Source organism: Crinia signifera, chromosome 2 (assembly GCF_055691185.1).
Source record: "Crinia signifera chromosome 2, ASM5569118v1, whole genome shotgun sequence".
In the NCBI taxonomy this organism is placed as follows: Eukaryota; Metazoa; Chordata; class Amphibia; order Anura; family Myobatrachidae; genus Crinia; species Crinia signifera.
This window is the reverse complement of record NC_139218.1, coordinates 389544729-389688907: the sequence shown is the minus strand read 5'-3', so window position 1 is coordinate 389688907 and position 144179 is coordinate 389544729. Positions and strand designations below refer to the sequence as shown.

Here is a 144179-nt window from a genome sequence, read left to right as displayed (position 1 = left end):
TATGAAGATGAAATTTCTCCACTTCTGTTTTCAAAAGTTCCTTAAATTTGGTTGATTTCAGGAATCTGGAGGGGAATCGCCAGGAGCGTGGAGTATTAGATTGATTTGTAATTTGTATTTCCATGGATACTAGGGCGTGATCTGAAATGATTATGGGGGCGATTGAGGATGTAGTGATCTGTGGGAAGAGGGAGTGGGAGACTAGAAGGAAGTCTATTCGAGAGAGAGAGCCATGCGCAGCGGATAAGCACGTGTATTCTTTATCCGTGGGGTGTTGGGATCTCCATACATCTATCAGACCTAAGGTTTTTATTAAGTGGTTAACTCCAATTTTTGGAAGAGAAGGTGTAGAGGTTCTGACTGTCGATCTATCCAATGTCTGTGAGGAAATCATGTTGAAGTCGCCCCCAATTATAAGGTTAGAATCTATGTGTGGAGTGAGTATTGCTATCAATGTGCGGAAGAATTGTTTGGAGTAAGGTGGGGGTGCGTATATGTTGGCTAAAGTGTAGTGTTTACCTTCGTGTTCAACTTCAGCTATAGCATATCTTCCATCTGAGTCAGCGTCGGTGCGGGTAACCTCCAGCGCGAGAGATCTTCTGGCCATTATAACTACTCCGCGAGCTCTAGAAGAAAAACATGAATGAGCCAATACCACCCATCCCAACATTTGCAGTTTTGGAATTTCTGAGGCTACCAAGTGCGTTTCCTGGAGAAATACAATGTCTACTTTAGACTTGTTCAGGTATACTAACAGTTTCCTACGTTTCATGGGAGAATTTACTCCTCCCACATTCCAAGTACTAATTTTTACTTCAGAAATCATGGTGTGTACCAATGAAAGTGTTGGAATGGGGCATAATTTTTGTTATCAACGCGTTTGGAGTAAAATCTATCTGAAACTATCAGGCATAGAATTATGACATTTTTGGATTTGTTATATACACCTAGGTTCAGGTGGCGGGGGAAGGGTGAGGTGGGAGGAAGGAAAGTGTTAGGAGTGAAGGAAAGAGAAAAGAAAAGAGGAAAATACAGGAGTGTTAGTGTCCCACAGATTGATATAACCGTGGGGTGACCTCCTAGAGTATACATAAGAACTAACTCTAACAGAGAGTTTTATCAAAATAAGATAACCGGTAACTAACAAGGGCCACGTGTGCCCCAACATTTCTAACAATTAAACTTATTTAAGCCCTGCTTGTCTAGAGCCATCAGGGGGAAAAAAGGGGGGGGGGAGGGATGGGATGTGGGATAGACAGGACAGAATGCAGATGATTGGGTATAACACCCAGTATCTTCGAGTGTCCCATCTTGGTTGTTACCATATATGCTTGACAACAGACATTAGAGCAGTGGTTGGGATAGGAAACTGTGGTTATAATGTCAAAGTAGAGTGGAGCTTGACCATAGATTGTCGTCAGCATTTGGAGTTATGGTATTCAATTTGTTGCCGTGTCTATTCGGGTCATTCTCATGTAGATGAGGATCTTATTAGACTGCGAAAAGAGGCTGAATAGCATATAAGAGGGAGGGGGGGGGGGAAGCAATGTGACGTTGATAAAGTGGATTCAGCTGGAATTTGACGGAGTTTGATATACATTATCAGCGAGTAGTCGGTTTGGACGGTAAGGCTGGGGTGTCAGAGATGTCTTCTGCCATTTGGCGGGAGAGTTCTTTGAGATAATCGGAGGCATCTGCGGGGTCTGAAAAATCTTTGAATGTGTTGCCGTCATATATTCTTAGCTTGGCTGGGTATAAGAGCCCAAATTTTCGGCCTTCTGCGGCCAGAGCTGAGCAGAGCGAAGAGAAAGCTTTCCTGGTTTTTGATAATTCTGCGGAGAAGTCTTGGAAAATGTACAGTTTGTGGCCTTCCCACATGAGATTTTTAATTTTGCGTGAAGCAGACCAGATTTCAACTTTATGTAAATAGTTGAGGCATTTAAAGAGTGTCACTCGCGGTCGCGGTCTGTTTGGGGTTGGTGGTGGGCCGACTCGGTGCACCCTCTCTATAACTAGGTCTGAGCAAACTTCTGAGATGCCTAGAAGCGAGGGTAGGGTGTTGCGGACAAAATTAGCCAGAGCGGGGCCTTTTAGTGATTCGGGTAAACCCACCAGTCTAATGTTGGACCTGCGTGACCTGTTTTCTAGTTCCTCAACTCTGTTCCAGAGTTGGAAGTTTTCTTTTGTCAGCTTTATTATGTCCACTTGTGCTTTTGATATATCGTGTGAGACAGCTCCTATCTGGTTTTCTGTGACTGTGACTCTCTGCGATAGTTTCTGCAGCTGTGAGGTAATATCATCTACAGCTCTGGTGAGAAGAGGTGACATCGTGGCATTAATTGCTTCTACTACTTCCCGGTATGTAACGGGTGTCTCCAAACCGTGTGATAAGTGTCCCCCTAGGGTGTTACCTTCTGCTGCCTGTTTCTTGTGCGCAGGGTATGGGGAGTCTGCAGCGTTGTCCGGCGCCATGTTGGTAGCCCCTCGCCGCTTGTCTGAGCGCTGCTGCTGCGGCGGCGTCTGTGACGGCTGCGGTGGTTGTTGCCGCTCCATTTGCGGGGATCAGCGGGTGTCAGGGGAGGGGATGTGTAGTAGTACACGGGAATGAAGAAGCTCCAGGAGCCTTTTAACGATGCTTGTTGGGGCAGCGTGAGCGGAGCTCAGAGCGGGAGCTCCGTCCTCATCAGAGCCGGAAGCGGAAGTCCTACTGTGTGTGTGTTAATGCGCCAGATTCATTTCTGCAACTTGCCTATTACATTGGTCATAAATAATTTGAATTGGTCATGGACCACCCATCCAGGGCACCCCTGCAAGTCCTCCCAGGGTGCCACGGCACTGTGTTTAGAAACCACTGTATCTATTAAGGGCCCCTTAATCATTAAATACAGATGGAGAGTCCCTCTTCCTTGTAGGGGCTGGCGGTAGATTCGCCAGCTCACAGAAAGGGATGCGCGCCGGTTCGCCAGTGGAAGGCGTTATGGTGAGCCCCAGTGCTGAATGAAGGGCGCTCCATATGTACTTATGGCTTATTCAAAACACCAGGGAAATCCAGAGCTGGTCCCCGCAGCCAATGTCGTCTAAAAATATTGTTATTCAATTTTAGCCTCTGCGCTACACTTCTCACAATGTGCCAGCGGAGTACCCATAGAAACCTCCTCTGCAATGACTTCCGCAGTCTGTGGGAACGCACGCACATGGCAGGGAGAGACTCCTATCAGCGACCCTGTGCCGAGGATGCTCTATAATGCCACCTCTATAATGGCATAATGCATTGTGATTTCAGGGGGTAATATTGCGCCCAGATCGCAATGCCGGTGTGATTGCTGATAAATGGGAAGTAGTAATGCAGCGAATACCTGGGTACAAGTCTATCAGTAAGACAATATACTTATATACCAATCTCCTGGGAACTCCATGTATTACATGTGAGGAAACAGTAAGAGATTAGTTACCTGACATATAAATATTATCCTTTAACGTGCAGACGGCAGGCTCTGATTTGGTGTATCCCGGAACCGCAGATACCGCCGTCCACTGTCCTCCTTTGGGGTCAAAGCTGTCAATGTATGGTAACTTTAAGACCCCCTTTTCATCATAGCCCCCAATAATAACGATCACCTCTGACAGGTCCATGAATCTGGAAGGAGAGAGCAATGCATTAGTACACTAAAGTCGGCAAACACTGCAGTTATTAACTAACCAATGAGACGTTGGCTTTCATTGTCTAACATGGCCTAGACTCTCAGCAATTTGCTGATTGGAAAGCTCCCTGTGTGATATATAGCCGCGAAGTCTGCAAACAAAATGTCGGCATTCTCACTGTCAACATTCAAAAGGAGGCATCATGATTTTGACCATTATTAATGTTGACACCTGCAAAATGTCGTCATTGACAGAATGTCGACATAGGAAATGTTGTCACCGTCATTATGTGTACATTTCCATTATGTCAGTGCCGTCTTGATGAACATGTTGACATGTTCATTGTTGACACAACAACCATGTTGACATTCTTGGCTAAAAAAATAGATGATCCTGCTCGTTCTGGTGGTATAACTAAGCATTAGAGGTTCCAATGCTAGATCCTGGATGCCAAGGATAACAAAGGTTTCATGTGAATTATACTCTGGTGCCAAACAGTAACAGCCCTGCCCAACATAATATAAAACATTGCATGCCCACCTTCTTGGTCTCCCCCTTCGCGAATTGAGATGATTTCCAAGGATATGGCACATCCTAGCTTCGTGCAGCAGAGGGAAGCACTCAGGGCAGTCCTGGATGCTGTTGTCCATTTCCACCTTCTCCAAGAAATAAAGAGGGTCCAGCAAGGGCAACCTCACATGCTCCAGAATATCCCTCAGGTCTTTCCTTTCCATGCTTTTGTTCCCCTTCACCCACCTCATGACGGCTTCAAAGACAACCTCTTCCTTGTCCACCACCAGATCATCGTTCCTCAAGCACTCAATCAGTTCCTCTTTACTCAGCTCCAGGAACTCCTCATGGCAGGAGACCTCCGTGAAACCTTCCAGCATCAGCTTCTTGCTTTTCTCCGACAGTGACGGAATGGAGAACATGTCTGCAAACTTCATGATGCCAACGCAGTTGGAAGGGTCTAGCTGGCCGTCAATAAAATTCACACATGCATTTCGCAAACTGGAAATGTTCAGCAAATCAGAGGCCTGTAGGATGTCCTGCACATTGTCCTCTTGTAGCGGAAGTTTACCTTCATACATGAAGTCCAAAATGAGACTTATTGTTGAGGCAGATATCTCATGAAGGTCCACAACACTGAGATTGGTCTCCTTAAGGGTGTTACTGAACATGGCCCTGAAATAGGAGCTCTTGGAGGACAAGATGACTTTATGGCAGGAGAACCTCTTACCGTCTACTAGAAGAGCGACATCTGTAAATACACCACTTTGCCTGGAGGAGTTTAGGCTCTGAAGGACCTCATTAGCGTGACACGTCCCACCACAGGGCTGCGGGATTATCTCTTGTGCCATGTTTTTGCTGGAGGGGATTTGAAGGCACCTGGTTTCGTAAATTATCTCACTTTCATTCTAGTCAGTAAAACATAAAAATAACATAAATGACGCATTGCTCAGACGTTTGCATAGATAATGTACTACTATTTCATTTTTAAGACAATGAGATTTTGAATGGGATGAGAGCTGTTTAAGCGCAAGGATATGGTTCGTAGTTTATGATAATTGGTCGGAATTTTGTCACCGGCTTCTAAGGATATGTGGTCATTGGGTCGACACATATAGGTTGACAGTCAAAGGTCAACATTGGGTTTTTTGCCCTTTTTTTTTTTAGCCAACATGTGCCGACAGGCGGTATTTCATGCCCTACCATCCACTAGGGTGTGGAGTGAGAATAGAATAGTGTGCCGAGCTCAGCGAGGCACCGTGGTGCTCCGATATGGTGTGGTCATGTCTACCAAAAACATGGACACCAAAAGTGTAAAACCCATGTCGACCTTTTGACTGTTGATCTAGCCACTGTTGACCTAATGTTTGTGTCGGCCTTCCAACCATGTCGACCGTAGGCATGTTGACCTATTTCATGTGTCTAACTAAGCCATTTTGACCTTCAGTGATCGACCCAATGCATGTTGACCTAATTGTTCGACCCAATGACCCCACGCCACTTCCAGTTAGCCGAACATGCAATGTCGCCCAGCTTTATAGCAACAGGATCTTTCTCCATAACGAGAGCCCGTCTGGGCGAACTGTGGTGCGAATCTGCTGGGAAACGGGCGCTGCGCCATATAAGATCCTGCTAATAAATAAATAAGGTTCCTCCATTACTAACTTTATTCTACTCAGGTGTTTATTCCCATATATCTTCCCTTATATACTGTATCTGTACAATGCCTCCTTTCTCTATACCTCTGAATCTTCCCCATCACATAACTAGATTGCCAGCTCTGTGGGCCAGGTGCTTTATTCCTTTTAATGAATTTTCAGTTAACATTCAATTTATTTCACAGGCGCCTCAAGGTCAGGGAGGCTCTCAGATGACCGTCAGGGGGCGATATTCAAAGGGAGATCTACAGATGGAGCAGCCGCCGCTACCCACGATACATATGTATCAAACCTTAGCAGCCAATCAGATTGTAGAACTTGGCGTGACTACCACCATGCGCCAGGTCCGCCAAGAATATGTCGCGCGTGCACGAGACACACACACGCGCAACCCCATTCCAGGCAATGGGATGCACAAGCGTCCCCTTCTCCACCATCTGCCATCTATTTCGATATGGCGAGCTGGCGGACGGAACGAGAGCGGATCCTTCTGTATTTATACTTATATATTATGATGGAGCCCGCATCAGTCAACGATAAATTCTGCTCTCTAATAAACCTTTCTTTTTTTAACACCAATTAGCAATGAATGAATGGGGCCGATTCAGTACATTTAGTTTGGGTCTGACGTTGTCCCCGTCCTGATTGAGCGTGCGCAATGATTTCCCATTAATATAACACCTGGGTATTACAGAGTATGAACATACAATAACTCAGTGTACAGTATGTTATAGAACTGCCTGGAGCTGCTCCATCCCCCACTGTCCTCCCTGCAGCTGTATAGGGTTCACACCCCCAGCACACCCAGCGAGGACGTTGGGCCACCATGCTGCAGTGCAAGGGAAGAATATACAGTTATACTCTTTCTGTGCACGGTAAATACTGGCTGCTTTTGCATGAAGACCAGACAGCTTTATATTTACACTGCAATTTATATTTCAGATTAAACACACCCCACCCAAATCTATCTCTCTGCATGTGTTACATCTGCCCCCACCTGCAGCGCAGCATGGTTTTGAACATTTGTGTCCTTTTTTGCTTTGCTCACAAAGATACATCAGGCCTTTGCCCCATACCTGGAGACAGCAGGCTGCAGAGGTTCTGGATCTTGCATGCTCCGGTGTGTTGCTCCCTCAGTTGTGGATGAGCAGCGGCTGTGATGTGGTGCTGGGGATCTGGCAGAGGAGGGGCTGAGAGGGAATAATCTCTCCAGCTTCCTCCTGTGTGTGGGGAAGATGTAGTCTAGTCCCAGCTGTGAGGAGTCTGCCGGCTGCCACCAGATCTGTCAGCTCAGCACCACACAAAGGACAGGGGTCTCCCAGGGGAGAGATAATTGTGTTGTGGAGAGAAGAGACACCAGCTCCCCCATTACTCATCTGTGCAACCACTGCGGCGCTGGAAAACATACGTCTCTGTCTCTCTGCCTGGGAGAGAGATAAAGTGGGGAGAGATAAAGGGTCCAATTCAGACCTTCTCACTGGGCTACATGTGTTTGGAGCACAGCTAGCAGGTTAAAGCGCCCCTCATGTGCAGGGCTGCGAATGGATATAACGCAGTTAGGGGGGGGCGTCGCCGCCCCGCCGAGCACCCCTACCCCGCCGCCCATGTAAACCCCCCTCAATCTCCCACAGCCTTACCTATCGCGCTGGTCCCGGCGGCTTCGTTCTTCTGCTGAGGACCACCAGAAAATGGCCGCCCCCATACAGCAGACAGTTTCAGAGAACTGTGTGCTATATGGGGGCGGCCATTTTGTGGGGGTCCTCAGCAGAAGAACAGAGCCGCCGGGACCAGCGCGATAGGTAAGTTTGCGGGGGATTGAGGGGGGTTTAACTATAGCACCGCAGCCCCCGTCGCCCCCACATGCACAGCGCCCCCCCCCCGCGGTGGCGGGGGCTGCGGTGCTATAGTTACGCCCCTGCGGGTACCGATACCATCAAATGATCTTCCAGCTACAGCATGATCACGGAGTCACTCGGTGGCTGCAAGGATTTGAGTGATTTCAGGATGTGCCCGCACCGCGCCCGTCATGCGCCTGCACCGGCCAAGCAGAGGAACGCCTGCACCGGCCAAGCAGAGGAACACCTGCGTTCGGCCAGGCACTACCAGCATTTTTATGGTAGGCCCACCCATGAAATATCGGGGGTCCACACAGACACGCCCCCCGCCTGTCACTCAGGATGTGAGCGATTTGATTGGCAGGCGAAGGTGTTCGCAGCTGGGTCCTGCAAATGTGCATTAAAGGACATGGGCAGTGGCCAGACCATTGCCCAGTGTCTGAATTCGGACCTGGCCGAGAAGGTTTGAATTGGCCTAAAAATACCAATCAACCAGTGTAATGTCCTAGAAATGTGCATTGTCATTTAACTATGATTGTGGGGGACATGTTAGTCAAAACAGACACGGAGAAACTGGGGTATGCCTGATGCCATCCCATAGACAGGACACTGGATGGCACCGGGAATAGTCAGCCACAAATAACTTCCACCTTCTGCAGGGACTGGGAGCATTAGCTCGAGGACCGACTTGTACCCAGTGCACCAGACAAAACAATAAAGCTGGGCTGCGCGAGGATGGACAGGAAGGGATATAAGGACAGGGGGAAAAACGTTAAGGAGACGGTTCCTGGAGGGAGAGAGAGAGAGAAGGGAGGAGAGAGAGACGGTTCCCGGGGCGAAGACGGTGACGCAGGGAGAAATACCTGCTAGCGGGGCTCCTGGTCTATCTCCTGCACAGAAACTCCGGTGATCGGCGCCGGGGACGGTAGCGCTGGTCCATCAGGAGGTGTGGCGCCATTGCGGGCGGTCCCGGAGGTGCGGTCGAGATGGCGTAGGCGGAGTTAGAGGCTCGGCCTACTGAAAACCAGTGAGCAGCCCCGCCCGCTGGAAATAACGTGAGTGACACCCAGAAGCGGAGTGAAGGCGCGGCTAGGCCTTCCATGACGGAGGGGCAGCGGTGAGGACTGTCCATTAACAAACAGTGAGTGACACCCAAGAGGCGGAGCGGAGGCGCGGCCTAGGAAAACAAGGCGGTGACGCAGTTACAGTGGGCGGGCACCCCAAGACAGCTATTGGAACTGTCACCGCCGGCTATTAGCTCCAGCAAGCCACTTCTACACTGATACCACTACTCTCCAGCTCATTTAGACACAGGGACCAGCAGCTGTATGGACAGGCAGGATTGAGCAGCAATCATAGGGAATTGTTATAGTTACTATCACTGCTAAACCAACCAGCTTCCGATCATACATCACACTAACCCCCAGTAGAGACAGGATTCGCAATACTTGGACAACTAGATTAGCTGTGTGCATCTGACCTTAACCCCTTGAACTACAGCATAGGATAGCATACCTGGTTAGTGAGAGTAGCCTCAGTCCCTCCAGCACAGGAACGAATCCCCTGCAAGCAAAAGAGCAGGACAGCTCAGTATTTGTCAACAATACCAGATTAATAGTATCCGTGCAGTCATATTGAGAACTATAGCTTGTACAGGAACATTGTCTGAATCCTAAGACTTAGGCCCTTATTCTGATCGGTGCGGCCGGATCCGATTATGCGGCCAGGACTGTGCGTGCGAAACCCCGCCTTCCATACGGATCGCCAACTCCGTCCGTACGCGGTAAGAAGCCGGCCGAACGGACCGCACGTGTATTTTTCACGGAATACGCCTCCTCCATCTCAGGGAACCTCCCCCATCATTCGATGGTCGCAGACCATCGAATGCAGGACCGAGTGCTCCACCAGCTCCCGCAACCTCAGACCACACGGACATTTTTCCGTGCAAAATCAGGGATCTGGGCGGGCAGCTGACATCCGGTGATGTCATATGTCCGCCCCCTACACGTGCGTCACGGCCGCATTACCATACGAATGCCCAGCGTTTGCATGGGAACGCCCATGAAACGCGGGGCGTATGCATATGGTAATGAGCCCAAATAGCCCTTCACGCCCCTCTCCACCCCCTGTTCGGAGTGTTCACATTTCATGCGGGATTTGGCCGTACGCCCCGCTCGCACATGCGCAGAGACGCCTCTGCACATGCGCAGACACAAAACATCGGCGGTACGAACGCACGCGGATATTACCGCACCGACCAGAATAAGGGCCTTAGTCCCTTCAAGTGGTGACCCAGAGGGGTTCAGTAGGATTTACGCACCTGAGGGCTCCTTGTCTGTAAATATGTGTGATAAACCTGTTAACATTGTAGAGTATAGGGTCGCTGTGAAGTGTAAATGTATATTATATTGATGTTGCCAAGTCTGATTGTTCACATGTAAAAGTACAGTTTCAAGCACACTTATTTCAGTCTTAGTTAAATGGCTGTTTTTACCAAATAGATTATTATCATAAATAGTAATTGTTATATGTTGCCTAAGGCAAAGATAGATATAACTATATAAACGCATGCATGTAAACGTTAAAGCGTAATCGTTAAGAAAAGTATCTGAGTTATCTGAAATTGAAGACGACCAAATATCCTGCAAATAAAGAATACTTACCTATCTCGGAGACTATCCATTTCGTATATCCAGAGAAAGTGCTGTTAAATTCACAGAGTACTACAAAGTTGGCATCCACGAACAGGATAACGAAAAATGGCGGAGTCAGAACCCCAAACCCCCAAATCGACAAAAAGAAGAGTCCTCCCGTCCCCGAACGACATTTTATAAGAAGGAGGGGAGACATGGCAGAAAACTCGCCCATTACCATGCCTTATTACTTCGGGGCCCCATGGCTACCCGTATACTCGGGGAATAAACGCACGGCGGGGACAACGACATTCAGAGATTTTAAAGACAGGATGCGGTCCATGTTCGACCTGGGTCACGTAAGCAATGAACAGCAAGTACAAATGTTGCTAGGACAGTTGAAAGGACCGGCGAGGAGAGAGGTGAAGGCATGGATGGGAGAAAGGAAAGTCACGGTACAAGACATTTTCAAAAAATTGGCCAGCGTATTTGACGCGCGTACCCCTGCGGATTTAAAGGGACATCTATACTCGAGGAAACAAAAACCACAGGAATCCTTGAGGGACTTCGCCCTGGCGTTGCAAGAAGCCTCACATGCTATCTAGGCGATCGAGCCAGGAGATAAGGATCAGGAGAATGAAACCCTGATTAACCTTTTCGTAGAGGGAGCTCGGGAAAAAACAATACGAGCACAGCTCAGAATGTGGAGAAAGCAAAACCCGGGTGGCACCTTCTCAAAATTCAAAGAGGCAATCTTCCAAATATTAGGGCTGAACCAGTGTGACGACGAAGAAAGCCGGGCGACAACAGATACGGAAGACGAGGAGGATGAGGCGGATGAAGAACCTGCGCCTAAGACCTCCACCCGCGCAGGGAAAGGAGCCGTTACCCAGCAAGTACAGTCAGGACGAGAGATGTCCGGGCCTCTGGCAGAGAAACTGGATATGATTACCAAAAGCTTGGCAGAGATGGGGAGAGAATTGAAAGATCTCCGACAAGAGCAGTTATTACTCAAAAGTAAAGGAAACAATGCCGGAGCCTCGGGCAGAAACCGAGCACCCTGGACGACCACGGACCGATTCGACGCCCAAGGGAGCCCGATTTGCAGACGCTGTCACAAGAGTGGGCACATCGACCGATTCTGCATGGAAGAGGATTTAAATGGAGACGCCCCGAGGCCACGGACCCACCCTCGGGAGGATCCCCCCCAGTAGGTCCGACCCCGTCAACCTGGCATTCCCGCTATGTAGGAGCCTGCCCACACATGACCATCTCCATAAATGGTGTGGAGATTTCGGCACTCTTGGACACGGGATCCCAGGTCACCACCATCTGTCTCACCGAGTTTGACAAGTATTGGCCAAGGGAAGAGATTATGACACCACCAGATAACTGGCTGCAACTGTTAGCCAGCAATGGACAGACCATTGAATACTGCGGGTACTGGTTAGCGGAACTGACAATCGGGAAAGCACGGTTGACACACCAAGGGTGTCTGATCACCAGGGAATATAATGAACACCTCCCACCTATGATCTTGGGGATGAACGTTCTAAAGAATTGCCCAGGGGAATCAGTAGAATCCCTACAAAAGGAACTGAGTCGGGTGGATAGAGAAGAACGGAAAGCTCTGCTCCAGATGGTCAGATGGTTAAAAGGAATGGGGAACTTCACTAACGATTGTGGAGAAATTGGGAAAGCTCGGATCAGTGATCGGACCGCCCTCCTCATACAGCCGAACTCAGAGGTAATGCTACAATGCAAGGCCCGCTTCGGAGTAGGCGGAACAGACTATGAAGCTATGGTGGAACCCCACGACCCGAGTGGACAATATCCGTTTGCAGTAGCCAGGGCAGTAACCAGAGTCCACCAGGGCCAAGTGTTTGTGCGGATACTCAATCCTCATAGCTTTCCCATTAAATTGCATAAAAATTGCCCGGTCGCCAGATTAACCGAGGTCAACTTCGAGGACGTCTTTGACGGAGAGGCCTTCACGGCCCCACAACAACTAACGGATGCGTACCTGCCGACGTGGGATCCCATTCAGATTGGGGACCAGAGTACTTCAACCGAACAGAGAGATGGAGTGATACAGGTCGTGAAAGAATTCTCCCAAGCCTTCAGACAGCACCCCTCCGATTTCGGCAAAGCAGAAAATGTGGTTCATTATATACCAACAGGAGGTCATCCACCCATTAAGGAAAGACATCGTCCTTTGGCCCCTGCACTGTATCAGCCAGTACGGGAAATGCTGGCCGATATGAGGGAATCCGGGGTAATCACCGAAAGTCATTGTCCATGGGCGGCCCCCATTGTGTTGGTCAAGAAGAAGAACGGGAGTCTGCGATTCTGTGTGGATTATCGCAAGTTAAATAATGTAACCCACAAGGATGCATATCCATTACCCAGAATTGAGGAATCGCTAACCGCCCTTAAGACCGCCCAATATTTCTCCACATTAGACCTTACAAGCGGGTATTGGCAGATCCCGGTAGCGCCAGAACATCAGGAAAAGACCGCCTTCACCACTCCCATGGGACTGTTCGAGTTTACCCGTATGCCCTTCGGACTATGTAATGCCCCAGCGACGTTTCAACGATTGATGGAACACTGCTTGTGCCACAGAAACTTTGAGATGATCCTTCTGTACTTAGACGATATTATCATCTTCTCTGGCACCTATGAAAAACACTTGGAACATCTCGGGGAAGTGTTTGCGCAGTTGATCAAGAGCGGCCTGAAACTGAATCCCGCCAAGTGCCACCTGCTGAAACCTGAAGTGCAGTACTTAGGACACATCGTAAGCGCAAAGGGGATCCACCCCGACCCGGAAAAAATCAGGGCAGTCACCGCGTGGCCCACGCCAAAGACCGTAAGAGACGTCAGGAGCTTCTTAGGCTTCGTAGGCTACTACAGAAGGTTCATCCACCACTTCGCTAAAATTGCTGCCCCCTTACATGCGTTACTCCGAGGCCGGTCCGGATCGGAGAGAAGAGGGAACGCACCAGTTGAGTGGTCCGAAGCACACCGGCGGGCGTTTGAAGAGTTAAAAACAGCTCTAGTTAGCGCCCCTCTCCTTGCGTATCCCGACTATGAACAGCCCTTCCGCGTGTACACGGATGCTAGCAACGCCGGATTAGGTGCTGTGCTAGCGCAAGTGCAGAATGGACAGGAAAAGGTTATAGCCTATGCTAGCAGGGGCCTAAAAAAGACCGAAAGAAATCCAGAAAACTACAGCACGTTCAAACTGGAACTGTTGGCGTTGATCTGGGCTGTAACGGAGAAATTCCGAAGTTATTTGACGGCCGCCTCCTTTACCATTGTGACAGATAACAACCCCCTGGCCCATCTGGATACGGCACACCTGGGCGCTTTAGAACAACGCTGGATGGCTCGGTTGGCGAATTTCCGGTACACTATTACCTACCGCAGCGGAAAACTGAATACCAATGCGGATGCATTATCCCGTCTGCCAAACGCGACAATCCCGGAAGCCGAAGAGGAAAGAATTGAACTACCGGCATTTGCTCCTAGGCCGCCGAGCGGTCGCGAGAAGGTGGGACATTCCAATCCTCTCATGGTGGCCAGAAACGAAATGGTAGACTCAGGACCTGTATTCAATTGGCAGAGGGTGCAACGGGAAGACCCAGTCATACAGGAGTTGATCGAAGTTCTTAAGGCAGGACGAAAATTGTCCAAACCTCAACGTTTACAGGCGCCCCCTGAACTGCTCAGACTCCTGAGACAACGGGCTAGATTGCAACTGAAAGAAGGTTTACTGGTCCGAGTCCGCTGTGACCCCGGTACGCATGAGAAGATCACGCAAATTGTTATACCCCGACATCAAAGCGATCCAGTCTTGCAAGCGTACCACGACCAGTCAGGGCATTTCGGGACCGGTAAAACAGAGGCAACCTTACGCACCCGGTTCTTTTGCGTTGGCATGAAGAAAGACATTGACAAATGGTGCCAGAACTGTACAGCCTGCGCTTTGAAAAGGCGCCCAGACCCAGGACAAAGAGATCCGCTATGCCCGATCGAGACACATCGACCATTGGAATTGGTGGCCCTGGACCACGTTAAGTTGGAGACCAGTACTAACGGAATCGAGTATGCACTGACCATCACGGATTACTTCACAAAATTCTTAGTGGTGGAGCCAGTTCGAGACACTACTGCCAAGACAACGGCTCGAGCATTCCTCAAACACTTCCTCCAACCGTACGGGACTCCAGATCGAATACTTACGGACCGCGGGTCCGCCTTCGAAGCTGTTCTATTTCACGAATTGTGTACTTTATACGGCTGCAAAAAGATACGCACTACCGCTTATCACCCACAAGCGAACAGCTTATGTGAACGGGCCAACCAGACTGTCATTGGGATGCTCCGGGCCTTGCCGACGGAACAACGGAGTCGGTGGCCTAGCTTAGTGTCAAACCTCGCATATATATATAACAACACGAGCTATTGCTCCACCGGCTACACTCCCTTTTACCTCATGTTTGGCCGACATGGCCAATTACCAAAAGACTTGGAACTATACCCAGAATTCATAGAGAGCGAACGACCCTCCAGTGATTGGGTCGGTCAACATCAGCGGCAAATGGACGCGATCAGAGGAGTTGTAGCCAAACGGATGGACAGCGTCCAACAACGGCAAAAAAGGAGCTATAACCCCCACACTATAAAAAGGACATCATAGAATCCCAGAATTAGAATTAGAAAAAGTCCAAAGGCGAGCAACAAAGCTTATTAGGGGAATGGAGAATTTAAGCTACGGGGAGAGATTAAGCAATTTGGGACTATTTACATTAGAAAAGAGACGTTTAAGGGGGAACATGCTCAACATGTACAAGTATATCAAGGGCCAATATAAGGAACTGTCACACACCCTATTTTCTACTAGAAAGGAATCTAGGACACGAGGGCATGAGTATAGATTAGAAGAAAAAAGATTTCATTCAGCTAGTAGAAAGAATTTCTTTACGGTCAGAACAGTCAAACTCTGGAACTCTCTTCCCAGAGAGGTGGTAACGGCTGGCTCATTAAATGCGTTCAAGGCAAAGTTGGACAAACATTTACTGGAGAAAAACATCCATGGGTACAAATAAGAAATATAATTTGTCTGTAAAATACCAGAACCTACCAAATCAGCAATGGATATCTATACCAGGTTGAACTAGATGGACGCAAGTCTTTTTTCAGCCTTACCTACTATGTAACTAGCTATGACGCTGGTAGGAGTGAGATCCCGCTCAGCATTGGCGAACAAGTGTGGCGAAAGAAAAATCGAAGGAACAGCAAATTAGACTTTCGATTGGAGTGCCGACGGACGATTGCCACTTCTATCGGATTCAAAGGGGCCAAGCAGGCCCAAGTATCACTATATAGCACGGGAACATTTGAAGCCATACCTGGCTACAGTCTCACCAGAGTCGGCCGAAGATTTACGAGAGTCGGAAGGGGACGAAACCCCCACAAATACAGCTATGCCTGATCCTATGGAGATCCTCATGCTTATCTGTGGTCCAAGTATCAGAATAAAGAGGCAAAGTATATATACTCCCCCGGAACTGGAATCTACCCCGAGTTCGGGGGTGGGCCAACTGGAAGCACTAGAACAGGACGAGAGTGAGACCCCAATCCTTCCGATGGAAAGACCATTACGAAGCACTAGGTGTGTATTGCCCCTACGTTATCGTGTATAGATGAATGCAACTATGTACATTTCTTGGAAAATGTGTAGAGTATTAGAATACCTGAGGACAGGCATTGTTTTAGCCGGGAAAAGTTGTAATGTCCTAGAAATGTGCATTGTCATTTAACTATGATTGTGGGGGACATGTTAGTCAAAACAGACACAGAGAAACTGGGGTATGCCTGATGCCATCCCATAGACAGGACACTGGATGGCACCGGGAATAGTCAGCCACAAATAACTTCCACCTTCTGCAGGGACTGGGAGCATTAGCTCGAGGACCGACTTGTACCCAGTGCACCAGACAAAACAATAAAGCTGGGCTGCGCGAGGATGGACAGGAAGGGATATAAGGACAGGGGGAAAAACGTTAAGGAGACGGTTCCTGGAGGGAGAGAGAGAGAAGGGAGGAGAGAGAGATGGTTCCCGGGGCGAAGACGGTGACGCAGGGAGAAATACCTGCTAGCGGGGCTCCTGGTCTATCTCCTGCACAGAAACTCCGGTGATCGGCGCCGGTAGCGCTGGTCCATCAGGAGGTGTGGCGCCATTGCGGGCGGTCCCGGAGGTGCGGTCGAGATGGCGTAGGCGGAGTTAGAGGCTCGGCCTACTGAAAACCAGTGAGCAGCCCCGCCTGCTGGAAATAACGTGACACCCAGAAGCGGAGTGAAGGCGCGGCTAGGCCTTCCATGACGGAGGGGCAGCGGTGAGGACTGTCCATTAACAAACAGTGAGTGACACCCAAGAGGCGGAGCGGAGGCGCGGCCTAGGAAAACAAGGCGGTGACGCAGTTACAGTGGGCGGGCACCCCAAGACAGCTATTGGGCGGGCACCCCAAGACAGGAACTGTCACCGCCGGCTATTAGCTCCAGCAAGCCACTTCTACACTGACTAGGTGATTCATCGCGCCCTACGGGCGCTCTTCACACCGTCGTAAGGGGCTGCGCCCCCTTAATTTGTGAACGTTTGTATATGAGAAATATGGTTAGAATTGTATGAAAGATGCCCTGTATTGCAACTTAGGTGTCCGCGAATCGCGGGAGGGGGGGTCGCGGAGGGTGCCGCGAATTGCAGGAGGGGGGGTCGCGGGGGGTGCCGCGAATTGCAGGAGGGGGGGTTGTGGGGGGGTGGATGCTGCGAATCGCGGGAGGGGAGGGATTGCAGAGAATCGCGGGAGGGGGGTCGCGGGGTGGGTTGCCGCAAATCGCGGGAGGGGGGTTACGGGGGCGGGGGTTGCGGCGAATCATGGTAGGGGGTGTCGCGGGGGTGTGCCGTGAATCACGGGAGGGGGGGTCACGGGATGGGGTGCCGAGAATCGCGGGGGGGTGTGTGTGTGCCGTGAATCGTGGGAGTGGGGGTTGCGGGGGGGGGGTGGGGGGGTGTGACGCGAATCGCCACAAGAAAAAATCAACACAGAAAGGTCAACACATGTAAATGTTGACATAAGTGTGGCACTTCATTGGTGTCCATGTCGACACATGAGAATGAATATGAAAACATTCAAAAAATGAAAAAAAAAACTTCAAAAACTCATGTCAACCTTTTTCATTGTCGACCATAGCCATGTCAGTGTTTTCCATGTGCAATTTAATTCTGGAGCTGCCGCAAATCGCGGGGGGGTGCCGCGAATTGCGGGAGGGGGGGTCGCGGGGGTGGGTGCCGCGAATCGCGGGAGGGGGGGTTACGGGGCGGGGGTTGCGGCGAATCACGGGAGGGGGGGTCACGGGGTGGGGTGCCGAGAATCGCGGGGGAGGTGTGTGTGTGTGTGCCGTGAATCGCGGGAGTGGGGGTTGTGGGGGGGGGGTGGGGGGGTGTGACGCAAATCGCCACAAGAAAAAATCAACACAGAAAGGTCAACACATGTAAATGTTGACATAAGTGTGGCACTTCATTGGTGTCCATGTCGACACATGAGAATGAATATGAAAATATTCAAAAAATGAAAAAAAAAACTTCAAAAACTCATGTCAACCTTTTTCATTGTCGACCATAGCCATGTCAGTGTTTTCCATGTGCAATTTAATTCTGGAGCTGCCACGAATCACGGGGGGTGCCGCGAATTGCGGGAGGGGGGGGGTCGCGGGGTTGGGTGCCACGAATCGCGGGAGGGCGGGGTTCACAGGGGTTCCGGTGGGGGGTTGCCGCGAGTTGCGGGAGGTGGGGGGTCACGGGGGGTGCCGCGAATCGCGGGAGGGGGGGTTGCGGGGGGGTGTGACGCGAATCGCCACAAGAAAAAATCAACACAGAAAGGTCAACACATGTAAATGTTGACATAAGTGTGCCACTTCATTGGTGTCCATGTTGACACATGACAATGAATATGAAAACATTCAAAAAATGAAATAAATCTTCAAAAACTCATGTCAACCTTTTTCATTGTCGACCATAGCCGTGCCAGTGTTTTGCATGTGCCATTTAATCCTGGGGCTGCCGCGAATCGCGGGGGGTGCCGCGATTTGCGGGAGGAGGGGGGTCGCGGGGGTGGGTGCCGCGAATCGCAGGAGGGCGGGGTTCACAGGGGTTCCGGTGGGGGGTTGCCGCGAATTGCGGGAGGTGGGGGGTCACGGGGGGTGCCGCGAATCGCGGGAGGGGGGTTGCGGGGGGGTGTGACGCGAATCGCCACAAGAAAAAATCAACACAGAAAGGTCAACACATGTAAATGTTGACATAAGTGTGCCACTTCATTGGTGTCCATGTCGACACATGACAATGAATATGAAAAAATTAAAAATAAATCTTCAAAAACTCATGTCAACCTTTTTCATTGTCGACCATAGCCATGTCAGTGTGCCATTTAATCCTGGGGCTGCTGCGAATTGCGGGGGGGGGGGGGGGGGTGCCGCGAATCGCGGGAGGGGGGGTCGCAGGGGGGGTGCCGCCAATCGTGCAAGGGGGGGTCGCGGGGGGGTTCTTTTTGCCGCGAATCGCGGGAGGGAGGTCGCGGGGGGGTGTTTTTTCCGCGAATCGGGGGGGGGGGGGGGTCACGGGGGAGGGTTTGCCGCGAATCGCGGGAGGGAGGTCGCGGGGGGGGTGTTTTTTCCGCGAATCGGGGGGGGGGGGTCACGGGGGAGGGTTTGCCGTGATTCGCGGGAGGGGTCGTGGGGGGGTTCTTTTTGCAGCGAATCGCGGGAGGGGGGGTCGCGGGGGTGTTTTTGCTGCGAATCGCGGTAGGGGGGGTCGCGGGGGAGCGGGTGTTTTTGCCGCGAATCGCGGGAGGGGGGGCGCGCGGGGAGGGGAGGTTTTGCTGCAAATCGCGGGAGGGGGGCGCTCACCTGGTGGCTGTGGAGTAGCAGTGCTGGGCAACATGGGAAGGCAGTGGGTGTCTGGCACTGTCTGTGGGCTCACTGGTAAGGTTCTCTGTCACATACCTCCCAACATGACCCTCTCCAGGAAGGACACAATGCTCTGTTTCTAGACTTCCCCTTAATGTATGATTGCCATCACCTGTTTTAAACAGGTTAATTTCTCAGAAAGGTGTTCAGCACAGATGAAGGCAATCACACATTAAGAGGAAAGTCCAGGAACAGAGCGTTATAGACACAGACACCCACTTTGAGTGACAGATGTAGCCAAATATATAGGAGATACCACTACTCTCCAGCTCATTTAGACACAGGGACCAGCAGCTGTATGGACAGGCAGGATTGAGCAGCGTTCATAGGGAATTGTTATAGTTACTATCACTGCTAAACCAACCAGCTTCCGATCATACATCACACTAACCCCCAGTAGAGACAGGATTCGCAATACTTGGACAACTAGATTATCTGTGTGCATCTGACCTTAACCCCTTGAACTACAGCATAGGATAGCATACCTGGTTAGTGAGAGTAGCCTCAGTCCCTCCAGCACAGGAACGAATCCCCTGCAAGCAAAAGAGCAGGACAGCTCAGTATTTGTCAACTATACCAGATTAATAGTATCCGTGCAGTCATATTGAGAACTATAGCTTGTACAGGAACATTGTCTGAATCCTAAGACTTAGTCCCTTCAAGTGGTGACCCAGAGGGGTTCAGTAGGATTTACGCACCTGAGGGTGTCACAACATTCAGTTATTGTTTGTTTCTTACCTGGTTTGTGGCTTCTCCTGTCTGTTCAGCCTGCTCCATGCTGCAAGGAAGTTCTGTGTGGCCTGAGCTTTGCTAATTACAGCACCTGGAGTAGTCCTTGCTGCTGACAAGCTCTGTATAGTTGAACTGTGCTGTGAGATCTGAGCTCAGCTAATTAGTAACACCTGGTAACTCTCTCCTGCAGGAGAGTTCAGTGTAAACTGAACATGCTCAGCCCGTTGATTAGTTCACCTGTGAGTTCCCTGTGCTTCCTATAAAAGGCAGTCTCTGGGAGACAGAAGCTGCCAGAGTATAGGTTCACACCAGCTCCAGAGTTCCAGTGCCTTGTACTATTCCAGACTTCTGATTATTGCATCTGACCTCGGCTTGTTCCTGACCATTCTCTTGCCTGATCCTCCGGTACCGTGTCCAGTGATTCCTGTGTATGACCTTGGCTTGTTCTGTGACCATCCTCCTGCCTGCTCCCTGTGTACTGCATCCTGTGCCTTCCTGTGTATGACCCGGCCTGACTCTGACTAATCATTGCTGCATCTATTGGTATCTTTTCTGTCCACCTGTTACTGACCCGGCTCGACGACCACGCTCCATATTCCACAAGCTACCACCACTCATACGGGGAACCTGACCAGGGGGCCGCGACCGACGTATCGGGTGCCGCAGAAGCCCATATCCCGCTTGGAGGGGTCACTGGCAGAAAACCCCCGGCACGGTTAAACTCCGCGCCCTTGTGTCAGGTCTAGCCAATCCCCGAGTGGTAGTGCACCCCAAGTTTGTGACAGAGGGCTCCTTGTCTGTAAATATATGTGATAAACCTGTTAACATTGTAGAGTATAGGGTCGCTGTGAAGTGTAAATGTATATTATATTGATGTTGCCAAGTCTGATTGTTCACATGTAAACAGTACAGTTTCAAGCACACTTATTTCAGTCTTAGTTAAATGGCTGTTTTTACCGAATAGATTATTATCATAAATAGTAATTGTTATATGTTGCCTAAGGCAAAGATAGATATAACTATATAAACGCATGCATGTAAACGTTAAAGTGTAATCGTTAAGAAAAGTATCTGAGTTATCTGAAATTGAAGACGACCAAATATCCTGCAAATAAAGAATACTTACCTATCTCGGAGACTATCCATTTCGTATATCCAGAGAAAGTGCTGTTAAATTCACTGAGTACTACACCAGCTCCTGTCATTTCTCAAACACAGCCTGCAAAATGGCAGCTAGGGGCTGATTGGTTGGTGTTTTATCTCTCTACTACAGTTTTCTAAATTTGGGGCCGATTCAGAATCAATTGGTGTGATCCAATTTCGGCCCCAGCCCCATGGTGGGGGTTTTGCGCATACCCATCTGCAAACCCCGGCTATTCGTTGCGGGGAGGAAGGGCTGTGGGTGGAATTAGCGGTGGACTCCCAGCATTTTAAGGGCGTCCCCGCGAAAACCTTTACCGTTGTCTTATTTTGTGGTTTGTTCAGGTGTCTCAAGGGCCGTGGCGGTGAGGGGGGAGAGCGGTTACTTTTTACCCAGGACTGCTGAGGGGCTCAGGTCCGGCTCCCCCGCCGGGCAGTGGGTGCAGGGAGGATAGGCTACCGACGAAGCACATCCTCTCTCCCCAGCTTAGCACATGCTGCTCAGTGCTGAGCTTGGGAGAGAGGCAGCTGCAGCAGTAGCCTGTTCTCTCTCCCTTCAGTGTGCGGTAAAGTTTCCGGCCAGCACCCCATACAAATTACATGATTTTTGTTTCACAGGGGTGTGGCCACGCCCCCTCTGGAGACCACACCCTCCCAGAGGTCACACCCATCCATTTTACTGGGGCTCAGCTAACCTGTCTGTGCCCCTTCTCAAGGGTGTTGCGAAGGGTGCAGGCAGCACCCATTGCAGCCCTTCCAGGGTTGACACCAAAATGCTCTTCCACAGGAGCCGGATGCACCACAGTGACATCCTCATTCAACGACCTCCCCTGTCCTTACATCGCTGCAACGGAATCTGCTGACCGTAGCGTTTTCTCAGCTACAGTAAAACAAAGACATCAGTTACCAAACTCAGAATGGATGTGCCCGGGCAAGCCTCCGCTAACACAGACCGTCTGGACCGGCTGTAGGCCTGGTGTGAAGATGGCGGTCACATGTCTTCCTGGAGGTCAGGATTTTCAGTGAAGGTACAGTAGTGTCCTGACTGTTGGGCCTGACTCAAGCGAATGCCTGCAGCAATTTACACCAAACTTTGTACACATATGACTTCTATCTGACAGAAAATACTGTGGGGTAAGGCAGCCCTAGCAGTGGGGGTGGGAAGGGGGTGACATGGAAAAATAATCAAAAGCGACCAATATTAGTGTTGAATCCATAGTTCTTGGGGTCGCGGAGATGAAAAGTGACAGTCCCGATGCTGTTTAAGTCCAATTTCATCTCCCATCAGCATGTGGGGGGGGGTTTAAGGGGTGAAAAATATATATATCTGACATCTGTCGTCCATTTGTTAGTTTGTCCGGTATGCATTCAACCAGGGGCTGGCTGGCAACTTTTAGCCTGGGGGGCAAGTCCGGAGCACCGGCCCATAAGTAACAGCGTATCGTTAAATGGAGGTTTTTCGTATATGTATTAATAAAAAAAAAAACAATTATAGGACACCACAGGCTGCTCACCCTGGCTAGTTATGCCAGAACCAGTGGCATTGCTAGCCACTTTGGTACCCTGTGCCAGAAAGGAAATTGGTGCTTGCCCCACAACCACACCTAAAATAGGAGAGTGCGCGCCGAAGGCGCGCGGCAAAATGTAGGAGCGATACTTCATGGGGAAGAGGCGTGGCCCTATAAAAGTACTAATAACATCGTAATGCCCATAACACATTATACCACACACAGTAATGCCCATTATGTATTATGCCACACAGCGTAATGCCCCTTACACAATATGCCGCACACCATAATGCCCATATGATATTACGACACACATTATGCTCCACGCAATGCTCCGAGTACACCTGCATATGACTACATAATGGCCCAGGGTTACCGACAGTAGTAGCACTGTGTATATATATATATATATAGGCTTGTGTAAAGGATGCGGCACACCATTCACGAAAACAAGTACTATTTAATGGCACAAAGGGCAACGTTTCAATGCCTATGTCGGCATTTTCATCAGGCTTATTGATAAGCCTGATGAAAATGCCGACATAGGCATTGAAACGTTGCCCTTTGTGCCATTAAATAGTACTTGTTTTCGTGAATGGTGTGCCGCATCCTTTACACAAGCCTATCTACTTCCTTTTTGCGGGCACCCATGCAATTGAGCTGAAGGAGGCTGTGCCGGACACCCTGGATTTCTATATATATATATATATATCGCACACAGTTACCGACAGCAGCAGCGCAACTTATACTGTACATAATGTCCACATCAGTTGCTGACAGTAGTAGCACTGCTTAAACGTAACACCCACACCAGTTGCCGACAATAGTAGCGTTGCCTATACATAACAACCGCACCAGTTTCTGACAGTAGTAGTGCTACTTATACGTAACACCCACACCGACACCAGACACAACAACAGTAGTGCTGCCTATACATATGCCCCCACCAGTTGCCGACACTAGTAACGCTGCCTGTACATATGTCCACACCAGTTGCTGACACTAGTAGCACTGATTATACATATGCCCACACCAGTTGCCGACACTAGTAAAGCTGCCTGTACATATGCCCACACCAGTTGACAACACTAGTAGCGCTGATTATACATATGCCCACACCAGTTGCCGACGCTAGTAGCGCTGCTTGTACATATGTCCACACCAGTTGCCGACACTAGTAGCGCTGATTATACATATGTCCACACCAATTGCCACTACTAGCGCTGCCTGTACATATGCCCACACCAGTTGCCGACACTAGTAGCGCTGATTATACATATGCCCACAGCAGTTGCCGACACTAGTAGCGCTGCTTGTACATATGCCCACACCAGTTGCTGACACTAGTAGCGCTGCTTGTACATATGTCTGCACCAGTTGCCGACACTAGTAACGCTGCCTGTACATATGTCCACACCAGTTGCCGACACTAGTAAAGCTGCTTGTACAAATGCCCACACCAGTTGCCGACACTAGTAGCGCTGCTTGTACACATGCCCACACCAGTTGCCGACACTAGTAGTGCTGCTTGTACACATGCCCACACCAGTTGCCGACACTAGTAACGCTGCCTGTACATATGTCCACACCAGTTGCCGACACTAGTAGCGCTGCTTGTACACATGCCCACACCAGTTGCCGACACTAGTAACGCTGCCTGTACATATGTCCACACCAGTTGCCGACACTAGTAATGCTGCCTGTACATATGTCCACACCAATTGCCGACACTAGTAGCGCTGCTTGTACACATGCCCACACCACTTGCCGACACAAGTTGCGCTGCTTGTACACATGCCCACACCAGTTAAAGTACACTCACATTTTACATACCTGGTTCAGGGCACTTCAGGCTGGCAGCTCATCATCTCCTTCACAGTCGTGTAGCTCCGCCCCCTCCGGCCGTTAGCCCCGCCCCCTTTTCGATCCCTACAGGGACGCTGAGCAGGAGCAGGGAGGGATCCTCTGTGCTGTCCACGCTGCTGCCTGTAATGCAGTGTGATACAGGCGCAGCAGCTGCTGGCAGCCACAGAGGACTGATCTCCTCAGAGAGTCCACAGCCACTCTCTGTAGTGGCCTCCTGCACTAGACGTCCTCAGTGCAGGAGGCCGGCGGCCATGTTTCCGAAGACCATTCGGAAACTGGTTAGCCGTGGCTGCAGCAGCAGCCTCAGAAACAAACGGGCGGCCCACACACATTAGATTGAGCGGCCCGGGGGGCACATGGCACCCTGCCCCCCGGCCCAGCCCGCCCCTGCATTCAACACCATTGGACTGATTTGGATGAAACCATCACAAGGTGGCTTGATTGGTACCAGATTAGGTTCACGGCCACTAAAACCCCAATCCCGACACAAAAGGGGTACGGCCAATACACAAAGTGGGTCAGGTAAGCAAGATACAAACACGAGCAACACCGAGGAAAGCAATGGAGGCAGCAGGAAGCCACAGACTGAAAGTTATATAGTGGGAGGAACAGGGTCCCCAGCAGCACAGAGTATATCAGGAGAGGAGTGATGTGTCAGTGAGGACAAGGCTGCATGTGACAGGAGCAGTGACATGATGTGAGGAGGGGAATGGAGGCAGCAGGAAGCCACAGACTGAGAGTTATATAGTGGGAGGAGCAGGGTCCCCAGCAGCACAGAGTATATCAGGAGATGAGGGATGTCAGTGAGGACAGGGCTGCATGTGACAGGGGCAGTGACATGATGTGAGGAGGGGAATGGAGGCAGCAGGAAGCCACAGACTGAGAGTTATATAGTGGGAGGAGCAGGGTCCCCAGCAGCACAGAGTATATCAGTGTACAGTAAAAAAAAACATGTTGACCTGTAGACTGTTGACCTATTGTTTGTGTCGACGTAATGACCTGTCGATCTTGAACCATGTCGACCAAGTGGTGCTGACGTAATGATTGTTGACCTAGATGCTGTAGACCAGTGGTTCTCAACCTCGGTCCTCATGGACCCCCCAACAGTGCACGTTTTCCAGGTCTCCACACAGAATCTCAGGTGAAATAATTAGGTCCACTTGTGACTTTTAAAATTTTGAAAACGTGTAACGTTGGGGGTCCATGAGGACCCCGGTTGAGAACCACTGCTGTAGACCATATGATCCACACCCAACAGAAGTAGAAGGTCAATTTTCACATAATACTCATGTTCTCCGTGGACAGTGTATGCGAGCGAACTAAACTGCAATCATGTATGTCATATGGTACCATCAATATAAAAAAATATATTGAGGTTTAGCCTAGTCATCCAGCGTGTTTGTTTATTATATATTCTTTACTATACCCTGTTATTTTAGGGTTTTTTTTTGGCATATTTCTTTATTTGAATTTATTTAAAGCTTACATTTTTAACAGATGTTTTTGTTGTGAGAGCTAGGCAATTGTTTTTTCCATTTTTCGGCAAGAATGTTTGCGTATTTTTTTTAAATGTTATGAAATGCTTAAAAAATATATTTTTTTTATCAACAGCATGATGTCCAGAGAAATGAATAAAAACTTTACTATAAATTTTATTGACGAGTTTCGTCAGTTTCCATGCCTATGGAACTGCAAGTCTTCCGAATATGGGAATCGAAAAAAACGTATGCAAGCTTTACTTGAATTTACAAAAAAAAAATTCCCTCAAGCAAACATTGAATTTGTTACCAAAATTTTTTCGAACATAAGAACTGTGTACAAAAAAGAAATAAAGTTGAGGCATCTAAGAAATTTGGAATTGGGACTGATCAAATTTACACGCCAAAACTTTGGTATTATAACCTAATGGAGATCACACGTGACAATGAAATAGACAGACAATGAAAGAGTTCACATTTCTTGTCAATCTTCTGCATCTTAAACAAATCTCTATCTTGAAGTCTGTTCAGGAATGGTAAGTAAATATTTTTTTTTTTTCAGGTCATGACTAATAATAAAATAATACAGTTGTCTTTTTCTACTATTTTTAGGGTCTAATATCAGCAATGTAATGCCCATTTTTAGAAAGTTATGCAAGTTGGATGGCATAGGCCATATTACTTGATTACTTTATTTAAAAAAAAAGAAATTTATTTTCAACATCATAAAGTCATAGGGCGGGATTCTCTAATAACCCCCACCATACATCGCCGGCAGTTATTAACTCAAAGGCGATGGCCGGTGGTGTGCAGCGGGTCCCCCCCTCCTTCCCTGCACCCTTACCCGGCTGTGAGAGCTCCGTTTCCTCCTCCCTGCACCCGGAAGCTGTACAGGGAGGAGGAGGCCACTGATCCGGGCAGCACAGCAGGAGGCTGCCCGGACACAGGTGAGGGGGATGCGGCGCACGGGGTGGTGTGGGACGCGAAGGGAAGCCCATAGGCTTCCATGGGGTTAGGCCATCTACAACTGGCATAACAACCCCCTGCAGTGAAGCCCCGGTGGCGGGGCTTTGCTACAGTACATACAAAAATGCAGTAAAACCCCCGAAAACATGTTTTTTTACAGCATTTTTTGTTTTCCCGCCCACTATGTAAAAAGGGAATTTAATGTTGGGTCACAGCTGTTGCGCTGTGCCAACAGCCGTGACCCTGTCCTATTCTTGGTCTGCTTGGCCGACAATTTGCAAGCAGCATTCAATAGGGCCCCAACGCTATTTCCCCTGTCAGGAGACAGCTGTGGTAGATAGAATACCCCTCTAAGAACTAGGCTTATTACAAATTTTAATCTTGATAAATCTATTCTATGGTTTCTATGGAAAATCATAATTAAAGTCCTAAATTTAATTTTTCCATTATGTTTCTTTAAATCTTATTTAACCGGCAGTCATCTATTGTAGAAGATACATCCACTTTGACGGAAACAAACGGTCCCAGATCGCAAGATAATCAAATTCCACAAACGGACAAAAGTCAAGCCTTTCGTGAAAGATGATTGAAAAGAAAATCAAGGGAATCGGAACACAGTGCAGAGGCCATGACCAGAGAGGTGCTGTCATGTGTCAAGAATGTTTTTGATAGAAATTGGGACTTTTTCGATGGTGAAGCTCTAAAAATTTCAGGGAAGCTTAGAGAATTAGATCGGCCGAATTGATAAACATACCATTTTATGTTCTCAATTAAATCACAGAACTCCAGCAGAGCCTCACAGATTTTCATATTCTGGGCCACCAGCTACAGGTCCATACACGTCAAACACAAAATTTTTCACACAAAGTAATAATAGCAATAATTACATCAATCGATCCACCAATTCCATTACAGCCTCGCTTTTCACACAATTTGGGGATCAAGAAATTTTGGAATTTTCTAATCTTTAAAAACAAAAATTCCCATGAGATGCCTGCCTCCCTGACAATGAATCCCCTCGGTACAAAACAAGGGGATGTGTACAAGAACACAATCTCCTTTTCATGTTTCCGGTTGCAGGTGATGACCATTGAATTATTTCTCCTGCCTTTGCACTTGGAAAGGAGGGGGGGCGTGACCTAACTGGCGAACGAGGTGGACGTGCTGGATCGGAGCTCCTGCCTGATCCCCATAGTTTTGAACCCTCCGCCAGCCATCCGGCGCCGGTCACCTACCACCTACTAGCCCGGATCCCCCTGTGGTGTGAGGTATGCGCTGCGGAGCCGGGGGAGACTGGCGCTTCTCCCCGCGGGTTGCGGCCTACCTTCCCTGCCGGAGCATGGATTACCGCGGCTGGCCTCCGGAGACGCGCGGGCTCCTGTGACGCTGCTCGCTGGGAATCTGGACCTCCCTCCTGCCAACATCCCGACCTCTCCCCCCCCACTGCCGCCGGAGCCTGACCGTTCGGTGTATGCAGTGCACGGGCAGGACGCAGCTCCCTCCACAGGCTGTCGGCGGCCATCTTGGATCCCGGGGACCTCATCCTGCTGGAGACGCTGGCGGAGCAGCGCTGAACCTCCCTGGGTGAGTTTGAGGCACTGGCCACAATCACCTGTGGTACATCTCCCTGGATCCTGCTTCCACCAGGCGGCCATATTCCCCTGATCCCCTGCAGCTTTACAGCCCTCTGCTCTGCCCTAAGCTGTGTCTGCCACCTCCCTGACCCCTGCCACCTCCCTGACCCACAGGCTTCTGTTGAAGCAAACCGCTGCTTTCACTTTATAATAAACTGTACAGTTCCCTGACAACCAAGCTCCCTGCTTACATACTGTAAGTGCCATTTAAACTGTAAATGTATATGGCAGCAACCTGTTATATGTGAGGAACTGGCTCCATCTAGTGAACACTGGCTGCAGCTACACCCATAAAATACTGCAGGCCACCTGACTCTCCCTGATATAATACCTTTCTCTGTTGACCGCAGCGTGAGGGTGCAGAACCCTAGCTCACCACCCTAGCTGTGGCCCTCTTGGTGCTGATGACCGGGGAGGTGACATACAGCTGTCCTGTGCACAGCAGAGCTGTGCATACCCAATCACCATATCCCATACAACTCTACCCTGGTGGATCCAGCGGGTGACACAGGGCTACCCCCCCTTGGACTGCCTATGTAACCTACGCTACTGTGCTCTCAGTTTCCATATGTGATCACCTCATTACCCCAGCTGCCACTCATCTCTTCTAAACTACATGTAAGAACATGTTTTGTTGTGAGAGCTAGGCAATTGTTTTTTCCATTTTTCGGCAAGAATGTTTGCATATTTTTTTTAAATGTTATGAAATGCTTAAAAATATATATTTTTTTTATCAACAGCATGATGTCCAGAGAAATGAATAAAAACTTTACTATAAATTTTATTGACGAGTTTCGTCAGTTTCCATGCCTATGGAACTGCAAGTCTTCCGAATATGGGAATCGAAAAAAACGTATGCAAGCTTTACTTGAATTTACAAAAAAAAAATTCCCTCAAGCAAACATTGAATTTGTTACCAAAATGTTTTCGAACATAAGAACTGTGTACAAAAAAGAATGAAATAAAGTTGAGGAATCTAAGAAATTTGGAATTGGGACTGATCAAATTTACACCCCAAAACTTTGGTATTATAACCTAATGGAGATCACACGTGACAATGACATAGACAGACATTGAAAGAGTTCACAGATTGATGAAGACATTTCTTGTCAATCTTCTGCATCTGAGACAAATCTCGATCTTGAAGTCTGTTCAGGAATGGTAAGTAAATATTATTTTTTTTTTCAGGTCATGACTAATAATAAAATAATAGTTGTCTTTTTCTACTATTTTTAGGGTCTAATATCAGCAATGTAATGCCCATTTTTAGAAAGTTATGCAAGTTGGATGGCATAGGCCATATTTCTTGATTACTTTTATTTAAAAAAAAAGAAATTTCTTTTCAACATCATAAAGTCATAGGGCGGGATTCTCTAATAATCCCCGCCATACATCGCCGGCATTTGCATTGTTATTATTCGCATATACAGTAACATATGCGGTTATTAACTCAAAGGCGATGGCCGGTGGTGTGCAGCGGGTCCCCCCCTCCTTCCCTGCACCCTTACCCGGCTGTGAGGGCTCCATTTCCTCCTCCCTGCACCCGGAAGCTGTACAGGGAGGAGGTCACTGATCCGGGCAGCACAGCAGGAGGCTGCCCGGACACAGGTGAGGGGGATGCGGCGCACGGGGTGGTGTGGGACGCGAAGGGAAGCCCATAGGCTTCCATGGGGTTAGGCCATCTACAACTGGCATAACAACCCCCTGCAGCGAAGCCCCGGTGGTGGGGCTTTGCTACAGTACATACAAAAATGCGGTAAAACCCCCTAAAACATGTTTTTTTTACAGCATTTTTTGTTTGGAGCATCCCGCCCACTATGTAAAAGGGGAATTTAATGTTGGGTCACAGCTGTTGCGCTGTGCCAACAGCCGTGACCCTGTCCTATTCTTGGTCTGCTTGGCTGACAATTTGCAAGCAGCATCTAATGTCCTGTCTGCCGCTGGACGAGAAGGGGACATGGCTGTGAGAAGGGGCTAGGAATGGGTGCGCTATGGTCAGGAATAAACGAGCCAGACTGCAGAACGAGGCCGACTGTTTGTAAAGTCGGGGTTGTTCTGCAAGGTCCAATGTTGTCGAGGAAGACATCATTCAATAGGGCCCCAACGCTATTTCCCCTGTCAGGAGACAGCTGTGGTAGAGAGAATACCCCTCTAAGAACTAGGCTTATTACAAATTTTAATCTTGATAAATCTATTCTATGGTTTCTATGGAAAATCATAATTAAAGTCCTAAATTTAATTTTTCCATTATGTTTCTTTAAATCTTATTTAACCGACAGTCATCTATTGTAGAAGATACATCCACTTTGACGGAAACAAACGGTCCCATATCGCAAGATAATCAAATTCCACAGACGGACAAAAGTCAAGCCTTTCGTGAAAGAAGATTGAAAAGAGAATCAAGGGAATCGGAACACAGTGCAGAGGCCATGACCAGAGGTGCTGTCATGTGCCAAGAATGTTTTTGATAGAAATTGGGACTTTTTCGATGGTGAAGCTCTAAACATTTCAGGGAAGCTTAGAGAATTAGATCGAACCACAAGGATCGAAACTGAACGAATAATACATGAGGCCCTTTACAAAGCCCAGATTGGCCAAATTGATAAACATACCATTTTATGTTCTCAATTAAATCACAGAACTCCAGCAGAGCCTCACAGATTTTCATATTCTGGGCCACCAGCTACAGGTTCATACACGTCAAACACAAAATTTTCCCCACAAAGCAATAATAGCAATAATTAGAGAAAGCGAGGGCTGTATAGGCATGAGGGAATATAAGAGTCTGTGCATTTTGTGATGGTATGACAAAGCTAGAAACAGAGTTCACTTACCCATAGAGGTGCAGTGTATTTGGGTAGCCAATCAGGTGTAGAAGGGGTGGTAGCTTAGGTAGAGGTGTAAAGGTATATAAGGGGTAGTCAGGTGATCCATCTTCCTCTTGAGTCTGGATTCTTCAGGATCAGGGGACACATCGTGCTGCAAGGGCAATAATCAGAGCTAAGTACTGCCAAACGGTTACCTATTGCTTCCCCACTGCAGACCCTTCTGCCCCCAGCACTATGCGCCGCTCTCAAAGGCATGCCCCCCTCCCCGCTGGCTCTCCGACGCGGCGCCTCCCCAGTCTGCTGCAGCAGCGCGTGGGGTCACCGCTCGGGAGCCGCGGCCTACTGTCAGTGCACCAGCCAGCCCGCTGCTATACTCCGGGCGGGCTGCCTCATCTGCGTCCCCCTCCAGCGGCGAGCGTTGTATGCGGGTCCCCGCCGGCGTCGCCGCTGGATCTCTCAGGCGTGCGGCCTATGCACGCGCCGAGCGGGGCGTGCACACGGTTGCACCCTCCCCGCGCCGCCGCCTGGCTCACCACACCCCTCCAGCGCCAGCATAGCTTGTGCTTCATATCTCCCCAGCCCCCTCGTGGCGGGGAATGAGCCCCGAGCGGTGGCTGGGGGGTCACAGACACCGCGCAGGAGCTCCACTCCGGCGGTCTCACAGGGGGTGTGGTATGGGACTCCGACAGTCGGGATCCCGACTGCCCGGAGTCAGACAGCATGGCGAGCGCAAAAAAGCCCCTTAGGGGCTCGCTGCGCTCGCCACGCTGCGGGCACGGTGGCTCGCGTAGCGAGCCACCTATTCTATTCTCCCTCTATGGGGGTCGTGGACCCCCTCCAGGGGAAAATAGCGGGTGTCCGTTGGGCACCCGGCTGTCGGCTTTTTGACAGTCGGGATCCCGACGTCGGGTAAATGACTGTCGGGAACCCATCCGGCACCCCTCACAGGCCCCCTCCACTCCAGACACTAGTTTTGACTGGCCAATTATACAAGGGGGCGCCAGGACACCCGCACAAGGGACTGGGCATGATCCCATGCAAGATGTCCTTGCAGCAGGCCATGGTGCTCTAGCACCACCTGCTGGACATTTTGCAGCCATGCTCTCCCAAGGTCCCATTAGGGTACACATAGGGGGTTTCCTGCCTGGCCAGGACACCCCGTCCGCTCGGCTCCCCTAGTGGGTCCCTTCCACAAGCTCCCCACACTTCCACCCACCGGGGTGGGAGGGCATTGGACCCCGTCACACGGGGCCAACCGCAGCGGGGATCCACTGCAGGTACACTACTCTGGGCCATTTCCCCGTTTCCCTACAGTGTTCCCACCAGTACACGGGCAGCAGTTCACCCCTCCATGGCCGTACCCAACTCAGCAGGTACAGGGCCCCGACATGCAGCAGGCCTACCAGCCGCACTGGGGGTACCCCCACGCAGCGGGTCAAAGCTACCAGGGGTTCCAAGGATCTGGCATGGGGGGGCCCTACCCCAACTACTTCGGGCAAGGCTGGCCTACCCAGCAGCATTTTCCCCCGCAGTTCCCACCGGGTTCACACTGGGGTTTTCAGCGTAACCCCCCGCCCCCATCCAGTTCAGGGTATTACCAGGCCCCGGCTGCTAGCAGCGCCACCATCACGTCAGCCACGGCCACCCAACCCCGCAGGGAGGTAGGATTACCTGTGGCTAACAGTACCTCGTTAACCTTTTCTGCTTCTCCCGAGGTATCGGCAGCATGGCAGCAAGCGGTTACAGAGGTGGAACGTCCCTCCAGAGACAGCGACAACGACCCAAGGCCGGAGGGCAGGCCAGCATCAGCGACGAGGGCTTCAGCAGCTGACGCAGCTTCCGGCGCCCCTTTGGTCGTTGCAGGAACATCACAGGAGGCCGTGCCGCCGGGCACTGGGGTCATACCGGGTGATGGTGAGCACGATGAAGACGATGTTGATTCTTCTTGTTCCACATCTGGCCACTCCTCTGAAAGCAGTGATGGGTCAGGTACCGGTAGACGCCCCCGTAAACTAGCCTGGTTAGTGGCGCGTGCGGTAGCAAAAAAGGTGGGCATCAAAGGGAAGATAGTCAACGGGAAATTTGTGGACGTTTTCACATTGACGACCGAAATGAAAGAGAAACACGAAAAGGCCAAGAAAGCTGCTGGTGCCGGTGAAAACCCTTACAGAAGTTTTCACCACTGGCTTAAGGGTTTCCTCATATTTGGGTCCTGCTACCTCGACACCAAAGGCAGGTGCTACGCGTTTAATGACTCCAAGTGCGACAGGGGCGCGCGAAATGCCGTTTTCGCCACGAGTGCCGCAACTGTGGAGCCAACCACCCGGCCAAGTCCTGTAAGTCAGGCACGGGTGGCGAGCACAACGCTGGCGCTAAGTAAGGCCCCCTCCCCCATAGTCTTAGATGAGTTGGAGCTGCGGTTGCGATCCTACACAAACAGGGAGGACGCTTTGTTTTTATTACACGGTTTTCGTTATGGCTTTAGTTTGCCAATTTCTGATGATGTTAGGGTGGTGTCCCACAGGAATCTTAAATCGGCAGTGGAGTTCCCCGAGGTGGTGAGACAGAAGGTACAGGCCGAAGTGGCGTTGGGCAGAATGGTTGGCCCATTCGCCTCTGAGCCATTGAGCAACTTGTGCTTATCGCCGTTAGGCGTGGTGCCCAAGAAAGCTCCAGGTAAATACAGGCTCATCCAGCATCTGTCTCACCCTCATGGGGCATCCATTAACGATGCTATTCTTGATGAGGTATGCAGCGTTAGGTACCAGCTTTTTGATGAGGTACTTACATTGGTGCGGGGATTTGGCAGGGGCGCCCTAATGGCAAAGCTGGACATTGAGTCCGCTTTCCGACTGCTCCCATTACACCCTAAATCCTTCAGAATTATGGGTTTCCGCTTGGACGGGGGGATTTTCCTTGACAAGTGTTTGCCCATGGGTTGCTCCGTCTCTTGCTCCTACTTTGAGAAGTTCAGCACTTTCCTTCATTGGTGCGTCGAGGAAGCCTCAGGGTGCCCTGGAGTGGCACATTACCTGGACGACTTTCTCTTTGTGGGACAAGACCGAGGGGCCAACATGCGTAATTTCCTATCTCGGCATCGAGATCGACACTGCTGCCGGCTGCTGTCGCCTCCTGGCGGACAAAGTCAGCAAGTTGCTGGGGCTCATAAGGTAATGTTTGCCGCGAAAGAAGGCACAACTTCGGCAGGTCCAGTCCTTACTGGGTTCGCTGAACTTCGCTTGCAGGGTGATCCCTATGGGCAGGGTGTTTTGCCGCAAGTTATAGAGGGCTACAGCAGGGACACGGGATCCCCATCACAAGGTTTTCTAGGGAAATCAGAGATGACATGGTCGTCTGAACATCATTCCTGGTAAACTTTAACCGGGAGCTGCTCTGGCCCTCTGAACCGGCACCTAATGCGAGGCTTCAGCTATTCACTGACGCTGCTGGTTCCACTGGCTTCGGGGCGTTTTTCCAAGGGGAGTGGTGCGTGGCGCCATGGCTTCAGTCATGGATCGACAGAGGTTTCACTGCCAACTTACTGTTATTGGAACTCTTTCCCATAATAGTGGCAGTGGGGCTATGGGCTCAGAGGTTAGCGAACCAGACAATCGTGTTCTGGTGCGATAACCTAGGCGTGGTGCACGCCATTAACAACCAACGCACCTTTTCACCCCAGGCCCTGCATCTGTTGCGGCATTTAGTTTTGCACTGCCTGCAACATAACATACATTTCATGGCGCGACACGTTCCGGGGGTAGAAAACGGCATAGCTGATGCGCTGTCACGGTTCAACTTCGCGAAATTTCGTGAATTGGCCAATGACGCATCACTCCTGGGGCTTACTTGTCCATGTTCTGTGTGGCAGATTGTAGAGCAGACATGATGGGGCTAGCATTGCGATCCCTGGCCCCTTCCACCCGTAGGGCTTACGCTGCGGCACAACAGGACTGGGAGGCCTTTCAGGAGTCCCGGTAAGTTGGTCGATGACCGTTTGCTGGCGTTCGTGTGGGGCCACAACAACTCGGGCCGGTCAAAATCCGCCATGTCAGCAGCGCTAGCGGGGATATCCTTCCACGCCAGGTTACAAGGGGTGCGTGAGCCCACCAAGTCCTTTGTATTAACAAAGGCCTTGCGTGGGTGGGCCAAAGAACGCCCGGTAGCAGCGGATTCGCGCAAGCCGATTGATCTGCTGATGCTCCGTAAGTTAATTAACTGTGTGCAGGGCGTGGCGAACAGCGCAGAGGAGGCGTCGCTCTTTCGAGTGGCATTCTCGTTTGCGTTTTTTGGGGCTTTTAGGGTGAGCGAGCTTGTAGCGGCCAATAAGAGTGCCACTGATTCCGGTTTGCGGTATGAAGACATGGTCTTCCAGGAAGGTTTAGTCCTTTGCAAAATCCGCCGGTCCAAGACCGATCAGTTGGGCAAAGGCCGCTGGGTCACCCTGAAGTCCCAGCCGGAAGGGGACATATGACCCGTGCGCCTGGCCGCGGCATACTTGCCTCCGAGGCCGACCCCCCCCGGCGCAGTTCTTTGCGCATGCAGACGCATCACCTTTGGCGCTCTTCCAATTCACTGTGGTGTTTAAGCGCTGTGTGGCTGCTTTGGGTATAGAGGTCGCCGACTACGGGACGCATTCGTTCCGTATTGGTGTGGCCACCAACGCAGCAGCGGAAGGTCTTCCAGTGAATGCCATACAAGAACTCGGCCGCTGGAAGTCCTCCGCTTATAAATCTTATATTCGTTTAGATAAGGTTTAGCACGCGCCTGTGGCGCTGGATCCAAAAATGATGTTTACACTCGGTTTTGTAACTGCAGCGTTACGGAATCGAGGGTGTGAAGGGAATTTTTTATCTTTTCCTCCGATAGTGGGCTGATTACAATTGGCTTCCCCCCCTCAAGTCCATCGGAGGTTTTTTAAGGTTTTCCCCTTCACTTGGATTCTAGTGTACTAATTTATGTTGTGCATTATATGTCTAACCCTACGTTGTGCATTGTACAGTTTAAGTTTGAATGCTAACAGGTTAGGGTTTTCTTTTTTCAGCCCTCCCCCCCCTTCAACGACTCATGCCACTGTCTAGTTCGTCGGGCATTCCTTCGTTTTCTGGGCATCCAAGCATCAGTTAGCTGTCAGGGCCCGGGTAGAGCTAGGGGCAAGGGCAGTCCATTGGTTTGGTGTCAGGGGTCTCCGGTGGAATGGTCTTTTACCATTGTTGTCCGACAAAGAGTCGGTTTGGTGGTTTGGTGTCAGGGTCGCCCGGATGTGTTGGTTGTCCACTTAGGGGGTAACGACTTGGGTCAGGGAACCAGCATAGGCCTTATTTTAAGGATCGAAGCTGATCTTAAGACTCTGGTTGGCCGTTGGCCCGGATTGCGGATAGTTTGGTCCGACAGAGTGCCTCATTTTAACTGGAGAGGCTGCTGGAACCCCAAGTTTTTAGAAATGATCAGACGCAAGGTAAACTTTGCGGTCTCCAAGATGGTCACGTCCATGGGAGGTATAGCTGTCAGGCACCCCTCTTTAGCACTTGAGTCCCCATCCTTCTACAGAAGCGATGGTGTCCACTTGTCAGAATCAGGCATGGCCGTTCTCCTTCAGGACTTGTTTATTTGTTTCAGATAGGGGATTAGGTTTGTTTTACTCTGGTTGCTTTAGTTTATTGATAGGGTTGGCGCGCTAGGGTTCTACAGTAATTGTCTTTAGGTGGCAATTTTTGAACCTAGCTGTGGCGGGAGGGCGCTCTCGATCAGCAGTCAAGTTTGAAGTACAGGAGGTCACTGTGAGGTATTGCCACCCTCTGCCAGAAATGCTGGTGAGTCCTGCCCCTGAGGGGGGACGTAGGACACTTACTAGAACTGTCCTCACCATGCACTAGGAGGGGCGGCAAGACAGTCACAGCGCAGGCTGGCTTTGAATCCAATGGGGGCGGTTCATCGCCCTGGTTACAAGTTGGGGCGTTGTAGTCGCCGCTATTGTTAACGTTTTATGACTTAGCTGGTCTCCAAGCGCTCTCCAGGCCATCCCTTTTCAATAAGGTCATACCACAATAAATACCCTTGACCTTTTAAACTTATGCAGTGGTTGTCCGTGTCGTTATTTCAGGTCACGTGTCCGTGTGAGTTATTTCAGGTCATGTGTCCGTGTGATTTACTTCTAAGGGTAATCAAGGTTTAAGTTAGAAGAAAAGGTTAATCGCAATAATGCAGTAGACGCCTTATGATGCTAACCAAAGGAATTCCGAGGATGAGTTAAAAAAGGGGGGGGGGGGGGGGTTGGCTTCTGTCTTAGCAAAATAATATATGTTGCTAGAACTTTAACTGTGAAATGTAAGCTGTAAGATCAGTGCTGAATACTTTAACCCTCAGATTTATCTTTAATGATATGAAACACTTTTGCTAAGTATATACGTTCTTTGTAAAGTTTAAAAGTTATTTGAATGATATCTGTATATTCTGTAAAGATTTATGCAAATTTAGTTCTTTGCATTTACAGCTGATTTGCATATCACATATCAGGGATCAGGGACGCGGCTGCGATGCTTGGTTGTCCGACAGACATTGTGTAGACAGCGTTCCATAGGCAGTCATGTTCAAACGTCTTTTTTTAATGAGAATCTTGATACGCAGACAGGTTTCTTAGATAGACAATGCTGTTACTCAGACATGTTAAAGATCGAATTGTAACGGAGGAACTATACATTGTCGGCATTTACAATATCGACGATACCTTACATAGACTTAATATATTAAAGGCATTATTAACTTCGAACACTGTATCATCGACATTCTACAACTAGATACATTTTTACATCGAAGTTAAAATTTAGAAATATTCAAAATCGACAAGTATTTATAACGACACATAAGTTAGATGGCACAATTTTAAGTCGAGGATATTATATATCGGTTTCCATTTCTCGGCATTATTTAATTGGACAGTAAAACCTCCCGTCAATTTTTTAAAATCCAGTTTACTCATTTTTTGCATGTAGTCACTAATTATAATTTTGAGCACCCTAATGTTGCAGGCAATCAATATTAAACACTCCCAACCTTGCCACCGCGAGTTTACAGTTGTCTTCCTTATTTTTCTTATTTTAAGTTTTATCCCCTGCGCCGTCTGCTCCATGGCCGAAGCTTTCCTCCTCTTCTCTCAGTAACAAATAATCCTACACCTAACTTGACCACTTCTACTGCGTTATCCCTGGCCAGTGTACCCCTCTATTATTGTTCACAAAAACACCTTCAGCACCCTCCTAGGCGCCTTCATTTCATCCCATCCTCCTCATCCACCAGCCCGGCGCTGCTGCCTCCTCCCGCATGCCCCCACTCTGCCAGCACCGCCAGCAGCTCCCTCCTAGGCGCCTTCATTTCATCCCGCTCCGCCTACAGCTAGGTGCCGCACGCTCCCTGCCCGCATGCTCCCCCTTCCACCACCACCAGCTAGGGGTTTGGAAACCACTTCCAGACCCCGTCCTCCTCATCCCCCAGCCCGGCGCTGATGCCTCCACCCGCATGCCCCCACTCTGCCAGCACCGCCAGCAGCTCCCTCCTAGACGCCTTCATTTCATCCCGCTCCGCCTACAGCTCGGCGCCGCACGCTCCCTGCCCGCATGCTCCCCCTTCCACCACCACCAGCTAGGGGTTTGGAAACCACTTCCAGAACCCGTCCTCCTCATCCCCCAGGCCAGTGCACCATACTATCATTGCCTGCCTTGACTCCTCCTGCATCACAAACATATTCCATTAGGGCACCTTGTATTTGAACACCCGATTATCCATCAGCACAGACCGTTCCATGCCCAATGTCTCCCATACACACCCATGTAGAGCCTTGTGTATCTTGCACCTAATATGCTGCATAGAAACCACAAATGGAGCTTGTGAATTCCAACACTCACATGACTAAAACGCACACATACTGTATTAAACTGTATTAGGCAAGTCCAGCTGCCCGTGCTCCACTCGTCCCCTGTGATGCCCGCCAAATATTATTTAAGCCTACTCCTCCCTCAATGTAAAATCTACCAATAGCGTGCGTACACCTTGCACCGTATATTAGAAACAAAATCTTATTTAATCAACGTGGAATGCCACATTTCAATATTCTACAATTCTATTTGTTAATCCATACATGTATTACGAACTCCTCCTCCATAGTCAAACAAGCATATAAATGGGCATTTTAAAGTAACGGTTCCTGCACAGGCACTGATCAAGCATTCTGATTGTCAGCGCTCTGGTGGTATTATTAGAACAATGTCTGCCGGTAGGTCTTGTCGGTTGATTCCTGCAAAAAAAGGTATGCTCTTAAATATCGACGGATATCTCATGGCTAAAAATAAACAGCGGGGTGATGTGGTTTACTGGCACTGCACTGAGAAAGTTACTGGACCTTGCGGAAGCTATGCCAAAACCACCATCATTGACGGCCAACATCATGTGAATACACATGGTGAGCACACTCACACGCCAAAAGCTGAGAAAACAGATGTCGCTTTAGCCAAGTTAAAAATTAAACAACAGGCAAGAGAAACGAATGATGCCCCTTCTGTTATTATACAGAATGTAACTGCTGAAATGCCCGCTTCTAGCGCGGCATGCTTACCCAATAGTGATTCGCTACGCAAAATAGTGAAACGTGTCAGGAGGATGGTCCTCCAGAGCCGAGGAGTTTAGATGAAATCATTGTTCCACATAACTTGCAATTTATAGATCAGTTAAAATTCCTTGGCAGAGACAGCAGTTTTCCTAATGAAAGAGTAATGCTGTTTGCCACAGAGTCCAACCTGTGCAAACTTCAGGAGGCCCCCTACTGGCTGATGGACGGAACATTCAAAACCTGTCCTAACCTTTTCCGCCAAATATATACAATTCATGCTATGGTGGGCACTGATGGTAGTTCCCAAAGATTTGTGCCCTTAGTTTACGGTTTACTGAGTAGCAAGACAGAGATTTGTTACTCTCGTTTTTTTGACGACTTGCAAGATTATGCCCATGAATATGGCATAGAATTTTGTCCACTTTATATTTTGACTGATTTTGAGATGTCTGCGATCCAAGCTGCAAAGCAAGCATTTCCTGCAAGTACCCATAAATGCTTCTTGTTCCACCTCGGACAGAATTTGTGGCGTAAGATCCAATCATCTGGCTTAGCGGTGCAATATGGGCAAGACAACGATTTTGCTTTGCAACTAAGACAACTGAAAGCACTTTCATTTCTTCCTCCAGAAGATATTCTGTCTGCTTTCGAGCTATTGAAAACTGATATGCCTACAAATGCAGCACCAATTGTGGAGTATTTTGAAGAGAATTACGTTTTGGGACGTATAAGACCGCGAAGCCGGAGTCAAAGCCGTTCTCCACCCCTTTTCCCACCCTGCTTGTGGTCAGTGCACGAGAATATGGTCCATGGAATGCCAAGGACACAAAATAAATTGGAAGGGTGGCATCGGCGTTGGAGCATTCTTCTTGGCCAAAAAAAATTTGGGGTGTACAAGCTGATCAAATATCTCCACAAAGAACAACAGATCACTATGGCAAATTTAGAAAAAGTCAGATATAATGTCTTGCGTACTCCGCAGAAAAGAGAAATTGTGACAAGAGAAGATGCATTACAGCGATGTTTCGCACAACTAGGTGTGTTGGATGTAAAGGAATTCCTGCGTGCAATTGCTTTTCATATGAAGATGGATTAAATCACACCTTTTTGGATGGATTCATGTTCAACCAGTTTGCTCAAAATGTTTGTTTTTCAGCTTTTTTTGGAGAATGTTTTCATTTGTTAAATTTTCCAGTTTTCACGTTAGTTCGAATTTTTCACACTTAAAATTTAAAGCTTTGATTAAGGATTTCGATTTTCACTATCATACATTACATTGGTAAGTTTACCCTTTTTTTTCATTTAACAAAAAAGAACAATTCAAGTATTTGTATAACACTTAACATTGTCATATACAGATGGGGCAGGCCTTATGCTTGCTGGCGAATCGCCAGCAGCATGCCGCTGGCGATCCGCCAGCAGCACGGCGCGCCATCTGACTGAGACGCGCGTGCGTCCCCCACGCACGTGCGTCTCAGTATCCGGGCGGCCGGCGGGCGAGGCGGACGCAATACTGTCCGCCTCCCGCTCGAGGGGGGCTGGGGGGACCCGAGGAGGCTGTGGGGGGGTGCGGGCGCCCGGTGTGGGCACCGGGCGCCCGTCGGAAGGGGACGGCAGCACCGTCGGAAGGGGACGCGCGCGCACCTCGTGCGCGCGCGTCCCCTTCCGACACACAGATGGCGCCGGAGCAGGGAATGGCGAATGCCGTCGCCATCGCCATCCCCTGGAAAGATGAGCCCGGCCCCATCTGTAACTACGGCTATATCCATTTTAAATTTAAATAGTGTATAGTTTGCCAATATTGACACGTGTACTTTGAGTAAAGTACAAATCTTGCAGTAGACTGTACTCGATATATACCAACTGGACACGTAACACCATGTAACAAACTGGTGCACGTCTGCAATGATTATTTCCTATCATATTTGCAGACAGCTATACTTTTTTACCTCTTTAGACGGTACATGTTCCCTTTAGAACATGTAACGTTGGTAGATATTAAGGACAGATTATGTGACATTTACTAATGGGTGAAGGGTAATTAGGCAGTACATTCCATATGAAATTATAATTTAATTGCCGTCATAGGGGTTACTTTAGAAAACCAAGTTATGAAAAACAGAACACAAATTTAATAGTTATTCACATTTGTAGTCATTGGCATTAGAATGGTTGTCTTCTCGGTATGACATTCGTTGAAAGGGAAAGGCACACCAAATGAATTCATTCAGGTTTTTTTTTAAATATGTTTTTTGTAAATATGTTTTTTATGTGCAAGTATCATGATTTTGAAACAGATTGAATGTGGGGTACAAAGGAAAGATCAGAGTCAAGGATAACACCAAGGCAGGGAGCTTGAGAGGTAGAAGTGATAGTCACATTGTCAACAGCAATAGAGATATCAGGTTGGAATCTTTTATTTATTGGTGGAAATATAATTAATTCTGTTTTTGAGATATGAAGTTTGAGGTGGCGAAATGACATCCATGATGAAACAGCAGAGAGGCATTCAGAGACACGGCTCCATGCAGATGGGGACAGGTCCGGGGAGGATAGGTAGAGCTGAGTATCATCCGCATACAGATGATACTGAAATTCCAAAGGAGCTGATTAGTTTCCCAAGAGATGAGGTATAGATTGAGAAAAGTAGAGGACCTAAAACTGAACCCTGAGGTACTCCAACTGAAAGAGGTAGTGAAGAGGAGATAGAATCAGAGAAACGAACACTAAAGGAGCGGTTAGATAGGTAGGATGAGAACCAAGAGAGGGCTGTGTCTTTAAGACCTATGGATTGTAGTGTTTGTATGAGAAGTGTGTGGTCAACTGTGTAAAAAGCAGCACAGAGATCTAGAAGAATTAATAGTGAATAGTGGCCTTTATATTTAGCAGTGACCAGATCATTCACAACTTTATTCAGTGCTGTGTCTGTGGAGTGTTGGGCAGGAAATCCTGACTGAAGTGGGTCCAGTAAGTTGTGTGAGTTGAGAAAGCTTGTGAGGCGAGTGTAGTCAAGTCTTTCAAGTAGTTTGGAGGTGCATGGAAGTTGCGAAAAGGGACGTTAGTTTGAGACAGAGCTTGGATCAGAATTCAGTTTTTTCAGAATCAGGGTAATAACTGCTTGTTTGAACAATGAAGGAAAGACACCAGTAGAGATGGAAAGGTTACAGATTTTGGTTATGATGGTGATGAGAACAGGAGACAGATATTTACTTATTTGTGAAGGTAAGTAAAATAGTGGTTGGAGAGCTAGGAAACAAGCACAAACATCTTTTCTTTTTTTTCTTTATTGTGTACTTGCAGTCAGTTTTGAAAATATATATTTTTTTAATACATGAATGTAAAATTATTTTGATATGTAATCATTAACAGTTACACCATAATTTTTTTTTCAAATGTAGGTATGCCATACATTTTTAGGAGTGCGAGTATACCAATGGACGAATCTCTGAACATTTTTGTGCTGACCCCTGCTCTGACGTTTCAACCATCCAACATTGTTTGAAATGTGTGATGTGAAGATGCTTAATGATTCGACAAAGGTAAAATATTTGAAAGACCCTGATCTTTCCATTTTCATTCTCTGCACGAAAATTTGATACTTTTGCACACAGGATAGCGTTTGTCATCAAATAGATACTTTTGAATACGCTCATGTGCCCTTAATAACGTTGAGTCCCACAGACATAATTTAATTTTATTTAATTTAATTTTGATAAACGATCATGGCCATTTATATAACAGGCCGGAGGTAGTAGTGTTGAATAAAATGTTGTAAAATGTGAAACTGAATCTCAAACAAAATCGTACATGCCACTTCACATAGAATATTCAGTTCATTGTGATTTGTTGTGTGACTGATCCTTCAGATATGATTTACTGTTTACAATATAGGGTATTAAATACTATGGTCGAACGCTGACAGCGAGCAGAGCTTCCTTCTCGATGTCACCACAGACCCTGTGACTAATTAACACAGCCCCCTCACAGTGAAATTTACCCTTGGTCGATTTTTTAAATGAGTGCGAATAGGCCTATTCCGCTCCATAACTAAGTTATACTGCCTAGTGAATCTGCAAACCTTTATTCAACAATCGGATGCAATGTAATATAGCATTGACAAACAGCTCTTTTTGCTACGGAGGTAATTATATTATGCTAACTTAAAAGTATTTTTTGAAGTTCAATCTTTAAGTAATGTTACAGATCTGAAAACACACTTCAGCGCTATCCCAATCAAAAAAATATAGCTTCTAAGCACAACGAAAGGACTTGCTTGCAGAATTTCTGGATCTGCTTGTGTCAGAATATAGTGCTGTAGACTAATTGGGGTCTTCTACTGACCTCCGTAGGGGTCCCTATGTGCCCGTAAAGGTATCTTTTATGTTCACACTTCACTGTGGTCTCCTCTATATTTCTGTGACCGCCCGTCACTCACAAGCAAAATATAAGAATTACTGACCTGTGTTACAGGCCCTATGTGCGTGTAACGGTATCTTTAAACCAGGATCACAATCTTCAACCATAAAAAGACACCCCGTATTCAATCATAAAACATCCTTCGTCTGGTGGAATAACACTCACCTCTATATGAGGCCCTATATGCATAGAGCAGTTTCTTTAATACGGTCCCGATAAGGAAATTTCTCACATCCAGGATGCTCCGTATAAAAAGTATTTTATTCCACACGATATACAGGTAAAACAGACGATAAAAAATAAATTAAAAAACAAGTACACACATTGACGTGTGAGACCACACTACAACTCCCCCTGCATCCGGAACAGGGTGAGATGAGCTGCTGGTTGGATTAAAGCAAAAAAGTCTCACCGTCAAATGTGCCCCCTTCTCCTCACCAACGCGTAAAATACTTTTTATACGGAGCATCCTGGACGCATACACATAGATGCATAGAGTAAGTAATGCTAACTACAGCTATGCGTTGCTAAGCTATAGCACGCGTTGCTTGGCGGAGCGAGGCGTCATTGGATTTGCTAAGTGCATACACACTGTGTTTTATATATATCAGATTTGTTAATTGCCATACATCAGCACTACTGTTTTGAAGGCATGCGAATTTGTCACCATTTGTGTTGGCGCAGAGACGCTGTTCATGTAAAGATGAACAATAAAGTTATTAACACAAATAACTGTGATAAACCAATGCCACCACCTGATTGGTTGATTGATGCCATTGTTAACATGGCGGAGACACGAAGGGCAGACCCCTTTTCACCTGCGGAGCTGAGGGTTCTGGTCTCCGTCATGGAGACAAGGCTGGGCCGTGCGGGGCCCTTTATCAGTAACCGCCATAAGCGGAGAGCCTATGCTGCGGCAGGGCGCCGTATTTACGCCCGCACTCGGGTGCGGAGGTCCATCGGGCAGCTCGAGAGGTGGTGGTCGGACCTCCGCAGGCGCCAGCCCCAGCTGTTACAGCAAATCAGGGGCGAAATAGCTGATTGTGAGTATTTTAGCTATGAAATTTCGCACTTACAACATAGCATATATAAACAATATAATGTGTCTCATGATAAGTGGGTGTCCATGGGTTTAAAAGTCCATAGACTGTTATGTGTGCTTCTTCCTGGTTAACATGCAGTCATGTGGCTTTTATATGTAATGACATAGCATTGAGGATTCTGATGCATACAATGTGCCAGATGTAATATGTGTTACACATTGATAAATGCCAGGGTTGTAATGTTTGAACAAATTACTAACAATCACATAATAATTTAAATGTCACATTTTGGAGTCCATTAACAGTAAGGAGCTACTTTCCAGCATCGTTTGCCATCATTATCACCCTTCCATGTATGTCTTGTTATGGATTAATACATGTGCCCCAATGACCCGACATTGACCATGATTTTTTATTCTACCACACAGCACGAGCCCGAGCCCGACAGGCACGTGAAGAGGCCGAGGCAGCCCTGGCCGAGGAGGAGGCCCAAGACCCTGAAGAGGAGGTGGCGGCAAGGGTGGAGGAGGAGGAAGTGGAGGAGGAGGAAATGGTGGAGGAGATGGTGGAGGAGATGGTGGAGGAGGTGGAGGAGATGGTGGAGGAGGTGGTGGAGGAGGAGGAGGTGCCTGAGGCGGTGGTGGTGGAGGAGGTTGAAGAGGAGTTGGTGGCAGAGGAGGAGGTGTTGGTGGCGGAGGAGGAGGTGGAGGAGGTGGTGGAGGAGGAGGAGGAGGTGGAGGAGGTGGTGGTGGTGGAGGAGGTGGTTGTGGCGGAGGAGGTGGACGAGGTCATGGTGGCGGAGGAGCTGGCGGAGGAGGGGGCTGAGGAGGCCACGGTTGCCCCAGAGGATTCAGAATCAGAGGGGGAGGAGGCGTGCCAGGCCCCAGAGTCCCATCAGATCGGTATGTTTACATAATGCATCATTCATGAAGTAGTTGTACTGGTATTTGTTATGTAGCACTGGTGATTAAAAATGTTGTTCCAATACTATTCATATAGACCCCAAAGTGGGTAGCTACAGATACAGGTACCGGTTAGATGGGGTGTCCAAGGCATCCCTTTCATCCAGGACACCTCTGAATGACACAGGTTTGTGGGATGGGTTGGAGCTCCATTTTGACTGCCACATCACCGTTGTAGTTAAACAGGATCCTGGAGTAAAGGGATGAGTGGATCATTTGTGGATTAAATTCACCTGCTGCAAGCGTTGATTATGACCCAATCAAATAGTGGAATCTATATTTGTGGGGAATGTTATTTATAAACTATAGGATGTATGCTATAAATGGAGTATGGCCCAGCCTACCTTGGAATGGAGTCACAAGTTGCCAGTGTCCCAGGAGGCTCCTCTACCTAAACACCCCCTGTAGTTCAGATTTTTTTTTGCCCCGCACAGAATTGTATGTTGGTTTAGACTGAATTATGATTTTGAGGATGTGTACTGTGCATTCCTGACATTTGCATAACTCCCATGCCACGAACCATCACTGAACTTAGACTGAGGAGATTGTGACAAGTTCTTTTTGACGGAGCCAATTACATGCTTGTCATTGGTTAGTCATGGGTGGGTTGTGACTGAGAAGAAACACTATGACTGTTATGTCTTCTGCAGAGTAAAGGGTAGAGGGAAAAAAACACAGTATGTAGTAAATAAGTTTGCATGTATGTATATATGTATGTGTCATATCTATTTATCTATGTGTGTCTCTATCTCTCTACATAGATATATATATATATATATATATATACACACACACACACACATGTCACCTAGCATTTGTGCAATTTATGTAGCAGTATGTGAAATGTATGCATGAATATCATGACTAATTTTTGCCCCTTTGACATGCCCACAGATGACACCACACCGGCAGATGAGGGGGTTCGTGGGGCCCTCCTGCGGGCGGAGCACCATTTGAGGCTATTAGTAGCCGATCTGCAGGACCTGCGAGATCTCCTAATTTAATTTATTATTGTATATTTTTTTAGTTAAATGTTAATTTTTGATTCTAATAAATGTTTTATGCAAGTTCACAGTTGTTGGTTTTATTTGCACATTAAACAGTATATGTGTAGATTGTTTATAATCTTTTACACAGGGTCTAATACAAACCATTGCACTTAAATTGCTGTAAGGGTTAATGTGTGCAATGCATGTGTTAGGCATGCTTGTAAGGATATATTGGCATCTAATTGATTCCAATTCAAAATAAGCATTTTTTTATGAGGATAGGTAATTGAATAAGTGGGTCATGTGATGTATTGCAGAAGATACATAATAGTGGGTTGTTTGGCGTAAATACTCCGCTTACGGGCGGTAGCACCGCTTGGCTCCCGTTCGGATGCGGTATTCCCGAGCATACTCTGTAATACTCTGTAATACCGTGCAGAATCGGAGTGTTTCTCCCGCACACGCATGGTTTGTATGTCGTCCGTAAACACGCCCTGTTCTTAAAGAGTGAGTCCGTCCGAATGCGGAGGACACGTGGGCGTTTCTACGGACGATGGCCGCACACGGCAAAACACCGTGGCGTGCGGACCGCTCCGTAAGAATGCGGGAATATCCGCACCGATCAGAATAAGGGCCACGGTTATGTACCACCAAATGCAATCCAATATTTCATTCTACAAGAACACAGTGTAACATGTGCTACAAAAATTTTTTTAAAATGTGTCACCCACTATCCACGCCATCCCGAAGCGTGGCAAGCGCAGCGAGCCCCGCGAGGGGCGGCGGTACGCGTCCTACGACCTTTTCATACCCCCACTATCCACGTTGGCGTGGAGTTGAGAATAGAAAGTGTGGCGAGCGTAGCGAGCCACCGAGCCCGAAGCGTGGCGAGCGCAGCGAGCCCCGCGAGGGGACGCGGATATCTGTGAAGCCCGCGAGGAGACACGGATACCTGTGAAGGTCTCCGCGTCCCCTCGCTGCGCTCGCCACACTTTCTATTCTCAACTCCATGCCGACGTGGATAGTGGGGGTATGAAAAGGTTGTAGGGCTCGTACCGCCGCCGCTCGCCACGCTTCGGGTTCAGATGTCATGGGCGCTGTAATAGGACACAAGTAACACAAAGTCTACTCCAACAGTTTATCCAAAAAAAAAGACACCAACTTGCACATTAATACTAACAGGACACATCATGCTGCCTGCTGCACCATTCCAATAACAACCACATGACACCTCAAACAGCTATACCTATATATCTGTACCAAGATAATAATACAGTCTAGTCACCCTGCATTACTATCACAAACGACAGGCTATTCTGCATGTATTACACCACACAGTACATAATTTCCGTGCACATGATCCCCTCTGCACATAAACACTTATTACACACATGTGCATTATTCACATCACCCTAAATCCTGCACCTCATCACCCCCTTCACATGATCACTTTCTGGCCCTATACATGACCAGTACCCTTGCTAGATTGCTATTTTGTTTTTCTCACTGAGGAACAATACAACTTTTCATAAACATGATCCACGCACAATAGTATCTGTACCCCACCCTGCATCTCATCACTTCTGTACATAATCAAAAATCCCCACATATCTCCCCACTCCCCCCCCCCCGAACATTAATAATTGTACTCCACCCTGCATAACAGGGCCCCTGCACATAATACAAACTAGCCATATGTACATATCATTGCCCCCAAAGCGCCCCCCCCCACCCCCTGAACATTAATATATGAACCCCACCCTGCATAACAGGGCCCCTGCACATAATAAAAACTAGGCATATATACATATCATCACCCCGCCACCCCCCTGTATATGCCCCTCCCAAACCCCAGACCCCACCTATGCAGAGTAATCCTTAAATTCCACTTACTTTTTTGAGCAGGGGCAGGGAGCCAGACTCAGGTGCTGCAGCCACAAGATTAATTAGCTTTAAAATGGCTGCTGTTGTCCTTCCCCAGGGTCCTTTTGGCGCCTTTGCCTGGCAGCAAAATCGCGTCGGTCGGAGGCATTCCGTACAGTTCAATGCCTAAGACCGATTTCATTGTAGAAGTACTCTGCAGCACTTATCATGTACGTCACTTATCATGTACGTCGCGTCGGTCGCGTTAAACTGTACACCGCACAGTAAAACCCGACCGACGCTATTTACCTGATAAGTGCGGCGGAGTACTTCTAAAATGAAACATCGCGTCGGTCGCAGCCCTTGTACAATGGGCCTGACGCGACTGACATGATAAGCAATGTATAGTGCTTATACAATGAAATATCGCGTCGGTCAGACGCATTGAGCTGTAAGGCTTACAGCACAATGCGTTCGTTGACTGCCTATACATTGAAATATCGCTTCGGTCGGACGCATTGCACTGTAAAGCTTACAGTACATTGCGTCCGACGCGACATACTTTTCCACATGTCGACATGTGTACCATGTCGACTATGCATGTCAGCATGGCGTTGATAATATTTAGTGTGCTGATCACAGCAACACACTGAGCCCAAAGCACGGTGAGGGCCACGAGCCCCGCGCCACACTTTCTATTCTCAACTTCATGCCGACGTGGATAGTGGGGGTAGGAAAAGGTCGGAGGACACATAACACCGCCCCTCGCCACGCTTCAAGAATGGCGTGAATAGTGGCGGTGTGTGACTACAATCCATTCATCCTTCCAAAATCATTCAGCTGAGACAGGAAAGACAAGTTTTTTAAAGCAGTTTTTAAATTTTACTAAAAAATGAAAAAGGCAAGAATAAAGGCATTTCATTGCAAAATAAACATATAACAACAATAATGGGTCAATTTTGAACATTAGGGGGGAAGTGCTCTGAGTTCAGTCTTTGGGCAACAAAGTTAGTGCATGTAATATGCGTCCAAAGGGGTCATCACGTGCGAGGCTCTTCCGCCACATGAACTCTTCGAGATAACTTTGCAGCATATGTCTGGCGGTGCCCCGGTGAAGTTTGTTCCTCCATTTGCACGCCCTCCACATGCGTTCGATATTCTGGGTGTGAACCCCTGTTGTAGGGTCCACGAAATTATATCTGTGGTTTATTTATTTATTAACAGTTTCTTTTATATAGCGCAGCATATTCCGTTGCGCTTTACAATAGCAGACAGTGATACAACAAAACAGGGTATTTACAGACAGTCAAAATGTAGGAGGGCCCTGCTCGCAAGCTTACAATCTATAGGGTTGACCTGGGCATGGTCATATCCTGCCGCTCGGAGCTGGTCCGTACTGAAGGCCCTCCAACAGTCTGTATAAACTGTAGACCCAGGCTCCACAAACTGCAAAATAGCCCCCATGAGGGTGTTGGCGTCCCGAGTGTCCACTTTAGTGGCAAAGCACTGTCCGTTTTCGCGGCATATTCCGCCAAACACCCATTGCTGGGGTAACATGCGGCCCACATTCGCCTGCTTCTTGACGAAGAGAGTCTCATCGACCATCGACTATCTTGTCGGGACCTCCAATCCGGCGCTGCGGCTGCGCCATGAGGTCGAGCAGGCAGGCCTCCCACTTGTTGTACAGTACGGCCGTTTTCTTGGAGATGCCCAGGTGCTTGTCACAATACTCCACACTGGTCATTTCCTCGACCCAGGAGAAGATGAACCGGACCAGCGTCAGGAACGGCAAGCGGCAGCCAGGGAAGAACATCGCCGCTCGGAGACTCCTCTTCAGGCGGCAGTCCCTCACATTGCAGCGCCACATGGTCTCCTTAAGATTCAGCCGCATGGGATGGCCATTCCCACACGTAAAAAGGTCAATTACATGTTGATACTCTTTTAAAGTTTTTGGTTGTTTGCTTTTCATGTATATTCTTTTGAAAACATCCTAGATGATAAAAATTTTGATGCCGACAAATTGCCTTGTTAGTGCTACCTTTTACAATCATAAATATTGAGTCTTGCGATTATTTAAATCTATTTGTATAAATTAATGTAATTACATTTTCAAAAAACATAGTTGCAGACCGAAATGAAAGAATAATATATGTATAAATTTGTGCGAAAACATAAACCTATGTCAGTGCAGATTTATTGTTAAAAACTGTTTTTAACTCGGCCAGACTTAAAACACTTCACACGTCCAGGAAACATCAATTTTCTGGATGCCCATGTCCACAGATTACACAATAGCTGACCAATCACTGGGATACATTATTGTTCTACCAGGGCATTGTCGGATTCAATGTTGGAACCCCATCAGCTTCTATAACCCCATCTGCTTCACAGCCTTACAAATTTGAATGATCAAGCTACAAAGAAGCCATTTTTAATTTGTTTCAAGTAAAAATACTTACCATTATTTGCAACAGTTTTCAACTCTGCAGAAAAAAGTTCCACTGTCTACTTTTCAAAGTTTAAAAAATTGGAAACGTGTTGTGTTAAAAAACTGAAGTAGGAACATGATGGGTAACCTGCAAAAAATGAACAAAAAAAATATTATAAACGTCACATTTTAGGTAAATGTTTCAGTGAAATTCAATATGCTTTATTTATTAATACCATAATTACTTAAACATCATCATTAGACTTCTCATTCTGACTTTGTAAATTATGAATCTGTTGATTGGCATGTTGTAATCGGATTTGTAGCTCCATAATCTCATCAAATCAAGACCGAGGTCGATAAGCCCTATCAAGTCTAGATTGTACATCTGATGCTACAGCACTGGATGTTGAATTACTATTTTCTATGCTGGATTCTGATGCTCGTACTGAAGTAGTTAAATTTGCGGATTCCGGTTGAGCTATGGAAACAGATGAAGTATTTTTAAACACAGAATTATTTTTTTTTCTTCAGCCAATATTTGCATGTAAGTTGAAATCATGCGTGTGATGGTGAAAGCCTCATATTGCGTCAATACTATCTGATTTATGCTGTGTTGAATCTGTTGACAGTTAATTGATGTCACATTCTGTGAGGATGCGATATTAGCCATCAAACTAGACATATTTATGAGTGTTTCATGTTGTTTTCTCTGTGTCTCTTGTATAATCTCGATATTCTGATTTATTTTATTTATTTCTTGATGTATTCTCAGGATATCTTCATTCAAATTTCTCTCAAAAAGCTGAAAGGCTTCCTTTATAGAATCTTTTTTTAGTGGTGTCATAAGATGAAGAAAATTCACATTCTGTTAAAATATAAAGTTATAACAGTAGTTGAACCATAACATGTCATCTTAAAAAACGAATAATTGATACAAACTCTACGTGCCAAGACTACATGAATTTTTAAAGTCACAATGCCAATGGTCCCAACACAAACCTCACATTAAACTGTATAAACAGTATGGTATCGTATATTATCATAATGAAGTACAACAGGATACCCTATAAAGTAATGTGAATTAGTTAATTTTTGATATGTATGTACAAAACCCAACTCTATTCACAGGACGAAAATTGTGAAAACAAATCAATAGGATCCCCTGTCTGTACTCAACAATTAAAAAATCCAAAAAGGATACATTTGTGGTGTGTGCATAAAACAGAAGGAATGCTTGTCCAAATGCATTTTCCATTGCTGACGGACCTACTGAGTGAGGGTGTTCCTACACCGTAGTAAGGCTTAGCATAACACTTTTTTTGTTTTGAAATTAAGGTTTACACTATTTGGGATAAAATACCTTGAATTGGAGATTGAATGATTTCTTCAGGAAGGCCTGGGTCCAGCATAATAGATTGTTCAGTCTCTGCATTCAATTCCGTCTGTTTTTGAACTTCACTTAGAATCTCTATCCCATGACTATGAAAGACATCTTCCACATTTGTGTGTACCTGTGTCTGTGTGTCAGTCACCATGTCGCTTGTTGTTGGGCAAACAAAAAAAAATACATTATCGATTTTGATTTACCTACCAGTAAATGGCACATTTACCAATTTTAGCATTTACTATGCTATCTGTGATTACTTTTAAGGGCCCAGTAAAATATATTTTAAACAACAATTAACATTCTTGGTGTAGATCAAGTAGAGCAGAGGTGTCAAACTCAAATTCATCGGGGGCCGCATCAGCAGTTGGGTCACCCTCAAAGGGCCGGTTGTATCTGTAGGTCCCCCTGTGTAATTATAATGCCATGACACCACAGGCTGCTCCCCCTGTATAATATAAAATGAATGCCATGACACCACAGGCTGCTCCCCCTGTATAATAATAATGCCATGACACCACAGACTGCTCCCCCTGTATAATATAATAAAAAGTAATGCCATGACACATAAATGATTATACAGGAGGAGCAGCCTGTGGTGTCATGGCATTATTATTATACACAGGGACACCTTAAGGAAACAACAGATATATATTTTTTTTTTATTGTGAGTGTGATCCTCATCCTCACTTACTGTTTCTCCGTCTGTCCTGCAGCTGCTGCGGCTTCCAGCTTTTCTTCGCTGCTTGCTGTCCCCGACTCCCGGCCCACCACACTGCCCCCGACTCCCGGTCCAGCTTCCCTGCCTGCTCCTACTTTTTTACAGACGCATGGGCGGGCGGCGTCATCGTCATGACGTCTCCACCCAGTGTCTGTCACTGCCAGGCATCAGAGGGAACAGGCGGCCGGGCCCTCCTCCACGTAGCCGTGGAGGCCAGCGGCCATGTTTCTGTAGCCGCATACATATGTGCCTACAGGAACATGGCCGCCAACAAGTGGAGGAACAGGTAAGGCGGCCGCCGACAGTGGAGGAACAAGTAAGGCGGCCGCGGACGTGGACTGTCGACTGTTTTAGACACACTGCCCCTGCGTGCTATCTCCTCGCGCGGGCCTTATGTTTGACACCCGTGAAGTAGAGGGATCAAAAAGTAGACGATCCATGTAATCTGCTGAACAAGAGGGGAGGATATGTGCGCATGCGCAATAATTGCTCATATTAAACCAACTAGGGTTGACTTGATCACCTACCTAAAATTGCAATGAAGAACAAAGAGACTAGAATGGAAAATAGACATGTTGAGATGGCTATATCCATGTGATGCAAAGGTGGTTTGTACAATGGTGAGACACAACTAAGCAAATCATCATCCACATAATACTATGTTGGATGCGTCCATCAAGGTCATTGATTTGATTACATCATTAATGTGAAATTATCGACAGTGGTCCCTCGATATTTCACTGGTTTACAGTTAATATTGGAATGTATTACCCCTATAAAAAAAATTGGTGAGGGTTTAGTTGCAAGTGGTCACACCAATATTTATTTTACATACTGTTCAGGTCAGGTGTGGTATACCAGAACACAGTGCATTATTTCTCCAATTTGGACATTCTAAACCTGAGAAAGGGCATGCAGGGCAGTGGAGATCATCAACAACTAGAGGTAGCCATTTCGAATACCCCTGTGTTAGTGGATACTATTTTTTCTTTATTAACAAACCATCTCTCCCCTATTAGTAAGTTGTTAAAACACTGAGTGAATACCATAAATAAAGATTAGAGGTGTATTCGATCAACGGACATGAATGTCGGGCTACCCCGACAACCATGACCCATGACCCTGTCTTGTTCTTGTCCGTCTATAAATAATTTTAGATGGTGGGATTATACAACACAGTCGGTGAGCAATCACAAGTGGACATGGACAGATAATGTTTATATGGATAAATTGTGCTTAATCTGGTATCTGCACTATTGTCTGCATTTTTCGTCAGGACTGCACAGTCTTGTTTTTAAGTCTGGACCATTCCTCAGAGAACCGTGGTCAATGTTGGCAGGAAATACAACATTGTATAGGGAGTAACTGCTCTGAACACCATATGGATCATTGGCTTGAAACTTTATTACCACCCTATGTACCATAAAGTAAACATTCTTAAAATTCTAAATTTAGCAGTGAAATTTTTAAATAGTAATTACCATACTCTGGTTGTTCAACCATCTTACGTTGTTTCTTGTGTTTTTTCTTTTTCAAGTTTCCTTTACTAGTCTTTAGTGCTTTAAACATTAAACAAATCAAAGATTAAAGTAAATAAACCATTTTATATCAAACACACACACTGACAAATCTATACACTTGTTTATGTTACTTATGTATAAACATGGTGTCTAATAATTGATTTGCTTAGTTTACAATTTTTTCAAAAAACAATCAAATGAAATGGGATTTTTATGTGCGAAGTGATTAGATTATATTCGATATACATAAATCATTTACTTACTGTTCTCTTGTAGCGGCCATTGCAGGACTATAACATTGCACGTCAAAATCGCTTGCAATCATATCAAAATTTATAGGGTGCAATGCCCTTCATATTACTATAGACTGCTATGAGATGCATAGAAGATGCGTTGATGCAGTGATGTTATGGGTTTCAAATCAACAGAGAAGTGGATTAGATGCCCGTCATGAAAGAATCACTGTTCGCCAGGTAATGGCGCCTTCCCTACATGCTGTATGTACATTAATTTATATCACACACGATGTAAGGTCCTGTAAGGTAACTAACACTAGGTGGTAATGTGTGTTCCTGTCACTGGGTGTTTCTTGCTATGTGTTTTGATTGTATATTTTGCAACCTCCCACTGGAACATCCTCCCGCCACCCATCAGGCTTTCTGATTCCCTTACCTCCTTCAAGCGCTCCCTCAAAACCCACTTCTTTCGACTAGCCTATCCCTCCTCCTAACCTCTTTTGATCCCCCTATCCTGCCTCCATTCCCATCCGTTCCTACTTATTCTATTGTTTTTCGTTCGTCCACCCACCTCCTTTTAGTATGTTAACTCTTATGAGTAGGGCCCTCCTTCCTCACGTACTCACCCTACCTCTTTACCTCACCTGTGCTCCTGTCCTGTTCTTCCCTTCCTCTACTTCATCTTCAGTCTCCTCGACAATTTTGACACCTACTTCAGAACTGATGCTGATTTTAGTTCTACCAGCTATACCCCTATTTATGCTGTATTTTATCAACACACCCTGTACGTTACCTTGTAATTTGTTTTTTGTTTGCTATGTACGGCGCTGCGGACACTTTGTGGCGCCTTATAAATAAACGTACTACTACTACTACTATTTTGCTGCGTGTGTTTTTTTTCTTTCTTCGATCTAGTCCTGTAGCAGTTCTTGCAGGGTTGTGGTGTATACATAATGGTGGGATCATATGTGCCATTTCTTTAATCTTGAAACTACTCTATGCCTGTGGTTAATTTTCAGACCGATAGATTGAATGATAAGAAAATAATATTTGTTTTACTAAACACCACAATCCAAAACGTCTTATTTTTAACTTCTATTTTAATTTGTTGTTGGGATACACGTAACATATACCCTGTATTGCATTTTACTTAGAAGACTGCGTTTATTTTTATGCTTTCATAATTGTGTCATTAACCCCTTCCCGACATTTGACGTACATTTACGTCATGGTCGGGATGTACTTCCCGACACATGGCATAAATGTACGTCATGCCATTAAACTGTCACCGCGTCTATAGACGCGGTGACAGAGGGACGATGTCTGCTGTCCCTGACAGCAGACATTTTCCCTCATTGCCCAGGGGGGGCAGCGATGCCCCCCCCCCCCATCGGCGATCGTTGCGATTGGCTGTTCAAATGTGAACAGCCAATTGCAGCGTTTTATGAGTTATGTGTATAATTTTGACTCTGTTGCCCCCTAGTGTCCAAAAAAAATAAAAGGAGGTTGAAATAATGATTAAAACATAAAGTATACATATGGTCTATGTTAGTTATTAACTATTTTGAGTGGTATGATTATTTGTCTCACAAGCAGAAAATTTAACATTTTGCAAATTGCAAAATGTTCAATTTTTTTACGACATTTTGGTATTTTTCACAAAAAAAAAAAGACTATCGACCAAAATTTACCACTAACTTAAAGTACAATGTGTCACGAGAAAACAATCTCAAAATCACTGGGATAAGTAAAAGCAATAAAAAGTTATCCCCACATAAAGTGATACATGTCAGATTTGAAAAAAAGGGCTGTCAGGAAGGCAAAAACAGGCTGCGGCGGTAAGGGGTTAAAAAAGGGTGTTATTTTATATTTTTATTTTTAAAAACTCTCACTACTACCTCGTTCCCTAATCATGGTCAAAAATAGATATTTCTAGGCACCATATCAAAATTTTTAAAGTGTCCCATCTTTAGTGAGTGCCGAGGATCAATGTGTGCTAAACACATAACATAGACATTGAAGATGGTCCCCTTCACCTCTGTTCCCCATAGCAGCTGTATGACTTCCACTTATTGTATATATGCATTATCCATACTCCTTATTTGCCGCTAGCTCGGTCCCTATTCCATTCTACCTCGGTCTGCACTCCCTGCTAGCTATGTCCCTAATACCTGTCACCTCTGTCCCTAATCGATGGTGCATCTCTCAATCGTTAAGATTTATTCGGCTTGGTTGAGTGGAAAAGTGTACGGTTATTTTTCTGCGTAAAATCTGCTTGTACCTGTAAATTCTAAAAATTCTAAAAAGTAGCCTGCAACTTATCTTTGGAGACCTGATTTACCATAGAGAAATTACCGTACACATTTTGACGGAAGCAAGCTTCATAAATCTGAACCTTATATCCCTACACCATACCTCTTTTCCTTATCCTTCTTCACTCTGTGTCCCTACATCCTTGTGACTTTCTATGTTTCAAGACCAGGTTGCCATTTACAAAATGTATAAAAGGCTCAAATTGATGCTAGATATATAAAACATTACTTTAGCAGTGTTTCTTTATATATATATTTTTTTCGCAGTTTATAAATATGACAGAAGTTGAGACTTGGAACAGACACTCTCTTACTCAAGAGCAAGTGCACAAATGTAAAACTCACAAGAGTAACACAGAGGCTTTACAGGGAAAATATGCTTCTTTATATGAAGGAAAAAGGCAAAGGGCCCCAAAGTTCACTGACGATGGAACGGAGGGAGACCCTCATTGATCAAGTGATTTTTCATACATGTCAGCTGTTTGGTTTGGTTGCTTTATAATGTCCATCAGAAATTTAAAAAATCAACTTGGGCAGAAATTGCAAAAACAGTCTATTAAACAGTAGGGGTGAGATTTAATAGGATGAGAGATTCAGAAAGTGAGAGATTTTGTGAGAAATCTCCAGTTTTTTTAAAGCGGCAATCATTTACACTACAAAATCAGTTTGATTTTGAAGTGTAAATAATTGCCGCTTTAAAAAACCTGGAGATTTCTCACAAAATCTCTCATTATCTGAATCTCTCATCTTATTAAATCTCACCCTAGGTGTTCACCGTAGTCTGGATAGTTGCAAAAAGAGACTATTGTAAGATAATGACGAGGAAAACTCCAAAAGGATTGGGAGAAAAAAATTCAAAAGCACTTTAGAATGGAACAAGGTAAGGAGAGTTCAAGCCAATATTTTAAAGGTAAACTACATGTAAGATTGCAATATTGCTGCATATAGTAATATTTAAATCTATATATAGATAAACCATTATCTATCTAACTTAATATTTATCGGTCAGGGTCCCTGTAGAAATCAGTTGGCGTCACACAACTGATTTTAACAATAAATAATTATCTTGTGCCAAAAATTTTAAAGGCATCTTATAAAGGTGTGACGACTATTGAAGTATTATCATGTCTTTTCATCTGGTCCAAGATCAAATAAAATTACATGTTGCAATCAAACCGTAAGAAGTCTTTGCAGTAGAATAAGGGAAGTGACGCTTGCGGCTAGACTCTTAAGGGAGCAGGGAAACGGCGGACATGATGGTTACTTTTGATGGAAACGCGGCAGAAGTCGTTAAAGTGTGGCGCAATAAATAAATAAACAAGGAGCTGGGCATCATGGATGAGATGCAGCCTGGGTGCGGCTCGTTCCGGTTCGCTCCAACTTCCAAGTGACGTCAGAGTGACGACAATCAGACAGCGCCAGCGTGCAACACAAGGACTCATCTCTCTAACCAAACTAGTTTGTTTACCAGCAAAAAAACAATACGGTCTTCTCCATTGACACTGCAAACAGCAGCAGGACTGAAGTGCCATTGTATCCACAGGTCATATTTTTCATATGGTTCTTTAACATGAGTGAGCACAGTATATGTGCAGCCTCCGCAGCGACAGGCATGGTCAAAGGGAGAGCGCACTCTGGCTGTCTATGGGCAGTATTCAATGAGAAAAGTTCTCCGTGTTTTGTGGAGAATTTGTGCTTTTTTCGCCGTGGAGAGAGGTTTTTTTTCTCCAAAGGCGAGCCACCCTATTCAATGTGAAATATTCTCCGTCTTTCTTAGTGATTCTCGCCGTCTCTCTCCGTGAAGAAATTCTCCATCTTTTGATGGAGAGCAGGAATGTGAACTTTTAAACTAAAAGGGTTTTTTTTTTTAATTTTGGTGTCAAAAAATCAGGTTTTTTTTTCTGTGGAGGGCCATGTTATTTTTATTCATGTGCCTATAGCACATGAATATATATTTAATTTTTAAAAAAATATTTTTTTACATTTTTTTTTTCTTTTTTTTACACAGTGCAGCCAGCAGGGGGCCGGAGCGCTCGAGCCGCTCATTAGATATTCATATATTCACTGCACCCGAAGCACGTTCGGGTACAGTGAATACTGGGTCCCCCGCTGGCTATAGAGGGGGGCAGCCTGTGCTGCCTGGGTCCCAGGGGGGCCCCCTACCCTCACATATGTTCTGTGGCATCCAGGGAGACTTTAATCTCCCTGGATGCCACGTCCCTGTCAGCTCCCTGCTGCGGACGCTCGTCCGCTGCAGGGGTTAAGACTCGCCGCGAGTGGCGGCGAGTCTTATAAACATTGAATAGTGGCAGCAGGAGAGGCAACGAGCCCTCCGGAACACGGAGAGTGCACGGCGAGCAAAAAAAAATGCTCGCCGTGCACGGAGAATATTACCATTGAATACTGCCCAATGTGAGGACGCTTTGACCCTGTCAGCCTGTCAATGCATCCGCACACACAGACAGCCAGAGAGCACTCTCCGTTCTATTGCACAATATGACAGCTTGGTGCAATGACAGAGGAGGTGTGGACAAGTCAACACACAGATGCCACGTCGCTGCCCGAAACTGCTGTGTATTACGCTGCTCCTTCAGGGGGAAAAGGGGAGTCGGGCAGCACTTGCGCAGGTTAGTGAGGGAGAAGGGAAAGTGGGCAGCGCTGCCGCTACTCACGCAGGAGGTGGAGAAGGGGAGGCGGCCAGGGGGGTAGGGAAGAGTGCGAAGTCATAGAGCGCTCACCTCCGCCGGCTACCCTGTAATCACACCTGGCAGTTTCCATTTTCCCTGATTCCCGGGAGGTGCTGCCTACCTACTGCAATCGATCGCCGCTGGCTGCAGGCATATAAAAAAAATTGAAGGGTTTTGGTTGGTAGGGGTGCTAGGGCGCCACTGCATACAGGTGAATGTGAAATGACCGTGCCACTTGCCCTGCCCCGCCCACATGAGGCACCCGCCCCCCTCTGCCAGTCACGGAACACCCCACCCTTGCAGAACTCAAACTCACCCTGGTAGGGGTGGTGTCTGCATGGGGTCATTGTCTCCATGGTGGTGGTCCGGATCCACCCTCATCCATTTGAGCAGCAGCAATGGTGCAGAGTATTTTTTTCGCAAAATGGACGGAGCCAGCCAATAACGGCTTGCCGTGTCATTGCCCACGCCCCCTACAGCTGGCTATTTTAGCCAGCTCCAGACAGGGAGCAGCCAGTCCGACGGCGGTGGAGGAGCACCAAAGAGCTCCAGAAGAACAAGCCCTGGGAGGTGGCAGCCCCAGGTGAAGTACACAGATGAAGAGGCAGAAGCCCTGGGAAGCAGCGGCCTTGCAAAAGAGCTTAAAAGGCCGCTGCCCCAGGTGAAGAACACAGATGAAGAGGCAGAAGCCCTGGGAAGCAGCGACCTTGCAAAAGAGCTTAAAAGGCTGCTGCCCCATGTGAATACTCCACAGAAGCCCTGGTTGGGGTGGGCATGGGCCCCCCTGGGTGAAAGCAAGGTTGAGTTTAATAAAATTTTGAAAACCTGTGTTTGAGTATTTATTTTAATATTTCTTTTACAGGGGGGCTATAGGTACTGGCGGGACTTTAACGCTCCACATGCTGGTACCTGTGGTTCACCCAATTACCAGCATGTGGGGCAGGCTTGCTGGGACCTATAGTCTTACTGTAAAAGACAATATTCCTGTTTAAACAAGCTATCAACCCTGCACCCACTGCCCAGGGGTGCAGGGGATAGCCCAGGCCTGGGGTGCCCTTGAGTGGGGGGGGGGCATTTATTCGGGGGTCCCCACCTCCCCAAAATCTCCCGGCCTGGGCTGACTAGTTAGGGTTGGTAATGCTTTTGCCACGGGACCCCATCAAGTGTGTCCCCTGGCTATGGCATTACACTCCCTGCTAGTGGAGCCTGGTGCTGGTCCCCAAAATACGGGGGACACCCTATTCAATTTGTCCACCGTATTTTGGAAACCAGGGGCACCTCAAGAGCCTGGTGCTGGTCCCCAAAATACGGGGAACCCGCACTGATTTTGGCAACCAGGACCACTCAATGAGGTCGGGGCTGCTCATGCTTGTGGTGGGGGAATCCCACGCCATTTTGCATTCATTATTTATCTAATATCAAAGAAGATGACACTTTACCTGCCTCGAATCGATATATATATATTTAAAGGGGCAGACTAGATGGGCCAAATGGTTCAAATGGTTATACTGGTCTATCTCACTTCATAACTGGGGGTCAGATTTATTAAGCTTGGTGAATTGTTAAACGGTCTGGTTTGTACCACCGGCCGCACATCTCCCATCTTTGATGTTACAGGCTTGGTTTAAAAAATGGAAGATAAGAGATGATTGTCCACTGAGAAAAAAGAGACACTTTATCACATCAGGGAACTTCATAAATCTACCCCGTAATCAGGTGATAAAGCACTAAGCACATGCGCTTTACGGCGGATAATTTTGACAAAGCTGAACTATAAAATTTAAAAAATAGCTTAGTAGACAAGCACAGGTACACGGGCAGTTGCTCACGGGCACACTAGATATTCAAGACTCCAGACGGTTGAAGTCCACGTTTTGTCAAAAGCCATTACGCTGCAAAACTAGCCACAGAGGAGTGGTGCGTGTAACGATAGAGGAGTGGTGCGTGCAACGATAGAGGGGTGAGCTTGGCAAGGAGAGCGCAGTAGTAGGGGTCTTTTAGGCTGTAGGATAAATTATGATGGTGGGATGAGAAGGCATATCCTATCTTTTTACAAACAATGTAATTTAGTGTGGCCCCCCTCCCCCCACTATCCACGTCACCCCCTCACTATCCACGTCATCCCGAAGCGTGGCGAGTGCAGCGAGCCCCGCGAGGGGTGGCGGTACGCATCCTCCGACCTTTTCATACCCCCACTATCCACGTCGGCGTGGAGTTAATTTTATATAGTGTGGCGTGCGCAGCGAGCCACCGAACCCGAAGCATGGCGAGCATGGTGAGCGCAGCAAGCCCCGCGAGGGGACGCAGAATACATGTAAAGTAATCCGCTGCGCTCGCCACACTATATGAAATTAACTCCACGCCGACGTGGATAGTGGGGGTATGAAAAGGTCGGAGGAAGCGTACCACCGCCACCGCTCGCCACGCTTCGGCCTGACGTGGATAGTGATGCTGTTTTTTAGGACACATTCACACCTTCAATATAATTCTTCTGACACAGTAACGACAACACGTTTTAACGATTAACTGTAAAAATTTAGTAATAATCAAATTCAGAATAAGCATAATGATTAAAGTGATGACAAATTAATTTACAAGAACAAGAATAAGAACAAATGTATGATTAAAAAACATTAAAACCTAGATAATACAAAGAAAATGCACATTAAATGAATGTCAGTGCGTGAAGGATCCTTTCAAATGGCTTCTCTCCTGCCAAGCACTTCCTCCAGAGAAATTCCTCCAAGTAGGACTGGAGATGGTGCTGTGCAGTCCCCCGTTGTCGCTTGTTTCGCCATTTGCAGGTGCCCCAAAGGCATTCAATTTTCTGGGTGTGTGCGACGGTATCCGGGTCAACAAAGCATGTGTATAATCGTGTCCGGCTCGATATTCTCTGTAATGACACCCATCAGAGTTGCTGCATCCCGAGTTGGTACTTGGGCAAGGAAGCACAGGCCACTTTCCTGACATATCCCTCCAAATACCCATTGTTGGGGCAATACACGGCCGACATTGTATTTCCTTTTTACATACAGGGTCTTGTCGACCTCCACTGTTTGTCCAGGCCCACCAATATGCCGCTGCGGCTGGGCCAACAGGTCTGCAGTATAGGCATCCCTCATCCAGCTGTTGTACTGCACTACTGTTTTATTCTACAGGTGCAGCTCCCACTCACAAAAGCTAATTGAGGTGAGCTCCTGTGCCCAAAAGTACACAAATCTCACAACCGTGAGAAAAGGGAGCCGGCAGCCCGAAAAGAAAGTCCCCTCTCTATGCTGATGGTATGTACGTATATTGTCCCCAGAGTCTGATACAATCATGAAATGACAGACTGACTTAGATGACGGCAGTGGGTTCCTATTCTCAGAAGACTCAGGGCTGCTGTTGTCTGTGGAGAGGCCTGTCTCCGTCCATGCTATAAGGTGAGGGGAACTTCCACCATCATGCTGGGCTGGGGGTGCTCATCACTCCTCTGCACATCACTTTGGCATACTAGAAAATGATCAGACAGAATCCGATTGGTTGGTATAGGCAACATCACCTCTTTTCATTGTAGTAAATGTGCCAAGTATGCATTAGGCTGCAAGTTCTGCGCGGAGGCCCAATCTCCATTAAGTATAAGTATAAGAAGCGGTGGTCAAAAGGGTCCACAATGCTCAGCAAATACCCTGAAAAACAGGAAAAATAGATTAAAATAGCCATCAATTAATTTTTAAAGTGTCCATAGTCAATAAAGTCCAAAAGTCAATAATTAAGAGTCTTTGGCCAACAATGTCAATGCATAGAGGATGCAGGCAAAAGGGTCATCCATACCGAGAGTCTTTCGCCACATGAACTCCTCCAGGTAGCTCTGCAGCATGTGCCTGGCGGTTCCCCGGTGCCGCTTGTTTCTCCATTTACAGACACCCCACATTCTCTCGATATTCTGAGTGTGGACCCCCGTTGTGGCGTCCACGATATTGTAGCGATGATTCACCTGCACATGCTGGTATCCGGCCGCTTGGAGCTGGTCTGTGCTGCAAGTCCTCCAGCAGTCAGTGAAGATAGTCGACCCCGGCTCCACATTTTCAATGATGGCCAACATTAAAGTGCGGGCCTCACGGGTGTCCACTTTGGTCGCAAAACACTGCCCTGTTTCCTGGCAGATACCCCCAAATACCCACTACTGGGGTAACATGCGGCCAACATTGGACTGTCTCCTGACGAACAGCATCTTCGACAATCCTGTGAGGACCACCAATACGACGCTGCGGCTGCGCCATCAAATCCAACAGGCAGGCCTCCCGCATCCACTTGTTATACAGCACAGTGGTCTTCTTGGATATACCCAGCTGCTGCTGGCAGTACTCCACGGACGTCATCTCCTGAGCCCAGGAAAATATAAATCTCACCAAAGTGAGGAAGGGTAAGCGGCAGCCGGGGAATAGTGCCGCATGCAGACTTGCTGCCGACAGACCCTCACGTGACGTGGCAGCGCCACATCCCTTCCTTCTGGCTCAGCTGCTTTGGATGTCCATTACCACAAGTGGCATCCACCGGCAGCAGGTGATGGCACTGGAAGAATTCGACTGCCTCAACCTCTGTCAGGGGCAGTGAAAACAGACTCATCTCAGATGCCATTTCAGCCGAAATAACACAGATCAGCCCTCGAAATCAGCAAATTATCAGCAGATCAGCAGTCGGAATCAGGAAATAATCTGCAGCAAATAATCAGCACGATCAGCAGTCGGAATGAGCAAATATCAGCAAAATCACACTAGCTCTCAAAAACACGTCCTCTCCTCACACAATACAACCCACAAAGAGCTTTAAGAGAAGCTGTGACAAGGGGCCGGATTTACAGTGAGGGATGTCAATATTTACACTGATGACCTACAGTATTACAGATGGGCCAGCAAGCGGGAAACACAGAGCGGGAACGGGAGTGAAATCGCGTTGCATCGCATGCATTGTATACCAAAGTTTGGTGGCAACCGATGCAATGCAATGCGATTGGCCCAGCATGTGGGAAACAGAAAGCGGGAACAGGAGTTATTTAAAAACTCATCGCATCGCAGTACATGTAAAAATGTACTGTAACCCGATGCAATGCCATTTCCAAGCCCGATAAAAAAACACGCATCATCACATCGCATGCATCTTATTACACCAGATGCGATGAGTTTTCTCAGACCCCATACAATGAATATCGGTGGTGCCATGCTAGGAAACAAGTACCATCGTGACATTTGCTGCATGAGTTTCATTGTTGAAAAGACCATCCTGCCTGATACTTACCGTATGGCCACAGTCGGTCACTCCTGACTTGAAGATGAAGAAGAGGACTCCTGAATCTAGGAGACATGATAATAAAGAATTACTGATCTGTTAATCCCCGGTCACCACAGAAACTTCCCTGTTTATGGGACTAGAGCACAATGCTGCTGTGGGAAATGATCCCGTCCAATAGGAAATGGATATATAGGCAGAGTTTCTATACCAGCCCCTGCTGCAGGCAGATATGGAGATACCATTCCTACATCACGCCATGTTTGTAAGTCAAGAGACCTGAAATCTACCCCATTGACCAGAGCAGGGAAGACGCGTGTGTCCTGCCAGCAACTTACCTGAGAGAGGCCTCTATGCTGATGGTATGTTTGTCCCCAGAGTCTGATACAATGATGAAATGACAGACTGACTTAGATGACGGCAGTGGGTTCCTATTCTCAGAAGGCTCAGTGCTGCTGTTGTCTGTGGAGAGGCCTGTCTCCACCCATGCTATAAGGTGAGGGGAACTTCCACCATCATGCTGGGCTGGGGGTGCTCATCACTCCTCTGCACATCACTTTGGCATACTAGAAAATGATCAGACAGAATCCGATTGGTTGGTATAGGCAACATCACCTCTTTTCATTGTAGTAAATGTGCCACGTGCTGTATGCATTAGGCTGCAAGTTCTGCGCGGAGGCCCAATCTCCATTAAGTATAAGCAGCGGAAGCGGTGGTCAAAAGGGTCCACAATGCTCAGCAAATACCCTGAAAGACAGGAAAAATAGATTAAAATAGCCATCAATTAATTTTTAAAGTGTCCATAGTCAATAAAGTCCAAAAGTCAATAATTAAGAGTCTTTGGCCAACAATGTCAATGCATGGAGGATGCAGGCAAAAGGGTCATCCATACTGGAGAGTCTTTCGCCACATGAACTCCTCCAGGTAGCTCTGCAGCATGTGCCTGGCGGTTCCCCGGTGCCGCTTGTTCCTCCATTTACAGACACCCCACATTCTCTTGATATTCTGAGTGTGGACCCCCGTTGTGGGGTCCACGATATTGTAGCCTGTGGTCTGTGCTGCAAGTCCTCCAGCAGTCAGTGAAGATAGTCGACCCCGGCTCCACATTTTCAATGATGGCCAACATTAAAGTGCGGGCCTCACGGGTGTCCACTTTGGTCGCAAAACACTGCCCTGTTTCCTGGCAGATACCCCCAAATACCCACTACTGGGGTAACATGCGGCCAACATTGGACTGTCTCCTGACGAACAGCATCTTCGACAATCCTGTGAGGACCACCAATACGACGCTGCGGCTGCGCCATCAAATCCAACAGGCAGGCCTCCCGCATCCACTTGTTATACAGCACAGTGGTCTTCTTGGATATACCCAGCTGCTGCTGGCAGTACTCCACGGACGTCATCTCCTGAGCCCAGGAAAATATAAATCTCACCAAAGTGAGGAAGGGTAAGCGGCAGCCGGGGAAGAATAGTGCCGCATGCAGACTTGCTGCCGACAGACCCTCACGTGATGTGGCAGCGCCACATCCCTTCCTTCTGGCTCAGCTGCTTTGGATGTCCATTACCACAAGTGGCCTCCACCGGCAGCAGGTGATGGCACTGGAAGAATTCGACTGCCTTAACCTCTGTCAGGGGCAGTGAAAACAGACTCATCTCAGATGCCATTTCAGCCGAAATAACACAGATCAGCCGTCGAAATCAGCAAATTATCAGCAGATCAGCAGTCGGAATCAGGAAATAATCTGCAGCAAATAATCAGCACGATCAGTAGTCGGAATGAGCAAATATCAGCAAAATCACACTAGCTCTCAAAAACACGTCCTCTCCTCACACAATACAACCCACAAAGAGCTTTCAGAGAAGCTGTGACAAGGGGCCGGATTTACAGTGAGGGATGTCAATATTTACACTGATGACCTATTACAGATGGGCCAGCAAGCGGGAAACACAGAGCGGGAGTGAAATCGCGTTGCATCGCATGCATTGTATATCAAAGTTTGGTGGCAACCGATGCAATGCAATGCGATTGGCCCAGCATGTGGGAAACAGAAAGCGGGAACAGGAGTTATTTAAAAACTCATCGCATCGCAGTACATGTAAAAATATACTGTAACCCGATGCAATGCCATTTCCAAGCCCGATAAAAATAAACGCATCACATCGCATGCATCTTATGCCGCACAATTACACCAGATGCGATGAGTTTTCTCAGACCCCATACAATGAATATCGGTGGCGCCGTGCTAGGAAACAAGTACCATTGTGACATTTGCTGCATGAGTTTCATTGTTGAAAAGACCATCCTGCCTGATACTTACCGTATAGCCACAGTCGGTCACTCCTGACTTGAAGATGAAGAAGAGGACTCCTGAATCTAGGAGACATGATAATAAAGAATTACTGATCTGTTAATCCCCGGTCACCACAGAAACTTCCCAGTTTATGGGACTAGAGCACAATGCTGCTGTGGGAAATGATCCCGTCCAATAGGAAATGGATATATAGGCAGAGTTTCTATACCAGCCCCTGCTGCAGGCAGATATGGAGATACCATTCCTACATCACGCCATGTTTGTAAGTCAAGAGACCTGAAATCTACCCCATTGACCAGAGCAGGGAAGACGCGTGTGTCCTGCCAGCAACTTACCTGAGAGAGGCCTCTATGCTGATGGTATGTTTGTCCCCAGAGTCTGATACAATGATGAAATGACAGACTGACTTAGATGACGGCAGTGGGTTCCTATTCTCAGACGGCTCAATGCTGCTGTTGTCTGTGGAGAGGCCTGTCTCCATCCATGCTATAAGGTGAGGGGAACTTCCACCATCATGCTGGGCTGGGGGTGCTCATCACACCTCTGCACATCACTTTGGCATACTAGAAAATGATCAGACAGAATCCGATTGGTTGGTATAGGCAACATCACCTCTTTTCATTGTAGTAAATGTGCCACGTGCTGTATGCATTAGGCTGCAAGTTCTGCGCGGAGGCCCAATCTCCATTAAGTATAAGCAGCGGAAGCGGTGGTCAAAAGGGTCCACAATGCTCAGCAAATACCCTGAAAGACAGGAAAAATAGATTAAAATAGCCATCAATTAATTTTTAAAGTGTCCATAGTCAATAAAGTCCAAAAGTCAATAATTAAGAGTCTTTGGCCAACAATGTCAATGCATGGAGGATGCAGGCAAAAGGGTCATCCATACTGGAGAGTCTTTCGCCACATGAACTCCTCCAGGTAGCTCTGCAGCATGTGCCTGGCGGTTCCCCGGTGCCGCTTGTTCCTCCATTTACAGACACCCCACATTCTCTTGATATTCTGAGTGTGGACCCCCGTTGTGGGGTCCACGATATTGTAGCCTGTGGTCTGTGCTGCAAGTCCTCCAGCAGTCAGTGAAGATAGTCGACCCCGGCTCCACATTTTCAATGATGGCCAACATTAAAGTGCGGGCCTCACGGGTGTCCACTTTGGTCGCAAAACACTGCCCTGTTTCCTGGCAGATACCCCCAAATACCCACTACTGGGGTAACATGCGGCCAACATTGGACTGTCTCCTGACGAACAGCATCTTCGACAATCCTGTGAGGACCACCAATACGACGCTGCGGCTGCGCCATCAAATCCAACAGGCAGGCCTCCCGCATCCACTTGTTATACAGCACAGTGGTCTTCTTGGATATACCCAGCTGCTGCTGGCAGTACTCCACGGACGTCATCTCCTGAGCCCAGGAAAATATAAATCTCACCAAAGTGAGGAAGGGTAAGCGGCAGCCGGGGAAGAATAGTGCCGCATGCAGACTTGCTGCCGACAGACCCTCACGTGATGTGGCAGCGCCACATCCCTTCCTTCTGGCTCAGCTGCTTTGGATGTCCATTACCACAAGTGGCCTCCACCGGCAGCAGGTGATGGCACTGGAAGAATTCGACTGCCTCAACCTCTGTCAGGGGCAGTGAAAACAGACTCATCTCAGATGCCATTTCAGCCGAAATAACACAGATCAGCCCTCGAAATCAGCAAATTATCAGCAGATCAGCAGTCGGAATCAGGAAATAATCTGCAGCAAATAATCAGCACGATCAGTAGTCGGAATGAGCAAATATCAGCAAAATCACACTAGCTCTCAAAAACACGTCCTCTCCTCACACAATACAACCCACAAAGAGCTTTCAGAGAAGCTGTGACAAGGGGCCGGATTTACAGTGAGGGATGTCAATATTTACACTGATGACCTATTACAGATGGGCCAGCAAGCGGGAAACACAGAGCGGGAGTGAAATCGCGTTGCATCGCATGCATTGTATATCAAAGTTTGGTGGCAACCGATGCAATGCAATGCGATTGGCCCAGCATGTGGGAAACAGAAAGCGGGAACAGGAGTTATTTAAAAACTCATCGCATCGCAGTACATGTAAAAATGTACTGTAACCCGATGCAATGCCATTTCCAAGCCCGATAAAAATAAACGCATCACATCGCATGCATCTTATGCCGCACAATTACACCAGATGCGATGAGTTTTCTCAGACCCCATACAATGAATATCGGTGGCGCCGTGCTAGGAAACAAGTACCATTGTGACATTTGCTGCATGAGTTTCATTGTTGAAAAGACCATCCTGCCTGATACTTACCGTATAGCCACAGTCGGTCACTCCTGACTTGAAGATGAAGAAGAGGACTCCTGAATCTAGGAGACATGATAATAAAGAATTACTGATCTGTTAATCCCCGGTCACCACAGAAACTTCCCAGCTTATGGGACTAGAGCACAATGCTGCTGTGGGAAATGATCCCGTCCAATAGGAAATGGATATATAGGCAGAGTTTCTATACCAGCCCCTGCTGCAGGCAGATATGGAGATACCATTCCTACATCACGCCATGTTTGTAAGTCAAGAGACCTGAAATCTACCCCATTGACCAGAGCAGGGAAGACGCGTGTGTCCTGCCAGCAACTTACCTGAGAGAGGCCTCTATGCTGATGGTATGTTTGTCCCCAGAGTCTGATACAATGATGAAATGACAGACTGACTTAGATGACGGCAGTGGGTTCCTATTCTCAGAAGGCTCAGTGCTGCTGTTGTCTGTGGAGAGGCCTGTCTCCGTCCATGCTATAAGGTGAGGGGAACTTCCACCATCATGCTGGGCTGGGGGTGCTCATCACACCTCTGCACATCACTTTGGCATACTAGAAAATGATCAGACAGAATTCGATTGGTTGGTATAGGCAACATCACCTCTTTTCATTGTAGTAAATGTGCCACGTGCTGTATGCATTAGGCTGCAAGTTCTGCACGGAGGCCCAATCTCCATTAAGTATAAGGAGCGGAGACGGTGGTCAAAAGGGTCCACAATGCTCAGCAAATACCCAGCAGGCATTTCAAAACAAATGTGATTGAGAACATTAGGCCATTATATCAGTATTATAGGTTAAGTAATCAGGAATAGACATACAGCCCATACATAACACCGGGGGAAGCTTACCTTCATTGGGCAGGTAAAAGTCCACAATCTCTGCTGCCACCATGTCCTCTGGCACCAGGTGAGTGTCCAGCACAGGTAGAGGTGCATCAGGCGCACTGGCGCTGGGCATGGGGAGCTGCACGATGGTGGGGGCTGTACAATGGTGGGGGGGGGGCAAAGATATATTCAAAAGATATATAGTTTAAAAGATATGTTCAAAAGGTACAAAAGATACACTCAAGAGGTACATAGTTAAAAAAAAATACACTCAAAGATACACTTGCGTGTCTGATGTCCTGGTTTATATTATATGTGGACTTCCTGTGCACTGCAGAACAAGCTAGCAGTGGCAAATACCTTCACAATCTTCTTCCTATGAAAACAAACTTTGATCAGTGAACGTTATTCGAAAAAAAAAAAAACATTTGTCATGTACAAGTCATCTCATTATATCCTGATCTGTCGCTATCTATACTCAACATCACCTCTTTTCAGTGTAGTAAATGTACCACGTGCTGGTCAGGGGCTGTATGCATTAGGCTGCAAGCTCTGCGCGGAGGCCCAATCTCCACTAAGTATAAGGAGGGAAGCGGTGGTCAAAATGGTCCACAATGCACTGCAAATACCCAGCAGTCATTTCAAAGCAAATGTGATTGAGAACGTTAGGCCATTCTGTGATACACGGAATTGTTTTTTAAATATTTATATTTCTTTACTGGTTAAATCCCCTAGGCTTATATGGGGTTATAAGAAAAAGGTAGCGCTACTATACCAATGAGCCTTCAATAAAAAAACATTTATTGTACACTTTATAAAATAAAACAAACGAAATGTGCATATTGCAGAAAATGTTAAAAACAATGGGGGGCCACTGACATCTGCAAGTGATTCACTAAATCATCCGTTCCTAGTGGTATCGCCTATTAAGGAAAGTTCCTAGTATGTCACAGTCTTTGTGGATTTCTCCGATAAAGGTATAATTACCAGACAATGTCCTCCAGGGGAATTGATCCACTTTTAGGAAAGCATAGCAGCTGTATCCTCCTGGGCAAAGTTGTGAAAGAACAGAGTACCACTTGATGGAGAAAGGTGGCTGTGACTGAATCCCACAAGGCGACTGGTCCTGATGATAAAGTGCAAAGTACTGTGCAAATGAGGCAGTGGCAGAATGGCTGGCCTGCAGCTACGGACGCGTTTCCCTGTCTGTAGGACAGCTTCTTCAGATGTATGTTATTTTACCTTTGTAAAAGCTGTCCTACAGACAGGGAAACTCTTTCACAACTTTGCTCCATATATCTCCAACCTCATCTCCATTCATACACCCTCCCTCTACGGTCGGCTGATCACTGCTTACCACACCAGAGTTCAGGACTTTGCCCGTGCTGCACCCCTTCAGTGGAACGCACTCACTCGCTGCATTAGACTCTCCCCAACCCTGCAAAGCTTCAAATGGGCACTGAAAACTCACTTTTCATCATAGCATACCCTTCCACTGCATAACTTAGTTCTGAAGCTTGACCTCCGACCCCTGCCACATGCCTTAACCATCTCTGCCTGCTTACATCCTGCCATCAGGTCACCTCCCACTTGCTTGCACCTCACGTAAACTGTCTGTCTCCTCTTCCTACTAGATTGTAAACTCTTCAGAGCAGGGCCCTCTGCCCTCCTGTCGTCTAAGCCCTCTTCTCATTTCACTCACAGCTCTCCCATACTCAAACACTCAGCGACCATCTTCGTCCGCATACTCATCTCCATCTTTGCCCACCAGCCCCTAGTAGCACATTGGTCAAGTCCCCACTACTTACATGTAAGCTGTAATGTGTATTGAATTGTGGCATTCATTTTACCTGTACTCTATTTTGTTACTCATTTACTGTAATGCTAAGTTTGTTTCCCTGCACTGTTCCTTTGTACGGCCCTGCAAAACACTTTTGGCCCCTTAAGTAAAATGATAATAATAATAATCCCACATTTCTCTATTAGAACCTCTCTGCCTTGCACATCTATCTTTATCAGTCTTTGTCAAGAAGCTGTTTTTTGATGACCAACTATCTCTCTATGGGCCTTATTTTGGTTCATTCTTTCTGACAAAATCCTTCTTAGATGGGCAAAACCATGTGCACTGCAGGTGGGGCAGATGTAACATGTGCAGAGAGAATTAGATTTGGGTGGGGTTTTACTTCAAAGTGAGATCTATATTGCAGTGTAAAAATAAAGCAGTCAGTATTTTCCCTGCACAGAAACAAAATTACTCACCCAAATCTAATTCTCTCTGCACATTTTACATCTGCCCCCCTGTAGTGCACATGGTTTTGTCCATCTAAGAAGGATTATGTCAGAAAGAATGAATCAAAATAAGGCCCTATGTTTGACATTCATTTTACAATATCTAATTTTTTTCAATCATAAAACGTTCTTGCAACACCCAAAGGGAAATTGTTATATTAGCAGGGGTCTTTGGAAGGTTTTTTAATTGTAAGTTCCAATTCTTTATATAACGAAGTGTCTCTGTTAACTATAAAACAAAAATGTATTAAATTTTTTTCAAACAAGAACTTTTGGCAGAACTTGATCTTTCATCTATCATTTTTGAAGGTGTTGAGAGGGGTATTCTTAAAAACATTTTTTGACTGTTTTGAATTCTATTTTTTTTTACAAAACATTAATTTTGACACCCAATTTTTTTTTATATATTATTGTTTATAGAAAATGTTTCTGTCATTAGGATTCACATCTTTAATCCTGCAGTTTCACTTTCATAATTTCAAAAAGGTCTATTATACATAAGAGTTTGATAAATATTTTTCCAACATGACATTACGTTTTATTAAAACTACCCTTACTAATATTGGTAAGTCGTTACACTTAGGTGCATAATATTGGTGCTATTGTTGTACACATTTGTTGATTTGAGTTAGCAGTACGGACGGTGTAATGGTTAGCATTACTGCCTCACAGCGCTGAGGTCATGGGTTCTATCCCCACCATGTGTTATATATACGGGGCAGTACGGATGGTGTAATGGTTAGCATTACTGCCTCACAGCGCTGAGGTCATGGGTTCTATCCCCACCATGTGTTATATATACGGGGCAGTACGGATGGTGTAATGGTTAGCATTACTGCCTCACAGCACTGAGGTCATGGGTTCTATCCCCACCATGTGTTATATATACGGGGCAGTACGGATGGTGTAATGGTTAGCATTACTGCCTCACAGCGCTGAGGTCATGGGTTCTATCCCCACCATGTGTTATATATACGGGGCAGTACGGATGGTGTAATGGTTAGCATTACTGCCTCACAGCGCTGAGGTCATGGGTTCTATCCCCACCATGTGTTATATATACGGGGCAGTACGGATGGTGTAATGGTTAGCATTACTGCCTCACAGCGCTGAGGTCATGGGTTCTATCCCCACCATGTGTTATATATACGGGGCAGTACGGATGGTGTAATGGTTAGCATTACTGCCTCACAGCACTGAGGTCATGGGTTCTATCCCCACCATGTGTTATATATACGGGGCAGTACGGATGGTGTAATGGTTAGCATTACTGCCTCACAGCGCTGAGGACATGGGTTCCATTCCCACCATGTGTTATATATACGGGGCAGCACGGATGGTGTAATGGTTAGCATTACTGCCTCACAGCGCTGAGGACATGGGTTCCATTCCCACCATGGCCCTAACTGTGTGGGGTTTGTATATTCTCCCCGTGCTTGCTTGGGTTTACTCCGCGTACTCCGGTTTCCTCCCACAATCCAAAAATATACTGGTAGGTTAATTGGCTCCCAACAAAATTAACCCTAGAATGTCTGTGTGTGCGTGTGTACATGTGGTAGGGAATATAGATTGTAAGCTCCACTGGGGCAGGGACTGATGTGAATGTTCAAAATATTCTCTTTAAAGCGATGCGTAATATGTATGCGCTATATAAGAAACTTAATAAATAAATGTAACACTGCATTTTAAATTTAGTAGTTGCACCATATGTATAATTTGTCAAGTATGATGTTTTGTGCAAAAATAATTTTGTGACGGATATAGTGCTTTCTGAGATAAACAACACCTTTACGTGAAAAAAGGTAGGATAATACATAACTTAGTTGTTACGTTTATAGATCCACAAATTGGGAAGGCAGAGATGGTCTGAAATGACAAGAAAAGCAACACCCCTTACCCAGTCAAGGGTATCACATCAGGGGTGAGACTCAAAAAAAAGGTCAAAGTGTAGTAATTATGGTAAAATATAAGTTTTAATTTACACATAAAACTCACAATAATTTGACGTTTAAAATCACATGTATCAGACGCTGGCAAACTGCAACAAGATGATTTTTTCTGGATCCGGGTCGCTTTGATGGCATCAAAGAGATGAAGGGATTCACAAAACCGGTATAGGGATCCTCCTCATCGAACACCAAAAAAAGGCAGGGAAGTCTGGAGAAGAGCTGGTAAGTACCCCCACTTAACGCGTTTCGGACGCACTGGTCCCCACCCGAGCTGCTGCCAGGGACCCACGTCCATGACACAGACTAGCCAGCAACTCCTGAAAGGCTAGGTGAGTTTCCTCAATGTTTTATTTGTAAATGTCTCTTAATTGGGGGCGTGGCTTGGCCGGACATGTGAGAAGCGTTCTCACTGAGCTCCTCCATTAATCCTGCATCCTGAGCCTTCCTCGTGATCTGGGTGCTCCCTCACCTCTTCATATACCCCCCTGGAGCCAGCAGCCGCGGTTTGGGACTCTTTCAAGACGCAGATACCTACTTGTGGGGGGTCTGGCTTGGTGCCCTGCACGCTGCCTGCCCCGGCCTCCGCCATCTTGGAGGACGAGGTGCCGGGGATCGTGCCTGCTGTTCCCTCTCCCCTGTGGACAATCCATGGTGTGGTGACCAGCTACATCTCCCTGCCGCCGTCCGCCCTGTTACCTGTCCGCGCAGAAGCTCCGGCGCCCGGCTCTGACGCGAGCCCGCAGCCTCGTCCCCCCGCCCGGTACCTGGAGGCGGTCGGCTGGACGCGCGGACTCGGCGCCTCCCAACTGTACATCCATCGGGAGGTGGCGGTCCCCCCCACTGAGGCTAGGATACGGGTGAGTCAGGCCGGTGTGACCAGCAGCGCGGCTATAGTGGAGTGGTCGCATGGAGGAGGAGGACGGCGCCATCTTAGGTCGCACACGCTGCCTGCCCCTGAGACCTAGCTGGACACGGGGAGCACACTCTGTCCTCAACAGTGCTGCACACTCTGTCCTCAACAGTGCTGCACAGCCACTTCTCAATACACCAGCCCTGTTGGTAGGTGAAGAAAAGCGAAGCAGGCTCCATAAGCCTGTATTGTGGGCTCCCCCCTACCACAGTGACACTGTACCCCCGCTCTCTCTGTGACTCTGCTACTTAAAGCCAACAAGCTTAATATTTGCCTTTAAATACAGGAGCCCTGTTTTTTAGATACCGCTGCTGTAATTCTGCCACCTGCTGCAGCTGCCCTCTGAAGGGTTAATCTCTGGCTCAGTGACTTTGGGTGTTCTCTGATATTGCATGGGTGAGCTTGCCAGTCGCTCTGACCCACACCTGCATGGTTAACCTCTTATTCAGTGACTTTGCTTCTCTCGGATATTGCATAAGTGTCATCCCTATTCACTCTTGCCATCACCGGAGGGGTTAAACCTCTGCCCCCGTGACTTGAGTGCTCTCTGATATTGCTGCTGGGTCCCTTTCTCACCTCACAACTGCCACCTGCTGGGATACCGTGGGATACAGTGCTTCTGTGATCTGTGTCACTGACCCCAGACCCACCACAGTGACAAACTTTTACTGTGGGCACCCGGGTACTCGCTCTCCCCAGCATAAGCCGGTCATCCTCAGGTCCCCAGTACCCCTCACCATGGTGAAATCTGGAGGCGCATCCGCTGCGTCCAGGCTTGAGAAATATGCCTGCGGCTCCCAACCCCCTCCTCTAGCGCAGCCTGCACAACCATCCAGCTCCCCACCATCCCCAAATGTGGGGAGGACTCCTCTCCTGCTGAAAACCCAGCCCAGTCCACCCAGCAGATTCTCATGGCCATCGCAGCCACCGAACAGAGAGTTATGGACAAAATAGGCCAGGTGCAATCTGACATCTCTCTAATCCGCCACGACATGCAAATGGTCTGTGAGCGGGTAGGAGAGGCCAAACACCGGATATCCGATCTGGAAGATGTAACTAACCCCCTAAAAGCAGCGGTGGCAGACCTTACCACCCAAATGGCATCTGTCAAATCCAAAATGTCCGATATGGAAGGACGTTTACGCCGTAATAACGTGCACTTTGTTGGTCTCCCGGAGAGGGCGGAGGGCTCCTCCCCCCGAGAAATTTCTGGAGAGGTGGCTTCTGGAGACATTCTCCCCTGACGACTTCAGCCGTCAATTCACTGTGGAGAGGGCCCACCGACTACCCACTGGAGCCCCACCACCGGGAGCTCCCCCACGCACCTTTATTGCCCGCTTTCTACACTACAAAGACAGGGTTGCTGTCCTCAGGCTTGCCCGAGAACGCGGCCCGCTTAAAGTCGACAACCAGGTGGTGGCAGCATATCCAGACTTTGCAGCAGACGTCCAGAAGACCCGAGCCCAATTCCTACAGGTCAAGCACAAGCTACGTGACAGACAAGTGCAGTACTCCATGTTGTTTCCGGCACGTCTCCGGGCGGTGGCGGATGGCACCACCCATTTCTTCAACACTCCCCAAGAGGCCGAGCAGTGGCTGGACCGCAGGCCACGGCACCCGAACTGACATCCTTACCATGAGCAAAATGGTTCTAATATCCCATAAGTGGGACATCCAACCTGTCTGATCAACTTTGCTGATTTATAGATTTGTCTGGTTAGCTCAGGATGCACTCCATTTACAGGAGCTCAATACATGTTAGGAAATAGTTTCTTTATAGGTGACCACTGGTCTCTATACCCCTCAGTTAATACAGTTAGTAGTCTGGTTGGGAAAGTTTAGTTCTAGCTGTTATTGGGATCCAAAGTGTATCTAATGTTTGGTAGGTATACCGGGTGGGATTGGGAGTTGGGGTTTTCTTTCTTGTTTATGTTTTTTCTATTGTGCTTTCTTTTTTTATTTTCTTTATTGTCTCTAAATGCAAGGATGTGTATGTGGGAAATGTACTCTATTTTAGCCAGGTGCCTATTCTATGACTGTAATGCTCTGTGGTTGGGGGCGGGAGACCAGGGTCTTTTTCTTTTTTTCTCCATCAACTGCTTCCTGGGTAGGCCAGGGATGAACGGGACCTCCTTTCGATGTCAATGCCCACTATCCAGTATGCCCCTGTATAGGCCCGGGATATCTCCACCCAACCTACGCATTGGAGATAAGTGACTCCCCTCCTTCTTTCCTGTCATCTCTCTGACCTATGCCTCCCTCTAATGCTATAGCGGGACTCTGCATACTCGGCTGGAATGTGAGGGGTCTCAATGACCGGATCAAACGCTCACTTGGATTAGCTGAGGTCAAAAAACATGGAGTGGATATAGCCTGCCTCTCAGATGATCAGGAGGTCATCAATATACCTAAGCCAGAGAAGTATGTGGACCGTGTATTTCTCATTAGACTCGCAAAAGACTCGCTCTCGTTCCCACCACCCCAGGTACAGGTTCGCATACGTGGGGGCACAAGCGCTCCCCATCGCAGTCCCCTGCACCTAGAGGTAGAACTTCTCATTGCAGACAAAGAAATTTTTCGTGAGAACAAATTGTAGAAGTCTCACAATGAGGTTGTTGAGAGGATTGTCACGTTCCATGCTTAGGAAGTACTTGACTGCAGAAATCCCATAGAGGCTTTCTACGTCGCACGTTATTAGCCAACATTCTTTGTTTAGCACAATATCCTGGATTTTATTTAAAACATCCATAGTATCGCGTACAAAGGATGGAAGTGTGTACACAAATTTTCTTAGATGGTAATCGATGAATTTACTGGCATTCTCAGTTAGGCTCCCAATTCCCGAGACAATCGGTCTTCCGGGTGGGTTGGATTCATTCTTGTGCACTTTAGGTAGAAGGTATAGGGTTGGTACCCTGGGTTCTTCTGTCCGTAAAAAAGTGTGCTGTGATTTGGTGATTGTACCATCTCGGATTGCCTCGGAAAGGATGCCATTATAAATCTCAAGATAACTGCTCATGGGATTGAAGGTCAGTCTTCTATAGCATGATTGGTCATTCAATTGTCTCTCCAGTTCATGTATGTATTTTGTTCTTGACCAGAGTACAATATTGCCCCCTTTGTCCGATGGTTTGACGATAGTATCGTCCCATCTGTGGATCTCATTTAATGCTTGTCTTTCATCTTTAGTGATGTTATCATTGGGATGCAAGGTATGTTTATTCCTCTCAAGTCGGTCCAGATCATGACTTACTAAGTCAAGGAAGATTCTCACTTGTGGGCAGAGGTTAAGGTCAGGGTAATATTGTGATTTTTTCTTTAATGGTGTCATGCTTGTTGGTTCGCTAGCAATGGCCTGGAAAGGTGTATTAGGTAGGTTCAAGCTCCGAGATGGCCTGCAAATCTTCTCTGGAGAAGTAGTCAGTGATATTCATTTGGTTAGGAATGTCAGGGGCTGCCACAAGGTCACATTGAGTATGTTCATTAGGTGGAGTTTCTTTTTGATGGAAGATCTTTTTGAGGATTAGTTTGCGTCCAAAGAGATTGATATCTTTTTCGATATCAAATCGGTTGAAGGATTGTGTCGGGCTAAATGATAAGCCCTTGCTCAAGATTAATTGTTGTGGAGGTGTGAGAACATGATCTGTCAGATTTATAATCCTCAGAGGATCGTGTTCCGTTAATATCTGAGCCTTCTCTGGTCTCTGTTCTCCTCTCTCCAATCTCTTTGTGATCTTTTTCTTCTTCCCCCTTCTGATCTTCCGGAAAACCTTCCTATATTGTTCCGTGTTTCCTTGGGAGTGGCCCCTAAAAAATCAACCGGATTTCTGCGTATTAGACTCTGTTCTTGTCCTGACTCATTCTCAGAGGAATCTACATCTGATGTTGTGTAGTGCAAATTTGTGGAGTGCTGGGGTTTCCTCCTCACATTGCTCCATCTGTATACATTATTGGATGCGAAATCCTGAATGTCTCTCTGTAGCTTCCCCTTTTTTCTACTTATTATTTCTTTTTCCATATTGTCAATTTCTGCTTTATATCTCATATAGGTCTTTTGAAAATTTTCCAACCCCTCAAAATCCTTAAGTTTAGTGCTCAGATGAGCTATATCTTTGGTGCATCGCTCCAACACAATCTCCTCATGTTTGGTGAGTATGTTAATTAGTTTCAGGGAGCAATTGGTCAGTGTCTGCTCCCATTCTAATTTAAGGTTATCTGAGGCCAATTCAAAGGAAGGAAAAACTCGGGGACGCAGGCCCCTTGGAGTGACACGTTGTTTAGTGTAGGTATCAAATGTAGCTTTATTCCAAAAAGATTTTGTTTGTTTGATCAAGTTATGCTTCAAAGAGTTAAGATCATTAATCCAATCATCCTTAACCCCTTCCCGACATATGACGTACATTTACGTCATATGTCGGTTGGGGGTGAATCAAGCCAGCTCACGGAGTGAGCTGGCTTGATAGAGAGCAGGTAATGGCTGTATATTACAGCCATGTCCCTGCTCTCACGGCCACGAGCGGCGAGTTCGCCGATCGCGGCCGTTTAACCCTTTAAGCACCGCGGGCAAAGCGCCCGCAGTGCTTAAATAGCTGATCGGAGGGGGGGCGCCCCCCTCCGGCGCCGATCGGGGCCCCCCGCAGCGCGATCGGAGGGTGCCGATCGGTTGCCATGGTAGCCAGGGGTCTAATGTAGACCCCTGTGCTGTCCGTGTATTCATACCTATTACATCCTGCCTCAGGCAGGATGTAATAGGAAGTGCAAAAAATCACTACGTTCAGCCATAGAGCTCTATGGCTGAACCTAGTACAGGCGATCGCGCCCCCTAGTGGTCAAGTACACTAGGGGGCCTTGTAGTAAAAGTAAAAAAAAAAAAAAAATAAAGTTTAAAAATAAAAAAAAAATAATAAAATATTAAAAGTTCAAATCACCCCCCTTTCCCCATTTCCCAAATAAAAATAAATAAATAATAAAAAAAATAAACATATTTGGTATCGCCGCGTTCCTAAAAGTCCGATCTATTAAAATATAACATTAGTTATCCCGCACGGTTAAAGGCGTAAACGGAAAATAATCCCCAACGCCAAAACTACGCTTTTTGGTCGCATCGCCTACCCAAAAAAAAATAGCTAAAAGAGATCAGAAAGTCGCCCATATCCCATAATGGTATTAATTAAAAAGTACACTTCAGCCCGCAAAAAATGAGCCCTCACCCAGGTCCGTAGGTGGAAAAATAAAAAAGTTATAAGCCGCAGAACATGGCGACGCGACGCAAATTCGAAAAACCGTAACATTTTCTATTTTTTTTTTTAGTGGTAAAATGTAACGAAAACTATATAAGTTTGGTATTACCGGAATCGTAACGACCCATAGAATAAAGATAACCCATCATTTTAAACGAACTATGAACTCCAAAAAAACCGTAACCAGCGCAAAATTGTGGAATTGCGTTTTTTTTTTTTTTTACCCCACATTGAATTATTTCCTGATTCCCCAGAATATTATACGGTATAGTAAATGGTACCATTAGAAAGTACAACTTGTCCCGCAAAAAAAAAGCCCTCATGTGTCTATATAGCCGGAAAATTAAAAAAGTTACGCTTATTTGAACACAAGGAGGAAAAAAAAAAAAAAAATTACCTTAAAAGGCAATGTCGGGAAGGGGTTAATCTGGATTTGTGAGATATCTCCTGCAAGAAGGGTATCGCTACAACTTTTTAACTTAGTTTGTCTGTCAGTCAAATCTTGACTTAGACTAAAGTTGGTTAGCATGGGTGTTATGGACGCAGGATTGGCCATATTAGGATTCATATTTGTTCCAGTCAATCAGAACGCTCAAAGAGAGAATTTTTATATTGATACTAGTAAATGTACCACTGATCTGTGCCGATTGCCAAAGAACAGAATGTGAAACAGGTTCACTTGTTAATGGACGTACAGGTTGGGTGCAATCGCACAAGATTTGTGGGTTATGGTGAGAAAATTTGTATTAATGAGGCCCCCTTATATTATGGTGTACAGACCTTTGCAAGGAAAATATACTATAGGGGTGTGCTACCACTGACAAATGTATTTTATTCAAGGAAAACAGGGAGAGCGGAGATTTGTCCTGGTGTGGTGCACCAAAAAGAAATTGTATACATAAAATATAACCTTTATTTGTTTACATTTAGAAGCAAGCGAAAAATTTAAAAAAACACAGATAGACAGACACAAGACAAATAAAGTGTATTAAAACTTAACACGTGCGGGCGTGTTGTGTGTGTTTCAAACTGTTCATGTACAATGTCAGGTTGGTCAGACAGGCTCCGTTATTTCTCAATCTGGGAATTTATGGGATTCCCTTAAACAAGCACAGTTTTATTAGGTTATATCGGCTAATAAAGCTCCACAATGTTGTGTGCTATAATTAAGGTAATGATTGGCAACAATAAGTGCAGTTTGTATCCAATGTATCAATCCCCAGATTGGTTACACTGCATTGGCTCTATTATACTGAAAATGTCCTCAAACCTGAGGATTGGTAGTACAGAATTCGGCCTCACACAATATAAAATGAGTATAGGGGATTTATAATTATATTTTATTCCCTCTTATTTCTTGCTTACAAGCAGAGATTGTGTGGCAGACCAGCTAGCTTGTATAAGGTTACACACAGGTAAGATATTGCAGTGTGTAATTCTGCACTAGTGAAGAGCCAGATCGGCTAGTACTGTGTGCCTTATACCAAGCAGAGTACTAGGCAGCAGGCTGCATGTACGTTACAGGGATTCCCCTGGGTATATACAGTACAGCACATTCAGATAAGACAGGCTACGTTTGTACTGGCAGAGAGCCAGATTGTAACAGAGCAGGCAGAGCCCTGAAATGTGTTACAATGTATAAGTACTGCACTGATCAATGTCAGAACGGCAGGTACTCTGTGACTTATAGCAAGCAGAGCACTGGGCAGTAGGCTTTGTGCACGATACAGGGATTCCCCTGGGTGCCTGTAACACATACAGATATGACAGTCTACGTTAGTGCTGGCAGAGAGCCAGGTTGTAACACGGAGCAGGCAGAGCCCTGAGAACTTGAAGTATTACAGTTTGTAAGTTCTGCATTAATCAAATGATACTATGTGACTTATAGTAACGTCTGTGCTGGCATGGAGCCAGACTATAACATAGAGCAGGCAGAGCCCTGAGAAGGGCTAGCGCCGGAGCAGCTGTCACTATGAGATTCAGGTATGAGTACGGAACACACAGCTATTGCACCCGCACGGCTAGAGTTGCCAAGCACGCGCTTTCGCTTAGCAGCTTTGTCAAGGCAAGCCGTTCTGATGTGACTGGGAAGTTTAAATCAGTCTGCTATTGCAGGGGATGGCCAATAGGATCTATCCTGCTGATAGTCCCTCCCCTTGTGAGTGTCGTGATTGGTGGAATTTGCCAACACCCCTCTTTGTCATAAGATTGGCAGGTATGTGAGCTTATGGGTCCTTCTGCCTCACGTATCTACCTGTTTTTCATATGTTATTATGCACTGATGTATCAAAAGAATTGAAGTATAGAGAACAGATTCTATTATCTTTGTATTGTGGACAATTAGTGTCATAAGTATATATTAACTGCTCCAAAGGTGTCTCATATTGCATTGCAGAAACATATATGTAGGGAGCCGAGGAAAAGTGCTGATATGGAGTTATGTGTATGCATATTCCTGTGTCATTCCACAGCAAGGTCGACATTTGTGTCGTCAGTTGTTAATATATTGGGTCAAGATTTTGTGATAAGGTATCCTCGTGTAGTTAGAGGATGATGATATAAATATAATGCTACTGAAGTGTGTATGTGTATTCCTGTGTCATTCCACAGCATAGTCGACATTGGTGTCGTCAGTTGTTAATATATTGGGTCATGATTTTGTGATAGGTATCCTTGTGTAGTTAGGGGTGATGATATAAATATAGTGCTACTGAGGTGTGTATTTGTATGCATGTACCCATGACAATCCACAGCATAGTCGACATTGGTGTCGTCAGTTTTTTTATATAATGGGTCATGGTTTCGTGATAGGGTATCCTCGTGTAATTAGAGGGTGATACTATAAATATAGTGCTACTTAGGTGTGTGTAAGATTAGAATGCGGATACGTGAAGAGTCTTAAAAGGTAAAAAGCTCGGGGTAATGATTAAATGCGGTGTGTGTTATCTGTTATTTGTGTAACAACTAGGGAGTGTGTGAATGTGTAAAAAGGAACACAAAATGCAAAAATAGTGACTTAAAATATTGTGCACACTACAAGGGGGATGGGGTGAAAATAATAGATTGGATGAATGTGATATGCGGGATTGGAGATCCCACTGGGTGCCCTTATGGGTATGAAATAGCGGACATGGTCCTGTGTTTAATAGTGAATTGGTGAGGATGAAAAATAATATGATAACCATGATATGATAAAAATACATAGAATTATAGAGATATGATTTCATGACGTGCGATGTACTGCTGATGTCGAGCCAATATCGATTCTGGATTGGCATCCTGGGTTAGGGGAGCCCTCGGTTGTTGATCTCTATGTATCACCAAGAAAAATGGTATATATTGATATAGTTCATGATCCGAGTATTTCATTGTTCTTCTCTATCGATGCTAAGGCTGGTAGATATGTGGGTGAGGTTTTTGATCTTATTAAAGATTAGAATGAGGCGGGGAATATTAAAAGAGAGGGAGAGACACATATTGATCCCAGAGAGAAAGAAGGAGAGGGACAATGGTAAAAGAGGATTATAACACTGTAGATTGCACAGATTTATAAATAGGGTGCAAAGCTATTCTCTTCATTCAAACCATTGGGTGTCATACTGTCCAGGAGGAATATGAACTTGGTTTCCTGTTGCAGTAGTGTTTTGTCCAGGTTACCTTTCCTGATGCCCATGTTCACAGTGGGACATCCAACCTGTCTGATCAACTTTGCTGATTTATAGATTTGTCTGGTTAGCTCAGGATGCACTCCATTTACAGGAGCTCAATACATGTTAGTAAATAGTTTCTTTATAGGTGACCACTGGTCTCTATACCCCTCAGTTAATACAGTTAGTAGTCTGGTTGGGAAAGTTTAGTTCTAGCTGTTATTGGGATCCAAAGTGTATCTAATGTTTGGTAGGTATACCGGGTGGGATTGGGAGTTGGGGTTTTCTTTCTTGTTTATGTTTTTTCTATTGTGCTTTCTTTTTTTATTTTCTTTATTGTCTCTAAATGCAAGGATGTGTATGTGGGAAATGTACTCTATTTTAGCCAGGTGCCTATTCTATGACTGTAATGCTCTGTGGTTGGGGGCAGGAGACCAGGGTCTTTTTCTTTTTTTCTCCATCAACTGCTTCCTGGGTAGGCCAGGGATGAACGTCCCCTCCTTTCGATGTCAATGCCCACTATCCAGTATGCCCCTGTATAGGCCCGGGATATCTCCACCCACCCTACGCATTGGAGATAAGTGACTCCCCTCCTTCTTTCCTGTCATCTCTCTGACCTATGCCTCCCTCTAATGCTATAGCGGGACTCTGCATACTCGGCTGGAATGTGAGGGGTCTCAATGACCGGATCAAACGCTCACTTGGATTAGCTGAGGTCAAAAAACATGGAGTGGATATAGCCTGCCTCTCAGAGACGCATCTGATGGGTACCAAAACGTTGTCACTTAAAAAGCCCTGGGTGGGACATATGTTCCACTCCACCTTTTCTAACAATGCCAGGGGGGTTGCGGTCTTAGTAAATGTCTCTTAATTCACTTAGTTAATGATTTGCAAGCATTGTCATTGTACTTGCTTGTTTTTTTTTCATTCATCTGCTGCTGTAGCACTACACATCTCAGCATGTTTCCTGTTCTTTATAATAAGTTTGGCCAATTCTGCTGAAATGCTGGGATGTGTAGTTCTACAGCAGCAGGATTGCTTACAAATGTCAACCTTGCCCAATGGGAACAATGAATCATTGGTGATGTTCACATCACAGCCCCCTCGGAAAATTTAGAGTACAGCCAGCAGATGACCCTGGTGAGTGTGGATGAACTACATTTGCAAAAAAACAAATGATATGACTGCACTGTACTTCTGTTGAAGATAGAGGTATTTAGCAATGCTAGTAATTTAACATATTAAAAACTTAGTTATGATGTGGGCTCCATATTGAAGTGATTAATCTAACTGGACATCAAAAGTAACAAATGTATCTATTATACAAGAACTTCACAACAAGCTGTATCATTGGAAGAGGATATACATGAGGTGGACATAATCCTTGACACAATTGTTGATATTCCCAGAAGCCATTGCACCACCAACCACTCCCCTAAGGCCCCAAACTAGTGCACCACCTCCCCAGCCCCACGTGCCCCCACAGCAGAACTGCTAGCACAATCTCTGGAGTCCTTCAGGGAGAAACAAATCCATTTCATGGATAGTCAAACAAGGCAGCTGCAAGGAATTGGTCAGCACCTACATTCCATTCAGCACCACATTCGGAAAGTGGCGCAATCCACTTGTGTGGTTGAAGGTACTATAAGAATGGCGGCAAATATAGATAACAGGCTTTCAGAGCTGACTGAGGCTGTGAAAGCCCAAACCTCAGCTTTGGTGGCACTGCATACCCATTTAATTAGTGATAGAGGTCGTGAAAGCAGTGTGACAACCACCAGCATTTCTACTACCCCACTAAGCACATCCCCAATCACTCCACCTCGGCGGAGCAAGAGGTGGTGCAGTAAAACCACCATCTTGTGGCCGTGGCAGACAGCCGCAGTCATAGTTGGTGACTTTTCTTTAATAATGTGTTGATGTTTTTACTGTGACATATATTTTGTTTACATTCCACTCATGTTAATTTGACAAAAACAGTAAACAGTAGTTTTGTTTCAATTACAATGCTGGGTTTCCTTAATATGTTATACAATACAATATGCAATACTTACAATGAAACATTATACTAACACGTTGGAGTGGCCATTAAATGGCTTGGGGTTTTTGTGTGTAAATTTACATACCATCAAACATGTGGGTGCTTGCAGCTTCTGAAAATCTGGACTTGCCAAAGCCGGATGTCATTCCCCTATATTTGTGAACACACATAATGAATGTAATTTATACAATTACTTGCATAGAGGTACTGTATGTTAAGGTGCGCACACACGGGGCAATATGATCGCTGGCAATATATTGCTCAGCAATCATATTGCTCAGTGTGCCGTTTTCATCTGCGACCAGAGATGGTCGCAGATGAAAATGTCACACTGCTGGGAGAAGAGGCCGGGGAAGTCGCTGGTGGGAGGAGGAGCATGCTCCTCCCACCAGCGACCATTCAGGGGCTGAAAACGGGAGCGCACACCCGGCGATTTATCGCTGGTGCACACTCCAATCACTGGCAATATGGTCGCTCAGCGACCATATTCCCAGCGATTTCAGCCCCTATCGCCCCCGTGTTTACACAAGCTTAAGGATCTCCTGCACAATTGACAAAATATTAGTTGTATCTTGGGTAAATGTACATTTCAAACACATACAGTATCCTATTACAATAAACAATTTGGTATTCCCAAAATGGGTGACTACAACACTGTGGCCGTTCATCATCATATCAGGCAATGTGTATTCACAATAATGTTTGGCCCTGCAACACAACAACATAAGCAGTATGTTTTGTAGGCCATACATTACAGTGCGTGTTTGGATCACGGTCCTCAGGCCATCATGGGCTGCTTACTGATATAATGCAGCAGAACACTGTAATTAAAGTGAGATTCATTAGTTTACATGTGTATATCAATGTCTGCAGGTACTGTCATTAACTAATTAGTTCATGTGACTGTTTTATGTCTATACATTTTGGAGACATAGCAGTGTAATCTACATAGTTAAGTAAGTAAAATAATGACACTCACACGGTGATTAATAAATAAGGTACCTACCAAGTAGCCATCCCTCTGCCATGTCTCCTCAATTGAATTTGCCATAGAGGGAAGACTGTGTCAGTATATATGAGTCATGGCAGGAGCCGGGGTACCCTGCCACCACACTCAGAATACGCATTTTCGCATCGGCCACCACCTGCACATTCAGGGAGTGACGGCCACGTCTATTCACAAACACATACCCTCTCCTGTGCGGTGCCCGTATCTCAATGTGGGGGCAATCTATAGCTCCCAGCACATTCGGAAATGCTGAGAGCCGATAGAAACCCACCTTCACATCCTGCCACTGGGACTCTGACCGTTGAAATGAAATACATGTTCGCCACAGCTTCTTTTAACCCCTTCCTGACAGAGCCAGTTTTTGCGTTCCTGACAGAGCCCTTTTTTTCAAATCTGACATGTATCACTTAAGTGGGGATAACTTTTTTTTGCTTTTACTTATCCCAGTGATTTTGAGATTGTTTTTTCGTGACACATTGTACTTCAAATTAGTGGTAAATTTGGGTCGATACAGTCTGTGTTTTTTTGTGAAAAATACCAAAATGTCGTAAAAAAATGGAAAATTTAGCAATTTGCAAAATGTTAAATTTTCTGCTTGTGAGACAAATAATCATACCACTCAAAATAGTTAATAACTAACATAGACCATATGTCTACTTTATGTTTCCATCATTATTTCAACTTCCTTTTAATTTTTTTGGACACTAGGAGGCTTACAATATGAATAGCAAATTCTCAAATTTTCAAGAAAATTTCAAACACTGATTTTTTTAGGGACCAGTTCAGTTCTGATGTGACTTTGAGGGACTTGTATGTGAGACACCCCCATAAATGATACCATTTCAAAAACTGCACCCCTCACAGTATTCAAAACAGCATTTTGGAAGTTTGTTAACCCTTTAGGTGTTTCACAGGAATTAAAACAAAGTGTAGGTGAAATTTCAAAATTTCATTTTTTTTGCAGATTTGCAATTTTAATACATTTTTCTAAGGAACACAGTACATTTTACTAGAGAAATGTGACTAAAAATTGATTCCCCCAATTCTTTTGTTTTCATAAATATCCTATATGTGGCCCTAGTGTGCACGTTGACCAAACCACAGGCTTCATAATAGAAGGAGCACCTACTTGATTTTGGAGCCTCCTTTTTATGAGATTATTTTTTAGGCACCATGTAGGTTTCTAGGCACCATAAGATGCTAAAATTTAGGAACCCCCCCACAAGTGACCCCATTTTGCAAACTACACCCCTCAGGGAATTCATCTAGGGGTATAGTGTACATTTCAAACCCCCAGGGGTTTCACCAATTGTGGTACAACTGGGCAGTGAAAATTAAAAATTAAATTTTTTACACAAAAATGCAGTTCTGGCTCAAAATTTTTCATTTTCAGAAGGTATGAAGGAGAAAAAGCACCCCAAAATCTGTGCCCCAATTTCTCCCGAGTACGGCAATGCCTCACATGTGACCAAAAAATACCATTTGGGTGCATGGCAGGACTCAGAAAGGAAGGAGTGATTTTTGGATTTTGCAGCTCAGATTCTGGTGGAATGTTGGTGGGTGCTATGTTGCATTAGCAAGACCCCCCAAGCACCAATACAGTGGAACCCCCCCACAAGTGACCCCATTTTGCAAACTACACCCCTCAGGGAATTCATCTAGGGGTATAGTGTACATTTCAAACCCCCAGGGGTTTCACCAATTTTGATACAACTGGGCAGTGAAAATGAAAAATTACATTTTTTTACACAAAAATGCAGTTCTGGCTCAAAATTTTTCATTTTCATAAGGTATGAAGGAGAAAAAGCACCCCAAAATCTGTGCCCCAATTTCTCCCGAGTATGGCAATGCCTCATATGTGACCAAAAAATACCAGTTGGGTGCATGGCAGGACTCAGAAGGGAAGGAGTGATTTTTGGTGGTGGAATGTTGGTGGGTGCTATGTCGCATTAGCAAGACCCCCAAAGCACCAATACAGTGGAACCCCCCCCCACAAGTGACCCCATTTTGCAAACTACACCCCTCAGGGAATTCATCTAGGGGTATAGTGTACATTTCAAACCCCCAGGGGTTTCACCAATTTTGATACAACTGGGCAGTGAAAATGAAAAATTACATTTTTTTACACAAAAATGCAGTTCTGGCTCAAAATTTTTCATTTTCAGAAGGTATGAAGGAGAAAAAGCACCCCAAAATCTGTGCCCCAATTTCTCCCGAGTACGGCAATGCCTCACATGTGACCAAAAAATACCATTTGGGTGCATGGCAGGACTCAGAAGGGAAGGAGTGATTTTTGGATTTTGCAGCTCAGATTCTGGTGGAATTTTGGTGGGTGCTATGTCGCATTAGCAAGACCCCCCAAGCACCAATACAGTGGAACCCCCCCACAAGTGACCCCATTTTGCAAACTACACCCCTCAGGGAATTCATCTAGGGGTATAGTGTACATTTCAAACCCCCAGGGGTTTCACCAATTTTGATACAACTGGGCTGTGCAAATGCAAAATTACATTTTTTACACAAAAATGCAGTTCTGGCTCAAAATTTTTCATTTTCACAAGGAATGAAGGAGACAAAGCACCCCAAAATCTGTGCCCCAATTTCTCCCGAGTACGGCAATGCCTCACATGTGACCAAAAAATACCATTTGGGTGCATGGCAGGACTCAGAAAGGAAGGAGTGATTTTTGGATTTTGCAGCTCAGATTCTGGTGGAATGTTGGTGGGTGCTATGTTGCATTAGCAAGACCCCCCAAGCACCAATACAGTGGAACCCCCCCACAAGTGACCCCATTTTGCAAACTACACCCCTCAGGGAATTCATCTAGTGGTATAGTGTACATTTCAAACCCCCAGGGGTTTCACCAATTTTGATACAACTGGGCAGTGAAAATGAAAAATTACATTTTTTTACACAAAAATGCAGTTCTGGCTCAAAATTTTTCATTTTCATAAGGTATGAAGGAGAAAAAGCACCCCAAAATCTGTGCCCCAATTTCTCCCGAGTATGGCAATGCCTCATATGTGACCAAAAAATACCAGTTGGGTGCATGGCAGGACTCAGAAGGGAAGGAGTGATTTTTGGTAGTGGAATGTTGGTGGGTGCTATGTCGCATTAGCAAGACCCCCAAAGCACCAATACAGTGGAACCCCCCCACAAGTGACCCCATTTTGCAAACTACACCCCTCAGGGAATTAATCTAGGGGTATAGTGTAAATTTCAAACCCCCAGGGGTTTCACCAATTTTGATACAACTGGGCAGTGAAAATGAAAAATTACATTTTTTTACACAAAAATGCAGTTCTGGCTCAAAATTTTTCATTTTCAGAAGGTATGAAGGAGAAAAAGCACCCCAAAATCTGTGCCCCAATTTCTCCCGAGTACGGCAATGCCTCATGTGTGACCAAAAAGTGGCAGGACTCAGAAGGGAAGGAGTGATATTTGGATTTTGCAGCACAAATTCTGGTGGAATGTTGGTGGGTGCTATGTCGCATTAGCAAGACCCCCAAAGCACCAATACAGTGGAACCACCCCACAAGTGACCCCATTTTGCAAACTACACCCCTCAGGGAATTCATCTAGGGGTATAGTGTACATTTCAAACCCCCAGGGGTTTCACCAATTTTGATACAACTGGGCAGTGAAAATGAAAAATTACATTTTTTTACACAAAAATGCAGTTCTGGCTCAAAATTTTTCATTTTCAGAAGGTATGAAGGAAAAAAAGCACCCCAAAATCTGTGCCCCAATTTCTCCCGAGTATGGCAATGCCTCATATGTGACCAAAAAATACCAGTTGGGTGCATGGCAGGACTCAGAAGGGAAGGAGTGATTTTTGGATTTTGCAGCTCAGATTCTGGTGGAATGTTGGTGGGTGCTATGTGGCATTAGCAAGACCCCCGAAGCACGGTGAAATGATGAACCTAATAATCCATAGATGTGTGGTATATTTTAAAACACTCCTTTATACATAGGCCGGGTTTGTCGGGGCAAGTTTCACAGTGGAAAATAGTTTCCTTTCTTATTCCCTTTTTATAGCAAACTTTGCACCTTTTTTGTGTCCTGCCCTTTCTTGCAGTGGAGGGGATTTCGTTCGGAAAATGCTGCCCTGGTACAATACGGGGGCCAGTACTAGAAGTACTGGGGCCCTCTGCCTGCTGGTTCCCAAATACTAGGCCCTTTATGACTTCCTCTTGAAAGTGCATAAATGTCCCCCTCTGGCCGGTAGAACGGAATAGCACGTAAGCGTTATACAGTGCCATCTGGATGATATACACGGCCAGCTTCTTGTACCAGATTTTTGTTTTCCGCAGGGCACTGTACGGCTTCAGTACCTGATCTGAAAGATCCACTCCGCCCATGTACCTATTGTAATCCAGGATACAATTAGGTTTTGAGGTGTGGGTACTGGTACCTCGTACAGGGACGGAGGTGGTACTGTCTCCGTGAATTGTTGTCAGTATAAGGACATCCCTCTTGTCCTTATATTTGACCAACAACATATTTTCGGTGCATATTCCCCTGCTTTCACCCCTTCTCATTACTTGGGCAATGTGCGTTTTTGGGAGGCCTCTTTGGTTCTTGCGCACAGTACCGCAAGCTGCTGTACCTCTTGAACCAAGGGCCTTAAACAGGGGGATGCTAGTGTAAAAGTTATCCACATAGAGGTGATAACCTTTATCCAGGAAGGGGTGCACTAAATCCCAGACAATTTTTCCACTAACACCTACGAGGGAGGGGGGGCATTCTGGCGGTTCAATTCTTGAATCCTTCCCTTCATATACCCTAAACCTGTGAGTGTACCCTGAGGTGCTTTCACACAGCTTATACATTTTTATGCCATACCTTGCCCTCTTACTGGGAAGGTACTGGCGGAATTTAACCCTTCCTTTAAAATGTATAAGGGACTCGTCTATGCAAATGAATTTATCTGGGATGTACATCTCTGCAAATTTGGCACTGAAATGATCAATGACCGGCCTGACTTTGAATAGCCGGTCAAAGGTGGGATCATCTCTGGGTGGGCACTGTGCATTATCGTTGTAATGCAAAAATTTAAGGATCGTCTCAAATCGAGCCCGGGGCATGGCCATACGGTAAAATGGGGTGCTGTACAGAACATCTGTACTCCAATATTGCCTAATTTCTGGCTTTTTTACTATGCCCATATGAAACACCAGACCCCAAAACGTCATCATCTCTACTGCATCTACAGGGGTCCACCTAGCAAATGATGACGTGGGGTTTTGAGCAATAAACTGCTGGGCATATAAATTAGTTTGGTCCACCATTAAATTTATAAAATCATCAGAGAAAAATAATTTGAAAAAGTCAATTTCTCTGAGACCTGTGGAATCAAATTGGATTCCTGGCATGGCCAAAAACTCAGGAACCTGGGGCTCAAAATTGTCTGGTGGTGGGGTCCATACGAGATCAATTATTGGGGGGTGGGTCTCAGCTGCTCTACGGGGGCGTCTTTGAGGGGGTCCCTCATCACCAGAGGAGGAAGAGGAGCTTAAGACGAATCCTTCAAATTCCCCGCTTGCATCACTGGCTGTGTCAGAGTCAGAGGCAAGCATGGCATATGCCTCCTCCGCTGAATACATTCTTCTGGATGACTGGGATGACATTTGGGATGACATTTGGGATGCCATTTTTATTTTTGTGTTACTGGTAGTGAAATGTTTCAACACGTGTATAGTGTAGAGGGGGGTACAAACTTTATTTCAACCCGGGGGGTATGTAGTGTGTAGTGTGTATGTAGTGCAGAAAAAAAAAAATACTTTATACAAAAAAAAAAAAATTGAAGGGGTTAAAAAAAAAAAATTGAAGGGGTTAAAAAAAAAAATTGAAGGGGTTAAAAAAAAAAAAAAAAAAGGTCCTGCGCCAAAAATTGAGCACAGATGTTGGTCAGTAACGTCCGTCACTGAACAGCGCTCAAAGGCAACAGGAATTTGATCAAAAAAAAAAAAAATAGATCAACCCTGTGCCGAAAAAGATGATCAGTGATGTACGTCACTGATCAGCGCACAGTGGCCACAGGACACCCACAAAATCACAGTGTGTGTAAAAAAAAAATTAAAAAAAGACCCCACAGCACCCACAAAAAAAAAAAAAGGTGATCAGTGATGCGACACTGATTACCAGTGAGGGGCAGCAGGTGCACAACCTTTGGTGCAACTGACAGTGCAACTGGCAGGTATATATAAAAAAAAAAAAACCTCTGCACCCCCAAAAAGTTGCTGATCACCTCAGATATAGTGATCAGCACAAAAGGCGGGGGCAGCAGACACAAAATTTAGCACTCTCTATCACTCTCTGTCACTATCTCTCTCTATCTATCTATCTCTCACTATCTATCACTCTATGACACTGCAGCAGCAGCACTGACAGTTATATATATGAAAAATAACCCCTGCACCCCCAAAAAGTTGCTGGGGGTGCACAAAAGGGGGGCAGCAGACACAAAATATAGCAGTCTCTATCACTCTCTGTCACTATCTCTCTCTATCTCTCTATCTCTCACTATCTATCACTCTATGACACTGCAGCAGCAGCACTGACAGGTATATATATATATAAAAAAAAACCTGCGCCCCCAAAAAGTTGCTGATCAGTTAATTTATACTGATCAGCACAAAAGGGGGGGCAGCAGTCAGTTATATAAAAAATATATAGCACAATCTGTCACTATCTCTCTATCTCTATCTCTCTCTATCTATAACTCTATTACACTGCAGCAGCACAAAATATAGCACTCTCTGTCACTAGGCCTCTCTATCTCTCTCTATCTCTCTCTCTCTATCTAATAACTCGCAGCAGCACAACACAGCACAACACAGCACAGGATGTCACAAGAAGAAGCAAGATCCAGGCAGTGATCAGGTAAGTATTTAGCAAGGTTCTGGTCAGTAAATGGCGGCAGCTGGGCACGGTGACCGCACTGCACGCAATTCCAGACCGGAATGGCGTCTGCAGTGCAGTCACCGTTAGTTTAAACCCCCCTCCATGGCTGTGATTGGTCCGTCGGTCCGACGAACCAATCACGGCCTTTGGGGGCGGGCGGGGTGAGGTGGGGTGACACCAGTGTCACCCTTACACCCCGCGGTGATTGGTGCTGTACTTTACAGCACCAATCACCTCCGATCCCGTGTCACCGGCGAACGTTATTTGCCGGTGACACAGAAAACGCTGTGAATGGCTGTTCACACTGAACAGCCAAGTGTGAACAGCCAATCACAGCGATCGCCGACGGGGGGGGCGGCATCGCAGCCCCCCCTGGGCATGCAGGGACATGTCTGCTGTCAGGGACAGCAGACATCGTCCCTCTGTCACTGCGTCTCTAGACGCAGTGACAGTTTGAAGTCATGACGTATATATATGTCATGTGTCGGGAAGTACTTCCCGGCCATGACGTATATATACGTCAAATGTCGGGAAGGGGTTAAGGCAGATAGCACTTGAGTCAAATGCCTGGAGAAAGTGGCCTGTGTGATCCCCAGTGACCAGGAGCTTACTGACTGGAATGACTCATTAGCAAAGAAGTACAGGGCACACATTAATTTATGCAGTCTAGTCACTGCATAATTACTACCAGCCAAAGTTCCAAATCATCCCTCACCTGCTCATATAAGTTCAAAAGGTTTGTGCGAGTCAGCCTAAACATCTGCACAGCCTAAACATCTGCACAACCTCTTGATGTGAGAGAGGGGCCAGGTAGACCCTTGTACGGTAAATCCGTACAGCACGAAGTGGAATAGGTACCTGTTTCTGGGCCTGCTGCCTCCTCCTGCGCAGCTCCTCAATCCGCATTCCACAAGCGCAAAGCTACACTGAAGCATCTCCATTGCTAACTGACTCACAGGTGCTAATGATGAGGGTGTCATATTTATAGAAGTGGTGTGAGGAATTATAAGGTTCACCTGTGTTTATAAGGTTCAGCTGTGTTTTTTTTTTTTTTTTTACCATTTGCTCACATGCTGAGAGTCTTTTTGGCGATTTTTGGTAAGGTGACACATGCGATTTTGAAATTCGCACCCTATTACATATGTGATTTGGATACTTTATAATAAGAAAACATCTGGATGTGATTTTAAGTGAGAGTAAAAATCGCCATTTCCAAATGTGCGAATTTGCGTCAAAAATTAAGATTTTTACCGCAAATCGCACCCTATTACATGTGCGCTTTTTGGAAAACGTACGATTTCGGCCATTTTTGACCAAAAATCGCACATGTCTAAAAAATCGCACCCTATTACATTTCGCCCAGAGTATTCAGTTCATAGATCCAGAACATTTCTCGTTGGGACAGTCTCTTTGACTTGATTTTTTTACTGGTGACTTGCTGTAACATGATGAGGAACGGGATGAAGACAACTGTGGTGATTGAGAGGACTTCTAGGATCTCTGGGATCGGTATCTAGATCTTTGAGATGATGCACAACTCCTCTTTGGACTTCTAGAGAGAAACCGTCCACGCCGAGATCTTCGGGAGTACCTACGATTCCACATTGGCCTGTTAACCACTACAATAATACCTCTTTGGTAATAACCTCTGGCTTTTCCTCAAAAGCCATAAGGACTTCTCCTTCCTCTATTGTTCCTGTAATCTCTGTGGAAATCTTAATTGTAAACATGTTAAATGCTGCAAGATCTTGAATATGTTCTTGACCAAGATCTGGAACATTATCTTTTCTTCCTTAAGCATGACCATGATAATGGAGATCAGGACTATGACCATGATAATGGAGATCAGGACTATGACCATGATAATGGAGATCAGGACTTTGACCTCGAAGAATGGGATCAAGAGTTGTATCTGCCCATTTCAAGTTTTTTTTAACAGATTGCAACTACCAATATGGACAAAGCTCACAGACACCTTATGTTCCCTGTTGGCCGCCATTCCTCCGCCTCTTCTTACTCCTCTGCTACTGGCCAGGCTCAGGTAGGCGGTGACTGCTGGTAAGGGAGGAAGTGGGATAAGTGGAGGTGGAATATCCGGTCATGTGATAGTAGCAGAGGAGGAAGACCCTTTTTGTGAAATCCCCATTTTCTATCTTGTTTTTTTAGTGACAGTATCCTTTTTGCTCACTTATTCATCTGCTAGGAATTTTACTGGATGACCATCTGATTCAGTTTCATCTCCTTCACCCTCTTCCTCTTTGTCGCCACCCTCACTGTCTTTATCTTCCTCCTCCTCTGGATGCTGTGTGTTCTCTTAATTGTGATCTGCTAAATTCTCCTCAGTTGCATTTGAGGTGAGCTTCCCCACTTCCATTCTGTATTTTCTCTGGTTCTTCTACAACTTTTATTCTCTTTAAGGTCCATGGTTACGGGCACCTCAGTAGTGGCGGGAGCAGGGGTGGTGTCTGCGGTGGAATCTGCCATGTTCCTGAAAGCTTCACTGATTTACCAAGAGGAGAACCATTGGGGAAGAGTCTGCGTCTTGTGCGCAGGGAGATGCAAGAGGAGGAGATGGAATACTGAGGTGCACAGGTGGAAGATTTGTTACAGCTGTGCACAACCTTGCAATGTGTAGGAAGGTTACTGAAACAAGCTGACTGGAGTATAACGGTCACAGTAACAGACCCTTTTTAACTGAGATCTTGTTCCTAAGAGACTGCCAGGCACTACAATTAAACCAAGTGGATTACCTACATGTAGGGGTCACCTCTCAAAAAAACATGATTTCTCCAGATGAAGAGCAACTCAAAAGGTGGTGGTTGGAGATCAAGATGGAGTTGTTACCTGCTTTGGAATAAAGAAGGGTGAGTCAGTTAGGGACTATAAACCATGGTGAAGATCTAGAAACGTTTTTACACATGTGTACATCCATTTCTCTCTTCTATATAAAACTGAGAGGGACTCCCTGAAGAGGTCAAAGATTTGGACAAACAATTGAAGAAAAACCTCCAAGAAAAGAAACCTTGATGTGCTTGGTGCCACACAATTACAGTGAGAGTAGGGTACACAAATTCCATCCATCTTAATTGCCATTGGGAAATGTGTGGGTTAAAGAAACATTGATGTGTTCACCATAACAAATTATATGTGTGAGTTTGGTACATCTGATTATTTCCATCTATCAGGGGAGACCACTTATTCTCTTTTCTATTTTTTTCTTCATGACACAATGAAAAAAAGAGAACAAAGGAGAACACTGAATGCATCCTGTTATCCAGACCCTGAAAAAACATATCAGGGGCGTATAACCTTTGATGTGATTCTGAACAAGCACTTGGCAGTAGAGGTTTTATGTTGGAATAAAATATATATATGAAATTTAATAAAATATGCATGCCAAAACCAAAACAAATATAAAACAAAGTATACCAATTAAAAATGTTAAATGAGTAAAAATTGCAATGCCAAGAGATGTTTACAACTTCTTTTGGATTACTTTGAGGTTTTCCGTTTGGGGTTTGCTAGATGCTGTCGCTTTTTTTTTTTTTTTTTTTTTTAATTCCTGAAGAACGGATACCTAGAACAGCAATTAGAGACACAGATACAAAAAGTGAACACACTAGACAGAAAAGAACTACTGAAAAACAAGAGCAAAGAAACTTCCACCAACGAGACCTCAGTAACACTTGTCACCCAATTCAACTCAAATCATAAAGAAATAGAAGACATCCTTGCAAAACACTGGCATGTTATGAGCTTAGATACAGAGTTAAAAGAAATTATAGAGGAAAAACCGAGAGTAATCTGCGTACATTTCCGAATACTTTCGGATGGCGTTTTTTCAGCCGTCTGCGCATGCGTGGGGAACACTATGCGCATGTGCCACGCATGGTCTACGTACTTGTTCTCACTAATACCGTACAGAAATGTGCCCCGCAATCACTCGGGAAATATGGGCGTATTATGGGCGTCATTCGGAAATACACAGGGGCGTAGTTTCAAAGTGGGCTAAACTGGGCGGAAACATGGGCAGACACGGGGGAGTGCACTTATTTTGGTAGGCGTGCATTCGGATAGCATGCAGAATGCACGCGAACAAAAAGGCAAGAAATATGCGGTGTCCATAAGCAAGTATTGCTTTGCGGACACCACTCGGTCATGCGCTAGGCAATCGGAACGCCTAATCAGGACGGCCGCACCTCAACCAATGTCAGCTGAACACAATACAATCACCTTCTTTACTCATTACTTGTTAATTACACGCTTGTCACTGCTTCAATTGGAACCATTGCAGCTTAAATGGACACATATATGCTGCACTTTTCACACACTTTTACACTGCAACTAATGAACACAACTTAATATTAATAATACAAATACACATGTCACTTCTACATGTATCAATTAAACCACACATTTTGGGGGAAAAAATAAACATTTATTACATCAACTTATAAAATAAAATAGAAACCGTCACAAATGAAAAGGTACCATTGCAGGAATAAAAGTAAATAATATATAATAAATACATGTATTCTTGACATACATAGCCACAGCAGAATCATTAGGAACACATCAGGTGGCTTCACAACCAAAGTATAGCACCAACACTTCAAGTACAGCACACAGTAATGGTAGCCGAAACAGGGCAACAGGGGAACCAAACATGACATTCGAAACGAGGGCAAATGTGGGTACCCTCTGCACGGAATTGGACACAGGAAGCTGACACACACAGCTCAATGAAAGATTTGGGAAGACATAAGGGTGGAGATTAATGCGGACACAAGTTCATTTGTGGGCACGTTTGCCCCTGGCAGGCTCCTTGCCACGTGCAGCAGCTCTTCGGCCACGGCCAGATGGTGGGCCAGGTGGAGCAGATGCTGGGGAGGGGGGGGATGGTCTTCCCCCTCTGGCAGCAGGGAGTGCTGATGGTGGGAATGCACCAGAAACGGCTGACAATAGGACCCTATTGCTGGCAACTAGCTCCACCATAAGCTCATTATGGTGGAGGAGGAGGTCATTTTGGCGCAGGGCTTGATCAGCCAGCACCTGCAGGCTAGCAGCAATACTCTGGTGGCTGCTGACCAAACCCTGCAAGACCTCCTCGGTCCTACGCACCCGCTCTGATGCCGACTCTCCCTGCTGCTGAATATGGCCAAGCACCTGCCCCCAGCTGCTAAATTCAGCCGCGGTCAGTGGCTGCTGCTGCTGCACGGGCCTGGTACTGGTGGCACAGACTCCTCAACCTCCTCAAGAGATTCTTGACCAAGCGGTGGGGATGCTGGTGAAAGAGAACATTACAATTACCACACATTCCATGCAAAATTAGAACCAGCTACTTATGGCATGGCAAATAATTACCTTCAAGCAAAGAAGCCATGACTTCCGCTGGGGCCTCGCTGTCCATGGTGCTCACCCCCCGGACCTCCTCGACTGCAATGCAGCACTCTGCCATCTCTTCCAGGGGGGTGAGCTTCAGCTTTGATGGTATGGGGCCAGCCCCAGAGGTGTGGCTGTGTTCCCACCGCTGGGTCAATTTCTTCTTGAGGTTCGTTTTGAAGTCGTGCCACCTGCAATCAAAGTTTACATATTAATACATGTCACTCCTCATGTTTGCTGTAGCACCCATTGCAATCTGCAACAGATTACAACATGTGCCTCATGACACCAAACTTACATTATATTAAGTTTGAAAACCAACCCTTAGAATATACACTCACACTCACCCTACAATAACTATCAATTAAATTAAATGGCAAACATGTCTGTGTCTCCAAGCAACGTGACCGGCCATTGACATACTCCATCTAACATCTAATATAAACATTACTGGTCTTGTACTGCTCAAATGTAACACACATGAACTTGCCTCTTCTTAACGTGCTCCGTCTCACGACCTTGTGGAGCCACCGCATTAATCTCCGCCGTTATGTCCTCCCAGATCTTCCATCTCCTTGTGTGTGTCAACCTGTCCTGTGGACACTCGATCCAATCCCGTGCGCGGGGCACCAGGATGGCATGCTCCTGCGCTTCGAATGCCATGTTTCTGGTGGTTGGTTCCTCTGTTGCCCTATTTCGGCCACGGCCACTGGCACCGGCACTAGCACCTGTCGCTGTACTCGAAGTGCTGGGCAGGCTACTCTGTTGGGAAGCCACCTGCTGTGTTCCCAATGATTCTGCTGAGGCTGAAGATGGGCCAGCTGCCGATTGGCCTGATGTAGATGGCCCATCTGGCTGCTGTTCTCCCAATGGCTGGTCTGGGTTGATGGGGACATAGGTGGTGCTGGAGTCCATGTTGCCAAACAGGTCCTGAAACACCTGGTCTTCCTCTGTATCTGAGCCAGCCATGTTTGCAACAACATTGCATTTGTCTAACACACCTTTATATCCTATTTCTGTAATTGGCGTACATCAGCGACACCCTGCAAACTTAGTAAGTCTGATTTAGTAGGTAAATGCAGATTTGTACACCAATGACCAAATAAACTGAGGTCAGACATGAAATGTATATGTGAATGTACATCTGTACTGAGCACTTGTTTGGTATGTAGTACAAATGACAATACCCATTCCATATGTAAATCCAGTCCACCACTTAGGCACAAGTAATCAGTGCTAGCATCCAAATCACATGTGAAAGCTCTCCAAATTCAGCCTTGATGCTAGCTACTTTTCATTCCACATCTCTAGTGTGGGCCAGTAGAAGGTAAGTGTACACATGGCAGCATGGCCTAATATTGGGAAAAGGTCTGGCACTATTTGCTATGTTTCTGCTGGATAGCTTTCACTATAAAAAAGCTGTTTAGTACCTTGTTGAGTTAGGTGTAAGTGGCTAGTGATGCAGACTATTTCACCTGTTTGGTGAATGCAATAGATTATATATAATGGGTTCCCATCTTATTTTACACTGTCTGTTTAGGAGATAGTAAGTAATGGCATGGTCTGCTCAACTATGCAAAGGTACAGCAAGTGTGGGTTTGCGATGCAATGGGTTAGCCGTCTGTTGTGGCGCATACACGCTGTTACTGTAAAAATGAACAATAAAGTTAATACCAAATATCACTCTGATCAACCAATGACAGGACATGATTGCTTGAATTGTGCCATTGCTAAGATGGCGGCCTATGGCAGAGCAGCACCTTTTTCAGCTGCGGAGCTGAGGACACTGGTCTCCGTTATGGAGACCAGGCTGGGGCGGGCGGGCCCATTTATAACTAATAGGCAGAAGCGGAATGCCTATGCGGTGGCCCGCCGGCGCATATACGCCCACACACGGGTGCGGCGGACCATCGCTCAGCTGGAGCGGCGGTGGTCAGACCTGAGGCGTCGCCAGCTGGATTTGCTCCAGCAAATCAGGGCCAGGATTGCGAGATGTGAGTGTTTATACATTAAATGGCCATTTGTACATGATTGCTTACATGACATTATTTAAGCCAATAAGGTAACCAGCCTGATCATGAGTTAAACATAGCATACACTATATGTGTGCTACTTCCTGTTTGACACCCTGTAATGGTCATAAAATATGTGATTGTTTAGGATTATAGATTGTGATGTTTACAATGGCCCAAATGTCACATCATAACTGCCATGTTACAGGCTGTGTTGTGTAAAAGACACTAAGGAGCTGATTGGCTGTACAGTTGTCTCAACTTATAACCTTTGGATTTAATTTGGTACTTGTGAGTTATCCGGGCGCCCGATGTTGAAATTGAATGTCAGTACAATAAGAGTACGATGCGACGCGATGCGACGCGATTTCCCTTGAAATTTCCTTGTATCCAAAATCGCGTCGTAATCGCGTCGCATTGGATGCTATTGTATGGTATACAATGGCACGCGATGCGACGCGACTTTAACACATCCCGCCCAATTGTAATCCCGCCCTCTGCCACATCTGGCACAATTTCACTCTGAGGGAGTTTTGACAGGAGAAAACAAGTGATTTGCTGTGTTGGTGTGTCTGAGAGTTTTTGTGAGGTGAAATTTCTGAAATTTGCTTTCAATTTATTTGGATATTGCCCCATTTTGCCCCTTACACCCTATTTCACAGTATGGCTTTGCCGGCCAGTATCTTCAGCCTCCCCAAAACTGAAGAGGATACAGTTAAATTCATGCAGGACAATGGGCTGCTTCCATCCACAGCTACCTGTCCAAATGGACACCCAATGCGCCTGTCCGTGAAAGAGCGGAAATGGCGCTGCTATATCAAAAGCTGTGGGAAAAAGCAAAGTCTGCGGGCCTCACTATTTTACCCCGGATGCAGACTTCCATTTATGACCATACTCCGCTTTATTTTCTGCTGGTGTCAGGAACTGACATCTATAGACTTTTGCGACAAGCATTTGAACATATGTAATAAAACCGCTATCTTTTACAATGCATTGATGCGGGAGGCATGTCAATGCGACCTCATGTCCCAGCCTCAACGCCGGATTGGTGGACCAGGCAAAATTGTTGAGATTGATGAGTCGCTCTTCGCAAAGAGACAAGCCAATGTCGGCAGAGTTCTCCCACAGCAGTGGGTCTTTGGAGGAGTGTGTCGTGAAACAGGAGACTGTTTTATGTTGCCAGTGGAAAAGCGAGATGCGACGACCCTGATGACTGCAATTGCGGAGCACATCGAGGATGGAAGTACAATTGTCAGCGATTGCTGGCGTGCGTACAACACCGCAGAACTGGAGCGGGCTGGATACAGTCACTTGAGAGTCAATCACAGATATAATTTTGTGGACCCGGACACTGGAGCACACACCCAAAATATAGAAAGACTATGGGGATGTGCAAAGTGGCGGAACAAACGCCAGCGGGGCACAGCCCGCCATCACCTGGACTCTTATATGCAAGAGTTTGTGTGGCGAAAGTGCCTGGCGGGTGACAGCCCATTTAACCGCATTCTACATGCACAAGTTTGTTGGCAAAATAATTACGGTGATTAATTATTGTATGCTATGTGTTGTTGTTCTTATAATTTATTTCTGATATATGCTAATTACAGTTATTCCTTAAATTCTGTTGTCCTTAATGTGTTAGATATGAATGATATTGATGAATGATATTGGATGTTCACAACCAGGCCACTATCAACGTGAACCCGAAGCGTGGCGAGCGCAGCGAGCCCGCGAGGGGCGGCGGTACGCGTCCTCCAACCTTTTCATGCCCTACTATCCACGTCGGCGTGGAGTTGAGAATAGAATAGTGTGGCGAGCGCAGCGAGCCACCGAGGCCCGAAGCGTGGCGAGCGCAGCGAGCCCCGCGAGGGGACGCGGTTACCTGTGAAGCCCGCGAAGGGACGCGCTTACCTGTGAAGGTATCCGCGTCCCCTCGCGGGGCTCGCCACACTATTCTATTCTCAACTCCACGCCGACGTGGATAGTAGGGCATGAAAAGGTCGGAGGACGCGTACCGCTGCGCTCGCCACGCTTCGGGTTGGCGTCAATAGTGGAGTGGCGTTAACAATGGGGATGGGATTTAAGTTTTGTCACTTTTTGGGGGTTTTGGCCATTTTTTCATTGAAATTAATGTAAAATCGGGTCTCAGGGACCATTTTACATTGATTCCAATGTTAAAATCGGGTACACTGCTAAAATCGGGTGCTGATCTCGTCGCGTCGCATCGCATGCCATTTGGTTAACACGCGATGCGACGCAATACGATCCGATGGTACCCGATCTAAAATCGGGCGCCCGGATAACTCACAAGTACCTTTAATTTTTTTTAAGCCTTAATACATATGTCCAAATGACCCCTAATTGGCATTTTTTTCTCAAACACAGCACGGGATCGAGCAAGACAGGCCCGGGAGGAGGCAAAGGTGGCCCAGGAGGAGGCAGAGGTGGCCCGGGAGGAGGCAGAGGTGGCCCAGGAGGAGGTTGGCCGAAGCAAGGGCGAGGAGGTGCTTTCTGAGGAAGGGATGGCGGAGGAGGTGGCAGAGGAAGTGGAGGAGGAGGTGTGGGCTGTGGAGGCGCTGCCAGCAGAGGAGGAGGTGCCACCAGAGGAGTCCCCTGAAGAAGAGGAGGAGGTGGAGGCCTGTGAGGTCGTGCAGGCGGCCGAAATTGGTATGTATACATAAGGATTAATTATTCCTTTTCTCATCTACTATTTGCTATGTAGCACTGGTGATTCAATTGTGTTTTTTTCAAAATAAAAATTCATATAACAAACAGGGTAGCAACAGACACACTTATATAGGGTGGCCAAACCATCCCTTTCATCCTGGACACATATTAATGACACAGGTTGTGCGGATGGCTTTCAGGTCGATTGTAAGAGCCACTGAACCTGTGTAGTTAATCTGTATCCTGGAAGAAAGGGATGACGTGCTCATGTAAGGGTTACATGTCCCTGCTGCAAGCATACAATCTGTAGCCTCATATAGGTGAGTACAGTTTACTGGTGATTGATCTTTCTAAACTAGATTAAGTATGACATAAATGGAGTATGGACAGGCGTGGCTTAGAATGGAGTAACAAGTGGTCAGTGCCCCTGGGCCCTTCTCTAGCTAAACCCCCCCTGCGGTCTGCATGTATGTTTGGCACCATAATTGTGTGTTGATTTGGGCTTAGTAATGATTTTGTGCATGGGAGTGGGTTAGTGCTGCAGCTTCACCTAACTGGCATTATGACAATGATTTATGGAGCAGACCATCAGCAGGCAAGCCATGCTTGATTGCACAAATGTACTGTGCATTCCTGAGAGTTGACTAAGTCCCATGCCACGCTCCATCATATAACAGACACTGAGCGCTTTTTGATGAGTTGGGATTGGTGCAGCGCGTGACATGCTTCTCAGAGCTTAGTCATGGGTGGGTTTGGATTCAGAAGGAGCACTATGACTGTGAGGTGTTCTACAGAGTAAAGGGTAGAGGGGAAAAAACAGGAGGTGTTCTACAGAGTAACGGGTAGAGGGGAAAAAACAGGCTTTCCTGTATAGCTGTATGTGTCATATATATAGTTATATATGTGTCTATATACATATATATATATATATATACACACACACACACCTGTCACGGTGCATGTTTTAAATTTAGGTATGACTATGTTAAATGTATGCATGAATATCATTAGTAATTTTACCATTTTTAATATGTCCACAGATGAGCCAGCCCAAGCACAAGAGGGTCTCCGTGGGGCCCTCTTACGAATCCGAGGACACATGCGCCAGGTCATGGCTGAATTGGACCAGCTGCTGGATGGCGACATTTAATTTATTTATTTTTTTATAAAAGTTTTGTAAAGTTAATAAATAGTTTATTACAGTTCGAAGTTGTCTGTGTGTTTTTTTTAAATGGAAAAGTATTTGTGTAACTTGTTTATAATCTTTTAAATAAGCAAAATGTACTTACTGTATATAGATGTATGTTATGTTCACATCATGTAAGGGTTAATGTGTGTAATGAATGTAGTAGTAATGTGTTTCAGTATATATAAGGATTTAATTAATTCAAATAGACAACAATCCCTTTTTAATGAGGTTGCCTAATTGCATAAGTGGATCATGTGATCGCTGTGTGTGCTCAGAGAAATAGTGTTGTATTTAGCGTAAATACTCCGCATCGGTGCGTACGGCCAGCTTCCCGTCCGTTCTGACGCGGTAAGACTGTGCTTACGCTGTAAGACCGTGCAGAATCTGTACGTGTCCACCGCACACGCAAGGTTTGTATGTCGTCCGTACACACGCCCAATTCTTAAAGAGTGAGTCCGTCCGAATGCGGAGGCTCAATGGGCGTTTCTACGGACGATGTCCGCATAGCGTTGCGTGCGGCCTGCTCCGTAAGAATTCGGGAAAGTATGCACCGATCAGAATAATGCCCACAGTCATATACCGCCAGAAGAACCAACAATGAAAAAGGGGTTCTATCCCTGCCTCACTTGTATTGGTTGCAGAACCAAAAAAAAGAAGAGCACTAAACCCATCATGTCTTTCACTTCGAATCAGAATAAAAAAGAACAAAAACAACTTCGTAATGTGTGAAACAAAGGGAGTTGTCTACATACTCGAATGTCTGTGTGGCCTACAATATGTAGGCCAAACAAAAAGAAGTTTAAAAATCAGAATAGGAGAACACATCAACAATGTCAAGAAAGGTCTTCAAACGCACAGCTTATCCAGCCACTTTCTGGAATGTCATAATAAAGATCCCAGCCAACTACAAATTAACCTGAAACACGGACTCTGTCTTCTGGCAACGGAACGAACAGCGTGAGAAGACGCCGCTGCCCCATTTTTGGCCACCAGCTATCGGAGGATAGGTAAGAGTAGGGACAGTTAGGGACAACCATACCCCCCCACTGCCTGCCTATGCCCCGAGCTGGAGACTCTGTCCAACCGTCATAAAAAAAGCGACAGCAACTAGCAAACCCCAAACGGAAAACCACAAAGTACTCCAAAAGGAGATCTATTGCCATTGCAATTGTTACTCATTTAAAATGTAAAATTGGTATACTTTGTTTTATTTTTATTTTGGCATGCACATTTGATTTTATTTTACTATATTTCATATATATTTTATTCCAACATAAAACCTCCACTTCCAAGCGCTTGTTCAGAATAAAAAACATTGCCCATCATTTTTTCAAGCTGCTAAACCAGAGCGCAGAAATATTCTTTTTTCCATTCCTTAACCTTTGATGTGAATTTGGTTATAGTATAGAGGCCCCTGGAGTTGAAGCATCTTACTAATGAATGTATATTTGAGGATTAAGGAAAAGGATTTTTTAACTGCACTAAAACTATATACATGCAACAGGTGTTACAGTAATTTTCAAATGTTAATTTATTTTTTATCTTCAGAATAAGACAATTGCATAAAAATAATAAGATATCAGTGTGGCTGGTACCATTAAAAAGTCAATTGCAAGGATATAGGCAATTGCTGAGTGTCCGTTCCTAGGTTGCTTCCCTTACATCCCAATATATAGAATAGCCGGTATTTTGAAGGCAAGGAGGACCCTCCTGCCAAGGGTACACCTGATGGTGGAGGGTCCCTCTTTTGGTGCTGGCTTAATCAAGTCCTGGTAGTAAATAGCTGAAGGGAAAGCTAGTCTGGTCACAATGAATGCAGGTTGGATTCCAAATGGAAGGGTGTCCGTACTGCTGGTCAAAGTGATTATGTATATGTGAACCTTCATTCATTTGCCTCTTCAACTCTCCAAACAGCTAAATAGTAAATCCAGGGGTTTGGATCTAAAACCGCAGGCAAAAATGATTTTTGTAGATTTCCCCCTTTGAGGCCTTTAAACCAGAAAATTTGGGATGATCACTGTTCTTCCCCAACTTATTAAAAAAAAAAAAAAAAAAATTAAATACATTTCAGCATACATTCATGACATCACAAATGCTCTGTTGCACAGGGAATCGACTCTGCTGGCTCTCTAGTGTGATCAGGAGAAGTGGATTTTGTGCATTCGTGACATTGGTTATATTGGTGTTTCTTGTGAAGGTTACAGGATGCCTATAATTCAGGATCAGCTATGGGCTGTCTATGCAGCAAGGTGTGAATTCCCTGCCCCACAGAGGAAGGTAAGTGCACAGTTATATTTATTGGTTGTACTTTGCACATACAGAGGATTTTCACAGGCCGCAATAGGGAACTCCCCCAATATCGGATGTTTTTAGGTAGATTGGGTGGTGATTTTCCAGTTCTGTAGCCTAAATTTGGGGACATAGGTATATTGTATTGTTATTCACAATGTGCAAAAAAATTTTACATATATCACAGAAAAGGCCAATGCCACCTCTATGGGGAGTGTTTTTCGTACTGATGGCCACTAGATGGCGCCCAATGGAGCAATTGAAGTGTTGCTCCATTCAGGCACGCACAGCTGGTGGCGCTGGACTTCTTTTACTTTAGGGTTGCTGTATGTATATAGTTTGGTGCTGATTCCCAGTGCAGGTTGTAAGTCCTGGTACTGTAGAAAGAGACGAAACGGCAGTCCACGGACTTGGGTAAAACAAATCTGTATTGATAAAGATACAAGTGGCTAAATGCCAAAGGCTAGTGTTTCGTATACTCACTGTTACTGCAGCACAGGTGCAGGTGAGGACAGACAAAGGCAGTCTTCATTATTAGGCTCCACCCATTCCTGGCATAATGCCACAAATCTCTGGTCTATGTGAAGAGGAGGGGCAAAATTTATAGGATTCTCTTAGAATTGGACCATATTAACCCTTCTCCCTCACCACAGACCCGCTACTCACTGATAGTGGGCCCGCATTTAAAAAAAAATCTGCCTCTCAGGGGAAGAAAGAGTTCTGGGTACTCCTTCATACACTATTCTATACCCCCAGGTGCCCAGAGGGCGTGGTCACTCGGTCTCCCCAGAGGAGAGATTACAGATTACTGACAGTATATGACATTTAGGTAATAGAAGGTACAGTAAGAAACACACACCATCCTGTGGAAGCCACTCTGGCAAAACTAGACGATGATTGTGGTGATCCCGCCAACGCCGTTCTGCGCATACACGGCACTGAGGGGTAAGTCAACCATCGGATTTTACTTTCAAAGAACTTTTTATCCAGCAATATTGTGCTGATACTGGACTTATATGTTTTGTCTTGTGATCCCCAGTCCTTATGTTTATGTATACCGGTATTAGATGTATATAATTTAATGCTCTATTCATTTTAATTTTAATTTAGTTTTTTATTCAATTACAAATAAAGTCAATTGTTGATTCTAAATAAACCATTGTGTCTGTAGAATTGATACTGGGAAGTGAAGCGCAGGGTGTAAACTTCTAACTGTTCCACAGTAAGAAAGCTGGAGGATCTTGCTCCATCATTATATATTACTATAATCTTATTATAACTGTCAGTGTCGGTACTAATCGCTAGAACAATACATTATAAGCCCATACCTCCCAACCGTCCCGGATTTGGCGGGACATTCCCGATTTACGGCCGATGTCCCTCCGTCCCGGTACTGCTTACCGCAGTCCCGGCTTCCCAAGACGGTTGGGAGATATAAACCACGCCCCCACGCTCTGTAGGACGTCACTGTGCCTCCAGCGTATGTGCTCAAGCTGCTGGGCGGTCACAGTGACGTCCTCTTCCTATCCAGCAGCTGCCATCTCTGCGCGTCTGAGTGGAGCCTGAAGTCCTGCAGAGCCAGCGAGCGGTAAGTACGGACAGACGGGCGCGGGGGGGGTTGGTTGGTGTGTGTGTGGGGGGGGGGGGGGAATTGCCAGTGCCTCCTAAGAAGCGACGAGGCTGAAGTTGGCTTCTTATTCGGCCTGCTTCTTATTCACTTCTTATTCGGCTCCAGCTTCTTAATCACTTCTTATTTGGCTCTGTGTAAAGGTGATTGTCCCGAATAAGAAGCTGGAGCCGAATAAGAAGTGAATAAGAAGCTGGAGTTTGAATAAGAAGTGAATAAGAAGCTGGCCGAATAAGAAGCCAACTTCAGCCTCGTTTAGAAGCGTCTGTACCTCAGGAGACACGGTCGGGTGTAGGTGTGCCTGCAGTCACGCCCTCACTCTGCAGGCACTCGCTGATGTGCTGGTGCTGGGTTGTGGGGGGTGATTGGGGAAGTAAAATAAATGTCATGTGCTGGGTGGTGGGGGTGGGCGTGGGGGGAGTAAATATCATGGGGTGGTTATATTTAGTATTTTGTTTTTTTTTCTCTGTGGGTCGATAATATTACTATAGTGTAATCTATTATAATGTGATATATGATATAGTAGTCACTTAAGGTAAGGCACGACCTAGAATCAGGGTATTATGTGATACAGTGCTCTATGTATATTGAACTGTAGTTTGATATGGACAGCAGGGGCAAAAAAAGTGTTTGAAAAGCATTTTCTCAAGATAAGTCATGTCCTATCTGAAAGGCGTTTTACGTATGTGAAACACCTCATAGAAGGGCATATCTCTACCTATGAGGTGTAATTTACATTTATTGCAAGCTGAAAACACCATCAATGCGATCTGGTCTCTTTCTCCCGCAAAAAACATGTCGCCTGAGCATAGCCTTAGTATTAAGGCGCATACACACGGCTAGATTGTTGCTATGTTTTGTACTGAACTGTAATAGCGCTTCTATAGAAGTATAAAGCCTCTATTGAAACCCCATATGTCTCTATTCTCATTTGGAGTTTTATTCTGTCATATTCTATGTAAAAAGGGGAAAATTGTGTTGTGCTATACTACACTCTGTATGTACAGTAGTATAAGAAACACCAGGAAAGAATATCTCCATGCATATAGAGATGGAGCTCCATGCTCTGCTGTGTGCAGGCCTACCTCATAATATACAGTTGTGCGGGTATAATTGAAAGGCTGGTTTTTTTTTCACCTCCTATAGCTATTGGTTATTGTTGCGATGTCCTTTTATGTATAATTAAAACTTAGAAGAAATATGCTTAAAATTAAAAGTTTATTTTGCCAAATGTTATTCTTATAATATAGCCACCACCTTTTGATGCCATAAACCTGCTTTGGGTAAGTTTAGCACTTAATGGTTATTTTCATTGGAACCTCTGACACCTCTGGAGTCTTTAATGTAGATGAATATTGATTTTAAAGAGTTTTAAACATTTTTATAGGTGTTAAGTGGTCTGCCATTGTTTTTGAATCGTTAAAGGAGATTGGTGAGTGACAACAAAATTTGTTATGACCGTTTGTTTTACTCAGTTAAATAAAGTTGGTTTTAAAAAGTTTACATGTTGTCTGTGTGTTGTTTTGCGACGTTCAAGTTAAAATTAAACCAACATAAGGCATTGTTCTCTAGAGGGACATGACACCTTTGTTGTTGTTGCTCTATAGACAGAGTTTTCCTTTACACAGTATTTTTCCTGTTTTGCTATACAGAAGCAGGAATTATTGCTGCAGAGGGAATCTTTGTTTACAATATGGACTGTAAATATAACCCCAACACTAACATTTTTTACTATGTTAAACATATGTAAATATTCCCATATAAATAGGTGATGGCATATTACCATATTACCCCTTCAGTTTCTTCCTGCACAGTTGCCACACGTCACTGTAAACCAGCAGTGTGCCCCCTTAGATCTCAGCATCGGTGGGGTTTCAGTAAGCCACTGATCGCTAAGTAATAGCATATTCTAGTGTAGTCTTCTATTAAAAAAGGTTTTAATTATTAAAACATTTTTTATTCATGCGTGCAGATTTTGTTATCTAAACACTGGAGTGGGTATGTATCAAATAGGCATTAAAAAAGAAATCATTTTGGGATGTAATTACAAAGTATCTGAGGTAGCCAAAATTTCTTTGTTTGCTCAGGCCCTTCTGCTGCATTATAAGACAATTTACAACGTAACATGGCACAAGGCGCCAGTCACCAGACTGTAGGTGGGGAGGGGCACACAGTCACGCTGCCTCTACTCACCTACAATTTGGTCTTGCTTAGAGGAGTAGAAGTAGCACAGGGCAACGCAAAGCATAAGGCCAGCCCTGGGTGAGGACCCTTTTACAGAATGAACACTGAGTCCAGGAGCTTTATGTAATAAATCTGCTCTTTAGGATCCACTCCTCTGTTTCATAAAGCAAGATTAACAAGGCTTAAAATATGCTAGGAAATATGCACCACGTGCCCAATGGTTTGTTTTCACATGGAAAACAATAGAAGACTTTAGGTGCAAGATATAAATCAATAAACACCATATGAATCTAGCCTAAAAAGAAAACAAAAAACTGCACCATCTGCATATAAATCAAGTAAATATGTTGGGGTTATATTTGCCTTGTTACAACAGTTCCTCATTTCAGTTAAGTGACAACCACCTTATTTTAATTTATTGTTTGTGTTTCTCTTTTTAAAATGAATAGCTTTCATATTATCAGCAAATCCAAAAACATCATGGCTGAACAATCTGCCCAATCGCCTAAGAAAAAGGCAAAAAAGCTCTGCCAATTTAAAGAGACCTGGATGAAAGAGCACCCATTTCTAAAGAAATCACGGCGAGGGGTTTTATATGCTTTCTGTGAACTCTGTGCAGCTGATATTTCGGTGACCCATGGTGGTTATAATGATATCACCAGGCATATAAGTACAGATAAACATGTAAGCTCAGCCAAAGCTGTTTCACAGTCGAAAACAGTGTCCACCTTCTTTCCTGCTTCTGATTCAAAATTAGCAAAAAATACCATCAGGGCAGAAGTTCTGTTTACTAGTTTCTTGCTTGAACATAACATCTCTATAGCCACAAGTGACCATGTGCGGCCTTTAGTAAAAAGGATGTTTTCTGATTCTAAAATTGCCGAAAAATATGCATGTGCCGCAACCAAGACCACACATATTATCCAGGGTGCTCTAATGTTAGAGCTGTTATCCAAGAGCGGAAAAAATATTTTGGAATCTCACTGGATGCCAGTTCTGATGAGTACGAAAAGTACTTCCCTGTACTTATAACATATGAACATTCAGAAACAGGGCTAATAGTGACCGAGTTTTTAGACATGGTTTCATGCCCATCTGGTAGAGCACAAGACCTTTTTGAAGCTGTTGACAGCATGTTAAAAAAAAAAACATGTAGATTGGAATATGTGTGCAACATATTCCACTGACAATGCAGCCAATATGCGTGGAAAACACAATAGTGTAATGTCAAGAATAAAGAGTGCTCAGTGTTTGGAGCAAAAAATGTATGCTCTGGGCTGTCCCTGCCACTTAGTCCATTTAATGGCTGAACATGCAGCAAAAACTTTGTCCATAAGTGCGGAAGACCTTATTCTTGACATTTATTTTAATTTTCAAAAAAGTTCAAAAAGGGTGAATACCTTGCAGGAGTACATGGCATTTTGCAACACTGGTGTTAAAAAACTAGTGAAGCATGTTAAGACCCGTTGGTTGTCACTTGAAAGGTCTGTGGAAAGGACCTTGTTTAATTGGGATGCGCTAAAGTCATATTTTTTAAGTACATTTGAGGAAGAAAGTGGTTTTCTTGGTGCAAGGGAAAAGCGTATTCTTACCAGTTTCCAGAATCCATTGACTAAAGTGTATATTTAGTTTTTGCACTCTGTTGTGCCAGTTTTTAATTCTTTTAACGTACTTCTGCAAACAGAAGCCCCAATGATACATCACTTGTACCCAGCAATGGTAAACCTGCATCTGCTGGTCAGATTTGTCCAGCCAACTATAATTGCTGAGGCTGAAAACATCCTGGACATAGAGTATTCTGACCCATCTGTGTATCTGCCCCAGGAGGATATTCTCATTGGGTTTGAAACCAGAAACTATTCTAGGAGAGAAAACCTGATAGATACCTCAATGTTCCAGAAATTTACCAGGGAGACTGTTGCCTTTTATTGCAAAGCACTGGACTACATGAAAAAGGCAATGCCTTTGGGAGATCCAGTACTCAAAAGTCTATTTATTATTCATTAATCCGGATCTGCGGTTGTCATCAAGCATTGAGGATATCCAAACAATAGTCACCAGATTTCCAAATTTAGTTGGTGCCAAAGACATGGACAGACTGCTGAGTGAATTCAGGAACTATCAAAGCAGTGATAGTATAACAATGAAAAGTGTCAGAATTGATGAATTTTGGCATCAGTTATCACAAATTAAAGATCCTGTAACTGGGCATTATCAGTACAGTGTGCTTTGCAAGCTGGTAAAATTTCTTCTGCTTATTCCGCACAGCAATGCTTCATGTGAGAGATTGTTTAGTATTGTTCGCAAGATCAGCGGAGCACTTTAGGAAAAAATCCTCTCACTCAACAGCCAGGCCCAAATGTATATGAACCTGTAACTACAGTGAGAAATACACTCTGTGCAATACTGGCCAGCAAGATCAACATTTTTTCCACAACAACATGTCACAAGTGGCAGCCCTCTGCACAGCTGCTCAAAAAAGCTAAATCTGCTACATCTGTGGCTTTATCCAGCAGAAGAGACTCTGGAGCACAAGATCTAGAAGAAAGTGCTACTATTACTAGTACAGCTGGGCCTAGTAGGGAAGAAAGCCTGAGTGTGAATGAGGGCATAGCCGAACCTACTGGTGGGGAAACCACTAATGTACAACAATCTGAAACAAGTCCCTCTGCTGCAACTGTCATCAGTAAGCAAGGAGCATCTTTTCCTGCCAAGAGACTAGCACCTCTGTTTTCGCAGGCTTCTACTACTAATACTATATCAACAAAGACATCTAGTAGTACCACAGCAAAGAGAAAGTCCCCAAAGAAGAGCCAAAAAACTCCAGCTGCTAAAAAACTCACATCTGCGCCTAGTAGTGCTGCTGCTTCTGATACTGATGATGAAGATGTTGTGGTCCTTGATTAGACCACTGATGTTTAGAACAATTTCAATGTTTCCTGTTTTGCACAAAGTCGTGCTTCAAGTAAATTATTTGCAGTTATATTTTTATACATTATTTATATATTTTTTTGTGTTTCTATTGTAATACACTACTTGTTGGAAATAAATGTTTATTTTTCCACTTTTAATTCTAAGTCTATTAATCAAAATAACTGGGAAGAAGAGTGGATTGACTCAGGTTTGCATTACCAAAGTTAAAAGAAGTAAAAGAAAGGTGATATAATATGATATATAATGTTTTTGATATTAATACAGGTATTTTGGCAATAATAATGTCTTTCTAATATGGTGTTTAACTGCAGTGAGTTCATACTTATGTTATGTGAAGGAGGAAGCTAAGTGTGCTTGGGCGGGGAGTGGGTGTGGTTACAGGCGTGGCTTATTGAGACACCGCGCTATAAGCTCCGCCTACTTTGTCCCTCTTTCCATCTCTCAAAAGTTGGGAGGTATGTAAGCCACAATGGCGGAGTTACAGCCGGTTCCCCAGCCCTGGTCTGTTCTATTCCTTCTATGGTAGAAAGTGACTGCACTGCAGAGAGTTATGTAGTCACAGCTCATTGTGTCTCTTCCTCTGATCCTTAAAGCCAGGCAAGTCCATAAAGGTGAGGAACATCACGATCCAGCCCCTTAATATCGTGAAGCCCACCACCACAAGAGGCAACACTCCACTACCTGTGCTGACCAAACCTCCGGCGCAGGAGGACAAAGTGGCAGCAGAAACTGTGAAGTTCTACCTGCCCAGTGAGGGTAAGCTACAGGCTGGATGTGAGCTTCCCCGGGTGCTATGTGCGGGCCGGATGCGAGCTTCCCCGGGTGCTATGTGCGGGCCGGATGCGAGCTTCCCCGGGTGCTATGTGCGGGCCGGATGCTAGCTTCCCCGGGTGCTATGTGCGGGCCGGATGCGAGCTTCCCCGGGTGCTATGTGCGGGCCGGATGCGAGCTTCCCCGGGTGCTATGTGCGGGCCGGATGCGAGCTTCCCCGGGTGCTATGTGCGGGCCGGATGCGAGCTTCCCCGGGTGCTATGTGCGGGCCGGATGCGAGCTTCCCCGGGTGCTATGTGCGGGCCGGATGCGAGCTTCCCCGGGTGCTATGTGCGGGCCCGATGTGAGCTTCCCCCGGGTGCTATGTGCGGGCCCGATGTGAGCTTCCCCGGGTGCTATGTGCGGGCCGGATGTAAGCTACCCCGGGTGCTATGTACAGGATGGATGTGAGCTTCCCCGGGTGTTATGTATGGGATGGATGTGAGCTTCCCCGGGTGTTATGTATGGGCTGGATGTGAGCTTCCCCGGGTGTTATGTACGGGCCGGATGTGAGATCACCCAGGATGTTGCCCATAACAAGCAGTCTGATTCTGTCTATCATTTTTTAGCAATATGTACCGATTCCTCGGACAGTGGCAGCTAGGATTCTGAAACCAGCAGCAGTGACCTTGACACCAGCAGCAGTGACCTTGACACCAGCAGCAGTGACCTTGACACCAGCAGCAGCTCCACCGTAGAACACCTCCCAGCAGCATCGCCTACACCTCCAGATGCTGCAGTGGTAGCAGCGGTGAATGCGGTCATATCAGAGAGAGTAGCCTTTTACCTGTTCGGTGCAGGTAAGCTTCCATAGGTGTTATGAATGGGTTGTATGTAAGCTTCCCCTGGTGTTATGTACAGGCTGGATGTAAGCTTCCCCGGGTGTTATGTACAGGCTGGATGTAAGCTTCCCCGGGTGTTATGTACGGGCTGGATGTAAGCTTCCCCATGTTTTATAAATGGGCTGGATGTAAGCTTCCCCTGGTGTTATGTACGGGCTGGATGTGAGCTTCCCCGGGTGCTATGTACGGGCCGTATGTGAGCTTCCCCGGGTGGATGAGGGAGCACAGGCGCTGTTATGGCGCCGACGCTGCATAAGGGGGAGGGGCAGGCCAGTTTTCACACCTGGGGGACCAAGGGCAGCCAGTAAGACACCTGGGGGGATGGAGCGGCCGGGAGGGGGTTAAAAGACCGGGGAGGGGTTTAAAAGACCGGGGAGGGGGTTAAAAGACCGGGCAGGGGAGGAGACCGGGTACACAGCGTCTCAGAGCATGATAGAGACACACAGCTGGCCCCAGCACAGCAGCCCGTGGGGATCATCCTACCTTGTGGAGCAGTAATTGGGTCCCCCTCCAAGCAGCAGAAATCCGGCACATCCTCCCCCTGCCAGCACGTGTGTAGATCCGGCCGCAGCAGCACATCGCGGCTCACTAGCTGGTATGGACAGTCCAGGAGGCCGAGCAACAATGCAAGTCAGCGGGGAGGTCCTAACCCCCCGCCCCAGCAGGCTGAGGGCCATACCCAGGAGATTTGTGGAGGAGGAGGGGGGCAGCAAGAAATGTGCAGGCAGGAGAAAAAGGAAGCAGCAGCACAGGGGAGCTCGGCCAGAGGGCGCTCCCCCTGGTGGCCAGACAGCGGCATTGCAGCCACTTCGAACAAAGGGGGGCGTAAAAAAGCTGCAGCATACAGCCAGATCAAGAAGCAGCAGCGGAGCAATGACCGGCCTCAGACAGCATGCGAGGCCTCCCCTGCAGCCACCAATTCGGATGCCCATGAGCCCAGGGCAGAGGACCATAGGCCGCACGGGGTCACGGGTGCAGTTGCATCCATGGCACCACAAGGCCTGCAAGCTATCCAGGGGATGGAGCAACAGCCAACCAGAGCTCGCCAGCAGAGGTTCCGCTGGCATGGGCGCAGCTGATGGCAACACAGTTGTTCAAGGAGCTAATGCAGCTACAGGCATCAGCAGCATGGGAGAGAGCGGGATTCGGCATATTGCAAGAGGGGTCATCACGGAAGGCAAGCAGCAAGGGGGCCCAGCAGGCCCCATCGGTCCCCACGGGACACATCTGCATGAAGAGGGAGCAGCAGCTATGCAAGCTCACGCATGGCCTAAGGCAGTACTGTCTTTCTTGGGGATAGAGATTGATTCGGTAAAGCAGGAATGCAGATTACCAGAGGATAAAGTGGGAAAGCTGGTTGGAGAGGTCAGGCACTGTGCCGGAGCGAAAAGGTTACACTGGGGCAGCTCCAATCATTATTGGGAAGCCTCAATTTTGCATGCAGGGTGATCCCAATGGGCAGGATATTTAAGAGACGGCTGGAGCAAGCCACAGCGTGCATAGCGAATAAAGATCACTTTCTGCGCATCAACAAGGAATTGCGGGAGGATTTGCTGGTATGGGAGGAATTCCTCTAACACTTCAATGGGGTGGGTATGTGGCCAGAGCCTATGCGGCCCAATCATGTAATGCATTTATTTACAGACGCCGCAGGCCACAGGCTTTGGGGCATACTGGCCACCAACGTGGGAAGAGGCGGGTCTCACGAGGAACCTGGGAGCACTGGAGCTATTCCCAATAGTGGTAGCTGTGACAATCTGGGGAGAGAGGCTAGCCAACAGGCAAATTCAGTTCTGGTGCGACAACCTGGGGATGGTGCAGGCAGTAAACAGCCAGCGGGCGTCATCACCACCAGTGGTCAGACTGATTAGGAGATTGGTTGCGGCCTGCCTGCGCCACAATATTACATTCAGGGCAAAGCATGTGCCAGGGGAATAGAATGTGATAGCGGACACGCTGTCACAGCATAACTGGGAAGCGTTCAGGGCAACAGCACCAAACGGCCTAACATGCCTCTCATGTCTCTGGCAGATAGTCAAGCCGAGTTAGCCAGCCTGGTGGAGCGGTCGCTGGCACCAAGGACTTGGAAGGCGGCATGGAATTGCTGGAAGGATTTCCAGGTTACGGTAGGTGCAGAGAGACTCAGCGCGCAGCAGCTGTTGGCTTTCCTTGCTGGCAGGCATCTCGGTTTTTGTCAAGCTCAATGGCAGGGTCGACGATTCTAAGTAATTCGCAGTGCGCATGATCATGAGGGGCTGGGCCAGGATGGAGGCAAAAAGGCAAGATGCAAGGCAACCCATCACAATAGAAAGGTTGCGGATTTTGCTGGACCAGATTACAACTGTCTGCCGGGGTCAGAGGGAAGCAGCCCTGTTAAGGGAGGCATTCGCAATGGCCTTCAGTGGCGCATTCATAATCAGCGAGTTAGTGGCAGGAACGAGGTCGGCAACAGAGGAGGGCCTGCAGCATAGCAACGTAGCAGTAATGGAGCAGGCGGTGCTGTGCAAGATTCCCAGGTCAAAGACAGATCAGGAGGGCAAGTGTAAATGGGTCCAGCTTAACCGTCACACGGACCCTGCAACATGCTCGGTAGCAACAGTTAGGGCCTTCATAGGCATGGGGACAGCGAGTAAGGGAACTTCCTTGTGCACGCAGATGGGTCACCGCTAACCAAATACCAGTTCTCAGCTATCCTGAGGAAGGGCGTAGCGGCAAGCAGATGGCCAGCAGGGAGGTTTACCTCCCATTCATTTAGGATTGGGCCGGCCACTTCAGCGGCTAGCGAGGGACGCGCAGGTGCCGAGATCAGAGCGCTGTGCAGGTGGAAATCGGATCGTTATAAGATTTATGTCAGGCCAGTCACCAACAAGCTGACAAGTAATTAACTCTCCCCCCTCCTGTTAAAACTGAAATAACGCATCAATAATTCTATAGTTTTGTTTATACTCTGTTTTCTCAAATATTGTTATTTATTTCTGCAGGTGGCATTAGCTTGTTGCACAAGGTACTAGCCACGGCGTATGAGGCCTACCCTTTGCGCTAAGCAGCAGGTGTTTGTTAGAAGCAGCAGGTGTTTGTTAGAAGCAGCAGCCATTTTGTTGAATCATGACTTGCATAATAACATTATAAAATGGCTGATCATTCAGAACAGTGCTGTAAAAGTGATTTCTTATAGAGAATTGTTTTTGGTTTTAGAAGCTTAAGAATGTAATGTTGACAGTATAATAGAGCAAGGACAGACACCTAGACTCCACAAACATCAACTGTATGGGAACAAGGCCACACATGCGTAGACCCCCAAGGCCACTGAAGTTGGGTGTTGGGTTAATTATGACATCATGATTGGAAGCAGAGCTTTCCAATAAGACTCAATGCTTATGAGTAATTAATTAATGTGATTAAGGCAGTGGTTCCCAAACTGTGTGCCGTGGCTCCCTGGGGTGCCTCGGGACACATGCAGGGGTGCCGCGGCTTGGTGATCCAGGACCAACTCAAAGTATTAATGGTTAATTATTTATGAGCAAAACCAGTGCTGGTGGCTGCCAATCATAGAAGGTGTACAAACAGAAGCAAATCCTACCCTTTACCACATAACTGCCACTAAGAATCGCATATAAACCCAATCAAATTAATTTTTTTGGGACCTAGGGGTGCCGTGAAAAAAATTCTGATTCTCTAGGGTGCCGTGAATCAAAAAAGACTGGGAACCCCTGGATTAAGGTTTAAATATCAGAGTTAGAGAAGGAGGAGAGAGGCAGTTGAGGAAGAACAAGGAAGCACAGGGGGCTGGAGGTAACTATGAAGGAGGTTTAATCATGGCTGATCACTGTCCTTGAAAGGTGTCCATTTTGATTTGATTTAGAATTACTGTTTAAGTATTAGCTAGTCAGTTTTATGTTTCTTGTGTTAGTCTGCATTTGCAAATACCTGTAATGAAGCTATTTTTCAAGTAAAGCATTGTCATACATTTTATAACAAGGTTGTGTGGGTGTGCAATCATTTCAGCATTGCCGTTATATTTAAAGGTAATAAAGTAAATATATACAGGTTTGGGTTATCAATCATATCTAATCTTATCAAACAAATCTCTGCGTTATCACTCCCCAGGGAATACAAACCCAAAATGGATATGGATTGTCCGCCACTCCTACGTTCACTGGGCCAGTCAGGGCTGCGGCCATGCCCTACGGCAGGCAGCTAGGGCTGGCAAGGAGCGAAGGGCGAGGGTTTTGGTTTGGGCGGAGGGGATGAGGTGGAGCGGACTCAGGGAAGCGTTGATGAGGGGGGAGGGGATGGCCTGCACGCCAGACACGATAGTTATTCACCTGGGAGGTAATGACTTGGGGGATGCCAGATCCCTGGACCTGGTAAGAACGGACGGCAGACACCAGCAGCAGTGGCTCAGTCACCGGCAGCAGTGGCTCAGACACCGGCAGTAGTGGCCCAGACACCGGCAGCAGTGGTCCAGACACCGGCAGCAGTGGCCCAGACACCGGCAGCAGTGGCCCAGACACCGGCTGCACCTGCTCCATTGAAGAACTCACAGCAGCAGAAATAACTCAAAGAGTGAACATCTATCTGCACAGTAATGGTTAGCATCAGAATTAGCAGCTAAAGATCCATATGTATCCATTGTCTGTCTGGGGGATTTCAACAATGTGTTGGACCCCCAGATGGACAAGCTCTGTATTAAATAAAACAAGCGGCAACAAGGGCTTTATGAACTTCATACAAGACATGGGGTGGCTTGATATATGGAGGATCTGTAACCCCAACCGTAACCCCAACTCAGTGCAGTTTTCATGCTATTCTACAACACATCAGGCCGTCTCGAGAATAGGCTGGAACAAATAGATTTGAGTATCAGATGTCCTGAGCTCCGTCTTAGGCAGCCTTTTTCGTTATCACTTTAAGGTCTCCCTCAGACCTTGAATGAATATTGGAAATGGATAGGTGTGATCATTTCAACAGGCGCCCAGAGTTTAAAAATAAATTCCAATTTATTGGTACACAAACAATAAAAAATAGATAAAATTTCCTTTAACCCCTTCCTGACAGAGCCAGTTTTTGCGTTCCTGACAGAGCCCTTTTTTTCAAATCTGACATGTCTCACTTAAGTGGGGATAACTTTTTTTTGCTTTTACTTATCCCAGTGATTTTGAGATTGTTTTTTCGTGACACATTGTACTTCAAATTAGTGGTAAATTTGGGTCGATACAGTCTGTGTTTTTTTGTGAAAAATACCAAAATATCGTGAAAAAATGGAAAATTTAGCGATTTGCAAAATGTTAAATTTTCTGCTTGTGAGACAAATAATCTTACCACTCAAAATAGTGAATAACTAACATAGACCATATGTCTACTTTATGTTGACATCATTATTTCAACTTCCTTTTAATTTTTTGGGACACTAGGAGGCTTACAATATGAATAGCAAATTCTCAAATTTTCAAGAAAATTTCAAACACTGATTTTTTTAGGGACCAGTTCAGTTCTGATGTGACTTTGAGGGACTTGTATGTGAGACACCCCCATAAATGATGCCATTTCAAAAACTGCACCCCTCACAGTATTCAAAACAGCATTTTGGAAGTTTGTTAACCCTTTAGGTGTTTCACAGGAATTAAAACAAAGTGTAGGTGAAATTTCAAAATTTCTTTTTTTTTTGCAGATTTGCAATTTTAATACATTTTTATAAGGAACACAGTACATTTTACTAGAGAAATGTGACTAAAAATTGATTCCCCCAATTCTTTTGTTTTCATAAATATCCTATATGTGGCCCTAGTGTGCACGGTGACCAAACCACAGGCTTCATAATAGAAGGAGCACCTACTTGATTTTGGAGCCTCCTTTTTATGAGATTATTTTTTAGGCACCATGTAGGTTTCAAGGCACCATAAGATGCTAAAAGTTAGGAACCCCCCCACAAGTGACCCCATTTTGCAAACTACACCCCTCAGGGAATTCATCTAGGGGTATAGTGTACATTTCAAACCCCCAGGGGTTTCACCAATTGTGGTACAACTGGGCAGTGAAAATGAAAAATTATTTTTTTTACACAAAAATGCAGTTCTGGCTCCAAATTTGTCATTTTCAGAAGGTATGAAGGAGACAAAGCACCCCAAAATCTGTGCCCCAATTTCTCCCGAGTACGGCAATGCCTCACATGTGACCAAAAAATACCAGTTGGGTGCATGGCAGGACTCAGAAGGGAAGGAGTGATTTTTGGATTTTGCAGCTCAGATTCTGGTGGAATTTTGGTGGGTGCTATGTCGCATTAGCAAGACCCCCCAAGCACCAATACAGTGGAACCCCCCCACAAGTCACCCCATTTTGCAAACTACACCCCTCAGGGAATTCATCTAGGGGTATAGTGTACATTTCAAACCCCCAGGGGTTTCACCAATTTTGATACAAGTGGGCAGTGAAAATGAAAAATTACATTTTTTTTACACAAAAATGCAGTTCTGGCTCAAAATTTTTCATTTTCAGAAGGTATGAAGGAGAAAAAGCACCCCAAAATCTGTGCCCCAATTTCTCCCGAGTACGGCAATGCCTCACATGTGACCAAAAAATACCAGTTGGGTGCATGGCAGGACTCAGAAGGGAAGGAGTGATTTTTGGATTTTGCAGCACAGATTCTGGTGGAATGAATGGTGGGTGCTATGTTGCACCAATACAGTGGAACCCCCCCACAAGTCACCCCATTTTGCAAAGTACACCCCTCAGGGAATTCATCTAGGGGTATAGTGTACATTTCAAACCCCCAGGGGTTTCACCAATTTTGATACAAGTGGGCAGTGAAAATGAAAAATTACATTTTTTTACACAAAAATGCAGTTCTGGCTCAAAATTTTTCATTTTCAGAAGGTATGAAGGAGAAAAAGCACCCCAAAATATGTGCCCCAATTTCTCCCGAGTACGGAAATGCCTCACATGTGACCAAAAAATACCAGTTGGGTGCATGGCAGGACTCAGAACGGAAGGAGTGATTTTTGGATTTTGCGGCTCAGATTCTGGTGGAATTTTGGTGGGTGCTATGTCGCATTAGCAAGACCCCCCAAGCACCAATACAGTGGAACCCCCCCACAAGTCACCCCATTTTGCAAAGTACACCCCTCAGGGAATTCATCTAGGGGTATAGTGTACATTTCAAACCCCCAGGGGTTTCACCAATTTTGATACAAGTGGGCAGTGAAAATGAAAAATTACATTTTTTTACACAGAAATGCAGTTCTGGCTCAAAATTTTTCATTTTCAGAAGGTATGAAGGAGAAAAAGCACCCCAAAATCTGTGCCCCAATTTCTCCCGAGTACGGCAATGCCTCACATGTGACCAAAAAATACCAGTTGGGTGCATGGCAGGACTCAGAACGGAAGGAGTGATTTTTGGATTTTGCAGCTCAGATTCTGGTGGAATTTTGGTGGGTGCTATGTCGCATTAGCAAGACCCCCCAAGCACCAATACAGTGGAACCCCCCCACAAGTCACCCCATTTTGAAAACTACACCCCTCAGGGAATTCATCTAGGGGTATAGTGTACATTTCAAACCCCCAGGGGTTTCACCAATTTTGATACAAGTGGGCAGTGAAAATGAAAAATTACATTTTTTTACACAAAAATGCAGTTCTGGCTCAAAATTTTTCATTTTCAGAAGGTATGAAGGAGAAAAAGCACCCCAAAATCTGTGCCCCAATTTCTCCCGAGTACGGCAATGCCTCACATGTGACCAAAAAATACCAGTTGGGTGCATGGCAGGACTCAGAAGGGAAGGAGTGATTTTTGGATTTTGCAGCACAGATTCTGGTGGAATGAATGGTGGGTGCTATGTTGCACCAATACAGTGGAACCCCCCCACAAGTCACCCCATTTTGCAAAGTACACCCCTCAGGGAATTCATCTAGGGGTATAGTGTACATTTCAAACCCCCAGGGGTTTCACCAATTTTGATACAAGTGGGCAGTGAAAATGAAAAATTACATTTTTTTACACAAAAATGCAGTTCTGGCTCAAAATTTTTCATTTTCAGAAGGTATGAAGGAGAAAAAGCACCCCAAAATCTGTGCCCCAATTTCTCCCGAGTACGGCAATGCCTCACATGTGACCAAAAAATACCAGTTGGGTGCATGGCAGGACTCAGAAGGGAAGGAGTGATTTTTGGATTTTGCAGCTCAGATTCTGGTGGAATTTTGGTGGGTGCTATGTTGCATTAGCAAGACCCCCCAAGCACCAATACAGTGGAACCCCCCCACAAGTGACCCCATTTTGCAAACTACACCCCTCAGGGAATTCATCTAGGGGTATAGTGTACATTTCAAACCCCCAGGGGTTTCACCAATTTTGATACAAGTGGGCAGTGAAAATGAAAAATTACATTTTTTTACACAAAAATGCAGTTCTGGCTCAAAATTTTTCATTTTCAGAAGGTATGAAGGAGAAAAAGCACCCCAAAATCTGTGCCCCAATTTCTCCCGAGTACGGCAATGCCTCACATGTGACCAAAAAATACCAGTTGGGTGCATGGCAGGACTCAGAAGGGAAGGAGTGATTTTTGGATTTTGCAGCTCAGATTCTGGTGGAATTTTGGTGGGTGCTATGTTGCATTAGCAAGACCCCCCAAGCACCAATACAGTGGAACCCCCCCACAAGTGACCCCATTTTGCAAACTACACCCCTCAGGGAATTCATCTAGGGGTATAGTGTACATTTCAAACCCCCAGGGGTTTCACCAATTTTGATACAAGTGGGCAGTGAACATGAAAAATTACATTTTTTACACAAAAATGCAGTTCTGGCTCAAAATTTTTCATTTTCAGAAGGTATGAAGGAGAAAAAGCACCCCAAAATCTGTGCCCCAATTTCTCCCGAGTACGGCAATGCCTCACATGTGACCAAAAAATACCAGTTGGGTGCATGGCAGGACTCAGAAGGGAAGGAGTGATTTTTGGATTTTGCAGCTCAGATTCTGGTGGAATTTTGGTGGGTGCTATGTTGCATTAGCAAGACCCCCCAAGCACCAATACAGTGGAACCCCCCCACAAGTGACCCCATTTTGCAAACTACACCCCTCAGGGAATTCATCTAGGGGTATAGTGTACATTTCAAACCCCCAGGGGTTTCACCAATTTTGATACAAGTGGGCAGTGAACATGAAAAATTACATTTTTTACACAAAAATGCAGTTCTGGCTCAAAATTTTTCATTTTCAGAAGGTATGAAGGAGAAAAAGCACCCCAAAATCTGTGCCCCAATTTCTCCCGAGTACGGCAATGCCTCACATGTGACCAAAAAATACCAGTTGGGTGCATGGCAGGACTCAGAACGGAAGGAGTGATTTTTGGATTTTGCAGCACAGATTCTGGTGGAATGAATGGTGGGTGCTATGTTGCACCAATACAGTGGAACCCCCCCACAAGTCACCCCATTTTGCAAACTACACCCCTCAGGGAATTCATCTAGGGGTATAGTGTACATTTCAAACCCCCAGGGGTTTCACCAATTTTGATACAAGTGGGCAGTGAAAATGAAAAATTACATTTTTTTACACAAAAATGCAGTTCTGGCTCAAAATTTTTCATTTTCAGAAGGAATGAAGGAGACAAAGCACCCCAAAATCTGTGCCCCAATTTCTCCCGAGTACGGCAATGCCTCATGTGTGACCAAAAAGTGGCAGGACTCAGAAGGGAAGGAGTGATTTTTGGATTTTGCAGCACAAATTCTGGTGGAATGATGGTGGGTGCTATGTCGCATTAGCAAGACCCCCAAAGCACCAATACAGTGGAACCCCCCCACAAGTGACCCCATTTTGCAAACTACACCCCTCAGGGAATTCATCTAGGGGTATAGTGTACATTTCAAACCCCCAGGGGTTTCACCAATTTTGATACAAGTGGGCAGTGAACATGAAAAATTACATTTTTTTACACAAAAATGCAGTTCTGGCTCAAAATTTTTCATTTTCACAAGGAATGAAGGAGACAAAGCACCCCAAAATATGTGCCCCAATTTCTCCCGAGTACGGCAATGCCTCACATGTGACCAAAAAATACCAGTTGGGTGCATGGCAGGACTCAGAAGGGAAGGAGTGATTTTTGGATTTTGCGGCTCAGATTCTGGTGGAATGAATGGTGGGTGCTATGTGGCATTAGCAAGACCCCCGAAGCACGGTGAAATTATGAACCTAATATTCCATAGATGTGTGGTATATTTTAAAACACTCCTTTATACATAGGCCGGGTTTGTCGGGGCAAGTGTCACACTGGAAAATAGTTTGCTTTCTTATTCCCTTTTTATAGCAAACTTTGCACCTTTTTTGTGTCCTGCCCTTTTTTCCAGTGGAGGGGATTTCATCAGGAAAATGCTGCCCTGGTACAATACGGGGGCCAGTACTAGAAGTACTGGGGCCCTCTGCCTGCTGGTTCCCAAATATTAGGCCCTTTATGACTTCCTCTTGAAAGTGCATAAATGTCCCCCTCTGGCCGGTAGAACGGAATAGCACGTAAGCGTTATACAGTGCCATCTGGATGATATACACGGCCACCTTCTTGTACCAGATTTTTGTTTTCCGCAGGGCACTGTACGGCTTCAGTACCTGATCTGAAAGATCCACTCCGCCCATGTACCTATTGTAATCCAGGATACAATTAGGTTTTGAGGTGTGGGTACTGGTACCTCGTACAGGGACGGAGGTGGTACTGTCTCCGTGAATTGTTGTCAGTATAAGGACATCCCTCTTGTCCTTATATTTGACCAACAACATATTTTCGGTGCATATTCCCCTGCTTTTACCCCTTCTCATTACTTGGGCAATGTGCGTTTTGGGGAGGCCTCTTTGGTTCTTGCGCACAGTACCGCAAGCTGCTGTACCTCTTGAACCAAGGGCCTTAAACAGGGGGATGCTGGTGTAAAAGTTATCCACATAGAGGTGATAACCTTTATCCAGGAAGGGGTGCACTAAATCCCAGACAATTTTCCCACTAACACCTACGAGGGAGGGGGGGCATTCTGGCGGTTCAATTCTTGAATCCTTCCCTTCATAAACCCTAAACCTGTGGGTGTACCCTGAGGTGCTTTCACACAGTTTGTACATTTTTATGCCATACCTTGCCCTCTTACTGGGAAGGTACTGGCGGAATTTAACCCTTCCTTTAAAATGTATAAGGGACTCGTCGATACAAATAAATTTTTCAGGGATGTACACCTCTTCAAATTTGGCACTGAAATGATCAATGACCGGCCTGACTTTGAATAGCCGGTCAAAGGTGGGATCATCTCTGGGTGGGCACTGTGCATTATCGGTGTAATGTATAAATTTAAGAATTGTCTCAAATCGAGTCCGGGTCATGGCCATACGGTAAAATGGAGTACTGTACAGAACATCTGTACTCCAATATTGCCTAATTTCTGGCTTTTTTACTATGCCCATATGAAACACCAGACCCCAAAACGTCATCATCTCTACTGCATCTACAGGGGTCCACCTAGCAAATGATGACGTGGGGTTTTGAGCAATAAACTGCTGGGCATATAAATTAGTTTGGTCCACCATTAAATTTATAAAATCATCAGAGAAAAATAATTTGAAAAAGTCAATTTCTCTGAGACCTGTGGAATCAAATTGGATTCCTGGCATGGCCAAAAACTCAGGAACCTGGGGCTCAAAATTGTCTGGTGGTGGGGTCCATACGAGATCAATTATTGGGGGGGGGGGTCTCAGCTGCTCTACGGGGGCGTCTTTGAGGGGGTCCCTCATCATCAGAGGAGGAAGAGGAGCTTAAGACAAATCCTTCAAATTCCCCGCTTGCCTCACTGGCTGTGTCAGAGTCAGAAGCAAGCAGGGCATATGCCTCCTCCGCTGAATACATTCTCCTGGATGACTGGGAGGACATTTGGGAGGACATTTGGGAGGACATTTGGGATGCCATTTTTATTTTTGTGTTACTGGTAGTGAAATGTTTCAACACGTGTATAGTGTAGGGGGGGGTACAAACTTTATTTCAATCCGGGGGGTATGTAGTGTGTATGTGGTGCAGAAAAAAAAAAATACTTTATACCAATAAAAAAAAAAAAAAATGAAGGGGTTAAAAATAAAAAATTTAAGGGGTTAAAAAAAAAAAAAAGGTCCTGCGCCAAAAATTGAGCACAGATGTTGGTCAGTAACGTCTGTCACTGAACAGCGCTCAAAGGCAACAGGAATTTGATCAAAAAAAAAAATATATAGATCAACCCTGTGCCGAAAAAGATGATCAGTGATGTACGTCACTGATCAGCGCACAGCGGCCACAGGACACCCACAAAATCACAGTGTGTGTAAAAAAAAAATTTAAAAAAGACCCCACAGCACACACACAAAAAAAAAAGGTGATCAGTGATGCGACACTGATTACCAGTGAGGTGCAGCAGGTGCACAACCTTTGGTGCAACTGACAGGTATATATATAAAAAAAAAAAACCTCTGTACCCCCAAAAAAGTTGCTGATCACCTCAGATATAGTGATCAGCACAAAAGGCGGGGGCAGCAGACAAAAAATTTAGCACTCTCTATCACTCTCTGTCACTATCTCTCTCTATCTCTCTATCTCTCACTATCTATCACTCTATGACACTGCAGCAGCAGCACTGACAGGTATATCTATATATAAAAAAAAAAAACTGCGCCCCCAAAAAGTTGCTGATCAGTTAATTTATACTGATCAGCACAAAAGGAGGGGGCAGCAGTCAGTTATATCAAAAATATATAGCACAATCTGTCACTATCTCTCTCTATCTCTCTCTCTATCTCTCTCTATCTCTCTATAACTATCACACTGCAGCAGCACAAAATATAGCACTCTGTCACTAGGCCTCTCTATCTATCTCTCTCTCTCTATCTCTCTCTATCTATAACTATATCACACTGCAGCAGCACAAAATATAGCACTCTCTGACACTATCTCTCTATCTCTCTCTATCTCTCTATAACTATCACACTGCAGCAGCACAAAATATAGCACTCTGTCACTAGGCCTCTCTATCTATCTCTCTCTCTATCTATAACTAGATCACACTGCAGCAGCACAAAATATAGCACTCTCTGACACTATCTCTCTCTCTATCTCTCTCTATCTCTCTCTAACTATCACACTGCAGCAGCACAAAATATAGCACTCTGTCACTAGGCCTCTCTATCTATCTCTCTCTCTCTATCTCTCTCTCTCTATCTATAACTAGATCACACTGCAGCAGCACAAAATATAGCACTCTCTGACACTATCTCTCTCTCTATCTCTCTCTATCTCTCTCTATCTCTCTATCTATCTCTCTCTATCTATCTCTCTCTATCTAGCTAGTACACTGCAGCAGCACAATTTCACAGGAAGGCACAAGTAGTAACAGGATCCAGGAAGCAGTGATGAAGCAGCGATCAGGTAAGTATGGAGCAAGCTATGGAGCAAGGTTCTGGTCAGTATGGCGGCAGGGAGGTACGGTGACCGCACTGCACGCTATTCCAGACCGGAATGGCGTCTGCAGTGCAGTCACCGTTAGTTTAAATCCCCCTCCTTGGCTGTGATTGGTCCGTCGGTCCGACGAACCAATCACGGCCTTTGGGGGCGGGCGGGGTGCGGTGGGGTGACACCAGTGTCACCCTTACACCCCGCGGTGATTGGTGCTGTACTTTACAGCACCAATCACCTCTGATCCCGTGTCACCGGCGAACGTTATTCGCCGGTGACACAGGAAAACGCTGTAATTGGCTGTTCACACTGAACAGCCAATCACAGCGATCGCCGACGGGGGGGCGGCATCGCAGCCCCCCCTGGGCATGCACGGACATGTCTGCTGTCAGGGACAGCAGACATGTTGAAACTGTCACCGCGTCTATAGACGCGGTGACAGTTAAATGCCATGACGTACATTTACGCCATGTGTCGGGAAGTACTTCCCGACCATGACGTAAATGTACGTCAAATGTCGGGAAGGGGTTAAAAAAAGAACAAGATCAATCCTTACCCCTAAGGGTATTTGGAGCCAGCAAGGGATGGTATGAGGCAGGGATGGTATGAGGCAGGGATGGTATGAGGCAGGGATGGTATGAGGCAGGGATGCAGTCCGGAAGTGCACCCTGCAGTGGCCCCAAATACCTCAGCACTTGGTAGGTTCACCCAAGATCAGTCAGTCAGTCACTGTTTCTGACGCGTTTTGAGCCTCTAGTGCTCTTCTTCCAAGACACTGCCACTGCCTATAGTAAACTATATACCTCCAGATTGGAACATAGCCAGCTAGAAATTAGCGAATACATAGGTGGGATAGAGCTACCATCCCTCGATCCCACTGAAACCACTAGTATTGACGGACCGTTAAGCCTAGAGGAGGTGAGAACGGCAATTAAAATCGTGGCGGGAGGGAAGACAGGAGACGGGACTAGACGGAATTCCATCCAAAATATATAAAAACTACATAAATACCCTCGCCCCCATGTTATTGGAAACACTAGAATCATGTTTTGAGGAAAATAACATCCCATCCTCAATGATGGAGGCCAAAATAATAGTTATATTAAAGCAAGGCAAAGACAGTACCGATATAGATTCATACAGACCTATATCGCTTCTGTCTTTTGAGGCCAAGGTACTGGCCAAAATCATAGCGGCTAGAATAAACAAGCATAATTTTAAATTAATACACCCCGATCAATCCGGGTTTATACACCCGGGAAATCAACTTGTTTAAATCTACGTAAGCTCTTCTGCCATTTGCAGATGCCAGTCGAGAATAAAAAAGAACCAGTAGTGGTGTCCCTCGACGCAATCAAAGCTTTTGATGCTGTCGAGTGGCCCTATCTGTGGGCAGTCTTAAAAACACTCGGACTTGGGCCTAATCTTATCAAATGGATCCAACTGCTATATAGGAGTCCAAAGGCTCGGGTATCTGTAAATGGCTAGACCTCACCGGCATTTGAATTGACAAGGGGGACAAGACAGGGGTGTCCCCTGTCCCCAATCTTGTTAGCACTGGTGATAGAACCATTGCCGTGTATTTTGCGGCAACATCCAAACATCATAGGCCTGGACCTAGGTATATATGGATGATAGCTACGCTTCATAATTTGAGTGTTTAGCAGTAAGGTCATTTTCTGCTAAAGCAGGGAAAGGGAGGGGGATGGCAAGAAATAAAAAGATAAACACATTTGGGAAGGTGTCCAATAGGACATCTTAGTAAACAAAAAAACATGTCCGTTAACTTGAAAGTATGGCTTTCCGCAATTTTCGGGGGTTCTGTCTGTTCCAGAGAGTAACCTCAAGTTGCGGAAGAAGGGGGGTTTAGTGAGGCATGGGCTGCCTTTGAATATTTTGGGTCTTTTGCTCATAGGCTTTAAAGAAATACATTTTGCATATTGAAAGGGTACTTGCCCCCAGTTGTCGAGTTTATGTTAGCTGACTTTACCTAATTTCATGGTTTCGGTATTGTGAAGTTCTTTGGGTTTCCTTGAAATTTTTACGTTAAACTTTTATACAATATGGTAATGTAAATTCCGGATATTAGTCTCAACCTGTCTTCAGTATAAGACTCTTCTTAAATTAATTTATCCACCGTTAGCATCTTCATATTAACTACTTATTAGGATCTGAGTCCTCTATTTTTACATTACATATAGATAGTCAACTACTTTGTTTAAACACATAATCTAAGCAAGAAAATGAAAAAAAGGGAAACTAGCACACATAAAACAATAATTTGATAACACCTTAATAACTCACAATAACTCTCCTCCCTTTGAGTGTTTAAACTTAATAGCGTCCATGTAATATATTATTATATCACTATTATACTTATTCCATTCCTTCCCCTCCCTCTCCTTCTTTTCATATCATATCAGTGTAATTCTTGGCTTCATAATTCTAGGTTTTTCAGCTCAACCATGAAAATAGCTCATAGAGCATCATGCTTTTTTGGGAGGGAGAAAGAGAAAGAAAGAGAAAGAAAAAAGAAAAGGGGGACGGGGAAGACTAATAATGTATAAATACATATCACACTGTGCTAGTGCATTTTACAACTGTGCTCCTTAACTACAGTGAGTCCAATTACTGAATTCCCAGTGCCGAATAAGGTAAAAAAAAATAATTTACAAACAAAACTGGTGAGTGAAAAAGATAGTCATTAAAAAAAAAGACTAATAAGAATAGAAATCAATATACCTACTCCATTTGGATCAGTCCTTCTGTGCATTTGAAATTTCAAGTGTATGCGTGAAATACAGATGGATTAATAGGAGAAAGAGGGAGAGAAAAAAGAGGGAGAGAAAAAAAAGGAAGAGACGTATTCTAATATGTGTCTTCATTTTTAATTATTAACATCTAAAAAAAGCTTGAGTTGACCACTCTACCTCTATACGACCCACATTGGTGAAATGTTTTTCCCATAGGCACTAGTTTCACTGCTTCTATACTACCAGTTCCACTCTATAAAATGACTCTATTCTTTTAGTCTCTTATAGGACAAATTATGTCTTGGACCATTCTGCTCGCAGGTGTTTTAGCTTTTAAATTTCCCAAATCCACCTCGGAAAGAAGTGGAAGGGGAGTTGCAAGAAGGCCCAGGTGCTTTAAGGTTTCTAGTGCAGATTCCGTGTTTATCAGTATCTGTTTATTCCCTTCATATGAAAATAGGAATCTATAGAGGATTTTTTTTTTTTTTGCGAAAATTTTAGTGACAGGCCCCATCTCTCTGCTTATCCTCAATGTTGAAGGGGCTAGATCGTGGAATATTAACAAATTTTAGTCTTTGTATTGAATTGAAAAAGATGATCTACAGTCCACGATCTTTGTTTTAATGTGAGAATAATGTACTCGTAGTATCTCTAGGCGGTTAATCCGTTGAGGGTTTGGCTCTAAGTGCTCTATGGGCCCTGTCCAACAAAAATTGGTCTTCTGGGAGCAGCTGTTGAAAGAGTCCCTTCATCCCATCAGTTATTCTGGTAGTGACAGGTTACCAACGGTTTCAGGGACATTTCATATGCAAAGATTATTTCTGCTCTTAATTCTGCAAACTCTTGTGATATAACATCTTGGTAGTTGCAAATTTCGTCTGTTTTATGTTCCAACGTGTCGATACGTGTACCTAATGAAGAAATCTCTGTTTTCAATTCCTGTATAGCCGCCCGCAGTTCCACTTTAACCCCTTCCTGACAGAGCCAGTTTTTGCGTTCCTGACAGAGCCCTTTTTTTCAAATCTGACATGTCTCACTTAAGTGGGGATAACTTTTTTTTGCTTTTACTTATCCCAGTGATTTTGAGATTGTTTTTTCGTGACACATTGTACTTCAAATTAGTGGTAAATTTGGGTCGATACAGTCTGTGTTTTTTTGTGAAAAATACCAAAATGGCGTAAAAAAAATGGAAAATTTAGCAATTTGCAAAATGTTAAATTTTCTGCTTGTGAGACAAATAATCATACCACTCAAAATAGTTAATAACTAACATAGACCATATGTCTACTTTATGTTGCCATCATTATTTCAACTTCCTTTTAATTTTTTTGGACACTAGGAGGCTTACAATATGAATAGCAAATTCTCAAATTTTCAAGAAAATTTCAAACACTGATTTTTTTAGGGACCAGTTCAGTTCTGATGTGACTTTGAGGGACTTGTATGTGAGACACCCCCATAAATGATACCATTTCAAAAACTGCACCCCTCACAGTATTCAAAACAGCATTTTGGAAGTTTGTTAACCCTTTAGGTGTTTCACAGGAATTAAAACAAAGTGTAGGTGAAATTTCAAAATTTAATTTTTTTTGCAGATTTGCAATTTTAATACATTTTTCTAAGGAACACAGTACATTTTACTAGAGAAATGTGACTAAAAATTGATTCCCACAATTCTTTTGTTTTCATAAATATCCTATATGTGGCCCTAGTGTGCACGTTGACCAAACCACAGGCTTCATAATAGAAGGAGCACCTACTTGATTTTGGAGCCTCCTTTTTATGAGATTATTTTTTAGGCACCATGTAGGTTTCTAGGCACCATAAGATGCTAAAAGTTAGGAACCCCCCCACAAGTGACCCCATTTTGCAAACTACACCCCTCAGGGAATTCATCTAGGGGTATAGTGTACATTTCAAACCCCCAGGGGTTTCACCAATTGTGGTACAACTGGGCAGTGAAAATGAAAAATTATTTTTTTTACACAAAAATGCAGTTCTGGCTCCAAATTTGTCATTTTCAGAAGGAATGAAGGAGACAAAGCACCCCAAAATCTGTGCCCCAATTTCTCCCGAGTACGGCAATGCCTCACATGTGACCAAAAAATACCAGTTGGGTGCATGGCAGGACTCAGAAGGGAAGGAGTGATTTTTGGATTTTGCAGCTCAGATTCTGGTGGAATTTTGGTGGGTGCTATGTCGCATTAGCAAGACCCCCCAAGCACCAATACAGTGGAACCCCCCCACAAGTCACCCCATTTTGCAAACTACACCCCTCAGGGAATTCATCTAGGGGTATAGTGTACATTTCAAACCCCCAGGGGTTTCACCAATTTTGATACAAGTGGGCAGTGAAAATGAAAAATTACATTTTCTTTACACAAAAATGTAGTTCTGGCTCAAAATTTTTCATTTTCAGAAGGTATGAAGGAGAAAAAGCACCCCAAAATCTGTGCCCCAATTTCTCCCGAGTACGGCAATGCCTCACATGTGACCAAAAAATACCAGTTGGGTGCATGGCAGGACTCAGAAGGGAAGGAGTGATTTTTGGATTTTGCAGCACAGATTCTGGTGGAATGAATGGTGGGTGCTATGTTGCACCAATACAGTGGAACCCCCCCACAAGTCACCCCATTTTGCAAAGTACACCCCTCAGGGAATTCATCTAGGGGTATAGTGTACATTTCAAACCCCCAGGGGTTTCACCAATTTTGATACAAGTGGGCAGTGAAAATGAAAAATTACATTTTTTTACACAAAAATGCAGTTCTGGCTCAAAATTTTTCATTTTCAGAAGGTATGAAGGAGAAAAAGCACCCCAAAATATGTGCCCCAATTTCTCCCGAGTACGGAAATGCCTCACATGTGACCAAAAAATACCAGTTGGGTGCATGGCAGGACTCAGAACGGAAGGAGTGATTTTTGGATTTTGCGGCTCAGATTCTGGTGGAATTTTGGTGGGTGCTATGTCGCATTAGCAAGACCCCCCAAGCACCAATACAGTGGAACCCCCCCACAAGTCACCCCATTTTGCAAAGTACACCCCTCAGGGAATTCATCTAGGGGTATAGTGTACATTTCAAACCCCCAGGGGTTTCACCAATTTTGATACAAGTGGGCAGTGAAAATGAAAAATTACATTTTTTTACACAGAAATGCAGTTCTGGCTCAAAATTTTTCATTTTCAGAAGGTATGAAGGAGAAAAAGCACCCCAAAATCTGTGCCCCAATTTCTCCCGAGTACGGCAATGCCTCACATGTGACCAAAAAATACCAGTTGGGTGCATGGCAGGACTCAGAACGGAAGGAGTGATTTTTGGATTTTGCAGCTCAGATTCTGGTGGAATTTTGGTGGGTGCTATGTCGCATTAGCAAGACCCCCCAAGCACCAATACAGTGGAACCCCCCCACAAGTCACCCCATTTTGAAAACTACACCCCTCAGGGAATTCATCTAGGGGTATAGTGTACATTTCAAACCCCCAGGGGTTTCACCAATTTTGATACAAGTGGGCAGTGAAAATGAAAAATTACATTTTTTTACACAAAAATGCAGTTCTGGCTCAAAATTTTTCATTTTCAGAAGGTATGAAGGAGAAAAAGCACCCCAAAATCTGTGCCCCAATTTCTCCCGAGTACGGCAATGCCTCACATGTGACCAAAAAATACCAGTTGGGTGCATGGCAGGACTCAGAAGGGAAGGAGTGATTTTTGGATTTTGCAGCACAGATTCTGGTGGAATGAATGGTGGGTGCTATGTTGCACCAATACAGTGGAACCCCCCCACAAGTCACCCCATTTTGCAAAGTACACCCCTCAGGGAATTCATCTAGGGGTATAGTGTACATTTCAAACCCCCAGGGGTTTCACCAATTTTGATACAAGTGGGCAGTGAAAATGAAAAATTACATTTTTTTACACAAAAATGCAGTTCTGGCTCAAAATTTTTCATTTTCAGAAGGTATGAAGGAGAAAAAGCACCCCAAAATCTGTGCCCCAATTTCTCCCGAGTACGGCAATGCCTCACATGTGACCAAAAAATACCAGTTGGGTGCATGGCAGGACTCAGAAGGGAAGGAGTGATTTTTGGATTTTGCAGCTCAGATTCTGGTGGAATTTTGGTGGGTGCTATGTTGCATTAGCAAGACCCCCCAAGCACCAATACAGTGGAACCCCCCCACAAGTGACCCCATTTTGCAAACTACACCCCTCAGGGAATTCATCTAGGGGTATAGTGTACATTTCAAACCCCCAGGGGTTTCACCAATTTTGATACAAGTGGGCAGTGAACATGAAAAATTACATTTTTTACACAAAAATGCAGTTCTGGCTCAAAATTTTTCATTTTCAGAAGGTATGAAGGAGAAAAAGCACCCCAAAATCTGTGCCCCAATTTCTCCCGAGTACGGCAATGCCTCACATGTGACCAAAAAATACCAGTTGGGTGCATGGCAGGACTCAGAAGGGAAGGAGTGATTTTTGGATTTTGCAGCTCAGATTCTGGTGGAATTTTGGTGGGTGCTATGTTGCATTAGCAAGACCCCCCAAGCACCAATACAGTGGAACCCCCCCACAAGTGACCCCATTTTGCAAACTACACCCCTCAGGGAATTCATCTAGGGGTATAGTGTACATTTCAAACCCCCAGGGGTTTCACCAATTTTGATACAAGTGGGCAGTGAACATGAAAAATTACATTTTTTACACAAAAATGCAGTTCTGGCTCAAAATTTTTCATTTTCAGAAGGTATGAAGGAGAAAAAGCACCCCAAAATCTGTGCCCCAATTTCTCCTGAGTACGGCAATGCCTCACATGTGACCAAAAAATACCAGTTGGGTGCATGGCAGGACTCAGAACGGAAGGAGTGATTTTTGGATTTTGCAGCACAGATTCTGGTGGAATGAATGGTGGGTGCTATGTTGCACCAATACAGTGGAACCCCCCCACAAGTCACCCCATTTTGCAAACTACACCCCTCAGGGAATTCATCTAGGGGTATAGTGTACATTTCAAACCCCCAGGGGTTTCACCAATTTTGATACAAGTGGGCAGTGAAAATGAAAAATTACATTTTTTTACACAAAAATGCAGTTCTGGCTCAAAATTTTTCATTTTCAGAAGGAATGAAGGAGACAAAGCACCCCAAAATCTGTGCCCCAATTTCTCCCGAGTACGGCAATGCCTCATGTGTGACCAAAAAGTGGCAGGACTCAGAAGGGAAGGAGTGATTTTTGGATTTTGTAGCACAAATTCTGGTGGAATGATGGTGGGTGCTATGTCGCATTAGCAAGACCCCCAAAGCACCAATACAGTGGAACCCCCCCACAAGTGACCCCATTTTGCAAACTACACCCCTCAGGGAATTCATCTAGGGGTATAGTGTACATTTCAAACCCCCAGGGGTTTCACCAATTTTGATACAAGTGGGCAGTGAACATGAAAAATTACATTTTTTTACACAAAAATGCAGTTCTGGCTCAAAATTTTTCATTTTCACAAGGAATGAAGGAGACAAAGCACCCCAAAATATGTGCCCCAATTTCTCCCGAGTACGGCAATGCCTCACATGTGACCAAAAAATACCAGTTGGGTGCATGGCAGGACTCAGAAGGGAAGGAGTGATTTTTGGATTTTGCGGCTCAGATTCTGGTGGAATGAATGGTGGGTGCTATGTGGCATTAGCAAGACCCCCGAAGCACGGTGAAATTATGAACCTAATATTCCATAGATGTGTGGTATATTTTAAAACACTCCTTTATACATAGGCCGGGTTTGTCGGGGCAAGTGTCACACTGGAAAATAGTTTGCTTTCTTATTCCCTTTTTATAGCAAACTTTGCACCTTTTTTGTGTCCTGCCCTTTTTTCCAGTGGAGGGGATTTCATCAGGAAAATGCTGCCCTGGTACAATACGGGGGCCAGTACTAGAAGTACTGGGGCCCTCTGCCTGCTGGTTCCCAAATATTAGGCCCTTTATGACTTCCTCTTGAAAGTGCATAAATGTCCCCCTCTGGCCGGTAGAACGGAATAGCACGTAAGCGTTATACAGTGCCATCTGGATGATATACACGGCCACCTTCTTGTACCAGATTTTTGTTTTCCGCAGGGCACTGTACGGCTTCAGTACCTGATCTGAAAGATCCACTCCGCCCATGTACCTATTGTAATCCAGGATACAATTAGGTTTTGAGGTGTGGGTACTGGTACCTCGTACAGGGACGGAGGTGGTACTGTCTCCGTGAATTGTTGTCAGTATAAGGACATCCCTCTTGTCCTTATATTTGACCAACAACATATTTTCGGTGCATATTCCCCTGCTTTCACCCCTTCTCATTACTTGGGCAATGTGCGTTTTGGGGAGGCCTCTTTGGTTCTTGCGCACAGTACCGCAAGCTGCTGTACCTCTTGAACCAAGGGCCTTAAACAGGGGGATGCTGGTGTAAAAGTTATCCACATAGAGGTGATAACCTTTATCCAGGAAGGGGTGCACTAAATCCCAGACAATTTTCCCACTAACACCTACGAGGGAGGGGGGGCATTCTGGCGGTTCAATTCTTGAATCCTTCCCTTCATAAACCCTAAACCTGTGGGTGTACCCTGAGGTGCTTTCACACAGTTTGTACATTTTTATGCCATACCTTGCCCTCTTACTGGGAAGGTACTGGCGGAATTTAACCCTTCCTTTAAAATGTATAAGGGACTCGTCGATACAAATAAATTTTTCAGGGATGTACACCTCTTCAAATTTGGCACTGAAATGATCAATGACCGGCCTGACTTTGAATAGCCGGTCAAAGGTGGGATCATCTCTGGGTGGGCACTGTGCATTATCGGTGTAATGTATAAATTTAAGAATTGTCTCAAATCGAGTCCGGGTCATGGCCATACGGTAAAATGGAGTACTGTACAGAACATCTGTACTCCAATATTGCCTAATTTCTGGCTTTTTTACTATGCCCATATGAAACACCAGACCCCAAAACGTCATCATCTCTACTGCATCTACAGGGGTCCACCTAGCAAATGATGACGTGGGGTTTTGAGCAATAAACTGCTGGGCATATAAATTAGTTTGGTCCACCATTAAATTTATAAAATCATCAGAGAAAAATAATTTGAAAAAGTCAATTTCTCTGAGACCTGTGGAATCAAATTGGATTCCTGGCATGGCCAAAAACTCAGGAACCTGGGGCTCAAAATTGTCTGGTGGTGGGGTCCATACGAGATCAATTATTGGGGGGGGGGGTCTCAGCTGCTCTACGGGGGCGTCTTTGAGGGGGTCCCTCATCATCAGAGGAGGAAGAGGAGCTTAAGACAAATCCTTCAAATTCCCCGCTTGCCTCACTGGCTGTGTCAGAGTCAGAAGCAAGCAGGGCATACTGTATGCCTCCTCCGCTGAATACATTCTCCTGGATGACTGGGAGGACATTTGGGAGGACATTTGGGAGGACATTTGGGATGCCATTTTTATTTTTGTGTTACTGGTAGTGAAATGTTTCAACACGTGTATAGTGTAGGGGGGGGTACAAACTTTATTTCAATCCGGGGGGTATGTAGTGTGTAGTGTGTATGTGGTGCAGAAAAAAAAAAATACTTTATACCAATAAAAAAAAAAAAAAATGAAGGGGTTAAAAATAAAAAATTTAAGGGGTTAAAAAAAAAAAAAAGGTCCTGCGCCAAAAATTGAGCACAGATGTTGGTCAGTAACGTCTGTCACTGAACAGCGCTCAAAGGCAACAGGAATTTGATCAAAAAAAAAAATATATAGATCAACCCTGTGCCGAAAAAGATGATCAGTGATGTACGTCACTGATCAGCGCACAGCGGCCACAGGACACCCACAAAATCACAGTGTGTGTAAAAAAAAAATTAAAAAAAGACCCCACAGCACACACACACACAAAAAAAAGGTGATCAGTGATGCGACACTGATTACCAGTGAGGTGCAGCAGGTGCACAACCTTTGGTGCAACTGACAGGTATATATAAAAAAAAAAAAACCTCTGTACCCCCAAAAAAGTTGCTGATCACCTCAGATATAGTGATCAGCACAAAAGGCGGGGGCAGCAGACAAAAAATTTAGCACTCTCTATCACTCTCTGTCACTATCTCTCTCTATCTCTCTATCTCTCACTATCTATCACTCTATGACACTGCAGCAGCAGCACTGACAGGTATATCTATATATAAAAAAAAAAAACTGCGCCCCCAAAAAGTTGCTGATCAGTTAATTTATACTGATCAGCACAAAAGGAGGGGGCAGCAGTCAGTTATATCAAAAATATATAGCACAATCTGTCACTATCTCTCTCTATCTCTCTCTCTCTATCTCTCTCTATCTCTCTATAACTATCACACTGCAGCAGCACAAAATATAGCACTCTGTCACTAGGCCTCTCTATCTATCTCTCTCTCTCTATCTCTCTCTATCTATAACTATATCACACTGCAGCAGCACAAAATATAGCACTCTCTGACACTATCTCTCTCTCTATCTCTCTCTATCTCTCTATAACTATCACACTGCAGCAGCACAAAATATAGCACTCTGTCACTAGGCCTCTCTATCTATCTCTCTCTCTATCTATAACTAGATCACACTGCAGCAGCACAAAATATAGCACTCTCTGACACTATCTCTCTCTCTATCTCTCTCTATCTCTCTCTAACTATCACACTGCAGCAGCACAAAATATAGCACTCTGTCACTAGGCCTCTCTATCTATCTCTCTCTCTCTATCTCTCTCTCTCTATCTATAACTAGATCACACTGCAGCAGCACAAAATATAGCACTCTCTGACACTATCTCTCTCTCTATCTCTCTCTATCTCTCTCTATCTATCTCTCTCTATCTATCTCTCTCTATCTAGCTAGTACACTGCAGCAGCACAATTTCACAGGAAGGCACAAGTAGTAACAGGATCCAGGAAGCAGTGATGAAGCAGCGATCAGGTAAGTATGGAGCAAGCTATGGAGCAAGGTTCTGGTCAGTATGGCGGCAGGGAGGTACGGTGACCGCACTGCACGCTATTCCAGACCGGAATGGCGTCTGCAGTGCAGTCACCGTTAGTTTAAATCCCCCTCCTTGGCTGTGATTGGTCCGTCGGTCCGACGAACCAATCACGGCCTTTGGGGGCGGGCGGGGTGCGGTGGGGTGACACCAGTGTCACCCTTACACCCCGCGGTGATTGGTGCTGTACTTTACAGCACCAATCACCTCTGATCCCGTGTCACCGGCGAACGTTATTCGCCGGTGACACAGGAAAACGCTGTAATTGGCTGTTCACACTGAACAGCCAATCACAGCGATCGCCGACGGGGGGGCGGCATCGCAGCCCCCCCTGGGCATGCACGGACATGTCTGCTGTCAGGGACAGCAGACATGTTGAAACTGTCACCGCGTCTATAGACGCGGTGACAGTTAAATGCCATGACGTACATTTACGCCATGTGTCGGGAAGTACTTCCCGACCATGACGTAAATGTACGTCAAATGTCGGGAAGGGGTTAAAAAAAGAACAAGATCAATCCTTACCCCTAAGGGTATTTGGAGCCAGCAAGGGATGGTATGAGGCAGGGATGGTATGAGGCAGGGATGGTATGAGGCAGGGATGGTATGAGGCAGGGATGCAGTCCGGAAGTGCACCCTGCAGTGGCCCCAAATACCTCAGCACTTGGTAGGTTCACCCAAGATCAGTCAGTCAGTCACTGTTTCTGACGCGTTTTGAGCCTCTAGTGCTCTTCTTCCAAGACACTGCCACTGCCTATAGTAAACTATATACCTCCAGATTGGAACATAGCCAGCTAGAAATTAGCGAATACATAGGTGGGATAGAGCTACCATCCCTCGATCCCACTGAAACCACTAGTATTGACGGACCGTTAAGCCTAGAGGAGGTGAGAACGGCAATTAAAATCGTGGCGGGAGGGAAGACAGGAGACGGGACTAGACGGAATTCCATCCAAAATATATAAAAACTACATAAATACCCTCGCCCCCATGTTATTGGAAACACTAGAATCATGTTTTGAGGAAAATAACATCCCATCCTCAATGATGGAGGCCAAAATAATAGTTATATTAAAGCAAGGCAAAGACAGTACCGATATAGATTCATACAGACCTATATCGCTTCTGTCTTTTGAGGCCAAGGTACTGGCCAAAATCATAGCGGCTAGAATAAACAAGCATAATTTTAAATTAATACACCCCGATCAATCCGGGTTTATACACCCGGGAAATCAACTTGTTTAAATCTACGTAAGCTCTTCTGCCATTTGCAGATGCCAGTCGAGAATAAAAAAGAACCAGTAGTGGTGTCCCTCGACGCAATCAAAGCTTTTGATGCTGTCGAGTGGCCCTATCTGTGGGCAGTCTTAAAAACACTCGGACTTGGGCCTAATCTTATCAAATGGATCCAACTGCTATATAGGAGTCCAAAGGCTCGGGTATCTGTAAATGGCTAGACCTCACCGGCATTTGAATTGACAAGGGGGACAAGACAGGGGTGTCCCCTGTCCCCAATCTTGTTAGCACTGGTGATAGAACCATTGCCGTGTATTTTGCGGCAACATCCAAACATCATAGGCCTGGACCTAGGTATATATGGATGATAGCTACGCTTCATAATTTGAGTGTTTAGCAGTAAGGTCATTTTCTGCTAAAGCAGGGAAAGGGAGGGGGATGGCAAGAAATAAAAAGATAAACACATTTGG

General features: G+C 45.7%; 2 protein-coding genes across 7 annotated transcripts in view; both read right to left on the bottom strand.

Annotated features, from left to right (window-relative positions):
• The window catches only part of KLHL35 (kelch like family member 35), a 20883-nt gene extending 13671 nt beyond the window's left edge, over window positions 1-7212 (bottom strand). The window contains exons 1-3 of the mRNA XM_083170325.1: window positions 6887-7212; window positions 4183-5060; window positions 3453-3637 (exon numbers count right to left, since the gene is read on the bottom strand). Coding sequence (XP_083026451.1) covers window positions 3453-3637; window positions 4183-5003 — 1006 coding nt within the window. The 5' untranslated portion in view covers window positions 5004-5060; window positions 6887-7212. The remainder of the gene's footprint in view (window positions 1-3452; window positions 3638-4182; window positions 5061-6886) is intronic.
• Window positions 7213-51455: 44243 nt separating this feature from the next.
• LOC146058202 (uncharacterized) lies at window positions 51456-117941 on the bottom strand. 6 transcript variants are annotated; one of them, XR_014469838.1, is made up of 12 exons: window positions 117758-117941; window positions 71372-71723; window positions 70848-71075; window positions 70519-70574; window positions 68539-68947; window positions 68210-68265; window positions 66230-66638; window positions 65901-65956; window positions 55350-55427; window positions 53124-53302; window positions 51997-52628; window positions 51456-51908 (listed from the first exon to the last, which is right to left on the bottom strand). XR_014469838.1 is itself a non-coding variant. In XM_083170324.1 (6 exons), the coding sequence occupies exons 4-6, from the start codon at window positions 68682-68684 to the stop codon at window positions 66469-66471; spliced, it is 372 nt and encodes a 123-aa protein (XP_083026450.1). In that variant the 5' UTR covers window positions 68685-68947; window positions 70519-70574; window positions 70848-71723; window positions 117758-117941; the 3' UTR covers window positions 65992-66468. The 6 variants fall into 6 exon arrangements, 1 of the variants encoding a protein (XP_083026450.1); XR_014469837.1 differs by having other exon boundaries at window positions 66230-67633; window positions 70848-71723; XR_014469834.1 differs by having other exon boundaries at window positions 70848-71723.
• Between the last annotated feature and the right edge of the window lie 26238 nt (window positions 117942-144179).

Bases quoted from the DNA above. Each gene is read 5' to 3' on its own strand.
- LOC146058202 (XM_083170324.1), bottom strand. From the start codon at position 68,684: ATGGAGACAGGCCTCTCCACAGACAACAGCAGCATTGAGCCGTCTGAG. The intron at 68,266-68,538 runs GTAAGTTGCTGG...CATGTCTCCTAG, and splicing joins AGCATAGAGGCCTCTCTCAG to ATTCAGGAGTCCTCTTCTTC. The intron at 66,639-68,209 runs GTAAGTATCAGG...CCTGTCTTTCAG, and splicing joins TGACCGACTGTGGCTATACG to GGTATTTGCTGAGCATTGTG.